Source organism: Protopterus annectens, chromosome 7.part0, assembly GCF_019279795.1.
Source record: "Protopterus annectens isolate FY-2018-M chromosome 7.part0, PAN1.0, whole genome shotgun sequence".
Lineage (NCBI taxonomy): Eukaryota > Metazoa > Chordata > Ceratodontiformes > Protopteridae > Protopterus > Protopterus annectens.
The window spans coordinates 320318308-320462486 of record NC_056739.1 but is presented as its reverse complement, the minus strand read 5'-3'; the positions used below and the strand labels follow the sequence as shown (position 1 = coordinate 320462486).

At 40.3% G+C, this 144179-nt stretch overlaps 1 protein-coding gene across 2 annotated transcripts; it reads left to right on the top strand.

The window, feature by feature from the left end:
* Positions 1-39467: 39467 nt before the first annotated feature.
* On the top strand, positions 39468-116075 carry DCLRE1B (DNA cross-link repair 1B). 2 transcript variants are annotated; one of them, XM_044076865.1, is made up of 6 exons: positions 39468-39597; positions 50727-50962; positions 98079-98290; positions 104055-104220; positions 105595-105777; positions 112856-116075. In XM_044076865.1, exons 3-6 carry the CDS (start codon positions 98102-98104, stop codon positions 114175-114177), a joined length of 1860 nt encoding a protein of 619 aa, XP_043932800.1. In that variant the 5' UTR covers positions 39468-39597; positions 50727-50962; positions 98079-98101; the 3' UTR covers positions 114178-116075. The 2 variants fall into 2 exon arrangements, with proteins under 2 accessions (XP_043932800.1, XP_043932802.1); XM_044076867.1 differs by lacking the exon at positions 98079-98290.
* The last annotated feature ends 28104 nt before the right edge of the window (positions 116076-144179 follow it).

Below are 144179 nucleotides of genomic sequence, written 5' to 3'. Positions count from 1 at the left end.
TCTCAAATTCATCTAGCTGCGGCCTCAAAGAATGATGGTTGTGACCAGTTCCAAAAGAAAAACTCGGGGGACACAACCAAACATCAACTTCATGTTGAATATGATTCCACTCAACTAAATCAGCTGATGTATTAGTGTAAGCAACTACACTAGCATAGCTCCGAGGCAACTCAGTCTGAGAGAACAATTCCGGACTAGCATTACCAATCAGAATGGAAGGGCAGATACTCATAGAACTGGAACAAGGATCTTGATTCTCATGCAGTGGAGGGGTCACATATTTAGATATTTGTTGTATCAACAATGCTAAACCACTAGGCAGTTCCATAATGTTATACCAGCAATGAACAAATGAGGAAGTTGTAGGGAATCCTCAGAAAAAAACTAGGAACTAAAACAAAAATAAACATGAACCAAAACATAAAACTAAGACAAATGGAGACCGACCAATGTAACTTGCCACATGTTTATTGACAAATAATTAAAAACAAATGAAAAGACTTAACTGTTTCCTCCTGACCAGTAGCAAGACTTCTTCAGAGTAAAGGACTGCCAGAACTCCTCCAAAATAAATTGAAGATTTTTTAGAATTTTTACAATATTTTTACCCAATTGTGAAGCACCAGTGAATTTTATTTAATGTTTTGTATGTTTTACCATCTAATTTTAACATTTTTATCAGTTATTTATTTATTTAAGCTTTTACTGTTGGCAAGTTACTTTAAACTGAGGTGTTGTATTAACACATGCAAATTAATGAAATCTGACTGTTTGGATGATATGTATTTATTTGGTGGAGTTGTGGCAGCCCTTTTCAACAGTAAATGTATTTTCCATTAATTGCAATGTAAAATTAAATAGACGTCATAGTGTAAATATAAAATGCATATATATAGTCCCACCAAAACATTGCCCCCTAAATCAAAGTCCAAGAAATAAAATGCATTCATATTACAATGAAAAAGCCAAAAGAGTAAAAAAAACAAATAGGTAAACAAATAAAACACTGACCATATGTGGCCAATAGGAGTATGCAGTTTTAGCAAAATAGATCTGATTCTATTTAAAACAGCTAAAATTAACTAAAAAGCATAACTAAAATATACAACTAACAAATTGTAACAGAAAATAATCAATGACCTTACAACAGTGCATAAAAAAGGTCCATTCATAAAAACTTGTACAGGCTACTTAATGCTCTCTTCAGTAGAAACTTAAGTGATTACTATACCCAACTGAAGTTAGTGGGGGAAGCAGTACTACAGTGTGAAAAAAATAAAATGGAATATGTGGGGAAATATATATATATGACAAACATACACATGTAGCAGTACAAACAAACACACACAGATATATGACAAAGCAGACACACATATATATGACAAACATACACATGTAGCAGTACAAACAAACACACACAGATATATGACAAAGCAGACACACATATATATGACAAACATACAGGCGTAGCAGTACAAGCAAGCACATACACAGATATATAATAAACATACACATGAGCAGTCTGAGATATGATTCCGGAAAGCTCTTGTATCATATGTTTAGGGAACAAGTTTCATGATGATTAATCCTACAGTACAAGGTACTTCATGTATGACATTAACAAGACCCTCCTCCCATTTATTCCATTTCAATGGATTTTCTCCAGCTATTTCTTGTTTATTTCAGTGGGCTGCAGTAAATGCAGAAATTTATGGTTAAATAAGGCTTTACTTAGTTTCTTGGGTGGTCTTCTACTCCAGTCCTGAGGCAATCTTTAATCTTTTTTTTTCTAGTAACGTTAATCTGTTTTTTTTTTTTTTTTTTTACATTATTTTAGTGAGATTATAAGAGTTGTGTTAGGATGTGTTCATGTTTAAGTTTAATGTGTGTTTGGCTTATTCTGCCTTATTCTTACATATATTGTTAGAATCTGCACTGTTTTGCCAGTAACATTCTTTTTTTTTGTGTGTGTGTGTGTGTGTGCAGGGGTCAAGTTTTATTAATTTTTCCTTCTGTCCTTCTTTTATAATTGAAGTAGTTTCATTTTAAATGGATTGAGTTGATTTAGTTTTGTTTTGGCATCATGAAAGGGGATGAGATTTCTTAATTACTGATGTGGAAAGAAAGATGATGATAAAAGCTTGATGACATGCATGTTGGATACACTCTTCTTTGGTGCCCACTGTTAGGATGTTTGTCACATACAGTTCAGTTGTCATACAGCATTTATGTCCAATTGAATATCAGCCACTCAGATTATAACTAATCATGAAGTCAACCCATTTACACTTGAAGAAATAAACTTTAGCTGCTGCACATATAAAAAAATAAAATTAAGCTGCTCATAAACAGTTCATATAATCTATTCTTATAAATGAAATTTAACAATATTAAAATTGAAAAAAAACAGCAATGGCAGCATAACTGTCCCAGTTCTAAAAATGTACACTAAAAATTAAACTAGCAAAACTAACATATCTGAACATAACTCTCACTACATTTCTAAATTAATATCACAGTTATACTGGGCAATATTAAAAAGGTATTACGTCAGAACCAGTGAAGAAATCTACTTGTGAGGAAAAAAGCTAAGTAAGCTTTGTAAACATTAAACACTAACACTAGACACACAGAAATTAATAGGTAGCAGTAACCTTACAAAAAATAGAAAGAAAAATGAAATGTGTGGGAGTTATCCAAGTAATAAATAAACTTTGTACTTGTACTACAAGAATAGGCAATGTGTTTCCTGAATCATGATGAAGACACTCATTACAAATATTGTTCCATAAACATAACAGGTAGGCTCACTTTTTTCCTTTCCTTCTGGTGCTCCTTCACTTGGGATATGCTGCCAACCGAGACTATCACAGCTGAGGTTGTTATACTTTTTTAAGCTTCTTCACCTGGATCACTTGTATTACTGCAATCCAAGATACATGAAAATAATTCCACACATAGTTACATGAATGTGTGCATAATCTCTTCCTATTGTTTTTCTAGCCTGGAACTAACATTTTCTATTCATTAGATTATTCCCTTCTCTTGAGGTAGGGCACTTCATCTTATGATACATAATAATAACCCCCTAAAAAAGTTTTTTTGGAGTCTGACATCTAGCTGAACAAGTTACTGATGTCATAGGCATTTATCATAGTCCTGCTCTGCTGTGCCTTCCAGCCCTGAAGTGTTTGCCCTTGCTAGCATGCAGTTATAAAGTGAATTCATGACATATTAACTCTGATAGTAAAACAGTTCCAAGTGGCTAAAGTCTTAAAGTATCCAAGGCTTTGTAGTGGACTCAGTCCACTGCCGTGGACAACTAATAGCCCATCTCAGAATGAAAAGTTATCAGGCACTGTGCAAAATCAGAGAAGGATATGCAGTTTAATTTTATCATAACCCAGCTTAATGTTTGTCCTTTGGAACGCCTTTTCACATATTTGTAGTTGCTGTTGCTGTAGTCTGTTTGAGCCTAGGTGGATAGTTTCCTAAGCTGTTGTACATGTTCATTAAAATTACTCAAATGTCAGCCCTGTACACCAGAAACAAGCACATTATCTTGGTCTCCTTGATACAGTGACAAGAAGTTTAGCAGATAAGAGAGCAAGATTATTCTGGAAAATAAGGTTTAGATCCAGGGATTGTCCTGCCTTGCATTCTTGTTCAGATAAATTATTTCCACCCCAGGCTATCAGGCCATGAAATGTAACATAGTTTTAAAATATTTTGCATGTTTATTTTGAAGGTGAATAATACATAGCTGGAGTCAGAGTCGAATAGCAAATGCCCTCTGTATTTCCTCCCAGTTTCTCATGGTTTGATATCCTTGCTATAAATTTATGATCTTTGTTTAGTATGTCTAATTATGCATTTAAGCCTAGTTTTGTGTTGTATTAAATTGCACAAAGATCCATGCTGTTGTTTGTTGATTGTGTGTTTTATATTGCCCTGTAGCACAGTTTGGCATGAAGTAATGTCAGTGACATCACTAGCACAGCATGGCAGAACTCATTCCTCACTGTCTTAATGTGGCCTTGTCATTTACTTCAAGGCTTTGCATATATACTTCAGTTACTAGGTTGAATATTAATTATATTACTGTTGCAGAAATCATATTAGCTACACATAAATTGAATAAAAATAGTACACAATGGTAATGCATACAAGGCTTAGTTGAGTCACATAATGTTTTCCATTTCTTTTGAAATTCTGTGTGATACAAATCTTTGTGGAATCAGAGTCCTCATCTGTGTCTTAGTGTAATGACCATGCTGCATATTCTTTTACAATGGAAGAGACTGATATTGTGAGCTGAAACTGAATCTGTTGGCTCTAGATGATTGTCACTGTTGATGAGACGCCCCAACCTCATGTGCAAAAATGGGAAAAAGAGGTTTTGGATGGTTGGATATATAGACATATGAGAGAAAGAGAGAGATGGTTCTAGTTAATTTGTCTTAAACACAAGTGCTGAAATGCATTTGCCTGAAAAACTCGTTTGCTTATAAACTCATTTAACTGAAAAGTGTCTCCACACCAAATATACCATAAAAATGGTTTTGTAGGGTGGCAAGCCCCCCCACACCCCCTATATATATATATATATATATATATATATATATATATATATAGTTACACAGCTGGGAAGAAAAGGCAAAAACACCACACTCAGTCAGTGCTGGAGTGCAAACACAAACATCTGAACATCTGGGGGTACACAGACCCTTGCGATCTACACATCCTCTGCTAGACCGACATCCCTAATAACCCCTATGATGAGAAATTGCATCATCAAATACTTTCTGTAGACAAAACCACTTTTCATTCAAACGAGTTTTCATTCAAATGGTCAGAGGAATTGAGTTCAGGCAAATGAACTAGAAACACACACACACACATGCACAAAATTCAAACAGGTTGCAAGTAAAATGGCTCATGGTGCATAGAACCAACAACACAAAATACTTCCAAATAAACCGTACTAGTACTCAATATATTTTTTAAACGCTTTATTTATACTCAAACAGCGAACAATCAATACGGCAACATGGCAAACCATGGTTTCACCCTGAACAGGCTTTTTCAATCCCATATTCATTCTATTCCATTTGTTACCATTTATATTGGAATTTTATGATATAATTTCCTGGTCCTAACCCTAACCCAAACGTGGTCAACCTTATTTCTTTTAATCTGTCTGTGTCTGTGTCTTTTGACTTTTCCGGGTTAGGGGTCGCCACAGCAGAACTCCGGTCCGCTAATGATTGGTAGTTGATTTTTACGTACAGAGTTACCAGCTCTGACGCACAACCTTCAATGAAGGCATGCCTATTCACGCATGTCTCCACGCAGAAGATGCTCTAGCTGAGAATCGAACCGGACAGCGTCTTACTGTGAGGCGACAACGCTACCACAGCACCACCACCTTATTTCCTTTAATAACTTTAATGTATTTGAAATTCACATTTTACTATTATAATTAAATCAAATAATATTCTAAAGTGCTACAATCTCTCAAACTGTTTTCATTTTTGTTTTTGACCTAGGCATAATGATACAGCAATGAATAATAGAGTCAGTCTTAAACGTTGCTGCCATCATGTGGCTACTACTTCTCATTACAAACCTTAAATGGACTGAACCAATTTAGTTCTAAAACATTTCATTTTATCCCGGGTGTATCATCCATCGCCCCTAGATTAATAATCAATTTTTGCTCCAAATAATCAAGTTTTTTATGTTTTTGATATTTGGTAAGAAATATATTACCAGTCATTTTGTCAATACCTGTAAAAGTATATAATGCGTCAGTATGCACTAGGTAGCCTATCTACCACAAGAGGAGTGGTTTCTGGCCCAGAAATTGTAGTTTATTGGCTGTTTGAGCAGTTTTTCCATCTCTTTCAACTTTCTGGTTTAAAGCCCACATTTGCGTTTTCCCCACCTTTCCTGTAACTAGTTTAGTCCAGATACAGATCTGATGTATCCAGGACTGTATCTAAGCTTCTGATCCCCCCCCCCAAGCCTTTCTGTGTTGGAGGGAAGCCTTTTAGCTTATCAGTGGGAGTGGTAAGCACTAGGTAGCCTATCTACCACAAGAGGAGTGGTTTCTGGCCCAGAAAGTGTAGTTTATTGGCCGTTTGGGCAGTTTTTCCATCTCTTTCAACTTTCTGGTTTAAAAGCTTGCATATGTGCTTGTTTCCGACCTTTCTTGTAACTAGTTTAGTCCAGATACAGATTTCCTGTATCCAGGACTGTTTGTAAGCTTCTGAATGGTGCCAAAGTCTGCTCTTCAGTTTTTCCCTTACATCTGCTAGTTCTCTCCTTTCCTGCACTTTTATTAGCTTATTAGTCTAGCACTTTACCAGACTTCTTGTAGCAATTACTGTAGCACACAAAAGTGCTACCAGCACTAAATGTTCTACAAGGAAACAGCTCCAGTACTTATTATTAATGCCCACCCCTCCAGGCATGTCTAAAGGTCAGTTCCCTGTGCTTACTCCTATTAACCTGGTGAACTTGGCCATCCTGAGGCAATGCAGCAACTGCCTCATGTACACTGACAACCCTCTCCTATTACCTCCCAACACTCAGACTTGTGAGAGATACACTTTATATATCCAAACTGGAAGCCACGCACTCTCCAGCTAAGACCGGAATAACTGGTCAAGAGGAGAAGGTCAACACTTGCACCACACCACATGGAACACATAGCCCTCCAGAACACACACCAGCACTGTCTTCACATAAAAACACAAACCACACACCCACCTTCCTGGAGGCTCTCAATAAAAATCTACCCAAACAGCACAGACCACCAAGGCAGAAACGCACTTGACCACCACAACACAACACTAATCACGAGACACATAACTCTCCTAAACAGTGTGCCACTCAATCAAAGTCCCCAAGGCAAAACAGCATGCCCAACACACTAGTCATAGGTGACTCAATAGTGAGGCACACTGATGTCCCACTCAATAGGTTGAATAAGGAGAAAGTAACTGTCAGCTGCCTGTCAGGAGCCAGGATCTGCCACATAATGCATGCACTCAGGTCCCTCAACAACAAGTACAAATATGACTCTGTCATTGTACATGTAGGTGTGAATGACCTGTGATGTACCTCCCTGGACTACATGAAAAGAGAACTGGAGGAGCTCTCGGATTATGTAACCCAGGAAGGTATGACCCTAGCCCTGAGCAGCATCCTACCATCACCCAGAATGGTACCACAGTACAAGCAAAAAATGATTGATTTCAACAATTGGCTAAGTTTCTAGTGTCATTCTAAGAGGATCCAGTATCTGTCTGCCTGGGATGACATGATTGACAGACCTTGATGCTTTGCCAGAGATGGCCTGCATCTGTCACCCCTGGACTTCCGGATACTGGCCAAGACTTTTGCAACCTCTATAGTGCCTTTTTTAGATGGTGTTCCAAAGACCAAATTACCACTGTAACAGCTACAAACAAATGCAATCTGAGGGTCATGCTGCTCAATGCTAGAAGTCTAAATCTCAAAATGCACTCACTCAAAGCACTCCTTAAAATGGAGAACATCGACATTTGTGCCATAACAGAGACCTGGTTCAAGGCAACAGAAAGCACCCCTGCACTATCAGGCTATAACTCATTCCACACCTTTCGACCCCAGAACTTGGACTGAAGGTCCAAAGGCGGTAGTGTTTCCATATTCATAAAGGATATGCACATCTCCAGACTGGTAGCCCAACATAATGGATATGAAATACTTCAGGTGCAGCTAACATTGGGTAAGACAACGATTTAGGTCGTAGCCTGCTATAAGTCCCCAACTCACACTCCATGTTCCTAAGCACCCTGGACAATATTAGGGTCCAACCTAACACTTTCATACTCGGTGACTTCAACTACCCCTCCATTAACTGGAAAAACTGCTCATGTACCAATACACTTGCCCATCGTTTCCTGGAATTCATTAATTCCAATGCCCTGGACCAGCTCGTTCTTACCCCCACTGGAGGTAGCAACATCCTTGACCTGGTCATTACTAACATGGGCGACCATTGCTCTACACCAATAGTCAACTCCTCCCTGGTTAGATCCGACCACAAACTAATCACCTTGGAAATCCACATCCATCCCAACCCCCCCCCCCAAAGATAACCAGCATGAAACTTCTCCAAAGCTAACTTTGGGCTCCTAAAACAGAGGTAGCTAAATTCAGTGCACCCATGCAAATGGAGAATAGTTGCATGACTGCCGAATCATACACCAATGCACTGTACGAACACGTATATAAAATGCATGGATCTTGCCATACCCAATAGAATCAAGATGCTCTCCTCCAAAAAAGGAAGCCAATCTAGTGGTCCCCTGCCATAAACAAACTCTACAACAGAAGGAGGAAACTGATGCAGAATAAGATGAAGTCCCAAGCCTGGAAAAACTCCCTTAGCCTCAACAAAAAGCTGAGATCCCTCATCAAATTCTCTAAAGCTAGCTATGAAAACAGAATTGCAGCAGATAGTAAAGACAACCACAATGTCTTCTATAGTTATGTAAAGAATCTCCACGGCAATACCCAGATTTGCTCAGAGCTACTGCACAATGGTACCTCCTATACTGAGCTAACAGATATTGCCAATATACTGGCTGACAGATTCAGTGCCAACTTTACTCCTCTCTCCCTCCCCAAAAGACCAATCACAATACCAGTAGATTGCCAGGCACTCAGTATTACTACTGCACAGATTAAAACAACACTGTCCAAGGCCAAGAATGCAGCTTTCATGAGACCTGACAATATCCCTGGCTGTGTTCTACATGAACTACAGAGTGAACTGGCACCTCACCTGTGTGCCCTGTTCAATCACAGCCTCACCTCAGGCTTTGTCCCTACTGAATGGCGCACTGCTACAGTCATCCCTCTCCACATAGGAGGAGAGACTACAGACCCTGGGAACTACTGCCCCATTAGCCTGATGATGCTGATATGCAAAGCTATGGAACGCATCATCATGGACCTAACAAACAAGGATATAGGGAATCTCCAAACTCTGGATCCCACACAGTTTGATTTTATGAAGGGTAGATCATGCCTGCTCAACTTGTTCACCTTCTTTGAGTCAGTCACCAGAGCTTTGGATGAAGGCAAGGTGGTTCATACAGCCTACTTTGATCTGGCCAAGGCCTTTGATACCATTCCCCACTCAGGAATAATAGAAAAACTCACTAAGCTAGGCATCAACCCCCTATATCACTAGATGGGTTGCAAACTGGCTCACAGGTAGAACTCACAGGGTGAAAGTAGCTGACTCCAAGTCAGACTGCCGACCAGTCATGAATGGAGTCCCACAGGGTTTGGTCCTGGGTCCTCTCTTGTTTGGTATCTGCTTCTCTGAAGTCCAGGCCAACACGAAGAGACTCTGGTTGACAACCTTCGCAGATGATTGCAAGTTGGGAGCTATTATAAACTCCCCAAGTGATGTTGACATCCTACAGAAAGGCCTCACTGAGACCAACGACTGGTGTCAGAACCATGGCCTTAAACTCAATGCCAAAAAATGTGTTGTCATCCCCTTTGAGAAAAACCCATTTCCCATGAATTACCACATTGATGATAGTCCACTGAACACAGAAGGTGTTATAAGAGATCTGGGAACACAGGTTGACAGCAATCTCTCTTTTGATCACCACGTTGCCACTGTGGTCAGAAAGCTCTTCTGTGTGACACATCTCATTACTAAGGGTTTTGCATCCAGGAAGAAAGAGGTCATTGTCTCCCTCTACTCTTCCCTCATTAGGCCAATCATTGAGTACAATGCCTCATTTGGCATGTACCTCACTAAACACCTGCAACAACTGGAGAGGCCGCAAAAGTACCTCACAAAGAGGATACTAGGCCTTAAACATTTGTCCTATATGGACAGACTCAAAAAAACCCCAACTATTCTCTGTCTCATATTGCCTACTTAGAGAAGATCTCTGCTTGACTTACAAAGCAATGTCTGACCCAGCATGCTACATCTAAAGAAATCCCAATCCCTCCGCACCACATGGTCCAGAGACCTCAACCTCATTACCACAATCAACAGAACATGCTGGAGGGACAGGCTCATAACCCAGAGACTGCCCATGCTATGGAATAGACTTCCCATACAAGTCAAGCAGAGCACCTCACTGGCCCTGTTCAAGAGAAATCTTGATGAGTGGATGAGAAATAGAAAATTCACCCTAGGGATTACTCCAGTGGCTTTACTCACCAGCGGCACTGAGAACTAAGGTCGGGTGGCACGATGCCAGGGTAATCCTATGGGATAGGCTTGTAAAGGCTCCAGGGCCATTAGCCTAGTACACACCTATGAACCTATGAGGTGTTTATTTAGGGCACTTTCTACCTCTGACACTTAACATCACTCAGGTTTAGAGATATCCTTTGTTTCTTTTTAAGGGGCAAGTGTCCCTCATGGAAGGCACCACACTGCCAAATGGCCATATATATCAGCCATTCTGTACTACAATTAATAACAAAACCCTGCCACAATGATTACAGTTACTGCATGAAAAACTACCTAAGTAGATATTTATACCAAACTATTGCAGCCCCCCAAACATCTCCAATGCCCAAGTGAGAACTGCTCTCTCCAAAGCAAAAAAACACAGCATCCATGGGACCTGATGGTGTCCCCGGCTGTGTGCTCCACGAACTCAATGAGGAATTAAACCCACAGCTAGGACAGCTGTTTAATCAAAGTCTTACCTCTGGATACGTACCCAGGGAGTGGCGCACTGCAACTGTGGTCCCACTTCACAAAGGCGGTGCCTCCACCGACCCTGGAAATTACCGGCCCATTAGCTTGACAAGCCTTATCTGCAAAGCCATGGAGAGGATCATAATGGACCTCATAAATAAAGACATAGGGAATTTGCAGACTTTGGATCCAACCCAGTTTGGCTTTGTCAAAGGCAGATCATGCCTTTTAAACTTGGTTGACTTTTTCAAAACAGTCACCAAAGCCATTGATGAGGGAAAGGCAGTCCATACAGCCTACCTCGATCTGGCTAAGGCCTTTGATACAATACCTCACTCGGGTATCATTGAAAAACTCATCATCTTAAATGTTAACCCATACATTACAAGATGGGTTGCAAACTGGCTGAGTGACAGAACCCACAGGGTCAGAGTTGCTGGCGCCATGTCAGACTCAAAGCCTGTCACAAGTGGTGTCCCACAGGGCTCAGTCCTGGGCCCACTCTTGTTTGGCATCTACTTTTCTGAAGTACAAGCAAACACAGGAGGGTTATGGCTGACAAAGTTTGCAGATGACTTCAAACTGGGCGCCATAGTAGAAAATACATCTGACACAGATATCCTTCAGAAGGGTCTCACAGAAACGGATAACTGGTGCCAGAGCCACGGCCTAAAGTTGAATGCCAAAAAATGCATAGTCATACCCTTCGGGAAAAACAAGGTTACCCCTAGCTACCAAATAGGTGGCAATCCACTGAGCACTGAAGAAGTTATCAGGGACCTGGGGACCCAGGTTGATAGTAGTCTGTCATTCGACACCCATGTAGCTAAAGTAGTTAGGAAGACCTTCTACATTGCCCACCTTATCATGAAGGGATTCTCATCTAGATCAAGGGAGGTCATAGTCTCCCTTTACTCATCACTCATCAGACCAATGATTGAGTACAATGCCCCATTCGGAATGTATCTGACCCGACACTTGCAGCAGCTGGAGAGGCCACAAAGTTCCTCACCAAAAGGATAAAGGGTCTCAAAATCTGTCCTATGCTGCCCGACTGAAAGAACTCCAGCTCTATTCAGTCGCTTACCGCTTGCTCAGAGGTGACCTTTGCCTAACATACAAGGCCATGTCAAACCCAGATTTGATGAATATGCTTCACCTCAAAAATCTAGATCCATCAGAGCCACAAGGGCGGGAGACTTAAACCTCGACACGGCTATTAATAGGACGTGCTGGAGGGATAGATTCATCACCCAAAGACTCCCTATGCTGTGGAACAAAATCCCGGTATATGTGAGGCAGAGCACCTCGCTGGCCTTGTTCAAGAGAAATCTTGACCAATGGATGGGAGATCGCAGATATACCCCAGGGATTACCTCAGTGTCACTGCTCGACAGAGGCACAGCAAAATAATGGGTATAGTTCCCCATACTAAAGGGGTGGCGTAAGCCACAAAACGATGGGCTAGGCTTGTAAATGCCCTAGGGCAGATAGCCTAGTATGAACCTATGAACCTATGTGGTAACTGAATCGTTGTGACAGGGTTTGTAAAACCATATATTTCACATAAGTTAACACTATCCCTACTTATGAGATCAGACAATTTATTAATTATAGTACAGATGTCAATGAGGTGCCTTCTATGTTGGTTAAACTACATTTAAGATTTGCAATGTAATGTGATTTTTAAATACATTAAAGTTGATAAATGGAATAAGGTCAATCACATTTGGTTTAAGACCAGGAAATTACATCATAAAGTTCCAATATAAATGGTAGCAAATGAAATAAGGTTGATCACATGATCACATTTGGTTTAAGACCAGAAAATTACATAATAAAGTTACAATATAAATGGTAACAAGTGGGTTAAAATAAATATGGCATTGAAAAAGCCCATTCAGGGTGAAACCATGGTTAACCATGTTGCCATGTTGATTGTTGCTGTTTTTTGAATATAACAGTCATTTCTAAGTGGATGGAGTATAAATAAATCAATTAAAAGATATCGACTGCCATATGTATATATATATATATATATATATATATATATATATATATATATATATATATATATAAAAACTCTGAACTCGTAGTTGGAGAAGATGGACAATTTTAGTTATAACTGATTTCCCCATAATCACATTTAATTCTTATAGTTCCAGGGATCACAGTTATAGACCTTGAATGTAGAATGGAAACCTTTGGAAGAAGCATTGTGTGACTAGCATCCTATAGCAAAACTCCTCATTTTCAGAGCAGCATGATGGGGTATGCACTGTGCTACAAGAGGGGAGTGTCTACATTCATCTGTTATTTTTATCAAAGGTGATTCCATAGAAATATTATAGCAGAGCATCAGCTGGAAACATCTGTTGCTCTACCACTGTATGCAATGAAAAGTCTGAGGAAAATTAATATTCTGCATGCTTTATTTAGCAAAATGTTTTCTTCCTTTATTATTTAATTGGCCCCCACATATCTGTAATTGTGTGAGACTTTGTTAGGATTCTGTATATCTGAATAAGAACTGGCCATCATAGTTTTCCTACAGAATTATTTATACATTATGTAGCTGACAAATCTATGGATGGGAAACAGAAAATGTACCCCTGGACTGCCCTTGTACTACTGCTACTGGATTGAGTCAGCTTCTAAATTATTTATCCTATGCATGGGTCCCCTCAAATTGTCTGTGGTACGATCACGGTTATTCTTATTAGGGGTAATATACAATTGTCGACCATGGGATGGATAAGGCCAATCTATAACCAAATAAGATAGATTAATTTGAGCATAAGAAGGGAAATTGGCTAGGCTTAAAATGGCCTGCAAGGCCAACTAGCCTATTGTTTATCTACGAAGCTATTAACTTATGAATTAGGAAAGAACAATTTTCAGACATAATCTAGGCCTTAAAATTGATGCAGAAAGTTTGAAAATAGGTCACTGATGGCAGACATACAGAATAGGTAATTAATAAGATTTAAACAAACAAAGGCAATGACCATGGTCTGAACCAGATGAATCTCATATTATTATAAATTTAGTGTCATAAAGTGAGATGTTTAAATTATATGAATAGGTCAAGACATGGAAGTCAGTACAAAACAATGGAACAGAAAATTCAGTTACTGGATGGGATAAAATCGTTAACAAAACTAGATGCCCAGTAAAATTACTTGGGTCTGTGTTGGATGCTATGGGCATTTGCTTACCAGGAGTGATACATCCTTTTAACAGGATTTAAAGATGGTACAGAAGGTAAACTTTTACCACAAAAAATGCTTAAAGGGGGGGGGGGCAGTACCTCCTGATAGTGCAGAGTCACGGTAATGGGGCAGGTGGGGTTTATTTATTTATTTTTGAACAGTTTGTTGAGTCTGAGGGACACATTTCCCTCATACATATTCATTCAATTGATTAAGCAACCAGTTGTAAAGGGAGTACAGAGCAATAAAAGATGATGAAATAGAACACCTATCTATCTATCTATCTATCTATCTATCTATCTATCTATCTATCTATCTATCGCTTGTTATCCACTGGTCCAAGGACACTTTTCATGAACAACCTGAGCCTTTTGGCAAAGTATAACTGGAGCAAGTAAATAAAGGTAATTCCACTGACGAGTTACATTCAAAAAAGTACTAAATGCAATAAGCTACACTGTTTGATACACACATTACCAGGTTATAAAGATGTTCCCTAACCCTGTCTTTCAATCTCCTGTCTGTCTTGCCGACATAAAATGCCGGACATACCACACAAGTGGCTAAGAAGACAACATGCTCTGAATCACAAGTTGCCCTGACTTTAAAGTCAAAATACTGTGAGGTACGGGGTGTGTGAAACATGCACTAGTGTCTATATATTTGCAAAAATTACAACTATTACACGGCATGGTACAACAATGTGTAGGTTGAGTTACAGTTGTTCGACTGTCTATAGGGTAGCATAAAAGTCTATGCAAATTAATTCTGTTCTTATATGTAAAGTGTGGTCTAACTCCCAGTATATCTCTAGTACATGGGCCTACAGTGAGAATATCCCAGTATTTAAAAAATATATCTTTGATTCTATTAACATCCTGTGTATAATAAAGTACCACCTTCATTTCTGTGTTTTGTATGAGTAGATGGATGTACCAACACTATAGCCTTCAGTACTATGTACTTGACCCCTATCCATAAAATAGGGTGATGCTCTATCTTCTCTCAGTGCATTTATCCCTTCAAGGCCTTGTAAGACCTCTCTCAGACAGTAAGACCTATTAAGTAGCCTACTTTGTAAGTTAGATAACTCACCCTTAAATGCCTCATTACTCGAATTGAGGTGTGATATCTGCATAGCTTGTCCTTTAATTATATTCCTGAACACAAAATCAGGGTGCATACTGTCCCTATGTAACAGGGAATTCCTGTAACAAGGAATTCTATGGACACCTGTATTAAGTAATCCATTTGTCATTCATTCTACATAAACATCTAAATAAGATACAGAAATCGATTTATTCATAGTAAACTTAAGGTATGAGGTGAGATTATTAATTTCACTATAAACGTCTTCTAGTTCCTCTCCATCTCCTGTCCATATAAGGAAGAGGTCATCTAGAAAACGAACATAAAATACCACATGTTCCTTGAAGCTGGCTAAATTAATTTATGATATTCCCAGTCAGCCATAACTAAGTTGGCATAGCTATTGGCACATGAAGTGCCCATAGCTACGCCATCCATTTGTATATAGATAACTCTATCAAAAATAAAAATATTATTTTTAAGAACAGCTTCCAATAGAGAGCACAAAACATCAATTTGAAGCAAAGAAAAATTGCCACTTAATCCCAAACATCTACGAACACTCTCAACGCCTTCAACGTTCAGAATAACTGTAAATAAGGACTGTATGTCCAAAGTTACAAGCCAATAAGTCAAATCAGGGGATAAGGTCGCCATTTTCTCATAAAGCATTAAAAGGAACTGTTTAGTATCCTTCAAAATATATTTATAACTGTTCACTATAGGTCTTAAACAATGTTCCAAATAAAGTGACATTGGTTCAGTTGCCTATCCCCGACCAGCCACTATAGGTCTCATTGGGGGATTTGCAGGGTCTTTATGAACCTTTGGTAAACCCTGTATCGTGGGTATAAGGGAATGCTCAACTTGTAAAAACCTGTATAGGTCTTCATTAATCATATTGCCATGGAATAGATTGAGAGATATTCAAAATGCAACTTTCTACCTCCTCTATATGTATAGTAGAGTAAAAATGTTGGTCACTTAACATATTAATCATACTAACAAAATATTTATCCCTATCCATGATTACTACTGGCCCTCCTTTGTCGGTGGGCCTAATAGCAATAGTGGGGTCTTTTCTAAGTCAATTCAATGCTATTCTTAACCTAGCATTCAAGTTTCCTTGCCATCTCCTATATCTAGTTTTGTTGTTATAACAATGCAAATCTTCCTCCACAAGTTTTGAGAAGGCATCTACTAATGGATGTAAATTTGGAATGTAGGTACTAGGCTTTTTAAGAGAAAATCCTTCACTAGAAGGTGAGTGATTCCCAAAATCAAGTTTCAACTGAAAGTTCCTACTGAATACTTTCACATCTATGACTGTGTCAGTGAGGTCACTCTTGATGGAAGGTATAAATGTCAGACCCTTATTTAAAATTTCTAATTCGTCATAAGATAGCACCCGGCTAGAAATGTTCCATACTAGCGTGTTGTCACTTTCTCCCACATTTTCTTGAGTGTGGGACCTACATGTTCCTCTCCTGACACCTTTCACTTCTGCCTCCCTCTTCTCATGGATCTGTTCCTGCCACCCCTGTGATAATCGCTGATGGGGAAAGGAGTTGGCCCATCACATTGAACAGTGCCCTTGTTATTATAAACCTTCCTTCTTACTGAGGGAGCACCATCTATTATAGTAGAATTGCTTGTCATGATATCACTGATTCCTAAAACAGTACTACTGCAGTTACTAGTAGTGCTATTGACACTATCAATTAATTCTACCGGTGTATGTAAATCAGGAGTATTAGAAACATCACTAATCTCATTATGTACAAAGGCAACAGTCCTAACACACGCATTCTTTTCAATAGCAGGTAATTGTTCCATTTCATTTGAAGTAACAGCAGAAATGCACTCAGGATTATTCACAGAAACAGTATTCATAACACTTCCTGTATCTGCTTTAATGACATTACTAATTAATCTCCCTTGTTCAATTTGCCTAGTATTGTTGTTACTTCTAGGCCAAGTAAAGACATGGCCATTTTTAAAATCGGCCATGTCCCTCTGTATTTTACTTCTTTTCTGTTCAAGTAGTCTCTTTTTGAACAAAAATACATTGTCTAAAAGTCGTTCAAGCAATTTATCAACCGCCGACAAAGGAAACTTAGATAAAATGTACTCCTGTTGTTCTTTAACATGGTCGCGTAAAGCGGCCTCTTCAGGTGTAAAAAATTAATTCAATAAAGACATGTAATGTAGGCTAGTATCGATGTTAACTTGTTGCCATTTGTATAAAAGTTCAGGGTAAACAGTACCTGTAGTTGGCATCTTAAGTACCCTCAAGCCCCTCTGTATAAGTTTCCAACTCAGGCAGACTTCAAAGTGCTGTTGTTGAACTTGTAACCTTTTAAGTTTTAAAAGGTCTCCTTCCAGTCGATCTAGCAATTCAGGCAGTCCATCCAATTCACCATCCACTAACACTTCCTCGGTTCCGTTACATATCACCTCATACACCATGAGAGGATTCTCATGGCCAGAAACACACTCCTTGAACCTATTCAGGTTCCGTACAGAATTCAAGCAGTTGCCTGGATTGTAAGGCAGCTCAGTCGATTGTAGTCTCTGTTCAGCCATGTCACCTGGGTAGTTAGCAAAACAAATAAAGAATAAAAATACAAAAGCAGCTACCCAGGTATAAGTGCTCCTGAAGCACAAAGAATAAAGAGTAAAAAAAGCAAAAAAGGCTCAGGAACACGCCAAGGCTAACAAAGGTCCTCCACATGTACAGATGGTACTCGAATCCACGGAAATGTAGTTCAGTAAAATCAAAGAATTTAATTCACAGAAGGCAAAAATGATAAAAACTGGCGAGCGCTTTCACCCTTATGGGCTTCTTCAGACCAATAATACTCAATACAAAACCCATGTTTAAATACACATTAAACAATGACATAATATCCAGTATAACATATTAATTAATTAATTAATTCTAAGCATTAATAAATTCATTCTAAGTCACCATACCAATATAAAAGGTATATGCATATGGATATAAAATATATGTTACTAAAAATAGTAATAATAGTAAAAACTAAAAAAGACAGGGTTAGGGAACATCTTTATAACATTTGTACAAAATCCTGCAAGAATGCATTGCCCAAGCATGTCATTGAGACGACGGAACAACATGAATTTAAGTTTTTGGTGATGCAAGTTAATATACCTAATCAGAGGGGTGGGGATGTGAGGAATTTTACAGAACAATGTGAAGTTAAATGGATCATAAGGTTGAGGGCAGATAGACAACCAGGTCTCAATGATAAAGTCCCTATGAGACCTATGTTGAAAGGGAGAAAACTAAAAGTCAGATAGTTCTTTAAACATTTTGTTTTTTAAATATTTTGTTTTTTTACAAGACTTTGGATATTGATTATGCTGTATTTTCCAGAGTTCATAGTGTTTATACATATTTTCATATATATTTTTATATATATTGTTATATGTATATACGATATATGAATATTATTATATCTTATGTGATAGTTTGTTAGGACATTTTTAGTAACATATATTTTATATCCATATGCATATACCTTTTATATTAGTATGGTGACTTAGAATGAATTTATTAATGCTTAGAATGAATGAATGAATTAATATGTTATACAGGATATGATGTCATCTTTTAATGTGTATTTAAACATGGCTTTTGTATTGAGTATTATTGGTCTGAAGAAGCCCATAAGGGTGAAAGCGCTTCATTTTTGCCTTCTGTGAATTAAATTCTTTGATTTTACTGAACTACATTTCCATGGATTCGTTTGAGTACCATCTGTACATGTAGAGGACCTTTGTTAGCCTTGGCGTGTTCCTGAGCCTTTTTTGCTTTTTTTACTCTTTATTCTTTGTGCTTCGGGAGCACTTATACCTGGGTAGCTGCTTTTGTATTTTTATCCTTTAATTGTCTATTATGTTATATAATTGTCAAACTGTTAGATTAACAGTTTCGCAAAAAAAAAAAAAAACTAATGGGTATCTCTTTGCTGAATTGTTAATTTAATAGCTTGGCAATTACATAACTTAATTTACAATCTTTTTACTCTTAAATAATGTTAAGAGCTTTCATTTAAATCAGACTTCGTCAGAACTAATTAATAAACATTACAAACTTGCTTTAAGCTCATTATGAATACATTGCATGACTTTAGCAACCAGTTAAAAACACAACAGTGGGTGAATGAGGGTCTATGCAGAAATGCGCTTCTGGAATTTCTGAGATTGTAATGGCTGATTTATTTCTTGCAGCTTAGTTTGAAAGGGAGAGAATTCAGAAGAAAGGTATCTCTGTCTGTGATAGGCAACCAGTTTGTCTAAGTTTTGACAGTGTTGTACTGTACTGTGCTAGGGCTTATCTATTGTACTGTACTGTGCTGGGGCTTATCTATATAAATCTTAGTATTTTGTTTTCATTTTTAATGTTAAATTTGTGGTTTGAGTAGAAAGTAAGAAAGTCATGGGATCATAGAATCATAGCAGGTTACTAGGCTAACAGCCTCAGGGCCGTTACAAGTCTAGCCAAGTTCAACCCATGTTCCCATGGGTGTCTGGTTCAAGCAAACACTAAAATCAGCACCTATTGCCCCTGTCCAAGAAGGATACAGGTGGAACCCCTGGGGCAAATTTCCAGTTACCCATCCAGCTGTCCAAATTATGCTTAAATAGGGCCAATGAAGGGCTTTGTTTAACATGAATAGGAAGCTTGTTCCAAAAGTGAGGCAAACTTTATGAGAAAAATTGGTCTGTCCAGCAAGTTCTGTTGATGTCACATACCAGGTTAAGGTCCTTTGAGTGAGTGACCCATGTGCCGTTTGACTTGCGAATGTGCAGTATTTCCATTAAAGCTGGGTCAGAGACTGCTCTATATGCAAGGCACAGCTCACCTCTAAGCACTCTGTATGACTCAGAGTAAAGTGACAATGATTTCAGTCTGTCCACATAAGACAGATCTTGAAGACCCTGAATTTTCTTTGTAAGGAACCTTTGTGGTCTCTCCAATTGCTGCAGGTGTTTGGAAAGGAACATATCAAAGGGAGTGCTGTACTCTATTATTGGCCTGATGAGGGAAGAGTACGGGGGGGGGGGTTATAACCTATTTTTTTCTGGAGGCAACTCCCTTACTTATGAGATGAGCAATATAAAATGCCCTTCTTGCCACTGTGGAGACATGGTGATTGAAGTTAAGGTTGCTGTTGACCTATGTGCCCAGATCTTTCACCACTGACTGTGTGGCTGGAGTATTGCTATTGATGTGGTAGTCTGAAGAACATCACCCTTGCCGAAGGGGATGATAATGCATTTTTTTGCATTAAGTTTAAGACCATGACTTTGGCACTAGTCATTAGTCTACATAAGACCTTCTTGCAGGATGTTGACATTGTTAGGGGTTTCAATGATTGCTACTAGTTTGCAGTCATCAGCAAACGTTGTCAGCCACAGTCTAGTTTTGGACTGTACTTTGGAAGAGTAGATTCCGAACAGTAGGGGTCCCACAACCAATCCTTGTGGTACACCACTGGTTATGTGTCTGCTAGCGGAGGTGAAGTCGCCTATTTTGACCATATGCGTTTTATCATTGAGCCACTTTGCAACCCACCTGACAATATATGGATTGATACCCAGTTTTTTTTTAATTTCTCCAAATATTTTGGGTTTCTAATACCATGACAGGAATGGACCCCATTCCTAAGTCAAAGTATGATTAAAGTTCATGTAATTAGTATTGTTTCAATCTTTGATGTCAACCAGAAGTGCTCTTTGCAGCACCCACAGTGTGGCTAGTAATGACTCCTTCTGCAATTCGTATGGAGTTACATGTACTGGTAACATATCTAAATACGATTGTAGATTCTTTTTTATAAGACCCCTTGCTCCTACTACTATTGGAACTGTCTGGGTATCTTTCTTCCACATTGCTCTCATTTCTGCCTGCAAATCCTGTATTTTATGACTTTGTGTCTCTCTGTACACAAGACACTGTAGTCACTGGGTGTAGTGATTTCAATGATCAATGCTACTTTTGTCTTCTTTTCATGGACCACTATATCTGGTTTTCTTGCATCTATCTTTTGAACTGTTGGTAATGGGCGATCCCATGTGATATACACTTCATCATTTTCTATGATGCTTTGTGGCTGATGTTTCCAGTGTTTTTCAACTACTTCAGTATTATAATGTTTGCACAATCCCTAGTGCAACAGTCTTGCCACATTATTATGACTTTCAGTATGCAGTCCTTCTGCCATTAGTATAGCCAACCAGCAACAAGGTATGCAACTGTTTCCAATTCTGTTTTACAAAACCTACATTTATCTGTTTCTCCCAGATGGCCAATGGACTTTGTAAATTAATGTGTACATAGCCCACTGTCTTGGGCCACCAATATTAACCTTTCATCTTTTGGTTTGAATTCACCTCTACTTAACCATTCCTGCATTCGATCCTGATCAACAGGAGGTTCTTCCAGGAATTTTCTATAGTTGCAAGTATATTTATGCATTTTCCACATTCCCTGCCTTCTCATCTGATCCCTCACCTCATATTCTTTCTTTTGTTTTTTGGCACATTCAGTTGCTACTTGATTTTTATGTACTTCTGGTTTGATTTCCATTCCCGCTTGACTCCGATATGCTTCTGCTAGACTAAGAAGGGAAGTCATCTTAGATTTATTCTCCTCGTGTTTCAAAACTTTCACTATGTTTGGGTCTTGTGAGGTCAGCAGATATGTATGCAGTCCTATGATTGCAGATTTATACATGTAATCAGTTTCAAGGAGGTCCATACCTCCTTCGGAATGGGTAATATATAATCTTGGTATGCAGTGATTTTTATAAATCATTTGGTGAGCATGAAGCATCCTTCTTGTTTTCCTGTCTAATCTATCCAATGCCTTTTGGGGCCAGTCAATCATTCCAAATCTATAAGGTAGGACAGGAAGAGCAAATTGATTTATAGCTTGAATTTTGCCAGTAGATGTCAACGTTATTTTCAGGATTAATTTAAGTCTTCTAAAATATTCCTTGCTAACTTTTATTCGCATTTGTTCATATTTTATTGTTGATCCTCATTATTGCCAAATATTTATTCACCCTCTCTTGCTCAAGTTCTTTTATATCACATTCTTGTCCTAAACTATTTTTTTGGTGCTACAGCTTTCCTGCTTTAAATGTTACTTTTGCACATTTATTAAGACCAAATGACATTCTTATATCACCTGAAAAAGTTTTGACTACTTGCAGTTGTGCTTTCAGTTCCTCATCTGATGAACTATACAGTTTTAAATCATCGACAAAGAGACGATGAGAAGTCTATTCACGTTGTTGCTTTCTGGGAGCTAAATTATAGCCATGACCTAATCTGTTAAGTAGGCAGCTTAATAGGTTAAGGGCAAGGCAAAAGAGCAATGGTGACAGAGAGTCACCCTGGAATATCCCCCTTTGGATTTTTATCCCTGGAATAATAATTTGTCCTTTATCACAACTTAATTGCAAAGTGGTTTGCCACTGTTTCATTGTTGCTGTGATGCAGTTTATCATTGTACGGTGTATCTTATACATTTTAAGCACAGTCTTTTGTCCATGAATGTGGGATACTGTCAAATGCTTTTTTGTAGTCAATCCATGCCATCCTTAGATTCTTCCCCTTTTTACAGTTCTCCACTATAACTTTATTTAACAACAAATGATCCTTTGTTCCATATGACTTTATTTTATTGCCTCTTTGTTCTGTTGTCATAATTGAGTTTTCTTCTAAATGACTATAAACTCTTTTGGCATCAATTCCAGTGTATAGTGTATATGTCGTCAGAAGGCAAGTTATTGGTCTATAATTTTTAGAGTAGTTTGTGGGTTTACTCTTAAGTAGGAGTATTGTTTTTCCTATTGTTAGCCAGGTTGGTGTCTGTTGGGAGTGTACATATAAATAGTTCTTACTCATGGCTAAATCATCATGCAAAGATATTAATACTTTTAACCAGGAGTTAGGTACTGCATCTGGGGCTGGGGTTTTCCAATTAAAGTTTTTTTTTAACATTGTTTCAATCTCTCGGGCTGTTACTTCATCCCATCTCATATCCTGTACCTTTGAACTTCTTATTCTTTCTTATACTTCTATCCATTTAGCATCTTTATGTTCCACAGGATCTTCATAAATATTTCTCCAAAATGGATCTATTTCTTCCTTTTTTAGGCGGTCTTTCAATTCCTTTTACCTTGTTTCCCAATTCTCCATAAAACTTATTGGGTCATCAATATATTGCTTATTTTGTACTTTTTCTTTATATTTATCTGTGTATCTTCTACGTTTTTCTGCCTGTGCTGATATTTTTAGTTTATTATTTGTGATAGTACATGATAAACCCTGATCTGTTATAATACTGCACATTGTTTTTATCACATCTAGCCTTCTAAGTATTTTTGTTGATCTGTTCCCTCTTCTATACATCTTCTAACAGTGACACTTCTTGTCTTAATTGCTTTATAGTTTTTTCTGTTTGATACTTCCATGATGGTATTCGATTTCTCCCCCTCCTTTCCCTTACTACCCTGTGTTCTCGTGGTAAAATGTTACCTGTTATTAATTTAGCTGCACAGTAATATATCCTATTTACTTGTGTTATACCGCATGGATCTCTATGGACAGTCCTAATTACTGTGTTCATTTGTTTTATCAAACTTCTAACTTTTTGGGTTTTATTGACCTTCTGCAGTCTATTTCTTTCATTGATCTTAATATGTCTTTCTATCTCTATTAAATCAAGCAACTCTTCTCTTAGCTCATTTGCTTCTAAACTGAGGGCATATTTTTTGTTCTCCATTTTCTTTGGGCATTCTATAGAAAATTCTATAGCATCTTCCTGTGGCACATTCTGTTCAATATCATCCTGTGTCATCCATTGCTCTGTCATATTGGAACTCCCTAGACTATCACTCCTCAACATTGACTGCGTCAGAGTTGCCACAGATTCCTGTCCTTCCTTTGTTGTCCAGCTTCAAGTGAGCATTTATACTGGTGTCCTGTGAAAGGCTCCAAAACATCTTCATATGGCAATTTACCAGTTGCTTCCCGTTCCACTGGTTTCTACTTGATTTGGATGTCTATTGCTCTATCCTGCTGTGGTGCTTTCTGTGTTAGATTTTCTACACTGAATACTTTACTTTGCAGGGTCTCCATAACCTCAGTTTCTATTTCTTTAACTTCTCCTTTACTAATCTTCTTTTCTACTTTTCCTCTTTGTCTTCTTATTTTTTTGTATTGTAAAGTTTTCCATGTCCAGATTCCTTTGCCTATATTTTTCTTCAAATATCTTTGGTGCTGCTCCTTTTGTATTGATTAGTTTTGCTTTCTCCTTTGCATAAATATTACACCATATTAAATTTCTTTTTCTTTCCCATGTCTATATTTCTTCTTCAGATGTCTCCTGATCTTCCTGTTTCTCCTTACTTTGGGGACTCATTACACCATGCTGTGATGTAACCTGTGTTAGACCTAATACACAGAATCCTTCACTTTGCATGCATTCCATAACTTCAGCTTCTATTTTTTTAACTTCTACTTTAATAATCTTCTTTTCTACATTCCCTCTTTGTGATATTATTTTTTATTGTGAAATTTTCCATATTTGGATGTTTTTGCTGTATTTCTCTTTGAATATCTTTGGGGCTGCCTTTTTTGTATTGATTAATTTGGCTCTCGACTTTGCATAAATATTGCACCATATCAAATCTTTCTTTCCCGTGTCCATATTTCTTTTTTATACTTTTCAAAAATCTCTAGGCTTTGTTGTTTATATTTTTGCACTTCCTCAGGTGCTTCTTTTTCCAAACAGATCAAAGTTTCTTGATTTACATAGTGTTTTTCAAAAATCTGTTGTATTAATGAACACACTTTTATATGAAGCTTCTGACAGTTTTTCTTGTAGAAGTATTTTTCTTCCTCTAATTTCTCTCTTAATATTTTTGTATATCTTGTGCCTGGAAATTCTACTGTTTTTTGCATAATAGTAACAATATATAATTTAATTCTTATCCTCAGTATTCTACTCTGTCATCTTTATATCTCTTCTTTGGCCTGTCAGTTTTTTTGATTTTTGTGGACTGCTACTTCCTTCTACAACAATGGGCCATCCTCCTCCTGGGCTGGCCGCATTGTAGGAATGTTTCCATATTTTGAGGATTCTGCAATGTCATTTTTTTTTCCAGTCCTGCCTCCAGTGTGCCTGCCAGGCTGGGGCACTTTTTTATCCTGGGTCTTGTGCACAAAGCTATCTTTTTTAATTTTTGACCTACATCTGTCCATGATATATGCTATATAAAATAGTTTATATATCAGTGTTGTCTTGGTGAGATTTTGTGAAAAACAGGATCTACCTCATGAAGGTACTCAACAAGACTTGAGCATGAATTCAGTTTCAGTAATACTACTCTCCTTTGGTTGCTGACTTAGCATCTCTCCATTTGGACCCCAGTCCTGTTTCAGCAATACTACTCTCCTTTACTCGCTGACTTATTATCTCTCCATTCAGACCCAGCTGATACCCAGCTGGATGAGTTTATTAATGATGCCTGAGTGGGGGATTGTGTAGGCCATATGCTCAGATTTGCCCTTGTCTAGGGCTGTGATGACTGTCTCAAAGAAGTCCACCAAGTTTAACAGGCATGATCTCCCCTTGGCAAAACCAAACTGGGTGGGTTCGAGGGTTTGGAGATTTCCTATAGCTTTGTTAATAAGGTCCATGATAACTTGTTCCATGGCCTTGCAGATAAGGCTGGTCAGGCTAATGTGTCTTTAGTTCCCTGGGTCTGTGGATGTACCCCCTTTGTGCAAAGGGATGATGGTATCTGTTTTCCATTCTGCGGGTATGAAGCCAGTGCTTAGGCTGTGATTGAAAAGCATGCCCAATGGTGATGCTAATATCTGTTTTGACCCATGTAGAACACAGCTCAGGATGTTGTCCGGTCCAATAGAGGCTGTGTTTTTGGCCTTGGAGAGGGCATTTAAGACCTACTCCTCAGAGATACTAGGTGGCGGACAGGTGTAAGGGATGCTTTGGGGTATATATGGAGGGCACAGATAACTAAAGTTTTCACTGAACTTGTCAGCCAGTAGGTTTGCTATATCTACAGGTTCTGTATATATAATACTATTGACTCTGAGATCAGCACAAATCTGGGCCTTACCTTTGAGGTTACGGATGTAACTAAAGAACACCTTGTGGTTATCCTTAGTTAGAGAAGTTAAGTTGGATTCATAGTTATCTTTGGAGGACTTCACTAGGAGTCTTATTTGCTTGTATAAGTTGAGGAGGGAGTGTTTCCAGTTTTGAGACCATTCCTTCCTACTCTTAGACAGCAGTTTCTTTTTCTCTATTGTATAGTCTATTAATGGCAGTTGTCCACCAGGCAGGTTAGTTTTTCCTTGAAGATCTTGCTTTGGTTCTATCAGGTACGGCAGAATCAGTATAATTATACAAGTGCTGATATAAAGCATTGGTATATAATTCAGCATAGGTGTCTGTTTCATCAGTGGGGAGGGGCTATGAAGCTATTTATGCTGTCACATAAGTGGTTGTAATTTTCCTTGGAGAAGTGTTTTAGTCTAGTTGTTGCTAAGGGGGGGGGGGTTGTGTTATAGTTACTTCTAGCAAGACTGATTTGTGGTCAGATCTCACCAGGGATGGCCACACACTGGGGGTGGTGCAGTGGTCCCTCATGTTGGTGAGAACCAGATCCAGGATGTTTGAGCTCCTTATGGGTGCGTCAAACAGCTGATCCAGGCCATTGGAGTTAACGAAGTCCAGTAACCTTTGGGTAAGTGAGTTAGAACACATATAATTTACCCAGTCAATGTAAGGGTAATTAAAGTCACCTAAAACCAGGGTGTTTGGTTGTATCTTGATTGACTCAAGTAAATCCAAGTAGGCTGAGTGGATGCCCTGATTCATGGACTGGGTCCTATAGCTGGCAATGATCTGAATAGGGGTCTTACCTTCAGTCAATTGCACCTGAAGTAATTCAAGGGAATCTTGCTATTTAACCAGTCTAGAGGTGTATTTATCTTTAAGGGATATTGATACACCACCTCCTTTAGATCTCGGTCTGAACTTATGGAAGGAAATATAACCTGGTATAGCTGGGGTGCTCTCTGCAGCCTTAAACCAGGTCTCAGTGACTGCACAAATGGGAATTTTGTTTATGTGACATTACCTAAAAAAGGTATTATGGGGGATAGTAAGAGTCGTGACCAGTAACCAAAATCCCAGGGGTGACAGATAGAAACCATCTCTGGGAAAGCACTGAGGTCTGTTGTCCATGTCATCCAAGGCTGACAGATACTGGATCCCCTTTGAATGACACCAGAAACTAAGCCAATTGTTAAAGTCAATCATTTTTTGTTTGTATTGTGGCATCATCTTAGGTGAAGAGTAATTAATACCAATGGGCTGACAGGATTAAGAGAAGATGAAAGATTTTATAAATGGCAAATTATTGGATAAGTACTCTCTGAGAGTGTACATCATCACGGGAGGAAATATCTTAGCCTGATTACTGATCAGTCCCTAAATATTTGTTGTGTTACAATGAGAAATATTTGTTGATTTCGATCAAACATAGAGAGAGAGAGAGAAAGTGTGATATTGGGAAATCTTTGTTTGGTACATATGAGAATCACAGTATTTTCTAAGTGTATTACATAGTAACCAGTTCCATAGCCATGCTAGATCATTTTGCAAGCAGAAATATTGTTTTCCCAGATCTGCCTTGCAGTTCAGACTAGGTAAATCCCATGGAAGAGCATTACTGGTCAAAGAAAATAGCAGGGGACCTGTTATTTTAAGCAATGGAAATGTGGGAAAGCTGGCTTAACTCCTTAGAACCTCTGAATTTCCCTCCCACCCACCTCACTTCTCTACCTTCTGCTCTAATTTCCACTCCCTGATCCCCCCTTCTGCCCTGTCTCACTATTGCACTTCTTCTGTGCTATGCTCTTCCACATACTCACTCCTAATCTTCCACTATCTCCTCTCCCGTTACCCAGCAAGTCATCCTCTCACTTCCATGCCCCTCCACTCTTCCCATTCACTCACATCCTTTTTTTCTCCTTTTCTACTACCTACATCCTTTTTTTCTTCTCCTCATCTCCTCTCATCTACTTGTACAAGTCTGCAGATAGTTTTGCTCTCCTTTGAAACCTTTTCTGCTGCTGCAACCTATTACTAAACCTCACAATTCTCCCTGATAACTTTCCCTGCAGCTTCCTCTTGTATGTGGTGTCCTGCTGTGTTTGTTATTGATTCCACAGACTTAACAAGATATATGAAGGTGGATCTGATGCAAGTGTTCAGTTTCTTTCAGGAGTATTTAATGTTCTTCATAATATTCACTGTTGAGTACTGATTATAGAGATTCCCGCCTGCAGAAACATGACACCTGACCAAAATTCTAGAGTGCTTCAGCCTTCCTCTTTTTGGCCCAGCAGATGGCCTCCTACTCTGATATCTGGACATCAGCAGGCACAATCTTCAAATAAATTTTCCCATAGTTCATTGAATGGCCTTAGCCTCAGCTGTGTTGATTCAGCCTTCTTCTGGAATTTCATATAAGTACTCCATTGGGGAAAACATTCTTATCTCCATTATATATTATTGTAGGCTAACTGTTAGCAACCATTTATGTTGTATAGATGGCTGCTTCTAAGCATGTTAAATGCTGTTATAGGTATAGAAACTAAATTCCTCCTACATATTCCCACAGTTTGTGTTTTTTCTCTTTGCCTGTGTCCAGAACATGACATGCTAAATTATATATATTGTACATCCTTTAATCAAAGAACCTTAATGCCTGGGCAGAATCTCTCCAACAGTACTTGTCTCTGAGGAGGGTACATGTCTGTTCCTCCATGTCATTGGTCACCTCTTTTTCTGAACTCCTACATGAGGAAATTAAGCACTTGGAGAAACATCAGAAGCAGAATAGAAGTGTGGATGCTGACAATAATAAATCACATTTGGATAACCCCTGAGGCTCAAAGCTGAAAGTGTCAGCAAGGTGCTTCACGGCCATCATACCCCATTTTAGTTGCTGGTGAATCCCCTGATACAACCCCTATGGAGGCCATGTTGTCACCCCAGGCCAAATCCTCATGAGCTGAAACCACTTTGCAGTCAGTTTTGCCCTGAGGCCTCTCCACTGTCCTTGGGGTCTGATGTATATATCACTATCAGCAAAGAGGAAGGTTGCATCTCCATATTGTATTTGTGAGGAAGTTGAATGGGACTGTGGTTAATGCCTTGTGCATTCACTCATGAACTGAAGCTTCTGAGATGGACCCAAATTACCAAACACAGGACTAAGCTGCCAAAGTCTAAATGGACGTCAAGTAGCTTGCTTCAGCATGGGCTGAGGAGGCCCACCTTCTCCCTCTCTCCCAGGAATTTTGCAGGATGGCCTAGGACTTCATGGATTTTTGAAGTACAGAAAGACAGTCTCTGATAAACTTAAGGAAAAGTGGCTATAGATGCCTCAGATTCAAAGGTACATGAACTAGCCTATGTGTTTTACCTAGAGTCAGATATTGAGGACACCTTATCCTCTACCTCAAGTCCCCTCCCAAGAGGATCCCTCATTTGAGGCTACCCTTCATAGAATGAAGGAAAACTTTCAGTGGAAACCTTTTCACCCAGATTAGATATAGGAATTTTTTGGAACTGCTTGCACCCAAACCTGAAGTCATTCCTTCAGTCCTGGATGATGCATGTAATGATGCCTCTTAGAAGCCAGATGCCTGTCCTAATTCTCCTAGGAAGCTAGACCATTTTTGTGGGGTTCGTGGCTCATGCAAATACATATATAAGAACCCATAGACTGAGACAGCAGTGGTGTCTATGGATTCCAACAAGGGATTTACTGTGACTTCAACTAGGGGCAATATTCCTAGTGATAGTGAGAGAAAAATCCTCCTACCTTTTGGGAAGAAGACTTACATCTCAGCTACTTTGGCTATTAAGAGTCTTTACTGCCAGTCTCATATGGTGAAATTTATGAGTCACTCCTTATCTAGCTGAAACAGAAGTCAGATGGTGTAGACTGTGGAATATGTCTTACTGAAGATACAACCCTGCCTGAGGATGTAAAAGCAGAACTTCTTAATGCACCCCTGGTCAAGGACCTTCTGTTTGAAAGTGTTAATAAGTACTTCTAATGATTAACAGTCATGAGCAAAACACAAACATAAAGGAGCTTCCACTGCCAAGAAACCAAGAACCAAAATGAAGTGTACCACTGCCACATGATCCAATTCTCAAGGATTCTACAAAGTAGTGAAATAAAGAAAGAACTTCCAACAGAACAGTCATGTCTGAACCCACAAAGAAGGACCACATAGTAAAAGGTGCCACAAGTAATACTTCTCTGAAAGCAAATAATGTATTAAATGACCCCCCCCCCCCCACACACACACACACAGAAGACCTTACCAGATAAAGTGCTTCATGTAGATGTTAGGATTAGGATACCATCTGTATTTGAGCAAAACATTCTCTCACTAACTCTGTGACTAACATATCAAATCATTTCACCAACCTTGAAAATTGAATCAGTTGCTCAGACAGAGAGATGCATTCTTAATTACCAAATTAGTAGGTCCACGAATAATGCATTTAACTGAACTATGTATAAGTAACTAGGAGTCTTACATTGGCATAGGTCAGGAATTCAGTTTAAAAATCTTGTAAGAAGGACCATTTTTATTAATAATAATGTCAGCATATCTAAATAATCTTTCCTGATTTAGCAGTTGAAAAATGAGTTAAAAAAATATAACAGGATTTTAAATCTTAGCAGCTGAATGGTAAAGTGAAACAAATCATAGCTCTCAATCTTCCATCTCCAAAATGAGGAACACTAGTCCTCATAATGTGGAACAAATGGGCAAAATGTGGAACACAAAGTAATGGCTTACTAACAGCTTCAACTAGGAAGGTCATAGGCAAGGGAGCCCGCAGGATTTTTTGCAGGGGGGTGCAAACCCAGAGCCCCACCCACATAGCTCTCCCCGCCCCCTGCCAACAGCCCCGCCCAAGCCCACCCACCTCAAGCCCCGCCCACACATCCATTCAAGTGTCCCATTACTTGGCTATTTCTCCCCATTTGCCATAGACACTGTTCAAATCTCTGTGTACATACTGTTTTATGCTTTAGTTCTACAATGATTACAGGCAGTTGGATTTAATTTACAACTTTTATTTCAAACATTATAGCCCAAATACTGATAGACATTTACTAAACCTAAACAAAGCAATAGTCTTACAACGAAAACAGACTTGGCATTAAAGCTTCTCTACTTTTGAAACTCACATTCAATGAAACAGCATTGAAACCCACATTCAAAGAAAATGCATCTGGCCAGTGGCAGGTTATTTACCTTTGAACTGTTTTCAAGCAATAGGCTCCTTGCACACTGTTAGGGACATGCAAAAGTTATTAGATTTACCTGATTGTATTAATTATAATATATAATATATAACTGAATTATATCCCTTGTATTATACAGCAACACTTGTTTGAGTGTGTTTTAAATTTATAGTTTTGAACATTTTTTCCAGTAAGCAATGAAACAAAACATACAAACCATTAATGACAAACTGCCCAATTCAGAACATTTCAACCATAAAAAGCCACTCATTGCAATCCACCAATATCAGTCAATACACACAATCTCTGCCGAAGTAAAAGTAATCTGAATAATTCCACATTAAAGATATCTGAAACTAATGAAGAGGTTGTTGCTAGAAAACAACTGTATATTTCAGTGCTTCATCTACAAATTCAGTGCCTGCTGCCGTCAAAGAATAAATTGCCTATGTTAAATTAAAAAAATGGTAAGCTGGTATATTGCAATAGAAAATGGATGGCAAGCCGAAAAGCAGATTCATAGTTATTAGGCATCTCATCCAAAGGAGGACATCCTCAGGACTTCAGCATACAAATGTACATGCTGTAGGAATAAAACCTCAAGCCTCTACATTAAGATGCACGTATTCTACTTGTGGTGCTACTAACTACTATAGCTTTAAAACTTTATACCACAATAGAGATACCATTTGCTAAACAAAACAGCTGCACATTGTAAATAGACTTGGCATGAGCAGCAGTAAACTTTGCTTCCCTTAAAACTCACAGTTCCTTGAAAATGCATTTGAAAATAAATTCCACCTGCTAACTCTAACTTGGGCATTTCACTGTGTCTCTCTCTCTCACACAAACATACCACACCCCTCAAGGCCTCAACCTTAGTGCAAGAAATCTGGACAAAGTCTAAAATAAATAGGGACAGATTATAAATATGGCTGTCATAAACTTAGAAAATTGCAAGAGTAACAGGATTTGTGTTAGTATGCATTTTTCTAAATGATATGACGTCTAAAACTGAAATGTCTCATTATTTAGCAACTTCAATCCTTTTTAGGAGGAATGTGGGGCAAAAATCTGGACATTCTGCAAAAACCTGGACAGCTGAGGGGTATGCTACCTCCCTCTTACACACACACACACACACACCAAATAATTCTGGTCAGGCTTGAATTAGTTCTGGGAAGGTTGCACTGAACGGCACCATGCTTGATCTGAAGTGGGTGAAATCCTGGTAGCCAGTGATAATAACTGATCTGCAGCTCAGCAGTGTGGAGCATTAATGCATTTTTTGCAGAGCATTGTTTCATCACTACCTATTGTGTTTGCACATAACCTGTAGTTATTTCAAACATTTGTCTTTTTTGATTACTACAGAGTACATGTACCCACCAGAGCTATTGTGTTTTGACTTCAGTGTGGAGCTTACCTAGTTGTTGCAGGGCTTGGCTTTTAAGTAAGGTAGCAATGCTTATTTACCATATACCATTAAAGTCACCCAACTACAAGTGTACTAACACACAGACACTGCTATAAGACACTGGTCTTCAATAAAATGTAATGAGCTTCTGAAAATACTGTAATCCTGTCCTTTTATTACAAATACTGTCATATGCATTTCAATACCCAAAGCTTATACATTATCTAGTTATGTAAATATTCTCTGCATGGCAACAACGAAAAGGCTTTCAATGCTGGTAATTCTTTAACAGTATGCTTACTAAAGCTTACTTGCATCTTACAATCTCTGACAAGCTTACCTGATGTTCATTAAACCATGGCTACTTAAAGAGAGCAACAGGGCACTGTGACAGCATGCAGTTCCTGAATAATAAGAAACATAAATCAACAGTATAAAAATCTGATAGAAAACCAGAGCATTCTGCAAAATCAAGGACAGATGAAAAGCCACGGTCGTATTTGTGATCTACCTTGGATGGGGGAATACTCTGGTTAGAAAGTTCAGACCTATTACACACTAAACAAGAAAGCAAAGGGCAAGGTACCAGTAGAGATAAGCACTTTTCAAAAGATACATAACAACCACTAAACGTATAATGCAGCTGAACGCACAAAGAAAAAGGAGAATAAGCTTTGTTTTGCACATACCATTACCTGGGACGGGTGATCTGAGAGGGTTGTTCATGTGCAAGTCAATCAACTCTTAATAAATAACACACACGAAAACAAAGAAAAAAAGAAAAAGAAAAACAAATCATTGTTCATTTAAAATAAACCTATAAATTACCTATCCCTTCTGGATACTTTATAAATGATTTCAGCATGAATACCTATGCCATCTAGTTCCTGTGTTGAGATCTTCATGCAATAAAATAGGGCCGTCAGCTGATGCAATCCATCCAAGTCACAGTTAAGTCAGCTAGGTCGATTGTAGACTAGGTATCTTTTGGAATATACTTTCATGGCCCCTTAATGGAACCTATTTCCTCCAGCTAGATTTCTGTATGAAAGAAAGAGAACTGTTCTACTGTGTCACCCTAGATGACTCCATATTTGATATTAGCAGGTCATATTTGTTTGAACTTGGAACTGGATTATGAAGACGACTGATTTCACTGATTCTCTGTTCTGTCCTGCATTACCCTCATTCTCATCTCATCTTATCCTTGTCTCTCTTTCGTACAGGTGATTTCAGAAGAGATCAGTTTGAGTTCAGTCTTTTTTTTTTTAGCTGAGGAAGCATTGAAGATGCCTGTATAACTGCTCCAGCATAAGAGTGACTAGAGCTTAACTTTTGCTTTGTGAAAAATTGTGGAAAGTAATTTGGGTTTTGTCTTTATTAAAAAAGGTGGCTGGATACTTAAGTTGCACTTCAAAAACCAGTTTGTTGCCCATGGCATAAAAAGGGTAACAGTTCTTTGCATTTTGGGTACATTTAAATGCTATAGTCCAGAGCAACACAAGTCAGGTAACCCTTAGTCATGAGATTCTTTCAAAACTCTCTGAGAAGTCTAAAAATTGTATTAGGTTTGTTATTTCCTTTGAACTGGAAGACAGTCTCATGACTCCACTTCATTACAAAGGGACTGCATCTGTTCAACAATATGGCAAGTATTCTTTGATGAAATGAACCAGATCCTGTTCTGTGTTTTCTGATAGTCCAATAAACTGCATATAATTTCAGCAGGTACAGGTCTCTAGGTCTTCCACTTTCAACTCCATCATTGCTTGGGAATGCAGGACCTGTACATATTGGAAATGCTTTGATGTCAGTACACACTGCTCTGATATCTCCTCACACTGCTGGTGAAGCACCTCTTGTATTGTGGAGAGCTGTGATTCATGGGTTGTTGTGACAGTCTGAATTTGCTGGATGTTGCCACCTCTCCCTCAATAAGTTTGGAAAGTGCTTCAGTTGAGCCCCTCAAGGCACTTAGTTCAATTGTACTATTGGATGGTTCAGATGCCATACTGGGGAGTAAGTCTTCCCTATACAGAGATGCCATTCAGAACACAGGTTACAACAGAAGCCTAAACTAGGGACCAGCCACAAATTTAATCAGGCTGTGTAGAAGTGGGTGCTCATAGGATCAAAGCAATATAGTTGATGGACTCAGTGTTGCTGCTTAGTGCATTTCTGATGATACAAAATCCCCCTCTGCATGAGCTGATCACAATCACACTTCCTTCTCCATGCACATACCCTCATATGTTCTGCCAAAACCTTGTGTCATCTTTCAACATATAACCCGGGAATATTTTACCTCCATTTAATCCTACGTTAATAGCTGTGAGTTCCTACTAAATCCAAAAAAACAACAAAGCTACTCCTATTCCTCCCCAGAACACAAAACCTGAATAGGGCTGTTACAGTCCTAAATAACATGAAAATAAAAATGTTCTTGGACATAGAACTATTTGGGTCATTATAGACTGCAGTTTGAAATTTAACCTGCATAAATATAAGTCCATCAAAAAGTCCCACCAAAAATTCAGAATACTCAAAAACAGTCCATCACAGACAACTAAAAAAAAAAAACAGCATCTACTGTTTGCTTACGATCCCTCCTTTTTCTCTCTCCAATCTTGACAAATCTATAGACCACACATACATCTAAACTGGAACAATCCTACAATGAAGTGTTAGGTTTGTAAGAGGTCTGCCTTATAGGTCACACCACTGGATTAACCTAAAACAACTAAACTGGATTGAAAAGCCATATTACCTCACCTTCAGTAAGATAATCATGTCCCACTAAATACTACACAATACACAAAAGTGTCTAACCTGACAGGAATCAAACAACATTATGAGCAATCAAGACGATTATGTTCACTTGCCAAACTTCGTAATGTTCACAAGCCCAATAACTCAGTAGGAGATGACCTATACTCAAATTACATCAATAAAACATGGAACTCAATCCCACTCTCATTGAGGTTAACTAATTACTCCCTCACCTTCGAAGCTGACCTTACAAACCTTTTCCTTAACCTGTCTCTTGTATTCCACATTTTTCTACCCTTAATTACTTCTCTATCTTTGACACTTAGCTCCTTCTCAGTTCATCTGTAGCACTAGCAGGAAATAACACAAATATAATACTATCTGTTCCTCTACCATTATTTTTGTAAGTACAGCATGTAATCACAACTAAATATACTACTTCCTCTGTGTTTACTCTACTATACACTCACAAACCTACCTAACCACATGTAATACTGCCATCTAATCAATTCAACTTTCAGTTTTAATCTCTCTCCACCTCAACAGTTCTTGACATATCTATCACTATGATTCTTCAACAATTATTTTTGTGTTTATTTATAAATATTCAATAGCTTGTTTCTATTTACTGTAGTTTTGTACATATATAAATTACCATAGTATTTCTGTTATATTTGTGGAATCTCTGGAGCTTTTTTCTGGGGCTCCCTGCTGAAAAGGGCTAAACAAATGTTGATAGATAACTGAATAAGTAAATAAATAAATGACTAACATTAATGCTATAAGAATTTGCTACCTTACTAAATTTCAATTGGTTAGGCATATTCTGTAGTTATGCCTTGTTACCTACCATCCTAAACTCAAAGTATGTGTGTGGATTATATTTGGAAAGGTAAATCTTTCAAGGTTTCTGAAAAGATTTCTTCTGCTCCTATATATAAAAACTGAGTTGTTATTTGAAAATATCTTATAGTTGAAAAGTTGGGGGAAATGATAAGGTCTGAGATCTAGTAAGTGTGGAAAAACTGGTGTGGCAGAAATCATTTGAAGGACCCAAGATGGGAATATGGCATAGGCTTTTGGCCTGAAATAAATACAAGCTTGCATTTTCCACAATCCTCTGGGAGAACTGATAGTAGGTTTTCCATGCTGTATGGAGTTTCTTTAATCTGGGCAGAGCTTCTTTGAATCATATGATGAATGTACTGAACAAGCACCAGATATACAACTCCTTTTTAGGTAATATCTGCAGTTCAGGCACATTTTTCCTAAAAGTTGATTGCTAGCCCCCACCACCCCATATCATCCTAAAGCTAAGCATCAAATTGCCCATTAAGTAGGCTCTGGAGGGTACAGCTCTTTGACTTTTTGTTCTTTTGGTCTTTTTTAAGCTAATTTTGATTAAGCTTGGATAAGATAGGATAAAATTTGTATGTTGGAACACTATGGAAATTATTCCTGTAGTTACAAAAGAATGTGAACAGACTGTTACTTCATGGTTGCCTGTCTGTTGCTTTTGTCAAAAATATTGCCCCTACCCATTCTAAACTTATATATCGATTGCTTTCAGGCAAGGATCAAGGAGAGAAACTCTACATACTCAGGCAGATGATGATGATGCAATGTACCCAAACTCCATTTTTATGCATGCCATGTCGAACTGCCCATTGTGAAACATATTTATGGCAAAGGTACTGTTTGAGCAGAATGGGTAATTAAGGTTAACCTTCTCTATTTCAGAGGTTGTTTTGGGGTTACTTGCCTGGGGTGCTGTACTATGGAACAAGGACAAACAGCTACAACTGCGTTTAAAGTTATTTATTTTCTTCTTTGTTGCTGTTATATTCTGGTATTGGAAATCTGAACCACTGGATTTTAACACATATTTATAAACTTATAAAAATGGTCTTTGGACTGCTCTATAATTTTCAGTCCTACTTCAAAGACTTTGCAGAACTTTCGAATATTTTTCTATTGTTGGATTCACACTTTTGGATATTGCTAAGTACACCTTATTTCAGGTTATTATTGTGTGCTATACCCGCTTACTCTTAAGAGATTAAAAAGAACTTCAGTTATACTAAGTTTCTTAGAGGTTATGGAGAGTTGACCTTTGCCTGATCTATGGGGCAATGTCTCTTTTCTTTCTGTTTAAAAATCTGTGCTTGGAATAAGCGCACCGGAGAAGCAAATATCTCACTGAAGAACTTAATACTAAAAATTAATATCAATAAAAACTGGAACAGACGCTTTACACAGTGCCTTACAAAATTGTCATAAGATTCCTTATGCAAACAAATATCAGTAGTTAGCATACTTTAAAATAATTTTGATATGTATGTTAGAAAGAGTAAATATCAACTAGGGGTTATGGGATTAAATATTGTTGAACGCCAGTAGGTCATAAATGTTACAGTCAAATCAATGAACTCCACCATGGGTCGAGGCCTGCCCACAAAGACAAGCACCCTCACATCCAATCGAGCACAAACACCAGCCCCATTCAGCCTGAGAAACACCACCACCAACATGAGCAGGGTGAATCACGAAAAGATATGCATTCAGACCTGTCCGAGCTCTCTCAAAGCATCAACCTTTTCCCTCCAAATGTTCCCAAATCACTTCTTTGTCCCAATCGACTGGGACTGACCATGGAGCACCCTATGAGTGTGGACCTACAAAGTCATCATAGGGGGTCTTATTTTTTTTTTTTATAATAAGGGGGGACCACCATCACAAACTCAGCCCCAAGCCAATACTTAGTACACCAGTGTAGCATGCAAAGGCCTGCCTATAGAACCCAATTAGTTACCAATATCTGTATACAATCAACTTGATGTCAATCCCGTTCTGAAAAACAGCCCCAAACCACTAAACTCAACCAGACAAGAAGCACCTGGTCTGCCCAAACAGTGATAAATGTGCCCGTGAATACAAAAAATAAAACTAGCACGCACACACTGTCCCATCTTCCGTCCAACTACTCACTCTGAAAATGTCCCATCTTCCGTCCATTTCAGTTTCCGCGCGCTCCTAAGTATCCATCCATCGCGCTTGTGAACCCGAAACCATCCGTGTCCCACCTCCATCTTCAGTGAAGTCCGTCTCAGTTCCCGCTTGCGAACCCGAAACCGTCCGTGTCAGTTCCCTCTCGCAAACTTGAAAATATGTGCACTGCGCGATGAGCGATGATGTCAGCACGCCCGCGACTGGACTGACTTCTTAAAGAAGAACGCGCCCCCCCCCCCCCAAAAAAAAAAAAAAAAAATATGCTGGTTTTACTTATAAAGAAGATCTTTTAATGAATTAATATGATTCATTACTATTTACAATGGATTTCACTTAAAAAAATCCTATCACTGAATGTGTGACTTTAAGGAACGTGAACTACTTTTTTAAGACCCCAAATGAGGTATACTTGAGATGTAAATGACACTTAGGTTCATAGAATAGTACCAGGCTAACTGCCCTTGTGAGCCATTTTAAGCCTAGCCAATTATCCTTTGTAAGACTCAAACCATGCACCTTGCGTTTGTAAGGAAAACACCTTAAGCATTAGGCCACCCTCCCACCTTGGCATTATAAAACTGGTCTCTTCAAATGATTTAAAGCAGACACAAATTTATTTTAGGCATATTTAATTTTTTTATAAATGTGTTATTTAATGTTTAGAATACTGTAAACACATGGGAATTTGTATTTACATTGTACTACTACGACAAAAACGATGTTGGATGCACCTTAAACAACATGCTAAATGTACTGTCACTTTAAATTTAGATGCTATGTTTTGGCTTGAAAACTGAGTAAAATGGGAGAAGGAAGCAGAGCGAAGTTTGTCCCTTTGCAGCCTCTATAGATAAACTGTTCGGTAGGAAATAGTTGTAATATAGCTTTGCGGGAACGATAGCAGTAGTGTCTGGAGTATGGATATTTACTATTTTAATTAAGCGGGTTAGTAAATACTCGTTTTCTAATGGAATTAAGTTACAAGTTGTTTCTAAAGGGAGGGAGCTGCGTTATGTGTGTTCCTGTTTATGAGGAGTTTCTCTGCAGTTTGAAAGTATTGCAGTTGAGTACTGCTTTGACAAAGAAGCGTGAGACTTCAAGCAGATAAATAGAACAGTGCTTTCCCTTTTTCTCTGTCAGTTATTAAAAGGGAGCAGCAGTTGTATTAATTTGTTTAAATATGTGTAGGATAGACCCTGTTTCTGTACTTTTTTGCTGGATTGTTAGAATGCATGCCTTGAGAATTCGATAGATCTGTATTTGCAAATTTAACTCTGAATCTTGTGTTGCACATGATTCTTGCATTTAAGATATTCGCTTCCAAATATGCTAGTGTCTTGACACTGTGCTTTCAGAGTGCAGCTTTGTGTTATGCATTGTTATTTACGGATGATGGACTTCTCTGTTAAATGCCTAGATTTTGAAAAACTGAAGACAGAACTTCTCTCAGATCTCCCAGGGAAATCGCAGCGGTGAACAATCTCCTGCTTCTTTCAAAACTTATTCAGTTGAATAGAACAAATCATTTTGCTGTAGCTAACTCAAGAGAAAACAAAATGCCCCACAAAAGGAAGCCATATGGTTGATCGTTATATGCTTGAAATGTTGTATAACCTTACTCCATAATAATTCATTGGCTTCCTTATGCAGTGTTTATTTATATTTAGGTATGTATTTATTTATTTTATTGATCAAAAATTTAGAGGCCAATATGTTTTGACTAGAGATGTAGTGGGGTGGGGGTGGAGTAAACTTATTTTGTAAAAGTGATTTGAATATAATTGAAAAAGTAGCAATGGGTACTTAAAGGGGATGCTGTCTGCATGCAGCGTAGTTAATAGTGCTGTTTGAAATGTCACTATTTTGCTTTCTTTCCACACAAACTGTGTGACCTCTGAGGAAGTTTTATATTAGTGGGGGGGCAGTGTGGGGGGTGTACCCCCTCCCTACAACAACATCCAGGGGCAATCCTTTAGGAAATACAGGAGCCATTCACAAAGATGAAGTATGCAAATTGAGATGCACTTGATTGCTACACATAAGTTCTATCAAAAAAGAGAGGTTAGATGGTGAAAAGAAATTTATGGGTTTTGAGGAAACTTGAATCTTTTGTGACTAATACTGTGTACTGGCTGGTTTTGACTTAATATGCTAATTTCACTTCTGACAAAACAATTCATAATCTATAATGTTGAACAAATTCCTAACAAAACGCAGGTGACACAGTGACAATGTCTGTAAATACCAAATAAAGTATTCTAATGGTAGGTTTTATACGTGCAAGCCTATTTCATCCAGTACACCAAAAACCAATTGTACACTGACACCATCCTTGTCTCTGTATTTGGCGCATATTCTTGTAACAGAAGCAGTACTGTATACCATTATTTATATATTTTCTCTCTGTTCAAAGCCTTAATTTGCTTTAATGTGTTCTTAGGTTCTTTGGTAGTTTCACTGGTCCCTTTGTCTTATTTCTCAGGCAGTAAATACAGAATTGATTACTAATTTGAAACAATGAGAAAATAGTTAGCTTGGTTCAGTGAATTTATGAAGGAATTAAGAAGGGGAAATTAGGGCATCCAAACTCATTTTAAGGATATGTTTTTGTTCTGAGACATTGAATGAAAACTTTGCAATCAAGTTTGTGGCAGAAAAAAATTACGCATCTTGAGAGAAAGGAGAGCATTAACTGAAGAATCACATGGAAATGATTAAGGAAAATAAAATAAGGTGTATTTGAAGGAATTTTCCCTCCATGTTGGAACACAAAATCATGAAACTGTAATATCAAAAGACTATCAAAAGAGCTCGGCTAAGCTTGATACCAGTGCAGATCCAGAAACACATGCTACATGGGTCCTGCAGGGGAGCAAGTGTGAGAGTTTGAGATTATGGAGTTCTGCGTTTTGGTCTTTGGATATTATGATCTCAATATTTTGTGTTTCAACATTTTCATAGTAAACCTCTGCTTTTAGCTTGGATAATTTAATTCAAAACTTGATATATTTTCCTTCAGTGCTTTTCAGAGATACCCATAAGGAATAAAGATGTGCATATATGTGTGTTAGTCTGGTTGGTAAAACAGACACAAGATGTAAATCTGAGATCCTTGAATTACACTGACTTGTTTACTAGAACGCTCATATACAGTTTTTATATGCAACTAATTTAAACCACTCCTACATTTCTGCCCTTTTTTGTTGAATGTTTTGTATTTCACTCAGATTGAGCCTGAATTTTTCTCAGTATCAAGCAGTGCACCCCCCCCCCCAAACAAATATACAAATGTACATGCATGCATGCATGCGATCACTATATGGTGGATCTTTCCAGTTTGCTTAGCCAGGTGCTAAAGGGTTAAGTGACTCTTGCCAACTGTGGTGCCAGCTTGTCTGCAGAGATTATTGCAATGCTCTTCTTTCAAGGCTTTGTAGAAGAAAAGTTAAACATATATCTTACTGAGTGAGGCATATCTAAACAAACTAAACTAGTTTTACTTTAAGGACTTTCAGTGATGCCTGGTATGGGTGGTCTGGTTGAATGGTTTGGTATGTCAAATTGCATGTTAGTAGGTACAAGGGAAATAGCTTAACAGCTCACAGCTCTGCATGTTAAAACTGTGAGATCACTGTTATTACCCAAGGTGAGTAACAGTCTGTTTAAACAATGGCTACCATACCTCTCAACTTCTCAGTATGAGAGATCTGGACACAGACAAAAGTAATGGTGGGGTCTAAGGCCCAAAATCAGGGACACATTTAAATATTGCTCTCAAACTTGGAAAGAGTAACAATGTGTGCATTGGCATGCATTTTCTCTAGGATTTGAAGTCTAAAACTCAAACGTCTGTCATTATTTAGTATGTATTATCCTCAGTGATTTGCCAGAAAACAACAAAGTTTGAGGGTACAGGCGAAAAATATGAGGCAAAGATCTAGACTTTCTATGAAAATCTGGATAGTTGAGAGAGGTATGATGGCTACTGTGTGTGTCAGTTTTGAAGTGACTTGTAAAAATCTTCATGCCCTCCTCCCAGCAGGAATTATAAGGTAGTAACACCTTGGTCAGTCAGTGCAGAGTACTGCTGTATGATTAATCTTATTGTGACATTCTCCATTTTCATAAGCATGGAACTGCTCATATGGCACTTCAGTAAACAGTACCACAATTACATTTTAAATAAACCAGGTATCAGTTTAGTCTTTTAAACTGATTTGGATAAAGTGAGATCAGCCTCTACTTCACTACATTGGCACATTCTAAGGACATACAGAAATGTTTTAGTTCCTAATATGTAAATAGGAGGCACAGTGGTGCAGTAGATAGCATTGTTGCCTCACAGCAAGAGGTTCGATTCTTGGCTGGGGTGCCTTGTTTGGGGAGTCTGTTTGTCATCCCTGTGTTATGGCTTTTTCTCTGTGTGCTGTGGTTTCCTTCCGATTGGAAATGGCATTAGTTGTGTGTGCTGTGTCAAAGAATAACCGAGACAGGTTACCACTGTGAGTGTGCAGTGTCGAAGAATAACCAAGACAGGGCTACCCACTGTGAGTGTGCGGTGTCGACGAATATCAAAGACAGGGCTACCCACTGTCAGTGTGCAGTGTTGAAGAATAACTGAGACAGGGCTACCCACCTAGCGGTGTGAACCTTGGTTCTAGGAGATTGTCACTGCTGAAGTGACATAATGACCCCATGTGCAAAAAAATGGGGGGGGGGGGCATGTTACAATTGCCTATGTACACAGAAAACCCTCTCCTCCTTCCAACAAACTCAAATGTATGTGAGAGATGCAACTATACAGCCAAACTAGAGGCCGAGCTCTCTCAACCCAAGACTGGCACAGTCAGGAGGAGAAGGAAACCACTCGCACCACAAAACTAGTCTCACATAGACCAATCGTATCAGCAAACAAGACACATAAACTCACAAAAACATATTCGGAGGCTCTAAATAAAAATCTGCCAAAGCAGCAGAGACCTCCAAAGCAGACATCCAAGCAACCGTTACCCCACAACAACTTTCACGTATCACATACTTCACAAAGTCAGTGTGCCACACAGTCGCAGCCCTTAAGGCTAAATAACACACCTAATACACTAGTAATAGGAGACTCTATTGTCAGGCACACTGACATCCCACTCACCAGACTGAACAAAGAGAAGGTCACTGTAAGCTGCCTGTCGGGTGCCATGATCTGCCACATAACACAAACACTCACGTCACTCCACAGCAGGTACAAATATGACTCTGTCATTGTCCATGTTGGTGTGAATGACATAAGGCGTACCTCCCTGGACTACATGAAAAGAGACATAGAGGAACTCTCTGATCATGTAGCTCAGGCCGGTATGACTCTGACCCTGAGTAGCATCTTGTCGTCACCAAGAATGATGCCACAGTATAAAGACAAAATGATCAATTTTAACAATTGGCTAAGCTTTTGGTGTCATTCAAAGTGGATCCAGTGTCTGTCAGCCTGGGATGACATGCTCGACAAGCCACGTTGCTTCACCAGGGATGGCTTGCACCTGTCACCCTTAGGCTTTCGAATACTGGCTAAGGCTCTTGCCACCCCCATAGTGCCTTTTTTAGGCGAGGCTCAAAAGACAAACCCACCTCCATAGACAATACCAGAAACAAAAAACTGAGGGTAATGCTACTCCATGGCGAAGTCTAAACCTCAAGATGCACTCACTCGAGGCACTCCTCAGTATGGAGAAAATCGATATCTGTGCCGTAACAGAAACCTGGTTCAAGGCTCCAGAGAGCACCCCAGCACTACCAGGATTCAACTCATACCATATTTTTCGGCCCCAGAACTTGGACCGAAATACTAAAGGCGGGGGAGTATCCATCTTCATCAAGGATACCCACATCTCCAGGTTAGTGGCACTGTACGAGGCATCGAAGACCATCCATGTGCAACTAACAGTGGGCAAAATTGCTTCAGTTTGTAGCCTGCTACAGATCACCCAATTTGTCTCAGGACCCCCACTCTTCATTCCTGAGAACATTGGAGAATATGAAGGTCTCACCAAACACCATGATATTGGGGGATTTCAACTACCCAAACATTGACTGGGAAAACTACTCCAAGTCCCAACTCTTTTTTGCCCAACGGTTCCTGGAGTTTATAAACTCATATGCCATGGAACAACTGGTCACCACTCCCACAAGAGGGAGCAACATATTGGACCTGGTCATCACCAACGTGGGGGCTCAATGTTCCACACCAGAGGTAAAACCCCTCGTTGGTAAGATCAGACCATAAACTAATCACAATGGACATCCACATCCTGACCCCACCCCCAGCCAAGGAAACCACTGTGAAAAATCTCTCAAAAGCAAACTTCACACTTCTCAAGACCGAGGTGGAAAGTTTCAAAGCCCCCGGGCTAATGGAAAATGCTACCCAAACCGCAGAATCCTTTACAAATGCATTCTGAGCAGCTACAGGAATGCATGGATCGTGCCATCCCAAGTAAAACCAAGACGCACTCCTCCAAAAACAGGAGGAGACCAGTCTGGTGGACCCCGGCCGTAAACAAGCTATACAACAGAAGGAGGAAACCATTACATGATAGGGCAAAATCCCAAAAAGGGAAGGCATCCCTGATCAGTATTAGCAAGAAACTTCTCTCCCTCATAAAATCATCAAAAGCCAGCTTCGAAAGAAAAATCGCCAAAGACTCTAAAGATAATCACAAGGCTTTCTTTAGCTACATCAAGAATCTGGGTGGCAGCTCTCGGATCTGCTCGGAGCTAGTGCAAAATGGCACAAAATACACTGAACCCACTGACATTGCCAACATCCTGGCGGACAGGTTCAGTGCAAACTCCCAAAGGGCCAGTGTCTATCCCAGAAGAATGCAGTCCCCCAGACATCACATACACACAGGTGAAAGCAGCCCTTTCCAAAGTAAAAAACACAGCATCAGTGGGACTGGATGGTATCCCGGGCTGCGTCTTACACGAGCTCCAAAAAGAACTAAACCCTCACATAAACTCACTGTTCCAACTTGGCCTTACCACAGGTTATGTACCCAAAGAATGGCGTACAGCAACAGTAATCCTGCTCCACAAAGGTGGTGCCACAACGGATCCCGGGAACTATCGCCCTATAACCCTGACTAGCCTGGTCTGCAAGGCTATGGAGCGCATCATTGTGGATTTCATAAACAAGGACATTGGGAGCCTCCAGACACTGGACCCTACGCAATTCGGCTTTAAGGGTAGATCTTGCCTCTTAAAGCTAGTTGACTTCTTTGAAACAGCTACCAAGGCCATAGATGAGGGAAAGGTAGTCCACACGACCTACCTGGACCTCGCAAAGGCCTTCGACACAATACCCCACTCTGGCATCATAAATAAGCTTACCAGCTTAAATATCAACCCATATGTCACAAGATGGGTTGCAAACTGGCTCAGGGATAGAACTCACATGGTCAGAGTTGCTGGTGCCATGTCCGACTGTAAACCGGTTACAAGTGGCGTCCCACAGGGCTCAGCCCTGGGACCCCTCTTGTTTGGTATATACTTCTCTGAGGTACAGGCAAGAACGGGAGGACTGTGACTAACCAAGTTCGCAGATGATTGCAAACTAGGAGCCATAATCGACTCTCCGGCTGACACAAGCATCCTCCAGGAAGGGTCTTACGGAGACGGATACCTGGTGTTAGAACCATGGCCTCAAGCTAAATGCCAAAAAGTGCATAGTCATCCCCTTTGGGAAAAACAAAGTGCCCACAAAATACCACATTGGAGGTAATCCACTAAGTACGGAAGAAGTAATTAGGGATCTGGGGACCCATGTAGATAGTAACCTCTCCTTTGACAATCACATTGCCAAAGTGGTTAGAAAAACCTTCTATATAGCTCACCTAATCACAAAAGGGTTCACATCTAGATCAAGAGAGGTCATTGTGCCCCTCTATTCATCACTCATCAGACCCTTAATTGAGTACAGTGCCCCGTTTGGGATGTATCTTACCCGACACCTGCAACAGCTGGAGAGACCTCAAAAGTACCTCACCAAGAGGATCGTGGGCCTCAAACAGATGCCCTATGCAGCTCGACTAAAGAAACTCCAGCTCTACTCAGTTGCTTACTGCCTACTCAGAGGCAATCTCTGCCTGACGTACAAGGCCATGTCTAACCCAGAATTGATGGACATGCTCCACCTCAAGAAAGCCAAATCCATTAGAGCTACATGCTCCAGGGATTTAAACCTCAGCATAACAATAAATAGGACATGCTGGAGGGATAAATTCATATCCCAGAGGTTTCCCTCGCTCTGGAATAGAATCCCAGTCCATGTTAGGCAGAGCCCCTCGCTGACCCTCTTCAAGAGAAATCTTGATGAGTGAATGGGAAATCGAAAATTTACTCCTGGGATCACTTCTGTGGCCGTGCTGGACAGAGGCTCAGGAATCTAGTCTAAAAGGGTGGCGAAAGCCAACACATTCTGGCTAGGCTTATAAATGCCCTAGGGCAGATAGTCTAGTACCTACCTATGTTTGGAATGGATGGATTTAACTGGCTGTTGAACACTAAATCTGAAGGAAGTTGCAGAATCTTTGTAAGTTGCCTCTATAATGCTGTCCCTGCAGTATGTAATGGAACTAAATTGTACGGTAAGTCAGCAAGACCTTTTGCTTTTCCATATAATTAAAAGTAGTAAAGAATGCAAGGGCAAGGGAACCTTGCTTTCTTGCGGTCTTTTTTCACATGCTGCTTGCTTGCAGAGAATAAATAAATAAATAATAAAAAAGGGAAGGTGGCAAGACTGTCAGTTTTATAGACTGAACAATAATACTAAAGATTTCAGTTTTCTGTATATAGACTTACAGTGGGGGCCAGTTTCCAAAAGACCTGCTTTCAGTTTAAGTGGTCACTTATCCTGAAAGCAAGTCTTTTGAAATCAAGTTCAGAATGTGAACATTGCTATGTACAGCACACACTTTTTTTTTTTAAATAATTTTGCATCAGCCTTGTGTATATTTATTCTTTTAGTGTGGTCTCATCTTTTGGAAATGTCATTTCAGAACTGCTTTTGAAAAGGAATACCCTGTGGTGAGCCTATTCTATGTAATCTAAGGGTTAATAGGTATTTATTTTATTTATTTATTTAACATTTGTTAACTGGGAAAGTCCTACTTGGAATGAAGCCAATTTTCAGCAGAGGCCTGGGGAGAAACATTCCAGACGCATGTCTTTGTAACGTGGGAGGAAATTGGAGCACCCTGAGGAAACCCACACAAATGCAGGGAGGACATGCAGACTTCACATAGAAGGCACCCCAGCCAAGAATCGAACTGTAAACCCTCTTGCTGTGAGGCAACAGTGCTACTACCACTGCGCCATCCTGTAAGATTTAGATATTTGTTTATCTAGTTCCCTTCTCAGAAAATAAACCAGAGCTCTGAGACTGACAGCATGTAGTGTAGTCAACTGAATCAACAGAGAGATGTCATAAATGAAGCGTTACCTTTAGCGTTTACTATGAACAGCAGTTATGTTGCTACCTGTCATTGCTGCTAAAATCCATTAAACAGTATGCAATACTTAATATTGCAAGCCATTAAAGAATGCTGAAATACACAATACATCACTGAATATGTGATAAAGGACATTAATTCATGTTTTACTTTATCTTTTGTTGACTGGGTTACCCCTAGGTAACAGTAGGTTAGCTGCCCCTGTTCAGGGGAGACCCGAGCTGGTATTTAAACTATTTATGGATCTGTTTTCAGGAAAGCTGCCATGAAGTCTTGTCAGAGTAGCTCAATTACCAGAAATGATCAGGAACATAATAATAATAGCTAAAAGGATGGCAAAGGTGATGCCAAAACTGATAGATATGGATCAATGTGGTTTTGTAGAGTGGAGGCAAACTTGATAACATTAATGAAACAACGATGATTCAGAGGGAAGCAGAATGCAAAAATATTCCTGCTGTTGATGGGTCTTGACGCAGAGAAAGCATTTGACAAAGAAAGCTGGAATTTTATGAGTAGAGTAATGGCAGAATTTGCATTTCCTGACAATAATAAGGCGGATTAGAAGGATATATGAGGGGTCTGAGGCAAAAATCTAAGTGGGAGGGTTCCTCTATGGTAAGTTGTGTCTGAAGAGAAACAGGTAGGGGTGTTCTCTTTCCCCCTTTGTTATTTGTATTATACTTAGAACCACTGACAAAGAAAATAAGGGACTTAGAAATTCAAGGATTTAAATAGTATGGTGTTCAAGAAAAGTTGGCTTTATTTGCAGATGTTATTTTTGTATCTGACTGAACCAGAAAAGGATGTCTTGGTGCTGTGGTACATTCTCAGACAGTTATTTTTCTTTTTCAATATATAAAATTAATGAAGATGAAACAAAGGCTGTAGCTGTAAACTACATATCCACAAATACTTTGGTTCGGTAATACCCATATTTGTGGGGACATGATAAAATTAAGTATTTAGGCGTATGGATTAAAAAGGATTATGTTATGGCAATGAAGCATATGTGGGAAGAGACTGAACAAAAGCTAATACAAAAAGTGACAAAATGGAAGCTCTTGCCTATGGATAGCATGATACAAGAAGTAAAACATGTTTTAGTCTGTTTAATTTTACACACAGGTCAGCCAAACTTTATCAACCAGAGCAGAAGTTTTGGATATTAATTAATAAACAGTTGAAGGTTTTTATCTGGGACGGGAAGATGGCAAGAGTCAAGTGGTTTAAGTTGATCCTCCTAACCAGAACAAGGAGAGTTAGGATTACCTGATTTTAAGGGATATTTGGGAGCTATACAGTTAAGGCTCTTATACATAGCACAAGCAGAAAGATACAATTCAAAATGGAAAGGAATGATGATGAAGAATTGAGCGGGTAATTCAAGAAATAAGGAAAGAGTGGGATTTTGGATACAGATCCTTAAGGAGAATAAAACAGTAGCCATATGGAATATTATATTTATAAAGTAGCAGAAAGTATGCTAAGAACTAAGCCAACATGGAAACGGAGAAAGGAGATTCTTCCGCTAGGGATGACTGCAATTAGGTACAGAGAATAGACAAGGGGGCTGGGATTTACTGGAGGAACCAAGGCATTATGAACAAATAGACAGGGAAAAGGTAACAGAATGGGAAGAAGCCAAGAAGACATTTGTACTGCAGACTAGAGATTGCATTCCTTATCAGGAATCAATATGAGTACAATGAGAAAGGGATAGGGGAATCCTAAATGAAAGGCCTGCACTGGTTGAGTTTTTAATTGAATCTAGAAAACAAGCTGCTGTTAAAGGGATAATTAGTAGGGCATCAGTGGAGGTCAGAAAACATTGGGAAAACAGATCAGATAAGCAATTCACAAAAACAGCAATGGAAGAACATGTGTACAATTCCCAAATATGCAACAAAATCTAGAAGATTTAGGATTTTTGCCCAGAAGTGTCTGCATAGATACTTTTATACCCCTAGCAGACTCCAAATAATTTTTTCTCAAGTAGATGGCAAATTTTGAAGGAGTAATGATGAAGAAAGAAGTACTTGGTAGCATATGTTCTCAGAGTGTAATGAATTGGTAGACATTAAAAATTCCCCACAGAGCACTCTTGTTAGGAATAGTGGGTGAGCAAATTACTGTAACTAAGAAAATGATTTTTTTGAGCAGTGTATCAAAGCCTTTTACTGCCTGTGGTATGCTGTATGTTGCACGGATGCTCCTGACGTACATAGGGCATAAAAGTGCCGTCCTGACGTACCAGCCTCAGAACTTCTCTGCCACCAGGCTGAATGCCATTTTTGATAGTCAGTCTGCTCACCCGTGTTTACTGGTGTATCAAGCCATTCAGATTAGTGCCCCCATTGGGGTTTTCTTTTTCTTATTTACTGCTTTTTGCTGTGGTTTTTTCATGTCATCCAGAAAAGGCGAGGGGCAGTGGGGGAGAAAAATTCTACTTAAAGATAGTAATGATCAGTGCTTGTTTTGTTTAGGCCCTACTCGTGATCATAACACTTGTACCATTTGTCAGGCCTTTGTGTTTGACTTTACGTGGTCATCTGTCTTTTGCTATTTATTTAGGAAAGCAGGATCTGAAACTTTTATCTAAAGATGCTATGGAGGGAACTTCTAGACCTGACGAGTCTTCACTGAAGAGAAAGGCCAAATAACCAAGTTCAGACTTTTCTGCTGTGCCTCTTACATCAGACGTTTCTCAAGACTGAAAGCATAGAGGTTCATCCAATTCTAGGTTCAGATTCTTCATCTGAGACCACTTCAGAGGCCACCATGGATCTGATAGGCACATCCTTGGATAGGTAAGTATATAATACCATTAAAGATTAACATTTCTCTAACTGTTTGGCTTTTTCAAGGTTTAAGCATAATGTGTGCACTTCAGTGTGTAACCTTCCATGGCAAAAATAAGAATTTCCCTTATGGAATTGTTCACGATTTTAACTGTAGTAACATTTGTAAGAAGGCTTTTACTTGACATGGTATTATGGCATGCGTCCAGCTCCAGTGTAATACATGTTTAGCCATGGACTGCAAATAGCCCTGTATATTATGGCTATGATGCTACCTAATAAGCTGCAATTCCCATACACCTTCCTTTGCAATGCAGAAATACCCTTTACTATGACTAATTGCTATTGAGCAATATTTAAAGTCTATCCCTAATTTTGGGCCTTTGTTGCACCCCCATTATTTTTGGCTTTGCTCAGAATTCTTGTTACCAGGTTGAGAGGTATGGTATGTCGTTAAGGAATAATGCCTTCAAAAGAATGCTGCTGAATTCTGACATCCAGCAAGAGTCAAATGTTTTTGAAGTCCAGTAGACAGGCTTCTATTTTGTACTCGAAACCTAAAAAAGGAAGCCATACAGTTGGTGTTGAGATTTTGCAGATCTGTTTAATAACCTTTTCAACATATTTCTAAAAGAAAAGAAGCATTCATTAATAACAATATCAAGTTACTCTACAAACATTAAAAGTTACTCTTGAGTATTATGATTTGAAGTTGTGTGGTTACAAAACCTACAAAGATAGGTGTCAGAATGTACATTTTTCTAAATTGGTTTCATTTTGCATCAGTTCATTAATGTATTTTACTAATTTTATAGGTAGAAGTAAAACCTGGCACTTGATTAGTTCAGTACAGTCAATATCTTTAGATTGCAAGAAGTATTTGAGTAGTACTCCAGGGTCTCTTCCACCTGTTCCCTACTCTCACTACAGATCACAATGTCATCTGCAAACATCATAGTCCACGGGGACTCCTGTCTGATCTAGTCTGTCAACCTGTCCATCACCATTGCAAATAAGAAGGGGCTCAGAGCTGATCCTTGATGTAATCCCACCTCCACCTTAAACGCATCCGTCACTCCCACCGCAGACCTCACCGCTGTCACACTACCCTCGTACATATCCTGTACCATTCTTATATACTTCTTTGACACTCCTGACTTCCTCATACAGTACCACAACTCCTCTCTAGACACCCTGTCATATGCTTTCTCTAAATCCAAAAAGACACAATGCAACTCCTTCTGACAGTCTCTGTACTGCTCCATCAACATTCTTGGAGCAAACATCGCATCTATAGTGCTCATTCCTGGCATGAAACCATACTGCTGATCACTAATCATCACCTCCTGTCTTAACCTAGCTTCCACTACTCTTTCCCATAACCTCATGTTGTGACTGATCAATTTAATCCCTCTGTAGTTATTACAGCTCTGCACATCACCCTTATTCTTAAAAGTCCGTACCAAAACACTTTTTCTCCATTCCTCATGCGTCTTCTCACTTTCCAAGATTTCATTAAACATTCTAGGTAAAAACTCCACTGCCATTTCACCTAAACACCTCCATGCTTCCACAGGTATGTCATCTGGACCAACAGCCTTTCCATTCGTCATCCTCTTCATAGCTATCCTTACTTCCTCCATGCTAATCCACTGCACTTCATGATTCACTATCCATACATCATCCAACCTTCTCTCTCTCTCAATCTCTTCATTCATCAGCCCCTCAAAGTACTCTTTCCATCTACTCAACACACTCTCCTTGCTTGTGAGTATGTTTCCCTCATTATCCTTTATCACCCTTACCTGCTGCACATCTTTACTAGCTCGGTCCCTCTGTCTAGCCAATCGGTACAGGTCCTTTTCTCCCTCCTTAGTGTCCAACCTTTCATACAACTCTTCATACACTTTATCCTTAGCCACCTCTCTCTTTGCCGTGCACCTCATCTCCTTATACTCTTGTCTACTTTCTTCATCTCTCTGAGGTGGAGATATGCTCTAGAGAGAAGAGGAATGAAGGTCGGTAGAACTAAGACAGAATATATGTGTGTGAATGAGACGGAGGATAGAGGAATGGTGAGGATGCAGGGAGTAGAGGTGGCAAAGGTGGATGAGTTTAAATACTTGGGATCAATAGTTCAGAGTAATGGTGAGTGTGGAAGAGAGGTGAGGAAGAGAGTACAGGCAGGATGGAGTGGGTGGAGAAGAGTGTCAGGAGTGATTTGTGACAGACGAGTACCAGTAAGAGTGAAAGGGAAGGTCTGCAAGAGAGTAGTGAGACCAGCTATGGTATATGGGTTGGAAACGGCAACATTGACACAAAGGTAGGTGTCAGAGCTTGACGTGGCAGAGTTGAAGATGTTAAGATTTGCACTGGGTGTGACAAGGATGGACAGGATTAAGAATAAGTATATTAGAGGGTCAGCCCAGGTTGGAAGGTTTGGAGACAAAGCAAGATTATGTTGGTTTGGACATGTGCTGAGGAGGGATGCAGAGTATATTGGGAAAAAGATGCTAAGGATGAAGCTGCCAGGTAACCGTCAAAGAGGAAGGCCTAAGATAAGGTTTATGGATGTGGTGAGAGAGGACATGCAGATGGTTGGTGTGACAGAGCAAGATGCAGAGGACAGGAAGAAATGGAAACAGTTGATCCACTGTGGTGACCCCTAACGGGAGCAGCCGAAAGAAGAAGTGTCAAATAAATATCCACAGAATATAGCAATAAACATTTGATAAGTATTGTAGTATACTCAAATATTGCAAGAAATATTTAAATGGTATTTCCATGTAGAGATACATAAATTAACGTTTAAATATTTTGTTTTGAAATGTCTTGAGGGAATATATTACATGCTTCAAAAGAAAATACTGGTAGATCACCTAGTAAAGCAGTGTGATGGTATATAGAAGGTTATTCAGAAACTCTGAGATTCACTACCAACTCTGATTCTGTCAGCTTTTTTGTTTTTTCTTTCATTTTTAACTTTTTTTGTTCCTACTCCCCCCTCCCCATCCACCACCATGGTAATTGAGCTCCATTTCTAAAAGGCCCATTCATACCTCCCTTCCCCTGGAATTCAAGGACATAGGGATGTGAAAGCCATTGATCTTGGGTGTTATCCAGTAGTAGTAGGAGACTTCCAAAGATAAAAAAAGTATATACCAACAAACTGCAAAGGAAAGGCTCAAAGCAGGCAGCAGTACAGCAACAAAGAAGCAGAGCCAGATCACCACGACTGTGCAGGATGACCACAATAGTACTCCAATAAAATACAAAAATCTTTATTAAAGAGCTCAAAGTAAGTGCTTTCACGACCTCTATGATCGCTTCATCAGACTACATCAAAACCAACAGTTTCTCTGCTTAAGTGCATGTGTCAATTAACACCATATAAATTAATCAAGTCATTAAAAAGACAGTACATACAGACAGTATGCAATGAACCATATATAAAAACATCATATAAAAAATATATAGAACATATTAAATAGCTGTCTTAATCAAAATAGATCGTATTATACACATATATATATATATATATATATATATATATATATATATATATATATATATAGTCTCATTAACGTTTTAAACTTCTTGCTTTAAGAAACGGCTTCAAAGAAACCATTTCGTTAATGCCGAGTGGTGTATATGCATTTAATTTAAGGATCCACTTTTGTTCCAAAGCTTCAGTGCGATTCTTAATATCACCACCTCTCTTCCCTTCTAACAAGATATCCAAAACAAAAAATTTAAAAATATGTAAACTACCTTCTTGTTCTATATGCTTATAAAGAGCACTAGTAGTTTTACAATTATTAATATCCCTATAGTGTTCTTGAATGCGCTCCTTAAGCATGCAATTTGTCTTGCCTACATAGTAGGCATTGCATGCTGTGCAAAAGGCAAAATATACTAAGAGGAGAGACGACCAGAAGAAATGCCATTACTCCCTTTTCAACTGCAAGAACCGCTGCCTATCAAGGAAAGATCGAGGAGCCGTGGAAGGAGAGGCAAAGGCCTGAACAGGCAGAATGTTCCCACACAGCAGCAGAGATTTTCCAGGAGCCAAGTTTCAAAGATTTGGTCCTGAATATATCTGATATTACTTTAACTGAGTCACAACTATCTGTTTTAAATAGAGGGTTATCTTTTATCCCTACCCAGAAGACTGACTTAGCAGATATTCTACAAGAGTTGAGGCTTTTTGCCAGAACACCTACGTTAAAAACTATGGGAATACTAATACTGTACGTCCAACCTTTTCTAAACCTAGTAGTTTTGTTCCAAAAATGCACCCGGTAGTCGATACTTTTGTTGCAGTATGTGAGACTGAGATTAAACATATTTTTGCAGACAAGACTCACTGTGGTTATTATAATCTTAGTAAAACTGAAAATGATGCATTATATGATTTGAAACTTCTACAATCCATTGAAATCAAACCTGCTGATAGAGAGGGAGGGTTAGTAGTACTTAACAAACTTAACAAAGATTTATCTTTCACAAATGCTTTTACTATTGAATGATGCTGATACCTATCAGAAAATTACCTCTATACAAGCTAAAGCTATTTTTGATAGTGTCTGTGATTATTTTTGACCTTCTAATTGAAGGAAGATTAACAGAAGAATTGTTTAAATATTTTATTGTTGATGCACCTTTGTACCCCTCTATTTATGGACTACCTAAAGTCCATAAAAACCTTCATACCCCCCCCCCCCCGATGAGACCTATTGTCTCCAGCAGAGGCTGGATAACTGAGCCTCTATCAATTTATGTGGAAAAGGCTTTACAACCAGTACTTGTAGTAATGTTTTAAGGATACCAACATGTTTTTGCATAAACTGTATAATGCAGTTAGGAATACCACAGAACAATTTTTTTTGTTACTATGGATATTACATCGTTATTCACGGTGATCCCCAATGCCGTGTGCATTGAGAATATTAGGCATTTATTATTTTCCAAGCAATTTTATTCTAGTGATAAAGTGAATTTGATATGCTCTATGTTGGAGATTATACTGGAGAATAATATCTTTTGCTTTGGTAGTGATATGTACCTTCAGAAGATTGGCGTAGCTATCGGGACTCCTTGTGCCAATAGCTACGCCAATCTAGCCCTGACTGAATAGGAAAATACCTCCTTCTTGACCCACCCAGCCTTTCAACAACATTTGAAGTGGTACATCCGATTTGTGGATGATGATTTTCTCTTGTTGACAGGTACACGAGATGAGTTAAATATCTTTATTGAGTTTTTGAATACCACAACATCGTTCCTAAAGTTCACTAGCCAGGTGTCCTTGGCAGAAATAGATTTTTTAGATGTCAACCTTAAGAAAAGTGACATCTTGGGTATTCAAACCAGTATATACAGGAAACCCACTAGGAGAAATGCATTGCTGCATAGAAGCAGCATGCACCCTAAATTTGTTAGCAGTAATGTAGTATGAGGACAGATACTGAGAACTATGAGACTCCACAATGACTATGTCCAACTTCGGTCGGCATTGGATAATTTTAGGGAATGATTTTAACAATAGAGGTTATTCAAATAAGATGTTTTGCAAGCAAGTATCTGAACTAATGATAGAAAGGTCTTCCAGAGGCAAACCTTTGTTTCTGGATAAAGTAGATCATAATATAGAACAAGATTTTAGTGAACAAAATAAACTTAGATTCCCACTTACATATACTGGGGACATTGGGATATTTTGTGATGTGTTCAAACAGAATTTGAATATTTTAAAGACTATAGGTGAATTAGATGGACTATTGGATGATATACCTAGGTTTGCTTTTAAAAACAAGAAAAATCTCAAGCATCAACTATGTTATTTAGACAGACAGAATAGTTCCACTAGGATGTCACAAAGGAAGGGCACTTATATATGCAGGAATTGCAAGGCTTGCCAATACGTGCATTCCTGCTTTAAATGTATTCACACAGCTCCAAAGTTTGAAATAGTGGCTACACACTATGCTGATTGCAAGACTAAAAACTTAGTATATTTTGCCTTTCGCACTATGTAGGCAAGACGAATTGCATGCTTAAGGAGCGCATTCAAAAACACTATAGGGATATTAATAATTGTAAAACTACTAGTGCTATTTATAAGCCTATAGAACAAGAAGGTAGTTTACATATTTTTAAATTTTTTGTTTTGGATATCTTGTTAGAAGGGAAGACAGGTGGTGATATTAAGAATCGCACTGAAGCTTTGGAACAAAAGTGGATCCGTAAATTAATATATACACCACCCGGCATTAATGAAATGGTTTCTTTGAAGCCCTTTCATAAAGCAAGAAGTTTAAAACATTAATGTGAAATGTATATATTTTATACATATATATAATTTTGATAAATCCAAACTCGAACAGCATAAACAGAGTCCTATGGCAGAGGCGATGTCAAAGCCAAGACAGTCTCCCAAAACTCCAAGATAAAAATAACGAGTGCAAAAAAGAGCGAAGTATAAAACTCTGAAAAACGTTTTATTTAAAAATAGACGTGAGCGCTTTCACCATTAGGCTTCCTCAGACGTTCCATAATAACACTATTACAACACATTTAAATATCTATACAAAAACTCCTATTGGCTAATAGGTATCATCACATGTGCATATGCATTAATGACGAAGCAACTCATAGTATCACTACAATTAAAGCTTAATAAAAACTGCATAATCCTAAAATATTTAACAAAGACTTATACTACCAATGTATAATAAAAACAATGCATATATATGTAATATGGTGATACATACATATATTCCTAATGATGTTAAGTTGCTGGCAACTCAAACAAACATATGGTGATGCATACATATATTCTTAGTGGTGTTAAGATGCTGGCAATTCAAACGACGAATGCATACAAGCAATAACAAAACTGTACGCACATAGGAAAACTGTAAAAATGAACAATTCTATCTCTTTGGTCTAAAGCATCTCCTTTTCTTCAATATGGGTCTCAAATTAACTTTCTCATTCAGACCTGGTGGTTGGTCCGCTTTGCATCTTAGTATCCAACGTAGTTCACATTCAAGTGTATAATTAATTAAATCACCCCCCCGTGCACTAGGAAAAACCTCCTGTATCACACTAAATATAAAGCTGTGCTGGGGGCCATGTAATTTAATGTGCTTAGCCAAAGAATTGCTTGTATGCATTCGTCGTTTGAATTGCCAGCACCTTAACACCACTAAGAATATATGTATGCATCACCATATGTTTGTTTGAGTTGCCAGCAACTTAACATCATTAGGAATATATGTATGTATCACCATATTACATATATATGCATTGTTTTTATTATACATTGGTAGTATAAGTCTTTAAATATTTTAGGATTATGCAGTTTTTATTAAGCTTTAATTGTAGTGATACTATGAGTTGCTTCGTCATTAATGCATATGCACATGTGATGATACCTATTAGCCAATAGGAGTTTTTGTATAGATATTTAAATGTGTTGTAATAGTGTTATTATGGAACGTCTGAGGAAGCCTAATGGTGAAAGCGCTCACGTCTATTTTTAAATAAAACTTTTCAGAGTTTTATACTCTTTTGCACTCGTATTTTATCTTGGAGTTTTGGGAGACTGTCTTGGCTTTGACATCGCCTCTGCCATAGGACTCTGTTTATGCTGTTCGAGTTTGGATTTATCATTATTTGTCTGCTTACTACAGAGTCCGAGCTCCGTTGGCTGTGTGTGTTTGTTTGCTTTGCAGTTGATATATATAATTTTGTCTTTCGGCTTTTCCCGGTTAGGGGTCGCCACAGCGGAACTCCGGTCTGCTAATGATTGGCAGTTGATTTTTACGTACCGGCTTGCCAGGCCTGACACACAACCTTCAACGAAGGTACACCCATTCACGCATGTCTCCACGCAGAAGACGCTCTAGCTGAGAATCGAACCGGACAGTGGCTTACTGTGAGGCGACAACGCTACCGCAGCACCACCACCGCGGGTCTAATATATATGTATAATACGATATATTTTGATTGACAGCTATTTAATATGTTCTATGTATTTTTTATATGATGTTGTTTTTATATATGGTTCATTGCATACTGTCTTTATGTACTGTCTTTTTAATGACTTGATTAATTTATATGGTGTTAATTGACACATGCACTTAAGCAGAGAAACTGTTGGTTTTGATGTAGTCTGATGAAGCGATCATAGAGGTCATGAAAGCGCTTACTTTGAGCTCTTTAATAAAGATTTTTGTATTTTATTGGAGTACTATTGTGGTCATCCTGCACAGTCGTAGTAATAGGAGACTTATTTGAAATCTTGTAATACTTTCTCCAGTTGCAAGAAGGTATGGGGGGGTGCTCATTATGCAGGCCGTTGTAGTGACATGTTTCACCTGATTGTCAGCGATACTGCTGCATACTTAGTAGGCTTGTGCCACTGAGTCCTTGTACAGGAGTTGCACTTTTGGACCTTCCCCAGATGGCAGCCATGTGGAGAGACTCCATCACACTGACCCCATGATGGACACTCATCCCATCCCCATCCTACCTCACTGTATCACAGTGACCCCATGATGTACACTCATCCCCATCCCCCTGTAACTGGCTGTTCCTGCAGATTTGGCAAGAGTTGCACCGAGGTCATGGGGTTGACTGGAACTTTTGCAGTGTCAAGGTAACTTCGTATTGTTTTATTGTTTTGTGTAAAATTTATTGTATTTGATTTGTTGATGTATATTTGGGCCTTGGTCCCTTTTTTTTGAAGAACTCTAAGAGAGAGTTACAAAAATAGAAGTAAACAACATTTTGCAGGCAAACTTAAGAGTATAATTGTGTGCAAACCACACATATGCATATCAGTCATAAGAACTGGTACAAGTTGGTTCAAAATGGACACTAGCAACAAAATCAAATGGGTATACTAAGAGGTGGATGCTATGAACCACTTTCACCTGGTGCTCGCATAGCAGGTGGTAAATCCAGTTAACTGGATTGTTATAGTCCATTGTGTGATTGTGATACAGTTTTCAGTTAACCTGTAGAGCCCTAGGTGGTTACTATGGTTGCGTTCCAGGGGACAATTTAGGAGCTTAGTGCAAATTCCCAGTTGTCTTTAAGCACTGTTTGGATAAATTAGTTACTCAAGGTCACACAGTTGACAAATGATGTTTGAGGGGATCAAACCACATTCCACATGAACTACATCTTCACATGTGTATATGCATGCACTTGATTGCACTTTTGTGAGCATATTAATAAAGGGAGGGGGTTATGGAAACAATGATTCAGGGAATTTAGAGAATGAGCAGCTTTACAGTAGCAGGTAAGACATGCTGTAAGGTAAGCTGGCCAGCACTGATGACATTTTGGAGGTAGGTACTGTACGAAGAGGAAACAAAATAAATGAAGGCATGTAGCAGGATGCATGATCAGGAAGAAGAGAAGAAAACTGAAGGGGGATACCAAAAATGGCTGAAAAACAGATGGTGCCCTTATTTTGCAGTTCTGCAACTGTGGAATTGGTAGATCTTTATTAAGGTGTTGAGGAGAACAGCCCCCCCCCACTTATTGGCACCTTTTGCTGATCATTTCTGCTAATGAATTCAGCCAGCTAACGTGAACCTTTAAAAACTAAACCGTACAGAGACCCAAAGTGATGCAGAAAATAAGTGCGGAGGGTGGCACTTGAAGGGAAATTGCATAAGAAACCAAAATTTTTTAGAATTATGCAGAGTTTGTAGCAGAGTTGGCCATATTCTGCTGATTTTTTTATCAGATACCAGTGTGAGGCTAAAGCATAAATGGTGACTTGTTTACTGACATCATTGCTCCTGGACCAGGGACATAGAATGCAGACTTCTACATGTCCTAGTGCAATGTGCAAGGTGGGTGAATAGATGTCTGGTTGGGATAAGGCCAGCAAATCTCAAAGTTGGAAGGAACTGAGGAACAATTATTGTCTTATTAAGAGTACACTCAAGGCAAACGGGAGATGAAAATTGGTGTTTTAATCTTGTGTGCAGTGTGTGTAGGCAGGCTTTGCCAGTTATGGTGACTTGAGAAATATTGTACACATCCTTAAATACAGAAGTATAATGGTGAGTTCTCCTCTAGAATATCCTATTAGTTTCTGGAATCCATATTGGGGTGTAAACGTTTAAGTTACCCGTCATTGTAAAAGGGCAGTTACCAAGAAAGCAAACTGTATGTTCATTGGTAAGTACTAGGCTAACTGGCCTTGTGGGATATTTTAAGACTACCTAGTTTCAAAATAATCTATCCTATTTAGTTAGACTGGCCTTGCCCATATCATGGTCGATAATTGCATAATGAGAATGCCTGGGATCATACCATAGATAATTTGAGGTTAGCATGCATGGGATAAAGCATTTAGGCGCTGCCTTTGCCCATTAGTAGTACAGGGGACAGTCCTGGCACTTGTAATACACAAGGTACAAGAACAGGATGAGTGCTGTGTGAACATGTGCTAAATAATCTAAGGTTCCACAAATCAGATGCCATTTTAATTTGGTTATCCTGTTAATCTAATTTGGGGGAGTAGTAGATTATTTAAACAATAACCCATGACTGGGTGTAGGTAATGCTGGATTTTTCCATGGTTGGTGTGGCTTGATCAAGAAAGGGAAGCCTGAGTGCACAGTCAAAGGCAGCTGTGGGTAAATTCAGCATTATCCACACTCAGGAGTGGGTTATTACCATTATACCATTACATCATTTAAGAAAGGACTTGCTTTCCTTTCTTTGTATAATGACATGTAGTGTTCCTTCACATTCTTGCGCCTTTTCTGATGTACTGCGCATACATATGGGCCTTGTGTTCTCATGCTTGCACAATACATTAGTGCAGTGCATAGAAAGCAACATTGAAAAGAGAATTTCCATTGCTGGTTTTTGACTGAGATTTTATGAGGGACAGCTTAAATACAAGGAAAGTCAGGTACGTTTCTGATTTATGAATTTTTGCAGAATATTCCTGCTTTTTCTTGTATTTTGCTGTTGTGGAAGCATATGCTGATAGAATAGGCTGGCCAGCTCAATGCTACTTCAGTGGTCAGACATTTTTCTATTGTTGTATGCTTGGTTTACAGTGGGCAAACTAGTTGGGCTGTCCAGTCAGGCTATACATTTTTTTTGATAACAATGACCTGTTATTGTATAATTAAAACAGAAAAAGACCACTAGTGAGCTGAAGACTGCTGTGTTATTGCATAATTGGTTATAGAAAATGAGTATATATTGTGATATTTACTTTTGTACTGAAAAATGCATTAATGTATATTGAAAGTGCATTGTAATGAGTTGAGGTGCATCACTGAAATACTCGTGGGGTACTGTCACTAGAGTAGAACTTGGCATTCTTATTTCTGTATTTTTCAAACATAATTGCAAATTAGAATATGAAGGTATACAGTTGGCAAGCTTTATAACAGAGGGGCTTAATTCAAACAGGTTACTGGCAAAGAGTCTGGCGTGGTTGTTACTGCTTTGTTTTTTTTTTCTCTTACGAGTATGCTAATAGTAGACCGGATGCTCATTTACCTACTTAAAAATGCAGACATAATCATTTTATTAGTGATGGTTTGTTTTAGTTGACAGGCATTTGGAGAATATTAGTCTTGATGAACTTAAACTGGAAACAGATGTCTTGTACGAGCTTTTGTTTGCTAAAGTTGGTGGTTTCCTCTGAATGATGCATTTACTTTACCATGTTTGATATAATGCTGTAAAAATTATAAGGTAATAAAGAAAGCCAAAACAGTAATTTTGGAAAAACAATACATTTTATAAAAGGACTAGTAAGCTTTTAAACTTGCCTTTAGTGCCTAAATATTAGAGGATTGCGGGTTCTGTCCTTGCACAAGCAAAGTGCTCGGATTCATTTTGACAGTGTTGCTGGCTCAACAGATAGTTATATGTGCCTTTATGCCTTTATGTTTATAGCAGATGAAGGCAAAAGTGTTAAAATGAATAGTGAACAGCAAAACATTTTCATATTAGCAAAGCTATAACCAATAAAAAGGAACATTTTCAACACCGAACATTAAATAATGATCAGCTGGTTTAAGAATGTTTGCGGTAACTGAAAGGTTAAGTGCATGTTATATCACAGGATGCAATTTCCATTTTACGATGAAACTGTATTTGTAACACGACTCTTGACTATGTTTCCAGTAGTGAGAATGTTTTGTTTCCTTCACATACCTTTCCTTTTGGGGTTAACTGCATCATCATCAACCTCCATTTTTACAAAGGATCGGGACGTTGTGGAAACTGTGACCACCTCTTATGATTCAGAGCCACTCTCCTACCTTCTTTAACAGCCTTGCTTGACAGTTGCAGGTCTTCTCTCAAGAAACCCATATGGCCTTTGTCTGGAAATCCTTGTATCATTCATTTTGCCCGCTTCCTGTTTCTTCCAGATCGCCTTCTGCCTTTCTGCATTTGAGACTGAAACACCATAATCTGTTCTTGACTTTCCCTACAGCTGGAATTACTGTACGTTCTGCTCTGATGCCGTTGTTTCTTCATCTTTCTATGTGAATCTGTCTGTCTTGGACACTTCATTGGCTGTTTCTGTGCCACACAAAAGCACACATCAAACTACCATTTTGTTACTGTTCTGTTTCTTTGGAATTCTTTTGTCTCACACTACCCTGCCAGTTATGTATATTGCCTTTAATTATAATTTTGATGATCTCATATAGACTTTCCTTTTCCCCCAGATACACAAAGCGGTTGCCTTTTTTTCCATTAGTTTTCCTTCCATCTCAGTTTTCAGCTTCTTTTAATTTGCCCCATTTGCTGCAGTGATCATTGTGTGTTGTCAGCAGTTATTTATCCTGTGTGCCTTCAATGTTGCATTTGTCTGCACACTCTTTCATTCCGTGTGTCTTAGGTTTGATTGCAGTCTCATATCATTTGATGAAACTCCAGAGATCTTGTGGGTTCAGGATTTATCTCCAAAAACCTTTATTAGGAGTCCAAAAGCCTTAGCTTCACTGAAGCTATGTGTATTTCAGAACATCCAACCAATGTTTTTATGTCCTCTTACTGGAATGCTTGTTATGCAGGAGTGCAACAGACTTGAGAGACACCACTATTTTTAACAGTGGTTTGGGCTAATTGTGGTGTTTGACCTGACCCTCTTCGTATGTTGATGTCCTCCTTGAATTCCATTGATGGTGAGGCATGTTCACTGGGAGTTGCTACATCATTTGACCAAAAGTGGGGTGCTTATCACCCACTCATCTTTTAACCTGACTCCCACTGCTGCTCCCATCTCAGCCAGAGCTTAACTGAATGTTACTTTCTGTCCACATGTTAACCCCAACTTTCCCCCTGGGAAAGGAGAGTAAGGAAAGAACCTCATTATTCCATTTCTCACCCCCTGTCAGCTCCAGTAGATGTTGGATCTGCCACTTGATCTTGGGTCTCCTAGGTCATAGTCAGGGCTTTATCACTCTGTCAACAGAGTTGCTTAATGGAGATACTTTTGAAAGAAAACAGAAATGTATATAAGTTTGTGTCTATGGCAATCTAATGGCAAAAGAGCCTATTCTCCTACCCTATACCTCATAAACTTCCCCTCAACCCACTCCCTTTCTCCACTATATACCACCTTTTACCTCTCCCACTTCACCTTCTCTTTCTCCTCTCCTCATATTTCTAACTTAATTTTTTTTTTTTTTTGGAATCTGTACATAAATGTTTTACTTACATGTTTTTTTTCATCTGAAATGCCTGTACTTTTAATATGTTAGACTACATGAATCTCATTTTTGTAAATCATTACCTAAGATTAGAAATGCTATGTCTTTGTTAAAAAAAAAAAAAAAAAATTGTATATTATTTCTGTATTTTTCATTGTTGTACTTCTTTATTTACTTTTGTATAACTATTGTAAAATTGTCTATATCCTGTGGAGCTTTTCTCCCCTGGCCTCCACTGAAAACAGGCTCTTCCAGGCCTAGTGGACTATCTCGGTCATCAAACTGTAATAAATAACTAAATAAAGAAATAGGGGTTTGTTTTGCTGAGTCCCGATATTCTGGGAGAAAAAGATTGAAATGAGCGATAAACCTGGTTTTTACGTGGTAAGCTTGGATTTTCTGCTGTTCAATCTCCATATTTTGGGAGCTGGCAAAATAGGTCCTGAGTTTTCAAATAGTTACTGGCAAAGGATTATATAGTTGGCATTTCTTTTGGAAAGTATCTGCTTGGCAACTTGGATGCCCTTCTCTACCTGGAGGAAAGGTGATGAACATCGAGTGTCTTTCTAAACAATTCCATCCAGCTCAGGTAAGACCAGAGTTGACGGTGCATGTTCAAGGTGTGAGGGCATTTCTTGTCCTGTTTTTTGTCCCTACAAAGAAAACCTGGAATATAGATGAAAGTACAGTTGTGTACACTTACCATAAATGTAGATGTTCGAGTGTGTTCACTGTTGCAGTCATCACCTGTGGGTTATCCCTGCTGTGGTAGCCCTCGGCCGGCCCGAATACCAGTTTTTCTGCGTCTGCTGCCGTCGCTTGCTGTCTGATGTTAGGTCATCAGCGCTATAAAGGAAGGCAGCAAATGCCATTACATCTGTGTTTTTTTGCCCTAACCAGTTAGAGGCCCCAGTAAATATGGTAAAGTGGTTCTGGTGGCTAAAAGCCACCATTAGCAACTTATGTCTCCCTAAAGAAAGAAGCTACAAGGGGGAAGGAGGGTGGGAAACCAGGACTGCAACAGTGAATACACTTGAACATCTACATTTATGGTAAGTGTACACAACTGTACTATGTTCTGTGTTTTTCACTTTTGCAGTCATCACCTGTGGGAGAATTCCCAAAGCTGAGGAAAGGGGTGGTAGGATTAGCAAGAGACCTAGGAATGGGTCAGCATGCCCTGCAGATGCAAACCCTGCCCTAGCCTTATAAAATAAAGGTAGGTGGTAATGCTTGGTAAAGGTAGGTGGTAATTCGTGGTAAAGGTATGGACAGAAGTCCAGGTGGCAGCTTCCATGGTGTCCCTGGTGGGAACTCCTCTGAAGAATGCTGTGGAAGTGGAGGCTGCCCTAGTGGAGTGGATTTGAATATACTTGGGGGGGGGGGGTTCCCATGCAATCTGTAGCAGAAATAGATACAGTGTGATATCCATTTGGAAATGGTTTGTTTGGAAATGGGCTTCCTCTCTGCCCCTGGGGCAAAGCTGACAAGTAGTTGGTCTGTTTTCCTGAAGGGTTTAGTACGATCCAGATAGTATCTGAGCTGTCTGTGCGCGTCTAATGAGTGCAGAATTCTTTCCCTCTTGTTTTGAGGGTTAGGAAAGAAGATGGGTATATATATGGCCTAGTTGAGAGCTACATTAGATACCACCTTGGGTATAAAGGAGGGATTGGTCCTCAGGGAAACCCTGTCTGCATGGAAGATGATGAAGGGCTCAATGGCCATCAGTGCATGAAATTCTGAAACCCTTCTGGCTGAGGTGGTAGCTAGAAGACAATCCGTCTTGTAGGAGAGGTATCTTAGTTCTGCTGAAGCAGCAGGTTCAAAGGGTGGTAAAGTAAGTTTTTCCAAAACATAATTCAGGTCCCAGGCTGGAGTGGGTGGCCTTCTGGGAGGTCTGATATTAGAAGCCCCTCTGTGGAATTATTTAATCAAAGGGAGAGAGAACAGGGACTGTTCTTATCAAAATGAGCTGAAATGGCTGAGGCGTGGATTTTAATAGAGGAGAAGGAGAGGCCCCTATTAAGTAGTTCTGCTAGGTAGTCCAGGATAAGAGGGATGGAAGGTTGTGAAGTATTGCCCCTTCTGGACTGGCTCCACGAGCAGAATCTTTTCCATTTTCCTGTGTAAGATCTTCTTGTGCTGGGCCATCTGGCCTTTGTGATGATGTCTAGGACCTGTTTGCTTAACAGGGACCCCTTGTTTGCCTTGAGAGCATTAGCCATGCTGATAGTTTGAGAGTCTATAAATCTGTGTGCAGCATCCCCCCCCCCCACCTGAGTTAAGAGGTTTGAGATCAGGGGAAGCTGCCTGGGAGGCTGTAAGGTCAGGCTGTGCAGTACGGGGTACCAATGTTGTCTGGGCCAATCTGGAGCAATGAGGATGGCCTTTGGTCTCTCCTCCCTTATTTTGATCAGTACCTTGGGAATAAGAGGCAGAGGAGGGAATGCGTACACAAAGAGGGTGCTCCAGGGGAAGGTCAAGGGATCCACCTTCCATGCTAGGTGGTTGTACTACCTGGTACATATTTATTTCAGCTGATGGTTGAGATACGAAGCAGAGAGATCCACCTCTGGGGTCTCCTACGCCTGAGTGATTTGTAAAAAAGTTTTTCTGTGGGGGGTCCAGTAAGTTTATGCTTAAGTGGTCTGCCAGGGTGGTGTTGATCCCTGGCAGGTACTGGGCTATCAGGTGTAGTCCCATGGAAGAGGCTGTCAGCCAGAGGTTCATGGCTAGCCTGCACAGAGGGTAAGATTGGGTCTCTCCCTGTTTGTTGATGTACCACATTACTGTGGTGTTGTCTTTTGATTAGGAGAACCCCTGGCTTGAGATGGGGTTTGAAGGATGTCTGAACCTGTTGTACTGCCATCATTTCCTTCTGGTTGATGTGCAAGGGAAGGTGCTGGGCATCCCAAACAACTTGGGTGCACCTGCCTTCTAGGTGAGTGCCCCAAGCTATGTCTGAGACATCGATGGTAATGGTCTGCCCAGTTGGGCAGAGGATGAAGGGAAGACCCTTGTTGGCACAAGCCTCTGCCCACCAGAGAAACTCATCCCTTATACAGGGGATCAGAGGGAGAGAGGACTCTAGAGGTTGAGAGTGCTCTCACCAAAGGTTCTTTAGATAACACTGAAGTTTTCTCACGTGAAGCCTGGCCAGAGGAGTTAGAAGGATGCAAGATGCCATCTACCCCAAGGTTTGCAGAACTTCCTCGCAGTGAGGTGACTTCTGGGAGCCAGCTGGGTAAAGTAAAAGGGAGGAAGCTCTGCATTTCTGGGGATGGGAAGGCCATTTGGGATGCTGTGTACAGCAGTGCTCCCAAGAAAATGATCTTCCGGGAGGGTGTTTGCTTTGATTTCCTCTCATTGATGAACCCTAAGAAGGTTAGGAGGGTTTTGACAAAGAGGAGGTCCTGGAGCAGCTGTTCTTTGCACTCTGCCTGAATGAGACAGTTGTCCAGGTAAGGGTAAATATGTATATTTCTCTGTCTGCAAATACTATGGCTGGGACTAAGCATTTGGTGAATACCCTAGGAGCAGTAGATAAGCCAAAGGGTAGTGCAGAGAACTGAAAGGTGTTGCGAGCCTGCTCTGAAGTGCAGGAATTTCCTGCAGGATTCCCTTATGGGGATGTGGAGGTAGGCAGCTTTTAGGTCTAGGATCATTAACCAGGCATTTTTTGTCAGCATAGGCAGCAGCTGCTGCAAAGTTAGCATTTTTAATTTGGGGCCTACCAGGGAGGTGTTCATAATGGATAGATCCAGGATGGGGTGCCAAGTGCCCTCTTTTCTGGGAACAAGGAATAGTTTGGAATTAAAACCCTTTGCTTGTTTGGCCTGAGTGGACAGGTTCTACTTCCCCTTGTAATATGAGAGTTTGTACTTGTTTCAGTGCCTCTACCCACTGATTTGGAGGCAAGTCTGGGTACCCTCTTGGAACTGGGAGTTCGTTAAAAGAGAATTTGTATCCCTGAAAAATTATCTTTAAGACCCCATTGGTCCTTTGTAACAGAGAGGCAATTTTCTTTGTAGAGGGAGAGCCTTCCTCCTAGCTTTTGGTGAGTGACAGGAGGGCAAAAGGGGGAGAGAGAATCATTGAGAACTTTTGCCATAGAGGGATGGCTTAGAACTCCCTGCCTTTGGGGCAGAAGTGGTCCACTGTTTGGTTCTCTGCTATCCCTGGGATAGGGGCCTGGGAGGCCTGTCCCTGCGGACCTTACTTTGCCCCTGTCTGCCAGATGCAGGAAAGGACCAATGCTTAGAGGGAAAAATTCCTTCTGAACCTCGGAGGTTGTACCTGCAAGAAATCTTTTACTGTTTGCATAGATTTTGCTTTGTCTTCCATCTTTTTAAGGACCTCTTCTGCTTTTACTCCAAACATGCGGTTCTTATCCAAAGGTCCATCAATTAACTTAGACTTGACATGACCAGGGAGAGGTTGTTCCTTCAACCATGCATATCTCCTAATGACCGATCCTGACACTGTTGCCCTGCTTGAGGATTCTAGGGTGTCATATCCACAGTGTGATGAGTACTTGGCCACTTGACAAGTAGAGTGCAGTAAATCTGCTAAGTCTTTCTAAATGGCACAGGAAAGGTTGAAATATTTTGCATTAATAGTTCCAAAGCATGTTGTTGATATTTTAACATATGGAAATGATAGCGGAGTGCTCTGATAGCTAAGGTTGCAGAGGTGTTTACTTTTTTACCACATCTGTCCAGAACTATGGAATCCTTGTCAGAAGGAATAGGATTCTTAGCAGAACTAGTCTTTGCTCCTTTAGGTCCCTGTGTGATGACATCTGGGTCTGCAGCAGGGTTTCTGCATAGATATTTGTGAGAATCAGGTACCTGTAATACCTGTCAAGTTTGCTGGGAGCAGGAGGTAGGGCGTCAGGGGTTAGCTGGATTCATGGAAAACACCTCTAAGATAGGGGGGATGGCCAAAGGGTCTGTGCTGGGGCAGATCTAGAAACTCTGTCTTTTCTTAGACTGAGGGAAGTCCTGGGATTCCCAGTGAAAATGTTCCCTGAGGGTGTGAAGGGTTTCCCCAAAGGAAAGTCTTTTGGTGGGGTGGCAAAAGGAATGGATTCCTGTACATCTGAATCCTCATAAGCAGTCAGAGGTTGTTGATCCTCTTCAAAATCTGAATAATCAGATTCCTCAGAATCTTGCTCTCAGTATTTCAGGAGAAGGGTGTCTTTTTCCTTTTAGAAGTTGCGGTCTGACTGCCCCTGATTAGGAAGATAAGATCCTCCGCCATTTTAAGCATTTTGGCTTGGGAGGTGGGGCAGGAGTAAGATGGTGGCTAGAGGTAGATTTTCTAGGAGTGGCCTGGCTTCTAGGCCTAAGAGTATCCATCGGTCTGAGAGAAATGGTAGTTGGATGAGAAGACGTCGTTTTTTTGTCTAGATTTGGTAATGCGAAAGATCTCCTCGGAAGCCGATGCCTGCATCATGGCTCCGGACCCAACCGAGGCAGAAACAACCAAAGGCTCGGAAGATGAAGATTTCTGTGGCATACTGGACTCCGAAAGGGTCTTGGTAGAGGCCTGCGTAGATGTCGTATCTGGCATCAGGGGCTGCGAAAATACCTCACTGAATTCTGGAGAACTGACTACCTGCTTAGCGGTAGAGTCGTCGGAAGACTTAGCCTTGTGTGGTCTGTCTCTATCTTTATATCTACATTTTTTTGGAATGTCCATGGATTGTTGACTGACGCCATTTCGGAATGCGAAGACTGAAGATGAAAATACCTGTCTACGCTCTCTCATTAAAGAGGGCACAGAGCCAGCAACAAGGGATGTCGTGGTCTGGGCCTAAACAAGTGATGCAGTATGAATGGAAGTCTTGGTGTGGGATCTGCTTTCCACAGACGAGACAACTGTAACTTTTTCGGACATCGGTTAGTGGAAGAAAAAAGGATACCCAATGGGGAACTTAGCTTTAGGCATTTTCAGCTGTAATTCAAACTCTGGTAGTGACCAACTGGCACAATTGCAAACTGCTTTTGCTACGGGCTCCACGGCAAGAAAGACTGACGTAATGGCATTGGCTACCTTCCTTTATAGCACTGACAACCTGATGTCCGACAGCAAGCGACTGCAGCTGACGCAGAAAAACATTGACTCTGGTATTTGGGCCGGCCGAGGGCTACCACACCAGGGATAACCCACAGGTGATGACTGCAGCAGTGAAACGCGAAGAACATCTGGTTTATAGACACCTCCAAAACAACCTTTTTTTATAAAGATTGGATTTATCCAGCAAGGCATCCTATCCCGTCCCATTAAAAAAAGGCGTATGGCCACTGTATTCAGGAAGAGGGTTTTCATGAAATGATCAATACAGATAACAGGTTTATCCTATATTAAGTCTGTGTTTTGGAATATTTACCTTTATCTTGGGTGTAGCAAGCAATCTGGGAGTTAGGAGTGAAGGTTTGTCTCCCTTACTTTTGCTTATTTTATTTTATTTATTTATTTTTTGTAGTTTTTGATTACAGGCCACAAAATAACAGTTGAGAACCTTCGTGACTGCCAGGTATGCACTGCGGTTCACATCCCATAGGGGAGAAGCTCTTCAAAGGAGGTCAGTAATGCAACACTCTATTAAGGACTGCTTGTACAACCCATGCTGTGCCACATTCTTGCCCTGCACAAATCCATAATGTAGAGATAGCCGTTACATGCAGGCTGACCATGGAATAACCAGTGCTCAGGTGTCACAGGTGCTTACAGTACATCAAAGATCACAGACAAGCTGACTGATCATGACAGTACATGTTACTGATATCCTGAAATTGAGAACTTGCTAACTGCAACTAACCGAAAACAAAGTCCACCTCAGGGGGTTGAAGATGGTATTCTTTATCCCAGTTGGAGGTGAATGAAGGACTTTTAACAGTCTCCACCACCTATCAAAGTCTATTGGAATATGTAGCACAATAAGCGAGTCTGCATTACAATCCAGGCCTGAGGTAGAGTCTGCTGCTACTTCAGGCCAAGATGACATCTTTGGCTGGGGTCCAGAAAAGTTCTGCATTATTAGGGAACTTTAGAGCCTGAATCATTACCTTTCTATGCTACTAAGAAGTGACACAAATATGTGTTGATCTTTTTTTGAACTTTAGCAATATTAATGACTGGCTGTACGTGGGGTAAGAAAACATGCACTGTTAGCTTCCCCTAGTTCAGCTAAACTGAGCAGATGAGGTGGACAGCTACATTCTCTTCACCGGTAAACAGAGTGATTTTTGAAGTGCTCTAGATTTCCTTCCTTGATCACGTGTAAGGGATATAGAGGTGTGAAAAACCTCACAACTTTTCTTGCTGCCAGCCCTATTAGTAAACCTGTACTTCAACTTCATTCTGTCATCCATACAGTTTGTGCCAGTTATGACTGCATTTTGAAGAGAAGTATCCCCGCTGGGGAGTCTCTCTCTTTCTTATGAGTGGCTTTTTCATTTCAGCTAGAAGAGGAAGATATGATTGTCGCAGGTAAATTCTGTATAGTGACAGTAATACCAAATGTTTATTTTGCTTGGAATCTAGTCACAACTACAAAACGTGTACTGTATACCAGCCATTTATTCCTAAAATTAGTATTCTGTTCTCTAAAAATCTACCTAGAAAACCCAAGTTAAGGAGCTTGTGTGGAGTGGGATGACTTCTGAAGTTTGCCGGTCAGACATCCTTCTCCAGATGAAAACAAAATAAGAAATCAAAGTATGGAGCTTTCTGCTATCTAGTTGGAGCCAGTTATCTCTGCTGTGGATCTTGATTCCTCAGACTGCCTAAGTTTCCTAACTGCTCCCACTGTCACAACCCCAGTGGTGGTGGTGGACAGGATGCAGCCACTTATCATGTCCAGCTCTACTGATCAGATGGTCGCCTGTCCCAGGAAGGGAGAATCGCTGCTTTTGATCTCTGAGGGACTTGAGAGTATTCTTCAGATTTTAATCTTGGAAAATGTCCCTCAGATTTTAGTCTTGGAAGAAGTTCCTAGTTGCTCCAACTGCGGTATAGCAGGGGTCTGATTTGTCCTACTTGTTGATGCTGATGTTGACAGAAAAAAGTAGTAGATGACCAACCTACTACTTGCACTTGTGCTGTTTCTGTCTAGTCCCTAAATTATTTTCTTCTAGTCTTCTTCCTCTCCTTGTAAGGGAGAGAGGGATTTCTCCTCTGAGGATGAAGAATCAGAATCTGATGTCTTCACAGATGTCATGCCCTTGTTGGCTTGGAGTCTGATGAAGATGACAGCATGTCTACTGATTTTCCCTTAGATCATCTCCCCCAAAACCTTAGAGTAATGCAAGGTGTCCAATTCCCTTAAATTTGTCTATACAAATCCTTCATCTGACCCTGCTGTAATTTCCTTGGAGTCTGACAAACTTGCCAGGCTACTGCTGCCATCTTCACATGTGTTGCCTAATGACAAAGATAGCAGGGCTATGGACTGGTACAGAAAGAAGTTCCTCTTTTCATGCTATCAACATCCAGACGCACATTATTAGGTATATTTAACAATTTCAGGAAACATTAATGAATTTGTGTCAGTTATGCCAGGTTCAGATAGTAAGGCTTCATTTTTTGTTTTCCTTTTGAATTCTGTCACCCAAGTGGCAAGGCATTCCATTAAATGTAGCTATGCTATAACTGATGCATCTCATAGAATAGCTGCTATTGGTTCTCTTTTGAGAAGAATATCCTGGTTGCAGTTTCAGTCCCGTCCATGAGGTTATCCGTTCCAAACTCCTCGAATTCCCCCTCCTGGTTAGAGAGAATCAATTTGGTCCTGCTTTAGCTGAAAGCTTCAAAACTGTGCAGGACAGAGGTAAGATTATGGAAGATTTTAAACACTTCTTTTTTTTTTCTCCTGTCCCCAAATTCCAGAGGAATTTTCCCTGTTGTGCAGGTCCCTTTTTTTGTTGAGAGTAAAAATCTGAACAAGAGGACAAAAGTTTATTGAAGCCAAACCACAACAAGACTTCAGAGGACCTAAATCTTCCTTTCCTCCCATTCCCTCCCACCTTGGCCTGCCCTTCCTCTTATTCTTTCAAAATTAGCTTTCTCTTTCCCTTCCTGTTTGTAAATTAAAGACAGCTGGGTCGTTAGCATCATAGAGATGTGCTACAAAGTGAACAAATAAAGTTGGGTATTCCGTAGGTTCCTTTAAACAGAAGAAATGGTTCTACTTAAGTCTCTTCCTAGTCTCCAAGGAAAAAGGGGAAACTGGAGACCCATTCTGCATTTGTGAATTCTCAGTTGTTGTTGTGTCTTTCGGCTTTTCCCGGTTAGGGGCCGCCACAGCGGAACTCTGGTCCACTAATGATTGACAGTAGATTTTTTATCTACTGCCAATTATTAGCGGACCAGAGTTGCCAGCTCTGACGCACAACCTTCAATGAAGGTACACCCATTCACACGTGTCTCCACACAGAAGCCGCTCTAGCTGAGAATCGAACAGGACACCTTACTGTGAGGTGTGAATTCTCAGTACATTCTTATTATACCAAAATTCAAAATGTTAATATATTAAAAACTCTTCTTCCAGTGATCCTTCCCTATAGCTTTTCTAATTACTCTAGATATGAAGGACACATGCCTGTCCATTCCAGTTCATCCAAATCATGGAAAATCCTTCAGATTCAATGCCTTCGAATTTTGTTTTCAATTTTCTGGTTTGCCCTTTCGTTTTTGTACTGCCTCAAGAGTATATACAAAATGCCTAGCTCCTGTCATTACCTTTTGCAGACTTCAGGATATGCATATTTACCCCTGTCTTGGATGACCTTCTATTCCAAGCTTCAGTAAGAGACAGATTTCTGGCATACTGAGGTTCACTAGAGATCTTTTTCTACTGCATTGGTTTTAGCATAAACTTCATGAAGTCCATACTGCTTCTATCCTAGGATCTGGTATTTCTAGACTTCAGACTCTACTGTTTCAATGATAGCCTTTCTACCTCAAGAAAAAGATACAATTCCTAATTGCTTTCTTTCAGTCTGTGTTTCCACAGACATGACGTCAGTAAAAAAAAAAAAAAAAAGATTTTGAGAGCCCTTGAGTACATGGCTTTTACAATAAATATGAAAACTTTTTCATATTCCATATGAAGAATATTCAGTGATATCTCAAGTCTTTTTGTGCACAACACTGCCATCCCATAAACTTCCCAATTTCTCTTACACTTCATCAAGAAGAAATTTATTTGGCGGATCAGCCAGATATCACTCAGTCCTGGAGTGCCCTTTCTGGTTTCCTCTCATTGCCAGGAGCTTTTCACAGATGCTTCAAATCCTGCATGATGTGCATATTTTATGAACATAAAAGTCCAGGATGTTTGGTCAAGGCAGGATTGGAAAGAACATGTAAATGTTAAAGAAAGGAATGTAATGATCTTAGCTGTTTGGTCAGTATTTCACCTTTCCAAGTACAGACAGACCACCGCTGCAGTGTGGTACACAAACTAGCAGGGGTGAGAGGACAAAATCCTATCACCTCTGCAGACTTGACATGTCTGCCTGGACATAGCCATTCACCAATTTCTCTCCCTGCAGGCAGCTTACGTCCCCTCAGAGAGACAGAGAGAGACTGTGTCAGACTTCTTGAGCAGATACGAACAGACTTTCATAAGTGGATGATGAACTGAGAGGTCTTCATACAGATTTTCCATCAAAGGGCTACACCTCGAAGATAAACACCTTAGGCTGTACTGCTCAAGAGTAACACTTCCAGAAGCTTGGAAAATGATTGCCATGTCTCTGGAAGGGGAAATTCCTCTATGCCTTCCCTTTCTTTCCTATCATTCTCCCAAGTCCTGCTCAGAAGTCTTGCTGGTGACCCCCTTTTGGCCCATACAGCACTGGCTCTCACTTCTCTTCCATCTGGTCCAGGTCAGCTGCCACAATTTACCTCACAGGATAGATGTAGTCACACAACATAAGGTATCTCTCATTCATCCAAACCTACAAAACCTTAAATCCAATAATTTGGATAATTGGATTTTGATTCCATCTATGCACTTTTTTCACTGAGGATGTGATACAGGTATTACAGTTGGCTGTAAAACCTAAAACTTGTTGCAAGAAAGTCTTATGTTTCTAATTGTTCTGTTGCCTAAAAACATGGGTAATACTTGTTTAAGGATCCTGTCATTTTTTTCTTACTTGTGTGAGCTGCACAACTCAGGGCTGGCATATTATTCTAGAAAGGCACTTTTGTCAGCAATCTCTTGCCTGCCTGCCTTTAGATTCACTTCTGTCTGCATGTTTTGAAGTCAAGCAGTTCTTGACCTCCACATCAGGCTACCAAGAACACCTGTTCTCTCTCCTTGAGACCTTCTCCTCATTTTTGATAAAGATTGTGTAATCCCTGAAATAAACCTTTTCTTGATGGGCTGACTTAGTCATAAGCCTTCCTACCTTTTTCCCCTGTCCTCAGATCAAGGGATAAAGAATCTTGCACTCTTTAATATTCACATTCCACTCAAATTTTACCTTGACAAAATTAAACCAATCAGGAAATTTGATCAACTTTTAAAAAGTTAGTTTACCCAGTCTTCAAACAAACAATATCTAGGTGGCTTTCTCTAGCCTTTCCTTTTGTTACACTTCTCATGGAAAAAGGTTGCTCTGATCAAATAAAACCCCATTCTCCTATGGCTGTTGCTGGGCTGTTTCTTCTTCTGGAGCCTTTTCGAAGATGTAAACACTAAATTCTTTTAGAAGCATCCACTTGGGCATCCATTCACACCTATACTAAGATTTATAAGCTTTATACTTTCCTAGGTCTAGTGCTGGTTTTACTAGATCCATCTTTTAAGGAATTATGGACAGCAGCTCATTTGGTTGGTCCTCTTCTCTCAGTGTCTTACATGGTTTTGATAATCTTTCCATACATTAAAAGGACAAAGAGAGACATAGTTGTGCAAAATGTTATCATAACAATAGATGTTCAGCTGGTCACGGTTGCACTTCTGGTGCTCACACTTTCTTCCTTTCTTGCTGAGAGGGGCATCCCATTCTTTTCCTGTCTTCCACTTGGGTGTGTGTGTGTATTTTTATTTTCCTTTTCAACTTTTTCCTCGCCTACTGCTGTGGCTTCTAGTTTACGGCAAGAAGTCCTGAGGTTTTTCACACAGACCTTGTGTACTGCTTAGCTGTCACTTGTGCTTTGGGAATATGTAAGATGTATTGTGGGAGAGGAAGACTCGCAGGCTTTGGTATGGTGATCAGATGTAGAGTATCCTTGGATATGTTATTAATACAGCAATAGTGAGCAGTCGGACATCTACTGTTTGTAAGTTCTTGCACAGCTGTACTTTCTAGAAGAAACTGACCACATACACAACTACCAGATATCGATCTTGTGGGGTGTACTGGATACGTAGCTTAGAACATCCACCGACTTTTTACTCTTCTGGAAATATGAACCTCTGAGAATGTAATGACTTCATATATGGCCAATTGCCAGTTCAGAATTGTCCCATTTGCTTAGGGGATGCAACATTTTGCCTCTTCCTTTTTCAAGTAACATATAATGGACTATTTAAGACATTCAAGGTGAAGAACATGGCTCTGAGCTATGGGTGGTTTATAACCATACACCATAGAAGAGCTTAAATGGATTTCCCAGCCTGTAAACAAAATATATTTAAGACATTCAAGGTGAAGAACGCGGCTCTGAGCTGTGGGTGGTTTGTGGCCATGCACCGTGGAGGAGCTTGGGTGGATTTCTCAGCTTGTAAACAAAATACCCATGGTGTTTTGTTTGCAGGCTGGGAAGTCCATTTGGGCTCTTCTGTGGTGTGTGGTTGTAGGCTATCCATGGCTCGGAGCCGTGTTCTTCACCTTGAATGTCTTAAAATAGTCCGTTGACTGCGGTGGTGGTGCTGCGGTAGCGCTGTCGCCTCACAGTTAGACGTTGCCTGTTCGATTCTCGGTTAGAGCGTCTTCTGTGTGGCGACATGCGTGAACGGACTTTCCTTCGTTGAAGGTTGTGCGTTAGGCCCGGCAAGCCAGCACGTAAAACATTACCGCCAATCATTAGCGGACCGGAGTTCCGCTGTGGCGACCCCTAACCGGGAAAAGCCGAAAGACACAAACAAACAAAAACAAAATACCCATGGTCAGAATCTGTGAGCAGAGGCATTGAATTATCATTTGTTTTTGGTAGGGGGCAGCATATCACAAATTTTGACTCTCCTAAGAATTGGAAGAAGATGTGATTTTTATGGAATTTACCACATGGGGCCAGAATACCCATTCATCACAACTTGTATTTTTCTTTTTCTTACAGCATCAGTTTGCTTTATTGAGTATTGTGTACTTACAGTTTGCTTCATTTTGCATTTTATGTTAATGGAATACACATTTTATTATGGAATCGTGGTACTGACTGGAAATGTCCTTTTTTAGATCATGGGTAAAATTTCAGGATTTCACCTCATAAAAAAATGAATTGCTTTCAAGTACTGTCCATCTTGGTTTTGCCCTAGGACTAGTAAGGATTGTCCACGTTTTGGGACATGGTCGTAGGGGACTGACATCAAAAGCAGGTCCAGAAGCGCATTTAAACTCAAAAGCCAAGGAAACCGTATATTCTGTTGAATCACTTTCATTTTCAGGCTGCAAATGTCAACGTGAAGATTGTGGCCACACTCTAGAGCAGAATGTGAACTACTTTATCCAGTAAAGATTTTCCTTTGAACTGGGATCAGAAAGGATTTCTTTCAGTCTGACAAGGGGCTACATGTGGGGGAGCACCCAAAAATGGTCTTTCTCTTTGGACTCTCTGGACATTGTTACCAAGATCCAGTTACCTAGGTAAGGGAAGGAAAGGAGAATCTTCACTGCAATGCTTTTGTCACAGTGACAGACATCTGGTTAAAAAGTGTGCATGATGACAAAGATCAAGTAACAGTACTTATAAGCAAAGTAATGCTGGGCCAGAGAAAATGGACCCTGCATAGACTTGGATACTGTTTTGGCAAAAGGCAGCCATCTTTATAAATGAGAGGATCTAGTAAAGTTGGTCAGACTTTGTGTAGTTGAAATGGAATGGTTAACTTGTTTGCCATTTTGTCACTGTATTAACATTTTATGTCAGATCAACAAACCATGGGGTTAGGGAAGCTTTTCCTTTTCCTGCTGATGTGTAGTCTTGGAATATATGTATGGTCAGGGTGTGAGGGACACAGTCCACCACTTGGGTGGTGCAACCTGCAAAAGCACCTGTTTTAATATAATTTGCTTTTTGATTAGACATTCCATTGCTGTAATTGACAGAACGTTGTTTGATAGTGTGTTTATAAGTCGTCTATAACACACTCTCTGGCACCTTACTAGAGTAAGGGCATTATCCCCTACAGGGTGACCACCTGAAACTGAGTGTATTGGATATGCATGCCAAAGTTGCTGAGATCCAGAACTGGACAGATGTTATAGTCCCCACTGACAGAAGGAAGAGATGGAATTAATATGGCAGTAAGGTATGTCCTGTAGCCCCTTTAGTGTAGTAGAGTATAGACCTATCCAAGTGTTTTAGTGAAATGGATAGTTCCACTTTGGATCTGTTTCTGGAGGCATAGGGATTTTTATGATGGCTGTTCAAGGGTATCGTGGGGTGCAGGACTCTGTGATACTGATGAACCCTGCTCAGACACCAAAGAAGCCTAGTTTCCTCTTTTGGGGATGGCCAGATGTAGAAGGGGGGAGTAGAGACCTACTGTTTGACCCAAGAAGTGGGTATTTGGGATCTTCTCCCAAGGTCCTCTTTTTATCGAGGAATACTGTAAGCCATGCAATTCTGTGCAGGAATGCATCTGAGTCTGCAGCCCAAGCCAGAGCTTCGAGCTTCTGCACAGTAAAATGACAGCAAGACATGTTGTGCTAATAGTCATAATCCTGCAGTTGTTCTTTTTTTTTTTTTACACACCTAAGTTATCACTTAAGGCATAGAGAAAGCTACATTAACAGAAAAGAAGGGGAAAAAAGAAAACAAACCAACATTTTTCTATTTACATACATCATATATCGCATGTCTTTTCTTTCTTTGTAGTTATCAGTACAACTTTACATAGATTGCTGAATTAATGCCTTCCCTTAAACCTCTCCTCCTGAACATCATTCTACATGGATTATTCTTGCAGTTTCCATTTATTTTAATGTAATTTGCTTCTTTCCTTTTTTAAAGATCCCTCTTCCATTTCTTTTATCTCATTTGTAATATTTAATACTTTAAAATGCATTTGGTTTAGACATTCACTTCCACTTTCTAGTAATTGCTTTTTTGGCAGCCAAACTTAATGGCAAATTTACTGTCCTGGCAGTTCAGATCCTGTGTCCTAGCCCCCAAAAATCATATCCTTCATTACAGCCAGTTGCTCACTCACATTTCTGACAGAGTACTCTGAGGGGAATTTTTAAAAATCTGCCAACTCATTCCACTTCCAAAACACATTTTCAGTTACCTCTTTTCTTCCCCATCAACCCTCCATTAGCTATCTACTGGGTGGGTGGGTATTCTTTGAAGTCTGTTTGGGATATAACAAAATGCTTCCAAGCAAAGATCCTAAACCCTTTGGATTACTGCATACATGGAAGCCATGCATATGCCCTTACATTGCTGTCTTGTAAATTGCTTTTCCATTCTTTCTCCCAACATTTTCTAACATCCTATCTTTGATTCTTACAATCAACATGCAGTGCTTTATATGCCCTACTAATTACCCCTTATTAACAGCAGCTTCTGTTCTAGATTCACTTAAGACTCCCCTATCCCTTTCTCTTTGCATATACTCTTCATATCATTCCCTGGTAGGGAGTGCAGTCTTTAGCCTTCAATCCAAACATCATCTTGGCTTCATCCCATGCTTATTACCTTTCCCCTCAAGTTGTTTTCTCCCAATAACTTGATTTGTTTGCCAGTTTTCTGTAATAAATTCCAGCCCCCTCTTTCCTATTTTCTGTAATTGCTACTTGCAGTCATCCCTCTTGGCAAAATCTCCTTTCTCCATTGTCATGGTTGTAGTTCTTGGAATACTTTATGCCACTTTATCAATATGATACTCCTGTATGGTTGTTCTCTGTAAGGATCTGCAGCCAAAATCTCTCTAACTTGCCTTCTGCTTCATCATCCCTTTCCTTTCCATTTTGAATTGTAGGAAGTTACTAGGCTAGCGGTGCCAGAGCCTTTACTAGCCTAGCCATGTTAATCCCAAGTATCCCCATTTCTTTTTTTTGGGTAGTTCGCAGAACGAATTTATGAACAGAGCAGATCTGTGATCAGCACCGGCTCCCTGTTCATGTGGGACTTGGGTGCCAACACAGGGGCAAATTCACAGTCTCCCATCTAGTTATCTAGGTTGCGTTTGAATAGGGGTCAGTGAGTTTTACCTGAATAGGAAGTCTATTCCAGAGAAACTTTAGTCTCTGGGAGACATATCTGTCTCTCCAGGATGTTCTGTTAATGTCACAAGCTAGTTTGACATCCCTAGAGTGAGTAACTCGTGTGTTATTTGACCTGCGGATGTGCTGCATTTCCATTAGGGAAGGATCAAAGATTGCCCTATGGGTGAGGCACAAGTCACCTCTCGGCAGCATATAAGATAGAGAGTAAAGTAACAGGGCTTTCAGCCTGTCCATTTAGGTCATGGGTTGGAGTACCTGTATTTTCTTGGTGAGAAACCTCTTGAGGTCTGTCCAGTTGCTGCAGGTGTCTGGTGAGGTACATGCAAAAGGGTGCATTATACTCTATTAGTGGTCTGATGAGGGCTGAGTGCAGTGGAGTTGTAACACCCCTTGACCCTGATGCTATGCCCTTGCTTATGAGGTGCACTATGGAGAAGGCTTCCCTTACTGTTGTGGAAACTTGGTGGTCGAAGTTCAGATTGCTATCAACTTGTGTTCCCTAGTCTTGCACCATTGGGTTGGAGCTCAGTGAGGTGCTGTCAATATTGTAATTTGAAAGGAATTCTGTTATACCAAAGGGAGTAGTAATGCATTTTTTTGCATTTAGTTTTAGACCTGGCATTGGCACCAATCATTTGTTTGCGTTAGCCCTTCTTGTAATATGTTGACATTGTTGGGGAGACTCTATGATTGCTCCCAGTTTGCAGTCATCATTTAACTTGGTGAGCCAGAGGCAGTCTACTTTGGCTTGGACTTCTGTGAAAAAAATGCCAAATAGTAAATGGCCCAACACAGAACCCCGTGGTACTCCACTGGTGACAGGTCTACTGGTGGAGGTGGAGTTGCCAGTTTTGACTGTGTGTTCTGTTGGTGAACCAGTTATTTACCCATCTAGTAATGCAAGGGGTAATCCCTAGCTGGGAGAGTTTCTCAATGATGCCAGAGTGGGGAATTGTATCAAGTCTTGGCAAGGTTGAGATAGGCTGTGTGCACTTTCTTGCCTTCATCCATGAATTTGGTGACATTCTCAAAGAAGTCTATCAGGTATAATAAGCATAATCTACCTGTAATGAAACCAATCTAGGTTGGGTCCAGCATTTGGAAGTCCCCTATGTCCTTGTTGATATGGTCCATGATAATTCTTTCTATGGAGTTGCAGATGAGACTAATTAGACTTTTGGGTCTTTAGTTCCCAGGGTCAGTTGATGGCCTCCATTTGTGCAGAGGGATTACTGTTGCTGTTCTGTATTCTGCAGAAACATACCAGTTCTCAAAAGAGAACACCAAATGGGTCTGCTAGGTCTTGCTTTAAAATGTTTAGTAAACACCCTGGGATATCGTCTGGTCCCATTGAGATTGCGTTTTTGGCCTTAGCGAGTGCAGAGATTACCTGTTCTCTAGAGATACTAGACAGAGGGCTGGTGTCCGGTATGTTTTGGCATATGGTAGGTGGGGATAGATTCAGAGCAAACTTCACACCCTGTCAGTTAGCAGGTTGGTGAAATCTTCCTGTGTAGTATGAATGATCCCATCCACATTCAGTTTGGCACATAGCTGGGCATTCCCTTTTAGACTTCAGATGTAGTTAAAGAATGCCTTATGTATATTTTTGGCTAGTGATGTGATTTTAAGTTTCATAATTTACTTTAGAAGACGTTTTACGTGATTTCTGATTTTCTTGTTCAGGCTTAAGAGGGAATTCTTCCTGTGCAGAGTGATATCCCTCTTGCTTTTGGACAACAGTTTTGTGGGAAGACCTGGTTTTGTTCCGATCTGGTACAGCAGTCTCTCAAGTGTTTTTGTACAGGGCAGTTACGTACTCTTCTGCATAGTGATCATTGATGTCTGTGATTGCTGGTGGTGTGAAGCTTTTTTATACCATTGCTTAGTAGGCTGTAGTAAGCTTTGGTGAAGTTTTATAATTTTTGTTCCTGTGAAGGTGTCAGTTCCAGTAGTTGCTTCAAATGAGACTGATTTGTGGTCTGAGCTAACCAGGGAGGTCCCCATGCTAGAACATTAGAGCCCCTGGTGTGGGTGCAGACTAGCTATTCAAGAGCATTTGTGTTAAAGTCCAGGAACCTCTGGTCGAGTGTGTTTTTGCTCATTTATGTTCCCCGGTCTATGGAAGGATAGTTGTAATCTCCCATAACTAAGGTGTTGGGCTGTATGGCAAGGGATTCCAGTAAATCAAGGTAGGTGGTTTGTTTTTGATGGTTCGTGGTGGAGATCTCTAGCTAGCAATATGGTATGGCACTCTCAGTAGTTAATTGGAAATGGAGTAGTTTGAGACAGTCATGCTGTCTGACCAGTCTCAGTGTATTTGATTTTAATGAAGAGGGATACAACTCCACCTTTCATTCTAGGTCTGAACATCTGGAAGGCATTGTAGCCTTGCACGGCTGGGCTGCTCTCAGCGGCCTTGAACCATCTCTTGGTAACTACACAGACATCGGCATCCTGGAAGGTGAGGAGGTCTTCCAGGGAGTGGGGTTTCATGTTTAAACTCCTAGCATTAAACAGCATGACCCTGAGTTTGTCTCAATTTAGACTTTGTTGCATTAGAAAATTTGTTGTTTTGACATTGCCTAAAAAAGTCACTATGGGGGGGGGCAAGGGCCTTTGCCAGTATACGAAAGCCTAGGGGGAACAGGTGCAGAACATCTCTAGCAAAGCAGTGAGGTCTGTCTACCATATCCTTCCAGGCTGATAGATACTGGATCCTCCTGAACTGACACCAAAGCTAAGCCAATTGTTGGTCAGTCATTTTTTGTTTACATTGTAGCATCATCCTGGGTGAGGGTAGGGTACTGCTTAGGACTAGGAACATACCTCTCTGGGACACATAATCAGTGGGTTCTTTCATGTCTGTCTTCAGAGAAGTACATCTCAAGTCATTCACTACAACGTGGACTATGACAGAGTCATAACTGTACTTGTTGAATGACTTGAGTGCATGCATGATTTGTTGGATCCTTGCAGCTGACTGTGACCTTCTCCTTGTCCAATGTGGTGAGGGGGGACATCTGTGTGTCTCACTATGGAGTTGTGTTTTGCCTTGGGGGCTTATGTGTGTGTGTGTGTGTGTGTGTGTGTGTGTGTTGATACATTTAATGGTTTCTTTTTGCTTAGTGGTGAGTGAGGGTGGTGTGCGTTTGGGAGGTCTCTGTTCTTTTGGTAGGCTTTTAGCGACTACCTCTGTGTATGTGTCATGACCTTATTTTGTGTGAGAGGTGAGGTTTGCTTGTGAGGTGAAACGTGTGTGCTTGACAGCCTGTTACGTTTGTTTTTCCATGAGAGAATTGACTCCAGTTCTACAGTGCATTTGCATTTCTCACATAAGGTGTTAGTTTGCTTTAGGAGTAGGTGGTTGTAAGTATACATAAAGCAATTGCTACATTCTCAAGATGCCCATATCAATCAAGTAGGTAGGAGAAATGATTGTTACAGGATTTTTATGAATGTGGTATTTGAGAAGGAAGTGGGCTAGCTGGATTTAGGACTTTGGCTTAATTAGGGCCAGTTTGACTTGGAGTAGCAAAGGCAGTGGGTGCATAGTAGATTTTGGATGGTAAGTCTGAGAATGCTGTTTAGATTGCAACAGTGTTGCCCTTTGCTCAACATTGAAGCTTTGGGGTTCTACTGAAAAGTCTCTAGGGAAAAAAATGTTCCCAGGTGTTTGCATCTATACAGGGTACTGTTAATCCCCATTGTGAGGTGCTCAGCAGCGGGCAAATGCAAGGTTTATATAGAGGCAAATTTAAATGGGTTTTAACACAACTACCAATGGGGTAAGCCCCAAAACTGAGCCTTTTCCAGCAATCCTCAACTCAGGTGGGTCCTGAGCTACTCACTTCTGCCACTAAGGTGCAGGGAGGCCCTCTTAATGTAATATTACTTGTTTAAGAGCACAGTGATATCAAACAGTCTAGATTCAGCAGGTCTGAATCTAGCCTATGATATTGAAGGCAAGGAATCCACAATCCCTAGATGGGAAGTAATAGTGGAGAGTTTCAAAGTGAGAGTGTTAGTAGTATACTATTCGATGATCTGTGGTGGTACCACCCACTGCACAAACAGGCATCTCTTCGAGCAGCTGCGAAGAGTGGGAGACTATGGGGAGTGTTTCCTATGCAGGATTTTAAACTAGAGAGGTTTGCTTATATGCAAGCACAGGGAACTGGGTTTGAGTGATGCACAAACGTGAGGCTTTTATAACAGCAGGATAAAAAAAAACTTAAACCTTTAGGCCAATCAGATAAAAACACAGTCAGCTGTCGACTGGTAGTCGCCAGCTTGGATGAGTTGAACTTAGCTCTCTCTTCCACCAGAGTGCAAAAGAGCCCTCTTAATGTAAAACAAACTTGTTTTGAGTTCAAGTGCAATAACAAATGCTTTACAACAGAAGTTAGAATTCGTGTAATATTAGGAATCCTTGGGAATAAGTTCACTAACCCTGAGAAATGATCATAGCACAGAAAAACTTTTGCAAAACTGAGAAATACTTTGGCAGACTTGGAACAGTTTTTGCAGTATCAGAGGAGGTTAGGAAATGTCAGAATTCTGTTAAAACAACCTAAAAGCAGTACAGTAGCGACAGATGGAGTTTCTTTAACAAGTGAAGGCTGGAAAACAATGATAAATTCGACCAAATCAGTAAATGTAGCACAGAAGTGTTAAAATATCACTGAAACAGTGCACATGCAAAAAATATACTTGTATTAACTTTGCAGGTCCAGATTATTTTAGAAGCAATCCAAGTCATGTTGCCATAGGTGCCCAAGCCAGGCACAAGGAAGCTCATTGTATATGAGCCTTAACTTTATAGCTCTAAAGTATTCCTTTAAGTCATGTAATCCTAAATACCTTGTTCTCTTTGAAGGATCATCTCATCCCACTTAGTCCTCTTCCCCTCCCAGATTGTTTGTGTCTTTCGGCTTTTCCCGTTTAGGGGTCGCCACAGTGGAACTCCGGTCCGCTAATGATTGGCAGTTGATTTTACGCATCGCTTGCCAGGCCTGACGCACAACCTTCAACGAAGGTACGCCCATTCACGTATGTCTCCACGCAGAAGACGCTCTAGTTGAGAATCGAACCGGACAGCATCATACTGTGAGGTGAGAACACTACCGCAGCACCACCACCGCAGGTCTTCCTTAATTATTGTCCACAAATTCTCCTTTGGTTTAATAAGAATATGCCTGAACCATATATAACATTAAAGGGACTAAAAACATTTTCCCTGCCTGAGTCTTATTATCCATATCCATAAACAAGATCTTCCAATTTTTCAGTTTTAATATCTTTTTAAGTCTTTTCCCACCTATCCTTAGCTGCCATAATAGAAGCCTTTTTAATCCACACTCCTAAATACTTCACCTTATCATGTCTTCGTAAATATGGGTATTGCTGTGCCAATTCCTGTATGGGTAAATAAGTTACAGCCATAGCCTGTGTTTTGTCTTCATTAATTTTATATCCTGAAAAGACTTGAAACTGTCTCAAAATGTTGCAAAGTACTGAGATGTCCTTTTCAGGATTCATCAGGTAGGGAATAATATCATCTGCAAATAAAGCCAACTTTATTGATTTCCATACCTGTTAATTTCTTGAATTTGAGTCCCTTTTTTCTTTCCCAGTAGCTCTAAATATAAAGCAATTAACAAAGGGGAAAGGGGACACCACTTCCTGGCTACGCTGTTCAAACACAACTTATCAGAGAGGAACCTTTTCACTTTAATTCTTGCCTTTAATCCTTCGTATATCCTTCTAATTAATCTTATTATTGTGTCAGGGATACAAATGCTTCCAATGCCATACTCATAAAATCCCATGTAGCTACAGCAGCTTTCTTCTAAGAAGTTGGAGCTCGCCCCCTGTTAAAATGTCGCTGAACAAAATCTCCCAGGTCTTTATCACTTTTGTACTTCTAACTTCTAGACTTCCACAGGAATACCATCTGTTCTTGAATATTGATTTATATATCACTATTTTATCTCATCCCTACCTATCTTAACTGTTAGTTGTTGAGCCTCATCTACCTCTGACCTTGGTATACTTAAGTCCTCCATAAATATTTCCATTTGTGCTTTTTCTTGTTTTCCACATTTCTCTGCCTTGTACACATTTTCACTATATTTCTGAAATATCTCTAAAACCTGTCTAGGATCTCTGGTTATTTTTCTTGCTATACATTCCCTAAGTTTGTCAACAGCCCTTTCATCTATGCTGCCTAAGATGTTGCGTTATTACTGAAGTTCTTCATCTCCAGATTTGGGGAGGTTCTTGAGGTTACCCAGCACTTTCCTTTCTAACCGTGCTAAGGACTGAGATCCAAAATTTGACACTAGTAAAGAGCTGACGGCCTTGAAGCACACCTGCTTTTGTGGCTATTATGGCATACATCAGTGTAAGTACACAGACATCCCAGTGTAGGAGTTTGTAAAAGTGCAACAGTTTGATTGGTAGAAAAGAAATACCCAACCAATGATCCATTAAGGAGGGTGGGTCCTCAGTGAAGTAGTACTTCTTTATGAGACTTCTGCTCTAGAGATATGTTAAGAAGCTTAGGTCATAGCTTGGGCTCCAATTTGTAAATATTGGAGAGCAGTGCAAAGTTGACCTTGACGCATTGTAGCAGCTTTGTTCACTGAAGAGTATGTTTTTTAGTTTGGTGAGAAATTTACAAGAAGTTGTTGCTGTCTTATCCAGGGATATTGTAGGACACTTGATTTGTTGGGAGATGGGTGTACAGTTTAAAAAAACAAAACCTAAATTTCTTTGTGTTTTCTTGAGCTTGTACTTTGCCATTTGGAGATGTGGAGTGGTGGTTAGTAACAATGAACAAATTCCAGTTTTTAGGCACCTAAAAATTGCATTCTGTAATTATAGTAAATATTTTTTCTGTTAAGAACAATCTTTCCAAACTCGTATCCTGTAAACTGGGTTATTTCTTCCCATTAAAAAATGTGCTTGAGACCTACTCTTTTAAATATTATATTACAAAACACTAGGTTGGAGCGGACACTTGAAATGAATAGAAGAATGAGTATGATTAGGATTGTGGTTCCATAAAATAAGGCCCTTTTATTACTTATTTAAAAAAAAAACATTCTTTTTGGTGTATGACTTAATTTTGGGTAAGGTTACTGTGATTCAACATTATTGTTAAAAACAAAGATAGCTGTCAAAAAATGTAACGCTGGTTAGTTGCTAACATTTATATGAAACTTGCATTCTTACAGCTGCTGGTTACATCTTTGCAGGTCTTCTGATGTTCATCCTTGTAGGTCTCAAAAATTATGTATAGAAACCCTCTTTTGTTTTGTGCCTTTTTTTTTTCCTTCACATTCCCTTAAACTGCTTCCTGGCTGATTACTGCTTTGATACATGCAACTCTTGAGTTCCACTAAATTCTGACTCCTGATTTATTTGTTTCACATCTTCCTCGTCGTGACCCTGATCCTTACAGTTAGTCTTTGCAATTACTAGAATTTATAAATGCAAATCACCTGTCCGATCTGTCTACCCTCTAGCAGAAGTACCTACACTGCAGTGTTGCCTGAGGGCACATCACCTAAGCCTTGGCCTTTGCAGGGCAGGATTCATGTCTCTTAATCTGATCAGTCTTTTTCTGGCTTGCCTTTGACTGTGTTTCGAATTGGCTGTTCTTAATCCTATTGTACTGGTTTCGGAAAGCTGGTTATCTATTCATCTATCCATTTTCATATAATAATCTGTTTTTCTCTGTACAGGGTCACTGAGACACTGGAACCTGTCCTAGGAGCCAGTATGTGGAAGGGATTTGAAGCTCATCCTAGGAGGGGTCCTGCCTAACATATAACACCAGTTCTTACTAGCACACTTTGCGTACTCCTCCTGTCTGGAAGAATGCAATTCAATCTACTGTATCTATTTTGGGAGATGGGAAGAAAGTGGAGAACCTGAGCAAACTCATGTACCCAGAGAGTTGATAATTGGCCCCCTTTTACAAAAAAATAAGTAAATCAATGTTCAATATGTAACCAGTGTATTTTTTTCAAATATCTGATTAAATAGATAAAATTGTTCACATGTGTACTTTTTGTAAGCAGTTTGACTGATCTTGGAGAAAATAAATACATTTCTGTTGCTACACTTACATATGCCTGCATATTCCTTTTAAAAGATGCAGTCTTTCACTGTACTCTAACCTTCATACACTTGTCTGAGCACCTTTTAATCCTTTCAGTATAAGGATATTACACAGGTGTCGCCCTTTTGATCCTTTCGGTATAAGGGTACAGGTGTCGCACTTTTGATCCTTTCGGTATAAGGGTACAAGTGTCGCCCTGTGATCTTTTTGGTGTAAGGGTACAGGTGTCGCCCTGTGATCCTTTTGGTGTAAGGGTACAGGTGTCGCCCTGTGATCCTTTTGGTGTAAGGGTACAGGTGTCGCCCTGTGTTCCTTTCAGTGTAAGGGTACAGGTGTCACCCTGTGATCCATTCAGTATAAGGGTACAGGTGTCGCCCTGTGATCCGTTCAGTATAAGGGTACAGGTGTCACCCTGTGATCCGTTCAGTATAAGGGTACAGGTGTTGCCCTGTGATGTGTTCAGTATAAGGGTACAGGTGTCTCCCTGTGATGCTTTCAGTACAAGAGTACAGGTGTCACCCTAGCCACTGTAAGACATGGTAACTTATTCACACAGAGTGCTTAGCAGCAGTGGAGTATCACACTTCTGGCAGCCTGTCTACATCCCCAGATTCCTGATAACTGTAAGTTTTAATAATTAAGCCACATACAAGTATCTTGTGAATGGTAAATGTTTTTTTTTTTTTTTATATATACAAAATGGCTGTTCAGTAAAAATGGTTATTTTACAATGGGAAGCCAATACATTGTGTTTACTTCAGTACAGTAATGTATTACAATACAGACATATTTTCTCTCTTTTTTTAAGGTGCTTTCTTCCACCTCTACATGATAATCCTCAGTCCTGTCGCTACCTGAATCAAGACTAGTCACTCCCTAAAGGTTCAGATTCCTCTGATCCACTAGGATGAAAGCCATTCAAAGGGGTCATTGTTCAGGCAGACGTCGGAGAGTTTGTAAAGTCTGTCACTGGTATCCCCACGATGAGAACGTGTTATTCCCTGACCCCAACCACACTTGGGCAAGGGGATGGGCTATTCATATCACAATGGGGGCTCTCCCTTCATGAGTTTCCATTCAAGTACGCTTGCTGATATGGGCTAACACCAGCAGTGGGTTGGTGAAACATGTCCAGGATGGCCAGTGCAATGCCACCTCCTTCTCTAAGGGATTTTGACCATCTGTGTCTTGCTTTGCCCTGCCCTGGATGGCACACCTGTCTTCCTTTTCCAGTGATAGTGGGTTGTAGTCAGGACTGTATGCCTCTATGCTACTGATATTGTTTTTTTTCTCTAGATAGTTGCATGTTGGGAACTGTGTAGCCCAGATATGTGGCATCAATAGCATTTTTGTGTAGCCACACTTAAACTTGCATATGATAAGTGATTCCTTTTTGGGTGCCTGTTTTTGAGATAGTTGGAGAAATACAAACAATTATGCCTGTATGCATGGTTAACAATTTTTTAAACAACACTCAGTATCTGTCAAGCTGTACAATTTACAGGGAAATTGCCTGGGACAGTTTTCTTCAGTATCATCTAAGATTTCAGCGATGATTTAAGACAGTGGGATTTGACAAAGAAAATATGGAGTTGTATATTTTCATAATCATAAACAAACAGTGAGCAGTATTTTCAGTGCAATGCATAGCATTTTGGCAGTGTATTTTTTTTTTGTCTCACATTTTCACACCAAGCCCGTTGATACTACATAGTTCACTCAGTTATGAAAAATGTAATATGAAAATAATCATAAATGACAAAGATTGACTGATATCTGTACTCCAGTATATCCCACACAAAACATTCGTAAGGCCATTTTATTTCTCATAACCCTGTCCTTTCACATGTTGCCCATCTTTGAACTGGTAGTCCCACTTGATTAAGGAAGCCAGCTTCAAACAATCATGTGACACCTGATTAATTATGAGTGTCAAGTGGAGATGCAGCATAAAGCACAATAGGTGCAAATGAGTTTGGCACCTGACATATCTCGTAAAATGTTCTGGTTTGCATTCCTTCTGCTTTTCATCATGTAGTCATGACAGCCTATTCCCTTTCATCTTCTGTAATACCATGCTGCCTGTGCAGGTCCTGAAAGTGCAGGGTTCAGTATGTTCATGATTTGGTTACTATTCATCGCAACAAGGAATGAAGCACGCAGTCTCAGTCTGCTTGGCACTGATCTAAACCTTCCCAGGTTTCATCCTTTCCTGTGTTATCTGTATTTCGCTGTGCTTAGTCTTCAGATCTTGTTTGCTGCTCATTGTGATTGTATGGATCAGAGAAGGTGCCTGGCTTTGGAGTTCTTAGTGCAGAACTTTTATGTATTGTCTTCTTTGTCATTTCTGCTTTGCTCATCCGTTCAGTCATATTTGATTATAAAGTTCCAATTTTTCTTAAAAATAAAAATAAATAGCTGCTTTCACATGCCTGCACAGTGCCATAGAGGGATAAAGCCCTAACTACAGTGTAAGCGACCTGAGTTTGTCTAGTGTTTAGATTCCTGATGGTGCAGGCAGGGAGAATGAGGTATGCCCTTACTGTATGTGTGGGGGGGACTGTGGGTCCTTCCTTGCTTGCCACTGCTGCATGACAGAACTTTGGCTGGAGAACATAGGTCTGTTATGATGTGGAGAGTCAGTGGCAGGGGAGATGAGCCCCCTGTCCTCCCATGTGAGGAAGCAGAAATTTGAGGATAAGATGGGGGGGGCATATATATATCCTTCTCTTGAGGTTATAAAATGAAAAAGCTGTCACTGCCAGCATCTTGGCAAGAACACAAAACTTTCTTGACCAATTGGATGAACCCCTTCCTGACAGTGTGATGTTTGATTGAGGGGAGGCTTGATGGTCAGCAGGCATGGAGGCAAATATGGGAAAAAAATTACATCTTTGTCCTTTTGCTTCCCCCACTTAAGCTTGTCTGCCCTTTTAGCTTTCCCACACTGACTGGTTTGCAGTGCTATTGTCTAGTGTCTCTGACACTTTGGGTACAGTGTTTTTGCTGTATTTGCTTTTTGGCAAGTTGTTGGGGCTTGCTGCTTTGTAGGATTTTGGTGTTTGCAATAGCATTTATGTACATTATGAAACTAAAGCTGCTTTTTTGAAAAATTTGATGTTTGGGACCATAAAATCCGACGTGAAGGTAGATATGTGAAGTGTTTGTGTGGTGTCCCTCTTAAGGCGGGCCCTGACATATGCAGGAATTTTGGTAAACATACCCTGACCAAGTGTAGGAATAAATTGATCCTCAAATGATGCCTCAGAGAGGGATTGGAAGAATAAACTGATCTTCAAAGGACTGTTTGTTTCCTAGAGAGTGATTCAGACCCACACACTTTCCTTAGTGGAGTGTCTCCCTGTTAGACTTTCGGGGGAACAATAAAGGAATAAATGCCCTAGGAAATGAGATATTCTTCTCCTTCTCCCGAAATGCTTCTCAAGGAGGATAAGTGTTCTTCTGTAAACAAAGGAGTGTCTAAATTGGCTGTGCAGGTAATTGAAGAGCAGTCACCAAAGACCCCCCCTCCCATTTTTTTCCTTACATTTAATGCCTTCTCAGGTGCATCTCTTAGCATATGGATTATGTGAAGTTGCCAAAGGCCATGCTGCAAACTAAGTTGTACGTGGGACTCCTCCATCCCCCTGTTTATTCATGGCTGAATAGGTAGAGCATCACCCTCCCTCCCTTCCTCAGTTCCAGCTTCCTCATAGGCCTCTTGTCTGGCACTTTTTCATTGAGGCATGTAGCACCTTTCTGGCAATAACAGAGACATTATTTATTCCTAACCTCTTTGTGCTGCTGTTGGCCTCCTCAGGACTTAGGAGTCCATTGGGTGTAATCTTCTGTGTAGTGTTTATTGTTGCTTTTTCTGTGTGCTTTACAGATAGCCGAGGATAGTCTTTGCCATTTACATGAGTTAAGGTCTTTGAGGTTTGGGCAGATTGCTTTTTATTGCCTCAGTCTAGGACGGAATATGTGTCTGGTGGACACTGTGTGGTGGATGTAGTGTGTGTGTGTTCTTCTTGACGATCTTGTTTATGAGATTTTTGTCTCCAAGGAAGTTGTGTATGTACATCTCTCACATACTGTGATGGTTTCTTTAAGGATTAACAGTTTGTCTATGTACATCAGCAATTGCTACACTGTCTCAGGATGCCTGTATCTACCAAGCTGGCTATGAAGATGTTTGGAAATTGCATATCCATGTTGTCTGGACATTTTTATTAAGGTTGGCTGTTAGGTTTAAGGACTAAGTTTTACACAGTTCTCCTAGATTAACCGCTAGGGTTAGGGACAAGAGTTAAATAGTGCAAGGATATGGTATGAGATAGCACTAATGCCATATCCTAACACTGTCTGATGTACAAGCTGGCTGCTCTGAGCGTACCTCAGTGTAGTGCTTCAATAAATTACAGGTTACAGTTCTAGTAATAGTTTTGTAGGTAAACTTAACTGCCCAGGCACTTGTGTCGTGGGGGTGAGGGTCTATCACATCATTGAGAGACCTGTTCACAAATGCCTCTTCATCAAATTTTATTTGTCAAAACCTCTTTTCCCAGGGAGAAAAACAGTGGGCCATCATTATGAATTTGCCCTTTTCCCCACTGTAGTGCAGTTTTGGACCCCCACATTATGTGGTGTGGGGGTGTAGCCCCCCCCCTCCAAGTGGGTTTTAAATTTCGTGATTTTTGTGATGATCGGTAGTTGGCCTAGTGGTTATTTTCCTGGGAAAAAATTGGCTAAAATGATCGTTCAGATAGAGGTTTCAACAAATAAAGTTCTATGAGGAGGCATTCTCTGAGTAGGTCATTGGATGATGTGGTATAAACCCTATACCGGGTACTGTCAACCACTGCTACATGGTGAGGAGCTCTGTGTAAAAGAGCCTAATTTTATAGAAGCAGAAATGAAAGTGGAATCTAACCTCCAAGCCCTCTGGCCAATAAAACGACTGCACTTTGAGCCCCTCTGAAGTGCTTCCCAGCTCAGATAAGACCAGTCAAACACCTTCTGCCACAAGATGGATGACCTTAGTCCTTTTAATGTAAAAGCACAACAAAAAAGGGCCCTCAAGTGCAATGTAACTACAAGCAACTTATTTCGTACTTAAATCACCCCTCTATAAGGCATTCACAAGACTGAAACAATATAGTATGTTAGCAATTGTTTCTGGAGCTTTTCTCCCCGGGCCTCCTCTAAAAATGGACAGCTTTGTCCAGTCGGACCTCCTCGGTAAACAATTCTAAAATAAAAGTAAATAAGTACCAAACAGCAAAGGAGAAGAGATGATACGTAACACAAATACTATAAATGCTCAGAAAATTGCCAACTACAGTCAGCAATCACTTAAACAAATGGCTGTTAAGTACTGGACATAATATCCAGAGGCTTTCTCTCCTTACCCCAGCCACATTCTTCTTTTCCAGTGTAATACCCCATCAAAAGAGTGGAGGGTCTTGAACATATTCATATAACCAAAATCAACTCTAGATACTCCACCAAAGGCTATCTGCCCACGATAACTGAGCATGAAAAGAAAGAAAACGGGCAGTAGCCACCACGCTGAACAGCTACAAAACTTTTATTTAAAACACAATTAAAAACACAGAAATGAGCGCTTTGAGGACCAAGCCCTTCTTCAGATGATAAGCTCAAATAAAACTGCAATGTTTATAGCATATCCATACACAACGTACAGGTACACAAAAATGTAGAAGCTGCAAAGCATGTGAGTACATTGAGAATGCAGGATCATATAGACATCCGTATCAGGGAAGGCAGTATTGTTTTGATCTGTATGCAGATTGTAAAACAAAGAGGGTTGTTTATCTGGCTAACTGTCAGGACTGTAACCCATTCTACTTAGGAAAAACTAACTGCATGTTAAATAAATAGAATTTTGAACCATTTGTCATCAATTAGGTTAAGACATGAACATAATGCACTTTTCCAGCATATTTCTAAGTGTGAAAATCACAAGTTTAAATGTATGGTTGTACAGTGCATGAACAAGAACAGAAAGGGGAGGTGATTTGGTTAATGAAACAGAGTTAAATGAGACAAAGTGGATCATTGAGTTAGCAGCATATAAAACCCCAGGTTTAAATTGGGTTATACCTTTAAAACCTGTATTGAAAAAGAGGAGGGTGCAGTACTGATTAGTAGTCAAAGAGCTATACAAAATGCAGTTTTATTTGAGCTTGTTGTCTGAAGAAGGGCTTGGTCCCGAAAGGGCTCATTCCTGTGTTTTTAACTGTGTTTTAAATAAAAGTTTTGTAGCTGTTCAGCGTTGTGGCTACTGCCTGTTTTCTAACCTATTCATATGAAATAGCTCTTCAGAAGATCACTTCAGTCCTGAGAGGTTATGGATATTCCTTCAGAGTGCTTTTAATGCCTAAAATGGATGAAGGACATCTGAAGCTGGTCGAGTCTAGAACACCTTCATTCAATTCCAGATGATCACATCGTGGTTAGTTTTTCCTTGCTTGTCAAAGGGAGATTGGATTTGCTGTTCAGACTTTTTCAAGATGCCAATCTGTATTTGAAATAGCGAAGGTGTTGAGGAGGTTTCTGCATTGTTAGGTTAGGAGTCTTTGTTGTGGATTATCTTTTTCTCAACCAACTCTGAACTGGAGAACCAAACAAGCACAGTAGGACACAGTAACTGGAGAGTACAAACTTTAATGACTGCTAAGGAGGAGAAGAGGGGGGAAAAAGCACTTACCGGTTATTAACATTTGTACTCTCCAGTTGCTGTGTTGTACAGTGGATTATTTTTTCCTGTAGGGTACTGATGAAATGCAATGCTGTGGTGGTAGCAAACCAGAGACTGCAAGGAGCTGAGTCTTTCTGTACCTAGAGAACTACCTCCTTTTTTTTTTTTTCTTTGTCTAGATGGAACATGAGATAAAAAAAAATTAAGAATTTAAGATATATCGTAGGCTGTTAATAAAACAGGAAAAAAGGTGTCCAAAACTACTTTATCCAGGTGGTTATGTGAATGTAACAAATACTGTTGCGATTGCAAAAACATGGCAAATAGTTAATAATACGACCCAGTGCTCATTATGTAGGGGCCTTGCCTGTGCTGCAAGCCTTTAAGTATGCTTCAGTGGATTGAGTATATGCTGCTGCAACTTGGGCCTATCCAGATACTTTCACTAGTCAGTACAAAGAAGAGCTGGTCTTCATTTCAGGTCTTCCTTCAGGAATACAGTTCTTTGAAGACTCTAGTGAGGAGTATAAACTATATCAGACATTCAAAGATATGAACTTTCAAATGTATTAAAAATGCAATGATAATACTATAGAACTTGGAAAAGTACTGGTTGAGCTGTATCACACTGCCACTCCCTGAGTCACTGTTGTCATTCAGTTAATGGAAGAAGTGAGTGAACCCCAAAATATGGTGTTAACTTTCATGAAATAAAGGCACTGTTTATCAGTATTCTTGGAGTGGAGAAAAAAACATGAATCACTGTTTTACACGGTAAAGAGGAAAAGTCCCTGTAGATTCAGATTTGTGGAGGCTCTATTCTTTGTATGTAAAGTACCTATGGGACATACCATTCACCTTGGAGGTAGTACATGTGTTAAGGTGTTCATTACTTTACTGCAGCCTGGCCAAGGAGTTCAAGAATATGTACGTTACAGACGTGCTGACTCCAAATATCTCCGATGTTGGTACATTCTTTACTGACTAGGCAGTGAATGGCCTTTGACCTATGTGAGTACAATGAGAGATTTTATTTATTTATTTTTATTTGATATTTGTTAACCAGGATAGTCTGACTGAGCCAAAGTCCTTTTTCAGCAGAGGCCCAGGGAGAAAAGCTCCACAGAAAGACAATTACATCAATAAGATACGATACAAGAATTTATAAAAACAATATGCAGACAAATCATTTATAACACGGTAATATACAGATCACACTGGCTAAGTAGAAGGCCTTAAAACTATATGTAGACTTACAGAAATAACCTGGCATTGCACACATCAGTCTTACAGTGATTTTTGGTTTAACCATAGGTTTAAGAAGAGAGATTAACTGTATTTGTTATTGTTAATAGAAAGTTATTTAGGGGGGGAGGAAGGAGCTATAACTATTTGGGTGGCGCAGTGGTGCAGCGGTTAACGTTGTCACCTCACAGCAAGAGGTTCTCTGGTTCGATTCTCGGCTGGGGTGCCTTCTGTGTGGAGTTTGCATGTTCTCCCTGTGTTCGCGTGGGTTTCCTCCGGGTACTCCGGTTTCCTCCCACATTCCAAAGACAGGCATCTGGAGCATTTCTCCCTGGGCCTCCGCTGAAAACAGGCTCTGTGGAACCTAGTCGGACATTCCCGGTCAACAAATGTTAAATAAATGTTAAATAAATAAATTGGAGAAAAACGCATGTATGTAAAGTTAGGAGGGAGGTAGGTTAGGAGGAATGGGAATAAAAGGAGAGTTGGGTAAAAAATAGGGGAAAGAAAAGATGCCATGAGACTGGTAGTAGAGAGGTTTGGTAAGGAGTGTGGTAAAAGATACCATGAGACCGGTAGTGGAGAGGTTTGGTAAGGAGTGTGGTAAAAGATACCATGAGACTGGTGGTAGAGAGGTTTGGTAAGGAGTGTGGTAAAAGATACCATGAGACCGGTAGTAGAGAGGTTTGCTAAGGAGTGTGGTAAAAGATACCATGAGACCGGTAGTAGAGAGGTTTGGTAAGGAGTATAGTAGAAAAGAATTACAAGGAGAGCTGGGCTAAGAAGAAGCAAATAAGATGAAATGAAAAAAAAATTAATAAAGGCATGGTAGGAAGAGAGTGACGGTAGGAGTACAAAGAGGGTTCACATAGGATTCATTTTATTTTTTCAGGTGTACTTAGTTCATCCTGCAGGATGAATGGGACAGTCATTCCCCATACACCCATTGCTGTGGATGTTTGGCAAATCAGAACCTGCAAACGGGCAAGTCTATTTTTTCTGTCCCATATGCACTCGGATCACACTGCTGGACTGACTTCAACATGGAGCAAACCTATTTACTGCTCACCGATTACAGCTAAATTACTGAAGCACAAACTACAGGTAAGAGTCTTTTGCTGCAATTATTCTGTGTATGCTGTAATTTTTGATGATCAGTAATTGTGTATTTCTCCTCCATATATTCAGATTAGCTAATTTTATATATATATATATATATATATATATATATATATATATATATATATATATATATATATATATATATATTTTTTTTTACCAAAAACTAGTAAAACTTTTTTACAGTACCGGTTTACCTCCAAACAGAAGAGCTGTGACCCAAATCTCAAGTGTATATTTTTTGTTAAAACTCAACTGCACCACTTTTTATCACAGTGTGCAAGAAATATTGGTTTAAATTATTTTTTTTTTTATTTTTTCTTGACAGCTGCTCTCTGTAGTTGGTTATCCCCTTGTCATGGATGTAAGTCATCATTTGCACTTAGCCTGCGTTTGGGACCATGCTTGCACTGCTGAAGCATTGGTTGTGGAGATGCATCCCTCCCAGTACTGCTAAGGGAAGAAAATAACATGTGTGATTGAATAATCCCTTCGAGGAAGATGGCAGATTCGCAGACAATCACTTATTACATTTTTGGAGATGCAAGAACATTTCAGTGGGCAGAAGTACACTTGTTCTGGTAAGCATCCCATCAGGCATTAGCTTTTTGATGAGGATTCCAGAAACCACATACCATTCCAATGAGCGTCCCTGTGGGTGGTACCACATTCTCATTCTGATGAATATCCCAGTTGGCAGTAGTGGCTAGCATCATGCACCATTTCTGGTGAGCACTAGTGGGCATTAATGGGCAGCAGCTTGCACCCATTTTGATGAGTGTCCCCAGGGCAGCTGTGTGCATACATTCATTCTGATGAGCATACCGGCAGATGGTAGCACATTCTCATTTTGATGAGCATGCTGGTGGGCATTATTAGCAGCAGGTTGCACTCATTCTGATGAGCATGCTGGTGGGCAGTATTAGCAGCAGGTTGCACTCATTCTGATGAGCATGCTGGTGGGCAGTATTAGCAGCAGGTTGCACTCATTCTGATGAGCATGCTGGTGGGCAGTATTAGCAGCAGGTTGCACTCATTCTGATGAGCATGCTGGGTGGGCAGTATTAGCAGCAGCATGCTCTCATTCTGATGAGCATGCTGGTGGGCAGTTTTAGCAGCAGCATGCACTCATTCTGATGAGCATGCTGGTGGGCAGTATTAGCAGCAGCATGCACTCATTCTGATGAGCATGCTGGTGGGCAGTATTAGCCGCAGCACGCACTCATTCTGATGAGCATGCTGGCGTGCAGTATTAGCTGCAACATGCACTCATTCTGATGAGCGTGCTGGTGGGCAGTATTAGCAGGTTGCACTCACTCTGAGTGTGCTGGTGGGCAGTATTAGCAGCAGCATGCACTCATTCTGATGAGCTTCCAACAGGCACCAGCAGTACTTGTGCTTTTTCTGAGACATCATTGCATCCTTTGCATTTTACTCAGTGCATAAATTTTGAGTGACAGCGACACCTCTCAAAATTAGGGTGGGGAGTGCATATTCCCTCTTAGTCTCATTCACAAGATGTCATGACAGAGGAGTAAACTGATCCATTTCACATCTAGTTTCCATCTGCACAAAGGATGGCTAATTGACAGTAGACCTGAAATAATAAGGACAGACAGTACTGCAGCCCTGTCAGATTAACCGAGGGACCGAGAGAGACACAGAAGTCCGTAAACATCCTCCCAAATGATGGACCGAATTTACTTTAGCTTTGATAATACTGAAGTATTTGACATTCCCCGTTATGTGCTCTTCTAGTAATGTCAGATGCAGTGCTTTAGTCTAGCACAGACTTTGCCTACTTCCAGAACATCTCATAAGATGAAGGGAAGGATGTTGGCTTCTTTCACTGATTTCAGCTGTAAGTGGATGCAAGCTGTGCATTAACATGCATACATTTCCTGCAGGCATGCATGCACCCTGATGGTACCTAGGACTGTCTTGCAACTCCTGAATGAAATGCTAAGCAGGCTGCCTACCTCTCAGACTTGTTTAGTGGTATTCTTTGGATGTTTTAAATATGTTGTAGTGAAGAATTAATTTTTTCTTTTAAGCTGTAAAAATGTAGAAGATGTTTATTAAACAGTGCGTTTGCATGGAGGAAAAGTTTTTTGTGTAGAAAGACAAATTGGTTAACCTCCCTTGAACTTCTATCTCACGTGCAATCCACTAGGTAGTGTCTTAGTATGTTGTGTAATAAATAGCATTAACATGGCTTGTTTTGAGTCAAGACTTTGGTTAATTTAGTACCATGTTTCTTATGATATGAATTGTATTTTGTACATGAAATGTATTTTGCTGTGTTTCTGCACTTAATTATGCTCTTGTAGGGTACCATTTCAGTTCATTATGTTATGTTGACTGCAGATTAATTTTGTGTATCCTGACCAGGGTTACCAGACATCTCTATTTGAGCATTGACTGTCCCGGGATCGGCAGTCCAGTCCCAAGTCCCACACTGCCAGTTAAAATCCTGGCAAAACAGCCTCCGCTTTGCGATTAATGATTGGCCCGTATGCCAGTATACGAGCCAGTCATAAATCGCAAAGCGTAGCCATTTCTATTCAATGCAGAACAGCAAGAAGATACTCTGCTGTGCGAATGTTTGAAAGTCTGAACAGCAAATCCAATCTCCCTTTGACAAGCAAGGAAAAACTAACCACAATGTGATTATCTGGAATTTTTGATTTTTTTGGTCTTCATTTAGCGTGAAAAATGTTTTTGTCCGTACCTGGCCCTTCAGAAATCTAGCAACCCTGATCCTGACCCTTTTTCTGCTGTAATGTGTGCATATGTTTCAGGTTAACTGTTCAAAGCATAATTTCTGGGATGCTTATTTATCTGTTTTTATTGCTTTGAGAGTCAAATTCTGAGGTACCGTTTTTTGTTTGCGCACCGCACATGTATAGGGTTTAACCCCCCCGATCTACAGTTCAGATTTTCCTTACTTTGGTTAATGCATTTTTTAATGTCCAGGTTCCAAAAGCTGAGATTGCTGTGACACTGGTACCCAACTTTGTCCTATTTAAAGTCACAGGACAGCCAGAGTCTATTGTGGCTTTAGTGAGCTTAAGGAGTAAAGTCCTGTCCTTGATAGGACCCTAGTGCACTGCAGGACTACATGCATGAAATATTCCAGCAGCCTTTTCAAGACTGCACTCGAATTCCTCTTAAATTTGCACTGGCTTTGTCCTTGTTATAATCCAGACTAATACCCCCCCACACCTAGACTTTTAACCCAACTATACTACCGCCACTACTATCCACAGTGAGAAATAGCTAGTTGTCTTTACATACTTTAACATCTTGTCTGACAACTTTGTTACATATTATAAATGACAAGAAACCATCTTAACTTGCAACATTTTCTGAATATACTGTTGGTAATCCAGTACCTTGTTATTGTATTAAAGTCAACAACCTGTAATGTTGTTTACTATTGCTGCAACTTTGTATCTCTATCATGTACATGCTGTGGAGCTTTTCTCCCCGGGCATCGGCTGAAAAAGGGACCTGCGTCCAGTCAGAATTTCCTGGTAAACAAATGTAAATAAGTGTGTGTGTATGTGTATATATGTATGTGTATGTATATATATATATATATATATATATATATGTGTGTGTATATGTGTATATATATATATATAATATATATACGTATATAAAACACACACACACTATGGACATACCTAGAGGGCAGTTCATATATACGTATATAAAACACACACACACTATGGACATACCTAGAGGGCAGTTCATATATACGTATATAAAACACACACACACACTATGGACATACCTAGAGGGCAGTTCACAGGATTGCTGTTTCAACTATCAGCATGTTTTTGGAATATGGGAGGAAAGTGGAGCACCAGAAAAAATGCAGAATCCACACAGATCGCTTCAACAGGGAACTGAACAAATAAAACAAGTGATATGAGGCTGCAGTGCTAATGCTTGCACAGTTGTGCCACCCAGACACTTTTTCACTATTATTTTTTTCACCTTGCACAACTTGACTTCTTCATAAATATCCTTGGCATAGACTTATTCTTGTAAGCTGCTGGTGTCCATTTCAATTTCTTGCCTATCATTTGTGACCTCACAAAATAGTTTGGATAAGTATAATTTACTCAGATCTCCTTTATTTATTTTATTTATTTATTTATTTATTTACTGGATCAGGCTCATGCACTGGCTAAAAGATGTGATTGGTCTATCATTTTCCTTGTTTGTATTGGAATGATCTGGCCATTGGAAGAGATAAGAAGCGTTTGTCTTCTCCAGAATTTATACCAGACAGCCAGTTATCTTCTTTATATTTTTAAAAAGCATTTCTTCCATGCCACACTACAACACACTCTCACTGTTGAAAAATCTTGTCTCTTCAAGTTGAGAGGCAAGATATCAAAATATAAACATAACACCAACTAAAAAAAAAAAAGTCTCGGATTGCAAAATTATGTAACAGTAACAAGCCATTATTTTTGCAAAGGAGCTGCATGCCCTGATGCAGATAGGGGCTGTTATTCCGCAGTACTGATCTGTCAGTGTAGTACTTCTGAGATCATACTAATGAAGCACCGGGAGGGTGGGGTGGGGTTATGGGGACACATTTTTCTTTTTCTCTTAATCACACAGATTTGGAGACAGCATTACACAGCACCTATGACGGATCAAATTTTATGCATGATTGGTATTAACAAAACATATGGTGGCAATTTGTCACGTGAGTGTGTGTGAGTATACACACACACACACACACAGTCTTGCCACCTTCCCTTCCATTTCTCTCTCCCCACACACAGCCTTAATAGCAGAAATACAGCAAACATGTATCCTGCACTTCAGTGAGGCATTCCCATTTGGCGATTTTTTTTTTTTGCGGGATTTCTTTTTAGTCACGGTTTATCAAAATGACATGTATTGTGTAAGATGTCTGTGCGCTCCCTAATTTTTTTTTACTTTCCCCCCCTGTAGTGTGACCATGGAGATGGTATGTATATGTTGGAGAATTGTGGGGATTTGACTGTTGTGCGTGTCTGTTATATATAAAATTAGGAGGGTATGAGGTGTGCCGCCCATGTTTAAAAAATATGTATTTTTTTTGTATGTTAGAAAATCAAGGTGATTCACTGGAGGATGAGTCAGCAGAACGAGCTACAACAAACGCATCAACATCATCTTTTTCTGGATTAGGGCATAGTCGATATGACTGACCCCGCTTTTGCAACAGGCTTTTTATTATCTGCATCTTTGACCTTAATTTATCCCATGGTTGACTAAAACCTGCTAAAATCATACCAACACAAATGACGCTTTCTGTTTTGAGCCACTGGAAGGGCTTTCACTGTCGTGAATTTAAGTTACTAAATTAGTTATAATTATCATTTTTAAACCCCTTCAACAGTTATGCTAGAGCCTATAGTAGTGCAGATTTGTGGATCATATATTAGTGTAGTCTGAACCGTATTGAAACTTTTATCTACGTTATTTTAAATTCTTCATTCACTTAACTATTTATGTGTATCAGTATTAAACATTTTTATTTGTCCCTATCTCCCTACCTCCTTGTAAATACTAATCCTTATCTCTGTCACAGTTGGCTTTTTGTCTGGGCCATGGCTTAATGTCTGTGAAACAGAACCTTCACAAGCTTAAAAAATATGTCTGTAGCATTCACAATAATGCAACATAAGTGCATGGTGTGCTTTTCATCTCTCAAGGATTTTTTTTATTACTGCTTTAGGTTAAAAGTTGGTTGATCCGCCCTCTTGAAGTTGGTGAAAGCCATATGTTGCCACTTGATGAACTTGGCAGAGAGACGGTGACTGTGACCTTGATAGATGCCAACCATTGTCCTGGATCTGTTATGTTCCTCTTTGAGGGATATTTTGGCACTATCCTTTACACAGGTAAGAGATGAATGTAGCTTTAACTGAGAACATATGTGTGGTGTGGGGATGATAGGTATCTGGGTTTTGGATCTAAAAATATAGACTCCATAAATGTTAAATTAATGTTAAGTTCCTTATTCCAGTAGCCTTACGAAAGAGGAAACTGTATCACATTTCTTTAGAAGAAAATAAAATACAGTTTAGAAATAGATGGTTTGCTCTCCATTGGTAGCATTTATTCTAACATCAGTATTAAGGTTACTGCAAAAATATTTCGCACATGTTAAATTAACAGGAAAAAAATTATAAAAAGTTACTGAATATTAGGTTTTTCTCTTGTATATCATTTTCCAAAATGTAACTTTCAGATTATTATAAAATGTTTCAGAAGTTTTCCAAAATGTAACTTTCAGATTAATATAAAATGTTTCAGAAGCCTTTTTTTGACATATTTACATGATCCGAATGTGATCTCAAATTGTAGTAAATTAAAAGTGAATTATTTTCTTTTTTTTTTTTTTCTCATTTTAACTTGTGTTAATCCTGCCGAATCAAAGGGTTCCCCAATATACAGACCTCAAGACTATTGTTTTCAGAGAAATCCATTTTTTTTTCTAAACCAGCCTATTGATGATCATTTTTGGAAGTGTGATGGAAGAGGAATCTCTGGAAGTAAGCACAGTAGAAAAAAACAGAATTTGGATGAATATAAAAAATATGTTTGAACTGCATATGGAGACAAGGATTGAATTGTAGACCTTGGAGCTAAGCAGTTGCAACACTAAACACTGTGCCATCCTGCTACTCAAGTTCACACAGCTTCTAAGCAATTTCTCCTTTAAATGTAATGCTTGGAATTCCAAATTCATTAAACAAGTGTAGAGCAGGCTAGGAGCTTACTGAGCTGATTCTTAATGGGTCCATTGATCTGAATGTGGTAAGCCAGGAAACACATCTGTATTCCATAAATGTTTCAAAATGCACACAACTGCTGGGAATGATGCTATACCACCATACAGACTGTGTACATGTGTGTATGTAACTGTACACTACTTATATACGCATCAGGGAAACAGTTTATAGAGGGCCACAAAAAAATGCACTGACTAAGTCTTTTGTATAAGTGAAGAACTACACACGTTTATCCAGTGGTGTGGTTTTATTTCATTCAGTAGGAAGTGATCCTGCATTGATTTGGTCTGGGTGATGGTATGTGAAAGTTGTAATCCTGCCAGTGTTTTGTCTGTGGGGCTTATTTTGTGTCCTATTTCTGATGTGTACATTGAAAATTATGTAACCTTTACGGTTGTGGTAGCTCCTTTAATATACTCCAACCTTGTTTGTCAGGGTGTAAACATTTATTTATTTGTATTTTTGTTTTGCTTGCTGAAGGTGACTTTCGCTACAGACCAGAAATGTTGAAAGAACCACCCTTAAACAACAGAAAGACAATAGATGTGTTGTATTTGGACAATACCAACTGTATACCGGGGCATACTTTGCCATCTCGTCAGGAAGCAACAGAACAGATAAAAGATGTAATACGCAGCCATCCGTTGCACAACATTGTGATTGGTATGTACTTTTTTGTGACTTGCTACTAAATAATTTTTTTCTAATGGTACCAGTAAATGACTTGGTTATTGGGAGAAAGTCGTACATGTGTGTTGCTGTTACTGCAGACATTTTCAGAGTGAAGTATTCATTTGGATGGTAAGGGTCTAGACAAAGCCTTACATGTCAGCATTCTTTTTACCTTCCTGTTTCTACATTTTTTGGCTTGAACTGTAGTCTCTTTGAGCAAAGAGACAAAATACTTATTTCTGCTGTACTTTGGAACTACTTTCTCATCATAGATTTGTACAGTTTTGGAACTGGGCAGTAAGGATGCTGTGAATAATGTTTGGTCTGCTGATGCTGGAGGAAAAGGCAGTGTAGTGGCAGACAAAAATGACTATATCTGTGTCACCACATGGCTGATGCTCTACTAAATTTTTAAAATTATGCAAGTCTAGGTGGATGGAAGAATTCCTAGCTTGCATCATAGTCTTTCATTACAACTTGTGGCAAACTGGTGTATCTGTGATGTAGTTCACCCAGTAGGATCAGCCCTTTTTCACAGGATTCCATTCTTTGTGAAAATTGAGTAGGCAGTTTGGGGACTATGCAAGGTTTATTAGTAGAGATAACATCGTGGCAATGAGTGTGGTGGTTGAAGAGGTCTTGTGGATACTACAGCACCAGTAATTAAAGCTTACATGCCACATTTTGCTAGGTATCTTCTTGTGCACATTTAAATGCTTGGGAAAATTGCCATGTTCTGTAAACTGAATTATGTTTCTCCACGTGGCAGTACTTTTATTTATGATATGGTGTGCTTCATGAAGGAGTTACTTTATAGGCTGGATATTTGGCAGATCTATTTCTCCAGTCGCTCTTTAGCCTTTCCCATTAGATTCTAACATAGGTTGGCTTGGTAGTACTGTATCCTACTCCCACATTACTAAAGTAAAATCATAACAGTTCATTTTGCCTAGGCTAGTTAATTGACTGTTATGTTGCAAAAGTAAGCAGAACTGAATTTGTCCAAATCCAAACCTATGATCCAAGGACGAAGGTCTCCTCTGCATGCTATTACTCCAGAGAATAGCTACATTTTTGGGTGGGATTTGTATAGATGTGCTACTCACTGGCACAAAGATTACACTACACAGTGACAATACACTACAATGTAAATACACATGAATGTCTGCACACGAGTATCCTAATGGTTACAAATTGCACAACTGTCTAGCTAACTGTGCTCTAACATGGAAATCCGAGCAGTGTTAAAAAATGTAGATCAGCCGTAGTGATAAAGAGCAGCATTTAGGTCATTGGGCAAAAGAGTGGCTATGCTGCTGCTACCCTGAGGTGGCAGCAGTCAGTGTGAGCCAACATGTGCTAGAGCTGTGTATCATCATGATGTGCATTGTAATAACTTACAGCACAGTGTAAACACCTGCATATCCAGTCATCTAGACATTTATGTGCTGCGTGAAGGGGTGGTAAGAAGAGTGGAAGGGTGAAATGAGCAGTATGACCAACCGAGGTAGGCACAGAACAGAAGCATGGAGGAAAAACAGGTAGGGGCATGGCAGGACAGAGCACATTTTTTTTTGATAGGGTTAGGTATCCCATTTTATATCTATAAAGAGAAGGGATGATAGGAAGAGTGAGAGAGAAATGGGGAGGAATAGCTGGGGAAGGTTAGGTAGCAGGGGCATGCCAAACAAAGCATAAAACCATATGGGGCATACCAAACAAAGCATAAAACCATACGGGCAAACTGAAGATGTACATACACCAGAAGGTGGTGACATGTTCTGGACAGAGAAAAACAAAGGGTGGGCAAATGATGGTGGTGGTGGCGGCAGGGAGTGGACAGTGCTAAAGGAGTAGGTTATGGCACAATAGCATGGGTTGCTGTGATAGCTTGAGGTATTACAGGCAGCATGCAAGCTGCAGAATATCCTAGAGGGATGTCAGTGTGACCTAAGTGGCTGGAGGCAGAAGCCACATCCTCTCTGGTGGTAGCAGGATCCCACCAGAAGAGCTCATTTGTTATGCAGTGCAGCAGAGGTATGGCTACTCAGCATGCTACTACGCTGTTAACTGCCTCTTGCTGCACTGATGACTGGGACACAGCGAGAGGTTGGCTGGGCTGCATGCCTGGTAGAGGATGGACTTACCCCTGAGGGGCCCTCTCAGCCCTCTCACTTACCACAGCCACTGTGGCATGTGCTGGCAGTGGTTGATGTGCTTTTCACATTTTGGTATCTGCAGCAAGGAGACCATGTAGGAAGGTGACATAAGTAAAGATATTCTACAATTGATACAATTAATATAACTTCAAGTAGGTAGGGAGCATGCTGATTTCACTATGTTAAAAGTCTCTGCTGCCTCTTGTGACAGCCAGCATAGTTGATTATAACTGTAGACAAAAAGATAAAGCAGCCTTCACCCACATGATTCGATAAGATTGTAAATGCAAGATAACAGAAACCTAAAATCACCCACAGCCTCACAACTGATTAGCCATGTGTTACCTCACAGTATGTAGCAGTATCAAGAAATATATACAAGAAAAAGGCACAGCACAGTTATAGTGCCCCCCCCCCCCAAAGTTGCCCAGGTATGTCCTGGTATCTGTCAGCAGAAGGAATCTTTACTGGAAACACTGTTCTAAATAAATGAATAAAAAATGATGGTTTGAAAAGCAGTACCAGTGCTAAATACTATTCATGGCGTTCCTGCCTGTCCTCTGCCTCCAACTGCCGTAGATCTTCGTAGGGAGTGTGCTGCATGTCATTATATCAGTGGCTGCATTGGTCATGGATTCTGAGGATTTCAGGATGAACTAACTGCATACAAAATGGACTCTGGGTCCCAGCAGTCACTCCTTGAACTTACTGAGTAGGAGAAAGAGCATGATCTTGTTCAGCTTAGCTCACCAGTCAGGGATGTTTGGATGGCATTAGCACTGCCATCATTCCAGTGAATATCGTGTAAAACAACATGGTAGCCTGTGATTTACTGTGAAAATATGAATTCCGAGTCCAACGCAACAGCGCTGTCACAACACAAAGCACAATGTATGTGTTCGCACACACACAGCATGTACAAGACCTCGCTCACAGCATGTTAGTGGCATTTGGTGGAAACAAGTCTCATCTGAGCATGCATTGGACCTGGCGTTTCATAGTAATTGTGTTATGTAGTAAGCAGTATGCTATGGGCATCTTGCAGGCTGTGACAGGAGTGTACTGCAGTGTTGCCCAAACCTATACAGGTGTGCTTGATATCATCTTCGTTCTTTGCTATAATATAAGAGATTCAAAGACATATGTAGAACTTAGCCCCATCTGAATACGTCTCACAGACTGCTGTGTACTTTTAACTTAAGTGGACTTGTCACCATTTAATTGCCAAACCTTATACTGGAAAAAAGGAGTAGCAGCTCAACAGTTTACAACTGTGCTATTCTGCTGTCAGACATTTGCTTCAAAGGAGACACAGTCCTGAGATGGTACAGTGTGTCCTGCAGTACTGTCATATGGTGTATTTTCATGGGAGTGGCATATGTGAGCCCCTGCCTTGAAACAGGGTGTAGGTATAAAGATTAATCTGTATTATAACCTGCAATTTGCATCTTCCTGTGTAGTGTATGTCAAGATGTATGGTGTAATTCAGCCCTGCATTGCCCAGTATATCCTTCCTGCATGCTTATTCTTTGTAACCCCACGCTGTCACTATGTGCTTATCACAGGCCCATAGAGCTGTGCTAGAAGCAACTTCTTTGCTTACTCTACCATATACTGCACGCTTTATTTTTTATGTGTGTGTGTGTGTGTGTGTGTGTGTGTGTGTGTGTGTGTGTGTGTGTGTGTGTGCGCGCGCGCTTTGGCTGCTGTATGCTGTCTGTCCACTGTCACTCCTGGCTGAGGATGGTGTATTGGCTGTGGGAGGAGCACCTATAGCAGGTCCGCAGACTTCCACTGCAGATGGCTGGTCTTTATGCTTCCTAACATCATCCTATCTTGCAGGCTGTGATAGGGTGTACTGCAGTGCCCCCCAAATTCAGTAGAAATTGGCCTTCAGCAGGTCAGACATGTTTTATGATGGCTCTGATTTGTGCATAGGCAGTGTTACATTGCAGCTTAGCCATAGTGTGCGGGTTCCATATGGGAGTCATCAGCCAAGGCAGTGGATATCCGGCATCACCTGAAACATACTGGGAACATGAGGAGGCGAGATATATGCATAAAGTTTTTTTTTTTGTTTAGCTCAAAATGATACAGTGCCTACTCTTACTAAGCATAGCCCTGTGAATTTCACTACACATATTAAAAGGTATTATAGATGACAAGTGTACCAGATGTTGGCATGATTGATAATGTAATGATGCAGTACAGATGTTTGGTTAGCAATGACGTAATGCACTCCATGGACATGAGATAATACCTTTATTGCCATGTGCGCATGCTATAGCACCTAATATTTTGGGGAGATGTGTTATGTCCCATAAGCCATGTATGGTGGTGGTTGTCTCCCTTGTGTGTTGGGAAAATAAATATGATCATCCATATGTGAAAGTAGCATATTGAGGAACATGCTGAGTGTTCTGCAGGCTGATGCCTTTAAAAAGCCCAACGTATCTTTTGTTTGTCTCTGGAAGGTTGTTGTAGCTATTTTAGTAAATGCTACACTTACCTTAGTGTACATGGGAATAAAAAGTAAACTTATTGCTCCTGACCCTGTGTGTGGTCAAGACTTGTTAACCAATGGCCCTGTAATTATCTCTGTTCTTTCTTGTGTGTGTTGCATTACTGAATAGATAGTAATGCATAACCACTGCTTCTCCTAACGTCTTTGCTTGTTACAACTCACCAAATTCATACTTGTTTTTCCTTAGTGAAGTGAAACTTGCTGCGTGCCTATTGCTCCTTACATCTGTGATTCTTGACTTGCTTTTAGGTGCCCTCATTTGCATCTCCTTATGCACTTATGCAAATATCATTATACTGTTTGCATGTGCCTATTTCCATGCTGTTTTCCTCATTGTTCAGTAGTACTTGTGGGTACTGTGATTTGCAACATGTCTGTGGCTGGCCACTTACTTTGCAACAGCTTGCTTTTCACACACACGTGCGCACACAGTGAGTACTGGCTTATGTTTGCAGGAATCAGAATTACTTTAAAAATCAAATGCATAAACATACATGCTTGAATTCTTCAAATAATTGCACACTTTTCTTGAAAAGAGTGTTTGAAACGGACACATTGGTTACTGTGTGAACTGATGAAGCACTGATGTATTACTTCTGTAATGCAAAGTAAGAAAACAAACTTTGAAAACAAGCTCACAAATCTCAAACTTAGTCTCACTGTAAAATCATTGTAGTTTAGAGAAACTGCAAAATGCATATGTGTTCCTTCTCCAAATGGCACGCTCTTGGAGTGACAAGAATGAAGTGTAACAGATGTGGAGGAATGAAGCTTCTATGGGGGGGTGCACTAGTCTTGCCCACCTGCAGCAGTTGTATAAAATGCAGCAGTTTTGAGTTAATTGTAAAACAATTTTTTTATTGTAACTTGAATAAATCAGTGCAGTCACATATTCAGACAAATAGCTCCAAGTCCCTAGTTAGTTAGGAAGTATCCTGCTGATGAAATTTCATCAAAAAGATGCTTTACAGAAGTGTGATTCCCGTAAGCATAGTGCAGCAGCTTGGAATTATCAATATCCTCACGTTCTGCTGAAATAGGGCTATATTTTCTTCCTAGAAGTGGTGGTGTGCAGTGTAGGTTAGACATGCAGCGTAATAGCCTGTTTGTTAAGCATCTTGTATAACATTAGTTACAAGGCTTCTAAAGTCATTACTAGAAGGTAAATGTTACCTGCAAGATTGATGTCATAACATCTTAAACATGCCATTTTGAAAGTCCAGCAATAAGTGGCTGGTAGGTTGGCAGTTTTTCCAAGTATCCTTCATCTTGACTGCCCTCCTTCCTTGGGAAATGGATGATCAGAGTTAAACATGACTTTAAAGATTTCCTGCAGACAACTCTATCAGAGATACTGGGTGAGCAAATTGAAATTAGGGAAATTATTTTACTGAGCTAGGATACAGAATCAGAACTGCCTAGACATAGTAAGGCCTTGCTGAGTCTAATTATGGTGGCTGCCAAAAAAGCAAATCTAAACCAACTGTACTAGAAGTAATGAATATAGTAACAGAGATAAAACAGCTGGAATTGGGATCTTTAGAAAAGTGTAGGAGCAAAAATGGGAACTATAGGAACAATACATGTAGGGGGAATGAGGTTTAATAGAAGTCAGGATTAGAATAAGCTATGCAATGTTTGACAGTGATTGGGTAGATTATATGTGATGTATAATGTTTGCAAATAAGATTATGTCAGTATGGTTTGTTTTCATTTTTATAAGTATATGACTGCTTATGTCACAAGTGATAATTTAATAAAGATGTTTCTTGCTTAAAATAAGTAAATAAAAGAAGTTTGTAACATGCTAGGAGGTAGTATTTAGCCCAAAATATAGGGTACCCTGAGAAAAAAGGGAGAAACTGTATTACGTGTAAGTTAGGGATGGAAAATGTGCATCACTTTTTTGGGTAGCAGCATGTTTTGCCATATTATTTGTTCAAGTTCATTTAGATGCTTGTCTTCCAAACATCACTGCAATAAAAAATATAAAACAAAGGGTAAAAACGTGAGCAAAGTAAATGACAACCTGTTTCAAGCATCTGATAAAAATAGAAATACGAGCACAAGACAGAATAGAAAATATTGAAAGGCTTACTGGGGAAAAATTAGCTAGTGACGCAGGGTAGAATTAGTGATTAAAAAGGTGAATTGTAATTGGTACTACTGAGAAAAGATGTAGGAGTTTGATGGATTATGTTGACTTCCAGTTGTTATTTTTGATGTTTTGTAACTTGTCTGTAATCTTTAGTAAAAATTGAGTCTCACTGCAGACACCAGCGTATCCAAATGAGTCTATTAAGCTTACTGAAATAAAATAATTGTCACTTTTATTAAAAGCAATGGCCATAAACTTCTTTTTCATGATTTTTTCTTTATTTTCCAGGGCTCTACAGTTTGGGAAAAGAGACTCTCTTGTCTGAATTGGCATTGGAGTTTAAAACCTGGATTGTTGTAAGCCCTGAAAGATATAAAATCATGCAGTTACTGGGTCTCTTAAATGTCTTCACTACAGAGGAAGGAGCAGGCCACATACGTGTAGTAGATCAGAGTGAGATTAAATTTTCAACTGTGTCTGAATGGAACAGAACGTATCCAACACTTGCTATTATACCAACAAGCAGAGTCCTCAAGATCTGGCATAAAGGGATCCATGTTGTTCCATATTCAGATCATTCCTCTTTCCAGGAACTGGAAGAATTTGTAGCTTGCCTAAGACCATGTTCCATTGTGCCAATCGTTAAGAATAGGGCATGTGAGATTTATTTTCAGAAATACCTCACCCCTACAAACAAGTCTGTTCAAAGAACAAGAATCCCTGAATCGGTGAAACATTTTATGGATCAACAAGATAAATTGGTATCCCGACTTTCTTTAAATTTTAAAAGATCCTTTGGTTGCAGAATTCCTAGAGGTGTTGTTTTCGAGACACCCGAGAAAAAAGCACCTTGTTCTACAAAGTCAGGAATCTCTGTGGATCAAGTAGAAGAGATTGTAGCTGAAAAACAGGACAGTTCCACCACTCAGGCTTTGAGAACTATCGGCGACCATCCTGTCTTGTTTGAAAGCAGTGTAAGATCAGTGGCCAACATAGATGGTGACTTGTTTATGAAATGTGGGAGACAATACAGTAGTGGTGAAAATGACAACTTGATGGCAAATAGCAGACAGCATGTCGAAGAAACACCTTTAACTAAGACAATGGGCTGTGTCACTGTAGAAGAGATGGATAGTGACAAATCTCTTGGACTACATTCCAGAATGGATTTTCTTCATGGAAAACAAAAGAAGCCACTTACAAATGGTACCTTCCAACAGTCCTCACTACTTGAAGAAAGAAAGTGTTACACTGAGGTTTGTTGTAACAGTTTGAATAATCTGTTAACTTTTACCTTAAAACCAAGAAAAAAAGTGAAAAGAAATGCACAAAATGAGATTCCTTGTATAATGTCTGATTTTCAGGCATCATTAAATAATGCAGATGAGGAACATTCCGGAAACACTGATTCATACAATGTCATCAGCTCCGTGATATCAAGGTCTGTTGGTATGGAAAATGCCACTTGTTTTCCATTATCTACAAACTGGACTGTTAATAAACTTGCCGAAAGTTATACTCTGTGCCCACTGAGTCAATTCACAGAATACAATGCACAGCTTTTTGATAAATTTGTTGAAAAATATTTTGATACATTGCATAACTACTAAAACTGTTGTATACTTTTCTGAAGTTGACAGATTGAGTGACATGCTTTTATATGCACTCATTGAATTAACTCACTAATGCGTCTGAGGTGTGTGTGTGTGTGTGTGTGTGTGTGTGTGCGCACTCCCACCCGCATGAAGGTCTGGATATTGTTTGCCACAATTCTTTGGAGAATGTTGACAGCAGAGAGATGTCATTATAATTGCAGTAGTGGATGTAGTCATTACTCTTTGATTGTTACAAACTATGGTTGCGCAGTAATAGATTATTAGAACACAGTATACACGACGTGGTACAGTTGTGTTTATTTTTGTGCACTGACATGACATCTCCGTGTTGATTTTCTTCTGCTCGGATGGGACCTCATAATACATATTCATTTTATAGGCATAATAAAACTCCGTAGGCTTTGTTAGTGTTGATCCTTAAAACTGAGAGCAAACGTCTGAGTTTGGAGCTGCTGTTATACCATGCTCCTTCTTGTTACTTGATGCAGCATTGTTTACAGCCAGGCATGGCACTGCTATGTAACTACACAACCACATTGCATATTAGACAGTAGATTTAGTGCAGTTTCCCTGTTAACATTTAAAACAATGTTTATAGTAATTTTTTAGACTGGTTAGAGAGAAAACTAGACAACAATGGTCTTTCAGTATTTTGGGTCTGAACAAAATGAAGTCCCTTTCTGTGCAGTAGTAGGGAAGTATACAGTCCATCACTGTTTGTTTCACTAATACAGTGAAGAACTTTACAGTCAGGAATTTGCATTTTGCCTGTCATTACATTTTTACTTGTAGTTGCATTCTTTGTTTGCTATGTTTCTGCTCCACGCCATAACTCTAATACCTTACTGGAGTCAATACACATCTCTCCCGGCCGCTGGCTAATGACTAGTAGACATCATTGTATAGATAGGCGGGTGATCCTTTGGAAGGTCTAGCCTGCAATGTAGTGCCCTTTGCCACTGTGTTTACCCTGTACTTATGTGACAGGATATGATGCTTCAGCCATGAAATTGGTACCACAGCCTTCACTGGGTGTCCAATTTGTGTTAAGCAGTACACATGCCCTTTACTAAAGGATGAAACACTTCTACATTTACTTGGTCCGACTTCATTTTAGATGGTCCATTAAGCATTTCATTCCTCCTTGTGCTCTTGGTTTTAGAACTACAAATCGAACCTCTTTGAAATGATGACTTTATGCACGCCACAGAAGCAGAGATGATAATGTTTAAATGCAGTTTTCTACCATTGTTGGAAAGATCCCCTGTTTTGTCTCCTTAAATGTCATTATGCAGTACAGACTAGTACTAATATAAAGTTTATATTTGTAACATTAATAACTGCATGATGCAGGTTCAAATACCATTGATACAGATGTTATTTATTGAACTGAAAAGTCCAGTCTTCAGTTAGAGTATTGTCAGAACATTGTAAAAAAAGATGTGTTTTGCCTTTTACGAGTCTTTCATTATCTCAGTACAGCACAAGGATGCCCTGGCTTTAGTGGTTCCTTTACGTTTTTGTCCTACAAAATGCTTACACAGAGCACATCAGTGTGGCATCTAGCCGTTTTAAGTCCAGTTAAATGTTGTGAATCTCCCCCTTTGGTGGCACAGAGGGATAAAGCACTGACTGTGCCCAGGCACCCTGGGATTGATGTAGTAGCTTGGGTGATTAATACTAAGTAAAATCCCTTTGAAGAGGGAAGAGTGTGCCTGCCTAAGAGGCCCTGCGGTCAGGCAGGTTTTGGGGGTAGGACAAAAGGCAGATCGAAAAAAATGATCTGAATACAATATTTTGAATTAGTGATCTTGTTATTTAACTTTTTTTAATGCTGTGTAATGGTCTGTCACAGTTTCAAGTGTTGAGTTTTGTAATAAACAGAGCTGCTATACTTTCTTGGGACTTTTTTTTTTTTTTTTTTTTTTTTAAATACTCAGAAGTTCAACACTGTGCTTTGCCTGTTGCCTCTCTTATACTTTTAAAAGACCCACAAAAAATAACTTCTAATGAGAATTCTTTATTTCCCTTGATCTACACAGAAAGTGTTTTGTTGAACTGTATTATGCATATGTATTGTCTTTCTAGATAAGTTTTGATCCTGTTTCACTTTTATCATCTTTTAATTGTTGTGGTTTTGTTAGTTGGCTCTTGATTTCTTTATTATTGTCTAGATATGTCTCTCTTTGCAGCTCCATACTGTATCCTGATGCTGTCTTATGTGTATTGTTTGGCAGTGACCTCTTTGACCCTTTGCCATTTTTACCCCTTGAGGTAGTCTTTTGCACAAGCTACTGCTTTGCAAATGAGCAATTCGTAACATAACTGTGGAAGACTGAAGTTTTTGAAGCCTATGTCAGTACTACAAAGCAGGTGTGCTAAATACCTTTCAAGTATATGTGACAAATCAATTTATATGATTCTTGGTCAGCTGTTTCACTATTGGCATGTGCATGGGACAGTGTAGCCTTTTAACTACCCTAGACCTCACTTCCTACCCATCAGTTCATGCTTAAAGATTTTCTCATGTCAAAGTCATTCCCTCTGGACACATCACATAATCGCTCATATTCCCTTCACCAGCCAGGCACCTTTGTTTTCCTCACTTCATTTATCTACACTAATATGCAACTTTTTTCCACAATGTGTATAGCTAACTTCTGCGTGCCTTTACCTTAATTTTGCTATCTTTTACATTTTGTGCTCTGTCCCTTCACTATTTCGCTCTCTTCTTCCCTCCTTATTCTAGCCATTCCTTTCTAGTGTTTTTTATACTGTGTACTTTATTATTACTATCTTCACACAGCATTGTGTTTATAATGTCTACTTAGTAATGAAATAATAACCATAGTAATAATCTTCACACAACATTGTTTATAATGTGTACTTTGTTACTGCTATTGACTCATTGTTATCTTCATGCAACATTTTGTTTATATTTATAATGCTACTTGTTAATTTCCTTGTCCACTGTCGTTTATATTTGTCTGGACTGAGACTGAAATAGGTCCATTTGGATCACAGGTGTCTGGGCTGAAACTTGAAGTAGGTCCATTTGGATCTGTGTCCTACCTTGGTTACCAAATTGAATGAATAAATACATTATGAAAACCTGCTTTGTAGCGACCACATCTCTTTTCCCCTGTACCGGTCCCACGGTAGGGCTGTCCGACTCTCCTCCCGTACTCCACTCCATATGCTCCCTCACTGCCTCTAAAATACAAGGACTACCTCCTGCAAAACCCCAGAACTTCCCTGGATGTATGCCTGCTAACTTGGGCTTTATAGGAAGAACTACTGAGAGGACTCCCCAATACAATATTTTGTGAATGTATATACCCTTAAATTAAAGTATTGTGATTACCTCATACTACCTATATATGCAAACCTGCCCTTCCATCTGTGCATCTCAGCAGCCTACCACAGACTGCTTACTACTCTCTCCCCTCCAGTCCCTAGTCAGAGGATAATTTTATTATTCCCATAAAAAGAGACTAGCTCATCTTTTCTGCCTGCTATCTTCCTATACCACTAGGTGGCAGCACCTACCAACAAAACGCCTGTACTACATTAATCTTACAGTTTACGTACTTTCAAACTGACTATATTTTTCATATCCTACTCTCTATTTCTTTAAAACTGGTAATAAACCACTCCCTCCGTACAAAAACAATCACCAACATTTTAAATAGTGTATTTCACTACTTCTTCCTTACAGTATTCATCACTTTACCTACTTACCTTACTTTTGCAAGGCAGTTGCTGATACTTTTCCTGCTGTATTCTCTCCCCTTTGCTCTAACCCACTCTGTTCCCCACTCCACTCCCCTACCCCAGTTTCCACCCACCCCCACAGGAACTACATTTATACATAGCTAACCACTCCTCCACACACCCAACAACCAATCCATATCCCTTCCACCCCACAATTACTCAAACATACCCCACCTACAAATCCAACCAATTACCACCTCTCCTTAATAATGAAGACATACCTCCTGCAAATGTCACTACTATCTTTCTTAATATGTGCCTATCACTACATCTTACAACTACCCAGAACAAGATAATTTCCCACAACCCCATAAAGCCACTGCCAATTTATCTCCCAACCTACCTCCCTACTCACTAACAATTAACCCCAGCTTATACAATACTACTGCTGTAAGCTATAGCTATATTAGACTCTTTACCTCTTACCCCAAATCAACAGCAACTCAAAAATACTGTACCATAGTAGGAAAACTAGCAAGATTCATCCATAATGTCCATCACCTACTCCTGAATGCTGGTGGTATCCACCCAAATCCAGGACCTAACAGTACAAGTCCCCTCACCAATTCACATCACCATCCCAAGACAGCTCAGCTTAACTCCAGGCCGTTTAACAGTCTACTCCTCCTAAACCTAAATATTAGAAGCATAAATAACAAAGCACATGAACTGCACACTCTAATCGCTCAATACTCCCCTGATATAGTCAGTATAACAGAAACATGGCGAAAACCATCTACGCAAGATACCGAGATCCTACCACCTGGATATAGTATACTTAGGCAAGACAGACTAGGTAAAAAGGGTGGAGGCATTGCCCTGCTGTACAAAAACAGTTTATCCATAACTAAACTTGAGGCAACTACACCCCCTTTAGAAAAAGCTGAAATTCTCTTAGCAAAGCTTAAAATAAGTAACAGAAAAGCCATCAACCTAGTAACAGGATATATCCCACCAGGCAATAACATCCCTGTCATGGAGACATTCCTTCAATGGTTATCTCAATCCATGCCTCAAGAGTCAATTGTATTAGGTGACCTTAATATAGATCGTCTCACATGCTCTGCTCAACTACCCACTAACCATATCAATCTTCATACTTTCTCTCAAGTAATCAGACAGCCCCCAAAATAGTTAAAAACAATAAAAAAGAAAGCCTATTAGACTGGATCTTGCTAAATACAATACCCTGCTCCTACATAGCTGGAACCCTTCCAGACTCGCTGAGTGACCATCAAACTACTTTCTTTCTTAAGTACAACTCCCGTCACCCCCAAAGTCATATACTTCAAACATTTAGAAACAAAAAGCACTTTAACCCCACTCACTTCAGACAAGAACTAAAGCTATATAATTGGTCTGACCTTTATTACCTACCCTTAGATGAAGCTATTCAACACTTCAACTCCACTTTCTTAGATATATTAAACAGACATGCCCCTGCAAGAACTACTAGAGTAAAGTCAAAACCAGTCCCATGGTTAACTAGGGGAAACTAGGCAAAAAACAGCTGAAAGAAATAGAGCCTGGACAACCTGTAGGTCCAATAAAAGCCCTAGTACACAGCAAGCCTCCCAACAGATTAGGAATCTAACCAAAAACTAGTTATCCAAGACAAGAGAAACTACTTCATTACCCGTCAAACCCAACACATGAATAAACCTAAGAAATTCTGGGCAGGTTTAAACAAGTTAATATGGTAAAACTATCACCCCACCCCCAACATCAGGTTTAACAAAAGACAACATAGCTGAATCATTCAATACATTCTTTACTGAAACCGTACAAGCTCTAGCCCAACAATATCTCACTGTCACTACAACAGGTGTCCCCACCCTCACTAACTACATGCCCACTTTTAAACTGCAACTCACCCCAACCTCCTACATAAGAAAACTACTATCCCAGCTGAAACCCACAGCATTAGGAATAGATTCCCTCCCAAATGAATTTCTAAAACTGGCAGCAGCAGAAATAGCTGTACCAGTTTCTATACTAATCAGTAGATCAATTACTGAAGTTACAGTGCCCCTGATTTGGAAAACTGCCTATATCATACCTCTTCACAAAGGAGGCACTTCCTATGACATCTAACTACCGACCAGTCTCCATTCTATCTCCATTGGCTGAAATATTAGAAAAATGCATCCACCATCAACTTATGTCCCACCTTATAAATCAGGAACTCGTATCTCCATCTCAACATGGTTTCCGTCCAGGACATAGTACCACCACAGCTCTGTTAGCATTCACAGACACCATAAGCCATAACAGGAGCAATGGTAAACTTACTTCTGCCCTTTTCTTAGACCTATCAAAAGCCTTTGATATGGTTAGCTATGACAAACTCATCTGCCACCTCAAAAACCTAGGATTAGACAACCAATCAGTTTCCTGGCTCGACAACTATCGTAAGGACAGGCAACAAGCAGTACAGTGGAACAATAACTTGTCTCCACTTTTACCAGTCACTATTGGGGTACCTCAGGGATCAATACTGGGTCCCTTGCTATTCTCAATTTTCACAAACAATCTCCACTCAGCGGCAAATAGCACTAGCCTTATCCAATACGCAGATGATTCCACTTTAATATGCAGTGCCTCTACCCTGCAAGAACTACACAATAAAACCCAGGATAATTTCCACTCAGTTGAAAGCTGGCTTACTGACAATGGCCTCATTCTTAACCCCAAAAAGACCAGGATCCTGCTATTTCACCCCTCACAAAATACCACCTTTACTGCCACTTTCAGTAGTCACTCTAAAAATAATACACTTATCACACCCGATTCTCACACAAAACTACTAGGCGTCACCATTGATAAATTAAAATTTGATATCCACATTAATCTAACTATTAAAAACACTCGCAGAAAGCTAGGTAGTCTCTACAAACACAAATCCTACTTGACCCATACTGCTAGGACCAGAATTGCTCGCACTCAACCTGCTATAATTGTTTGTTTTTGTCTTTCGGCTTTTTCCGGTTAGGGGTCGCCACAGTGAAACTCCGGTCCGCTAATGATTGGCAGTAGATTTTTACGTACTGCCTTGCTGGGCCTAACGCACAACCTTCAACGAAGGAACGCCCATTCACGCATGTCACTACACAGAAGATGCTCTGAGAATCGAACGGGCAGCGTCTAACTGTGAGGCGACAACGCTACCGCAGCACCACCACCGCAGTACTCAACCTGCTATAATCAAATAGCCAAATTTGCTAATAACTCATCTTTTAGAACGCATCACTGTCATAACCTAAAACAATTGGACTGGCTTGAACTGCCAAATGTATTAGTCTACAATCAACTCATCATTACGTATAAGCTCCTCTCCCACCCAAATAAAACACCATCTTTAAGCAACCTAATTTAGCAGTATTCCTGTCCTGGGCAACTCCGCTCCACTGATAAGTTACTATTAACACTTACTAGATCACATAACCATGCCGGTGACTCCCTCTACTCATCTTACATATCCAAAATTTGGAACTCCCTGTTTCCTTCCATTACCCTGGAATCTTCTCTATCCAAATGTAAGAAGTCTATCAAAAGCCATCTCGGCAACAAATGATTATGTCCCTGCTCCACACCTGACTAGCTTCAGTCCTACTCCACTCCTGCTATAACTCTTGCCTCAAATACACAATCTCCTGATATGACTGTTTAGTCTTATCAATACCACATTCAGATGCATGATGTGACTCTAGATAGGATATTTAACATACTTTATTGTTAGTACATGTATCGACTGTCTGTCTCTGTTTTGTTCATCTATATTGTCTGGTTGAATATACTAGAAACATGTAAAATATATTGTTTGTATGTCTTGCATATGTGTTCCTTTGGAGCTTTTCTCCCCGGGCCTCCACTGAAAATGGACAGGTATCCAGTTGGACTATCCCGGATAACAAATGTAAAATAAATAATTATTCTTTGACAAACATTAGACAGTCCTGTCCACAGATTCCTCCACTAGAGACGTAGCTCTTCTTACATAACATGAACCAATGTCACTTATCAAAGACCCCTGTCTGTCTCTTGTTAATAAATTGAACCCACAGCCCACTCACACTCGTATACAGTTTATCAGTTCTTGTTACCTCTGGCCTGCTTTGCTTCTAATAAGTCAGAATTCCTTGCAAGTTACCTCAACTGAACTATAAGAGACTAAAGTGCCGTACCTGCTCCATTTTCTTATAGGTTTCTGGGAATGACCCAGGGCTGCCCCTCCTCGATTATTGGGTGACATATGCACAAGGCTGAACCAACATGCAGTTTTATCCCATCATTGAAGATGCATCACAGATTGGTTATTGAATTTGCGTCATTAAAGTAAAGTGCATAGTAATGATTTTTTTCCATAGTTATTTCCCTCCTCTTTGCCTTTCAACAATCATTCCTGTCCATACACCAGACATTTTTATTCCCACACCACTCTGTTGAGTCCCCAGTTTCTTCAGGGATTTGCCTGTAGGTGCCTCACTCTTTTGTGTAGCTTATTTCAGAGCTGGAGCCATGTGGAAGAGGGTCTGTCATCCAGGAAGCACTAGAAAATGTGCATGATTTTTCCCTCTGGCTAGTGTGTGGGTCCTCTCCACAGCCTGATATCTGCAGGCTTCCACAGTGCTTTGCCAGTGGTGTGCACATGCTGTTGTGTACTGCGCAGTTCATTTGGGGTTCCTGTTTTGACACGCTTGCTGTCTATGTAGTCTTCTGCTTAAACTAGGAGCTATTCCCATCATGGATTGTCTACCTCCGTCCTCCCAGGATGGGCAAATAGAAAGACGTGCTTTTTCCTAACATCCTCTTTTTATTCCTTCCAATGCTCAGGCTACGAAATGCACTTGTTTTTGCAGGTTGCCATCTAAGTTAGTCTGTGCTGTCAGAACAGTATCTGTTAAGGACTGGAAGACTAGTTCAGAATTATTTAATTTTTTTTTTTTTTTTGCAAACATGATGAACAAATTATAACTGTCTAGATCCTGTATGCAGCCATCAGAGTAGCCAGGCTGTGACTGTCTTATTGCTGAGATGTCCTTCGTGTTTCACTGTTGCAGTCATCACATTTGGGTTATCTGCTTGCAGGTAGCCCTCAGCCGGCCTGAATACCAGAGTCTTCGGATTTCTGCATCTGATGCTGTCGCTTCTTCCATGACGTCAGGTCGTCGGGGGTATAAAACATGCAGCCGACACCATTACATCAGTCTTTCTTGCCGTGCAGTAGCAGAAGCAATTCGCAAGTGCCAGTCGGCCGTCTCCTGAAATTTTCGTTTTCGAGTTTCAGACCCGAAGTCTTCAAAAAAGATAAGTACCCCGTTGGGGATCCTTTTTTGTTGCTCTAACCGATGTCAGAAAAAATGAACAATTGTCTTGCCTGTGGAAAGCAAATACTTCGTAGAGATTTTCATTCTTGCTGCATCACCTCTTTAGGCCCAGACCACGATGTCCCTCGCCGTTGGTTTTCTGCCTTGTTTAATGCCCGAACTATTCGTTGTCGGGCGATTTTTTTTTTTTTTTTTTTTTTTTTTTTTAGCCAATTACTTTCGTTCTCTATCTCCGTACTCCGAAATGGCTTCATTAAGCCATCCAACTACCGATCTTCTGAATAAATGTAAGGATAAAGACAGAGACAGACCGCATAGGTCAAAAACTGCCGACGTTTCGTTAAGCTAGTTGCCAGTCTGCCAGTACTCAGTGAGGCGCTTTTGCAGTCCCTGATACCCGCTACTACAGATTCGCAGGCCTCTACTGAGACCCATTCAGAGTCTGGTATGCCGCGAGATGCTTCTTCAACTATGGAACCTGCGGATGTCTCTACCTTGGATGGGTCTGGAGCCGCTGTGCAGGCACTGCCTTCTGAGGGTGTATTCAGGCCTGCAGACTTTCATATTAAACAGACGGCATAGTTTCCAACTAGAAGTACCAAATTCCTCAGGCCTAAAACTTGCACTACGCCTAGAAAACCAATGACCAAACTGCAGACTCAGGCCCATATGCCTCAAACAAATGCTTAGAATGGCTGAAGACCTTATTACCTTAATTAGGGGAAGCCGGCCTTCCGCCTCTAAGAGAGCTAGAACCGGTTTTCTTTCTGATTCTTCTGATCAGGAATCTGATATCTCTGCTCCTTCTGATTACCAAGATTTGCCCTTATCTGCTTATGAGGATTCAGATGCAGAGGATTCCATTCCCTCTGCTTCCCCTCCAGAAGATTTTTCTTTTGGTGGAACCTTGCATACCGTTAGGGGGCATTTCTGCTGGGAAAGCCAGGACTATTCTGAGTCCAAAAAGAGATTTAGGGAATTTTTACTCCTACCTCAACACAGGTCTCTAGCTATCCCTCCTGTTCTTGCTATTGTAGATTATGTTTTCTTGGAATCTAGCCTTACCCCAGACACTTTACCTCCAGCTCCCAGAAAACCTGACAGGTACTACAGAGTACCTGACTCTCAAGTTTCTCTTCAAGAATCCTACTGCGGATCCAGAGACCATTACCCAAGGACCAAAAGGCATTAAGGCTACTGCTGCCAAAAATCCTACTCCTTCTGATAGAGATTCTAGAGCCTTAGACAGATTGGAAAACAGCCTTACTTCTAGCCATCACTTCAGCAAGAAGAGTGCCTGAATTACAGGCCCTCATGGCAGTGGAACCCTTCATTATCTTCCATGCGGACAGGGTTTCCCTCAGGACTAATCCTTCCTTTATGCCCAAGGTGGGGTTTCTAGTGTGGCCCAAAACCAGTCCATTCATTTGCCTACTTTTTTCCCTAATCCACAAAACAATGGGGAATGGATACTGCACTGTCTGGATGTGCACAGACAACTTAAATTTTATTTGGACAGGACTAAGCCTCAGGAAATCTGAGCAGCTGCTAGTTGGCTTTGCTGCAGGGGCAGAGGGGAAGGCCATTTCAAAGCTAACCATTTCCAAATTGATGGTCCATTGCATTCATTTCTGCTACAAGCACCATGGAAAACCTACCCGACAGGGGATAAGATCACATTCCACCAGGGCTGCATCTACCTCTATGGCATTTCTCAGAGGAGTCCCTACCAGGGACATGGAAGCTGCTACCTGTAGCTCTGTACATACCTTCACCAAGCATTACCACCTGCCTATCTTTTCTAAATCCAGAGCTGGATTTGCCACAGCAGCAGGGCTTAATAGCTGGGCCTAATGCTCTTTAACTACCTCCTCCCTTCCTTAGCTTTGGGAATCAACCCAAATGTGATGACCTGCAACAGTGAAACAAGAAGAACTTATTATAGTTGTGTACACTTACCATAAATGTAGATGTTAGAGTGTATTCACTTTTGCAGTCCTGGTTACCCTCCCTCCAGCCCTCTGACGTCTCTTGGCTCTACCTTTCCTTCTTGTTTGGTATATATTTTTTCATGTGTATTTGCTTTTTGATGGGGGTGTACCATACCATATAATTGCTTCCTATTGTGGGGGCACCTGACATCTGGGGAAAGAAAAACTGATGTAATGGCGTCGGCTGCATGTTTTATACCCCTGACGACCTGATGTTATGGAAGAAACGACAGCAATCCGATGCAGAAATCTGAAGACTCTGGTATTCAGGCCGGCTGAGGGCTACCTGCAGGCAGATAACCCAAATGTGATGACTGCAACAGTGAATACACTCAAACAACTACATTTATGGTAAATGTACACAACTGTACTTTTTGCTGATTCTCACACATCCCACTCACTAAGCAGTACTATTTTGTCATTTGCTTCTTAATGTGGAGATTAAGCAGCCATGAAAAAGAGAAGCAAGTGCATATTGCATGCTACCAGCTGTTTCGCTTGACTTCCACAGTCTTGAGAGTTAATATGCAGAAGTAGTAGGGGTGGGAGGGGCATAGTCTTACGTGGAGGGTAGAGGTGGGGGGGCATAGTCTTATGTGGAGGGTGTCATTTAGGCTTGGGTTGATGACCATTTCAAAGCTTGTTCTGCTGATGATACTTATTGCAACGAGTAAACGTATATTGTAGTTTACAATGATGACTGTTGTAATCCTTAAGTTTATAAATGTTTGGCAATTTGTATTTGTACATATTCCTGGTAATGTGATTTTCGAGGTTTTCAATGTGTGTATTCTTTACTAATTAGATTTCGATGAGCTGTCCTCAGTATCCTTTCCCATGTTGACTTGTTCTTGTGCATACCTCATATCTCACTGCTCATTATGTACAGAAACCAAAATCCAGGTTATGAATTTAACTGTTGGGTATGGCTGCTGGCCATTCAGAAAATAGACACACAGTTGGAGAAACTGCCATCGTGAGAACGTGTGTGTGTGTGTGTATGTATATGTATATATATATATATATATATATATATATATATATATATATATATATATATATATATATATATACATAAACAAAAGCAGGAGGCAAGGCAGTCAGAAATAGCACCAAAACTCCAAGTCCAATGGTAAGTTGAACGCAGCTTTATTAAAATCCAGTAGCGTTTCTGCTAAAAAGAGTTGCAGCTTCTTCAGAACAAACAAACAAAGTGAATATTAGCGCCAAATATTTAAGAGGAAATCAGAGGTGTGGCAATGACATCACTTCCTCTAGTGTGCTATTTCACTTTAAATTCACAATCAGCAAAATAAAATCTAGCGTTTACATCAACATAAAAATAAAAAAACATCAAGTTATAAGCACAATGTTACAACCTTCATATTAAAAATTGAAAATTGAAATCTACTTTAGATTTAAATGAATTATAAAATTAAAAGTTGTCAAGTTGTATGGATATATATATATATATATTCTAACTTGCAACTAATGTAAAATAACTTCTTTTGTAACTTAAAATTCTTTCACTAGATCACACTAAAGAAATAGTAGACTTGTCTAGTGAAATATACATATAAATCAGTGTTATGAAAATTATGAAAGTATAAACAAACATATTCTGAAAATACTATCTCATGTAACTTTTTAACTTTAGGATTGCTGCTATGTTGCAGTTCTCATTTAAACCTGGGTCACTGAATGCATCGAGCCTTATTTGCCATTCAAATTCTCTAAATTCTAGCATCAGTGTAAGTGGACCACCTCTGATGCTAGGTGGTATGTGGTCAATGGCCATAAAATGAAATTTATGGCCAGGATTTCTGGAAATGTGCTTTGATAAGGCACTGTCCATTTTCCCGGCACCTTCTGCATTGATGTTGCTGCTAGCTGGAAACCACAGCAGTAGATTTTATTTTTTTTTCATTTGTACAAGATTATTTATCTTTTGTATATTCACTTTTTATGTGTAATGCTTTATTTTATTTATTTGAAGCAATGTGACAGAGGTCTGGCATGAGTAGAAATACATATGCATCATGCTGCAGCAGCTTACAGGGAGCCTGTGAACTACTGCTGGGAAAGAAGTTAGAGAAGTCCACAGGATCAGTGTCAGTGGCTCAGCAGGTGGCACTTTTGATGCTGGAAAATTTAGAAAGCTGTGGGTTCTATTCCCACCCTTGGTCTTTGGCTTGATTTTCTATCACTGACTCTACAGTGCAGCACAAAGGGGGTTTTACACTCCTGAGAAAGCTGTGGTTTGGATGAGGTGTTAAACCAAATCCCATTTGCATGAGTTGGTAGCAGTCCAATTGGATTTAAAAGCTTTTTGATATGTAAAACAACTCCTGCTTCTCATATCCGTCCAGTTACCCATTGCACCTAACATTTTAGTAATACTAGTAACAGAATCACAATGTCTGTATAAATGTTTCATCTTGCTTGTAAGCAACATCGGTTCTAAATTGCAACAACATTTTTCCTTCACTTCTAAGTACATTTCAACCAGAACATAATTTTCCAAAACAGCACATTCTTAGTTGCATTAGATAAATCAACACACAGCATAAGGCCTGACTGCCAAAAGTAATAGTCTGTATGAGTCCTTATTCCCTAAATGAATAATTGAATGAATTTCAATTTGTTATATTGCCTGACAAAAATATACCTGTCCAGTTTAATGCCCTGAAGTGTAGATAAATGAACCATTGTCAGACTGGGTTTCCTGGAAAACACTGGTGCATGAGAAAACTGTCATCAGTCAATATAGCATGACGGCAGAGTTCGTTTTGGTCATCTTTCTGGAGCATAAGACGTCAGCAGATACATGGCTTATATCAGTATTTCTTGTGCACCCATACTGTCTTCAGAATATCTCATCGAAGCAAAAGAATTGACTGCAGAAACTGGAATTTTTTCCTGCACAATGGCATTCCATTCAGCAGCAACTGTAGTGACAGGTTTTTTAGGTGGTCCACTGGAAGCCACGTTTGTAATAGAATTTGCACAATCCAAGACCACAGAAACTTTCTCAGATACTGTAGTCTCCACTGTGATGGGTGCATCCCCTTCCAACTCCATCAGGAGTTGGGATCTTTTAGTTACAATCCTTTTCCATACTTCAGAATTAAAAACAACTTGTATATTGTATCAAAAATAAAATTATATTAACCTAGCTTTTAATTTAAAATTATACCCATTCGTAGATTAAAAGCAGTAGAATGTGATAAAAGTAACATATAGTATAACAAAACCACGAACAGCAAAACTTGAAACTTGTTGCATTCATTTTTTCAACCCTCTTCTCTTTCTGCTATATCCAGAACCTTATTTATCTACATCTTTGGCATATTTCTTTCATCAGACATCTTTATTCTCTTTAATGCCCTAGATAACTTCATATCCGTAACTTCATATCCGTAACTTCCCATTCATCCTTCTGGTTATTTTAAACCAGCTACATGGTTCTTCCAGTTCTTGTTATTGCCAGAAGATTCATGTAAGTAAATCAAACACAAAAGCATTGTGCTCCATTAGCCTGAGGTAATTGATTTCTAATTACTTATATAGGAAATAAAAAGGTTTTGCAGGTGGCATTCTCCACAACTCTCATTTCTGAATAAACTAATGTAGATGTTAGACATCCTTGGAGATGTTAAGAAAATGCCCCCTTACCCAAGGTTAATCTGCTATGTATGGCACAAGAGAACGTGCTGTTGCTTTAGCTACTTATTTCCTTTGCCACAGCACCAAGCTTTTTTCTGGGACTTTCTCTACCCATTAGTTTGCTCCTATTCCTCCTAGGGTATTAAAAATTTTGTCCATGAAGAATTGATCTTGCTTCTTCTCTTAACCCCATTCGTTTTGAAGAGGGGCAGCCATCAGGGATTTCTATTTGCCCTAGTATCCCATTACCCATGGCAACTGTGGTTGAGCAGGGCTCCCACAATGCTTTGCTTTTGAACCATGCACATTCCCATGGCTGTAACACATTTACTGCTTAGTTGGTACTCATTATCTGCCCTTTACATTGTGTGGTGGCACTCTTACCCTCTGCTAGGTGTCAGGTCTGCAGGTTTGTTGTGGACTATTGGATCATGTGGCCCAGGCAGGTATGACCCTAGCCCTGAGTAGCATCCTGCCTTCGCCCAGAATGATACCACAGTATAAGGACAAAATGATTTACTTCAACAATTGGCTAAGCTTCTGCTGTCATTCAAATGGGATCCAGTATCTGTCTGCCTGGGACGACATGATCGACAGACCACAATGCTTTGCCAGAGATGGTCTGCACGTGTCAGCCCTGGGATTCAAGTTACTGGCTAAAGCTCTTGCCACCCCTATAGTGCTTTTTTTAGGCAAGGTTCAAAGGACAGAACCACCACCGTAACAGATACAAGCATGCAAAATCTGAAGGTAATGCTACTCAATGCTAGAAGTCTAAACCTCAAAGTGCACTCTCTCGAGGCACTCCTAAAAATGGAGAATATTGATATCTGTGCAGTAACTGAAGCCTGGTTCAAGACTCCAGAGAGCACCCCTGCAGTACCAGGCTACAACTTACCACACTTTTCGGCCACCAAACCAAGACCGAAACACTAAAGGTGGAGGAGTGTCCATATTCACCAAGGCTATTCACACCTACAGGCTAGTTGCCCAACACCATGCATCTGAAATTCTCCGGGTACAACTAACACTAGGTAAGACTGCAATCCAAATTGTAGCTTGCTACAGATCCCCCACCATGCCCCAAGATTCTCACTACACCTTTCTTAACGTACTGGAAAATATTAAGATACAACCAAACACCCTAATATTGGATGATTTCAACTACCCTGCCATTAACTGGGAAAACTACTTTGGTAATAACACCTTTTCCCAACGGTTCTTGGAATTCATAAATTCCAACGCCCTGGATCAACTAATCCATTGCCCCACCAGGGGCTTCAATATCCTAGACCTGGTCATTACCAACATGGGAGATAGATGCACCATACCAGTGGTCACCCCCTCATTGGTCAGGTCTGACCATAAGCTAATCACCTTTGACATCCATATCCCACCCCACCCCCCAGTAAGGAAACCTCCATAAAAAACTTCTCCAAAGCCAACTTCATGCTACTCAAGTCCTAAGTGACAAACTTCATGACACCCATGCAGACGGGAGCTGAAATTTCGACTGCTGAATCCTACACTAAGGCACTGTATGAGCACATCTACTCGTGCATGAATTGTGCCATCCCAAATAGAACCAAGACGCTCTCCTCCAAAAAAAGGAAGCCAATCTGGTGGTCCCCTGCCATAAACTATACAACAGAAGGAAGAAACTGTGCAGATAAGAGGAAAATCCCAGGATGCAAAAAACTCCCTTACCAGCCTCGGTAAGAAGCGGAGATCCCTCATAAAATCCTCCAATGCTAGTTACTTAAAATTGCCAAAGATTCCAAAGACAACCACAAGGCATTCTATAGTTATGTCAAGAATCTAAATGGCAATGCTCAGATCTGCTGTGAGCTACAACAAAATGGCATTAAATATACTAATCCCAAGGATATTGCCAATATCCTGGCAGATCGATTTAGTGTCAGCTTCACCCCCTCTCACCCCCTAAAGGGCCCATCTCAATACCAAAAGATTGCCAAATTCCGGTAATCACAGCCACATAGGTAGAAACCGCACTGTCCAAAGCTAAGAATACAGCATTCATGGGACCAGATGACTACATGAACTACAGAATGAACTGGCACCTCACCTAATTGTCATGTTTAATCATAGCCTCACCTCAGGCTTCATGCTCACTGAGTGGTGCACAGCTACAATTATCCCACTCCACAAAGGGGGGATCCACCTTGGATCCTGGGAACTACCGTTCCATCAGACTGACAAGCCTGATCTGCAAGGACATGGAACGCATTATCATAGAAATTATAAACAAAGACATTGGCAACCTTCAAACACTGGACCCCACCCAGTTTGGGTTCGTGAAGAGCCGATCTGATCTCCTGAACCTGACTGACTTCTTTGAATCAGTCTTCAGAGCTGTGGATGAGGGTAAGGCGGTCCACACAGCCTATCTGGACCTCGCCAAGGCCTTTGACACCATCCCCCACTGGAATCATAGATAAACTTACTAAGCTGGGCATAAATCCCTATGTCATTCGATGGGTTGCCAACTGGCTTGCAACCTGACATCTGGGGAAAGAAAAACTGATGTAATGGCGTTGGCTGCATGTTTTATACCCCTGACGACCTGATGTTATGGAAGAAACGACAGCAATCTGATGCAGAAATCTGAAGACTCTGGTATTCAGGCCGGCTGAGGGCTACCTGCAGGCAGATAACCCAAATGTGATGACTGCAACAGTGAATACACTCAAACAACTACATTTATGGTAAGTGTACACAACTGTACTTTTTGCTGATTCTCACACATCCCACTCACTAAGCAGTACTATTTTGTCATTTGCTTCTTAATGTGGAGATTAAGCAGCCATGAAAAAGAGAAGCAAGTGCATATTGCATGCTACCAGCTGTTTCGCTTGACTTCCACAGTCTTGAGAGTTAATATGCAGAAGTAGTAGGGGTGGGAGGGGCATAGTCTTACGTGGAGGGTAGGGGTGGGGGGGCATAGTCTTATGTGGAGGGTGTCATTTAGGCTTGGGTTGATGACCATTTCAAAGCTTGTTCTGCTGATGATACTTATTGCAACGAGTAAATGTATATTGTAGTTTACAATGATGACTGTTGTAATCCTTAAGTTTATAAATGTTTGGCAATTTGTATGTGTACATATTTCTGGTAATGTGATTTTCGATGTTTTCAATGTGTGTATTCTTTACTAATTAGATTTTGATGAGCTGTCCTCAGTATCCTTTCCCATGTTGACTTGTTCTTGTGCATACCTCATATCTCACTGCTCATTATGTACAGAAACCAAAATCCAGGTTATGAATTTAACTGTTGGGTATGGCTGCTGGCCATTCAGAAAATAGACACACAGTTGGAGAAATTGCCATCAGATAGAGTCGTGAGAACGTGTGTGTGTGTGTGTATGTGTATGTGTATGTATATATATATATATATATATATATATATATATATATATATATATATATATATATATATATATATAAACAAAAGCAGGAGGCAAGGCAGTCAGAAATAGCACCAAAACTCCAAGTCCAATGGTAAGTTGAATGCAGCTTTATTAAAATCCAGTAGCGTTTTCGCTGCTAAAAAAGAGTTACAGCTTCTTCAGAACAAACAAAGTGAATATTAGCGCCAAATATTTAAGAGGAAATCAGAGGTGTGGCAATGACATCACTTCCTCTAGTGTGCTATTTCACTTTAAATTCACAATCAGCAAAATAAAATCTAGCGTTTACATCAACATAAAAATAAAAAACATCAAGTTATAAGCACAATGTTACAACCTTCATATTGAAAATTGAAATCTACTTTAGATTTAAATGAATTATAAAATTAAAAGTTGTCAAGTTGTATGGATATATATATATTCTAACTTGCAACTAATGTAAAATAACTTCTTTTGTAATTAAAATTCTTTCACTAGATCACACTAAAGAAATAGTAGACTTGTCTAGTGAAATATACATATAAATCAGTGTTATGAAAATTATGAAAGTATAAACAAACATATTCTGAAAATACTATCTCATGTAACTTTTTAACTTTAGGATTGCTGCTATGTTGCAGTTCTCATTTAAACCTGGGTCACTGAATGCATCGAACCTTATTTGCCATTCCAATTCTCTAAATTCTAGCATCAGTGTAAGTGGACCACCTCTGATGCTAGGTGGTATGGTCAATGGCCATAAATGAAATTTATGGCCAGGATTTCTAAATGTGTTTTGATAAGGCACTGTCCATTTTCCGGTTCTAATTAGTAGTTGTGTTGGTAGATCAGCTCCGGAATTTCCCGGTTTTGCCTATATAGAATCCGGGACAGTAGTCACAAAAGCTGCATACACCACTGATCTGGTCTCACAATTGATTTTGTGGTGGATTGTGTATCTTTTATTTCTGATGGTAAATGTTTCACCTGATTTTACTAGCCCACACCAGTTACATGAGCCACAGCTAGCAGGGCCCTTGTACCTAGTAAAGGAGTTCATAGAGTGGTTCCTTTGTAGGATTTCCTTTATATTGGTACCTCTTCTATAGACTACTCTTGGGCAAGATTTAGGGTTCCTCACTGACCTAAATGACTTGTTCTAACAACAGGGCATACAATTGTTGGAACTACTAATCAAACACTACAGAATTAATATCAATAAACTCAAAACGGAAATCAGTATACTGGATGATGTCATTAAATCTGATATTGACTTTCTACATTATAAATACGACTACAATCGTATTTTCAACAGCATAGACTCTTTACTATTGAAACTAAAACAAAATAAGTCCAAGAAATTGGTAAGGGATAGAACAGCATATCAACAAAATCAAGCCTATCCCAAACTACAAGTTTCTAAGTCAAGAGAGGCTCCTACTAGAGACCCCACAGCAGACCCTCCGGCCCCCAATGATCAGATGGTATTTTCAGATGATGACTTTACAAGGGAGCCGGGGGGTTGTCGGTGCCGGTAGTCTCGGGCACTTCGGCGCCGACAATACCCTCGAGTCTGTCGGGTCCCTTTTCTACGGATCCGGGCTCTCGGAGCCGAGAGCTAAACTTCGGATCCGAGGTGATCAGTGTGCCTTTGGCTCTGACTAGGTCGGGGCATACTGGACTTTCGGATCCGTTGGCTTCGGCCCCGGCCCCGATCTGCCCATCGGATCAGAGGGAGAGTCGGCTCTCAGATCCTAGGGAGGAGCGTCTCTCCTTCGGCATTCGACGTGGTAGAGACGGTTCTGTCGATGGAATTCAGGCCCCCGGCCTTAGCTACGGCTCCACCCTGCACTCCCTCGCAGATGGGTCCGACCTCCATCACCCGGCCCCAGGGGTAGCCTGCTCAGACGTCCCAGATAGTTCCCTTGTTGGAACATGATGTGGCTGGTGAGGTCCCGGGCGATGAACCATTTGGGGAAGCGGATGTTTGCGTCAGCCACCTTTGCCATAGGGTCGCTGAACTACATGGCACATGTCATACGGCTCCAGCGGGATCTTATCAAAGAATACACTGGGTCGCCCCCAGAGTCCATGTTGGCAGAGGACAAACAGGTGTACTCTACCTGAATGGCCACTCTCAGGTCGATTTCCAATACCTCTGCGGCTGCTGTCCCATGCTACGGAAGGGGCCGCTAGAGCTAGCAGAGCGGGCGTCGTTCTAAGGCGGCAGGCCTGGCTCCGCCACTGTGATTTCACGGAACCCTTCAAGGCGTCATTCGCTAATGCCCCGTTTGATGGTTCTGCCCTTTTTGGCAAGACCGTACGCGATACTTTGGTCCAGAACGAGAAGCACGGGAAGACGTTGTCTGCCATCAGAGTCCGCTTCTCTGCTCCCCCCAGAGGTCCTCCTCAAAGAACCAAAAGGGACAGAAGAAGATGTGGTTCCGAAAGTCTCAGCAATCCCGTTTTGCTCCAGACTCCCCGTCCGTCAGAGGCAGAGGAGGTCAGGGTGGACGCCGCCCTAGAGGCAGAGGGGGCCCGAAGAACTTTGGTTCCAGAGAACCTTTCTCTGATCGGCCCACACAGCAACCCTGAGGGGTTACTCGACTGCTCCACTCTGGAGGCAGTCGGGGGGCATTTCTTGAAGCACCTGGCAGCTTGGGAGTCCATCACGACAGACCGCTGGGTGATTAGGATTATATCCAGAGGCTACGAGATTCGGTATCTCCATCCCCCTCTCAGACCCAGATTCCTCCCCGATGTCCCACCCGATCAGAGGGAGGACGCAGCTACAGAAATTCGGCAGCTGCTAGAAAAAGGAGCGATCCAGCACGTGCCCCCCAGACCAGTACAGATCGGGCTTTTACTCCAGGTTCTTCTTGGTGCCAAAAAAGACTGGGGACTTAAGGCCTATTCTCAACTTATCCCTGCTGAACCTGGCAATAGCCAAAGAAAAGTTCCGGATGGTCACTCTTGAATCCATTCTCCCCCTCTTGCAGGAGAACGACTGGATGTGCTCCATAGACCTCAAGGATGCGTACTACCACATCTTAATGGACAGACGATCCAGGAGGTTCCGCCGCTTCTGGCTAGGCGCCAGTCACTATCAGTTCAGGGTCTTCCCCTTTGGTCTCACCACAGCCCCCAGGGTGTTCACCAAGGTGTTAGCGGTAGTTGCTGCCCACCTGAGACTCCAGGGAATTCAGGTCTTTCCGTACCTGGATGACTGACTCCTGACCACCCCCACACGGCATCTACTCTGCACAGCCAGGAATTTATCCTTCGCTTAGCTTCCCGGCTGGGGATTACAATTCATGCTGGGAAGTCCTCCCTGCTCCCGACTCAGGTCATAGATTTTTATCGGAGCCAGGGTTGACACAAACCACTTCTTAGTTTTCTTAACTCTGGACTGGTTGCAATCCCTAACACTACATGTGCAGGCTATTCTTTATTGTCCGAACCCTCCGGCGGAACTGGTCCTGAGGGCCCTAGGCTCGATGGCGGCTACCATCAACCTCCTCCCCATGGCGCGCCTGAATATGAGAATTCTGCAATGGACACTCCAAGTCCAATGGTCCTTCCTATGCTTTCCCCTAAGCCATCCTGTCCCTCTCAGCAGGGTTTGCAGGAGTGCCCTCTTGTGGTGGCTCCAGTCTCCGGACCTCCTGAAGGGGCGCCCCTTCTCTATGTCCCCTCCCCTAGCCACGGTGACCATGGATGCCTCTCGCCTCGGGTGGGGGGGGCATTGTTGCGGCAGGACCGTCCAAGGCACGTGGAACCAGACAGAGACCTCACTGCATATCAGTGTCCTGGAGATGAGGGCTGTGCTGTTGGCGTTGCAAGCGCTTTAGAGCCTTCTTCCCATTGGGACGATTGCGATCCAGACGGACAACATGTCCGTCGTTTGGTACATCAACAAACAGGGGGGAACCAGGTCCTATCCAGTTTGTCGAGAGGCCATGAGAGTTTGGGAATGGGCGATTTCCACCAACCGCTTTCTTGTACCGACGCACATTCAGGGTCGGTCCAACATCCTAGCGAACAGACTGAGTCGCACCATCCTTTCCCCGTATGAGTGGGGTCTGAATCCCAAAGTAGCGAAGCAGATCTTCTCCAAATGGGGTCAACCTTGTTGCGATCTTTTCGCCTCTCCTTCAAACACGAAATGCGACACCTACTTCGCTCTAATTCCCCCACCCGGGGAATCCCCAAGAGATGCTCTGGTGCATGCTTGACCTCCCGGTCTTCTTTATGCTTATCCGCCTCTTCCCCTGATGCTCAAATTTCTGCAGAAAGCCAGGCGGTTGGGGTGCATGATAATCCTCATTGCCCCATTCTGGCCTCGTCAGGCATGGTTCCCTTATCTGTGGTCTCATCTAGTGAATCCTCCCTGGTTTCTAGATCCCCTTCCGGATCTGATATCTCACCCCCTGGGCCTACCAACCTCGAACCTGGACAACCTCAAGCTCGCAGCTTGGTTGATCCAGTTCCACTGTTAGTTCAGACTCCTGGTGTCTCTTCCCAGGTCAAAGCGATCCTAGTGGCTGCCCATAAGCCATCTACTAGGAAAGTTTATCGTAGCAAATGGAAACATTTTTCTATTTGGGCTGAATATCAGAACCTGGATCCTTTCACATCTCCGTTACCAGCTGTGCTGAATTTTCTGTCGGGGTTGTTTGATAAAGGGGCTAGCTCTTCCACAGTCAAAGTACAGTTGACGATCGCTCATTACCACGTTGGATGTGATCTTGGCCCTCTAACTTCATCCAGGTTATGTAAGGCCTTCTTAAAAGGCACCTTCCTACTAAGGCCTCCGGTGAAAGATGCGGTTCCTCCTTGGGGGCTTATCGCTGGTGCTCCAGGCCTTAACAGCTTCTCCCTTTGAGCCTGCTGCCTCGGTAGATCTCAAGTTCTTATCCTGGAAAACAGCCTTCCTTGTCACTGTTGCGTCGACAAAAAGGGTTTCGGAGCTTCAAGCCCTTTGTGCCAAACCGCCGTACTTGATTTTCCATAAGGATAGGGTATTCCTCAGGACCAATCCCTCTTTTCTCCCCAAAATTGCTTCCGAAGCTAATATTAATCAGGCTGAATTTGCCGGTCTTCTTTCCCAACTACCAAAATAAGGGCGAATACAAGTTACACTCTTTGTATGTACACAGACAGTTGAGATTTTATCTGCACAGGACAGTCGATCATAGACATTCTGATCAGTTATTTGTGTCCTTTGCTAAATCCAGTTTGGGGAAAGCTATTTCTAAAGTCACACTATCCAGATGGGTTTCTCAGTGTATTCTCTTGGCTTATGAGAGTTCTGGCAGGCCTGCTGCTCAGGGAGTCCATGCCCATTCAACTCGGTCGGTTTCTCCCTCGGCTGCTTTTCGGGCTAGAGTTTCGTTAGATGACATTTGCTCGGCTGCCACGTGGGCCTCATCTCACACTTTTATAAACCACTACAAGTTAGATCTGGTTTCCAGAGGGAGAGCATCCTTTGCAGTGCTCTGGAACATCCTTCCTTGAGGGCCTCCCATGGTTCAGGTAGCTGCACAAATGAAGTTAACTACTTCAGATTAAGAAGTTATGTACTCACCATAACGTTCCATCTGAGTAGGTGAACTTCATTTGTCAGCAACCGTCCCTCCCTCCATCCCCTGTCCCTTGCGGATGTTCTTTGATATTCCTGCTTTACAGTAGTTTGTACCCGGTTACCTAGACAGGTTGTGATGTCAAGCCTTGTTATAGGCAAACTCGATCTGAGGTCAGGAAGGGATGGCAGGGAGTTATGGGTAAGGGGGAGCAGCTTGGAGCTCGGAGCTCGGATCTTAGCTGCTGGAAACTGCCGGCTCGGATCTGATATGGATCCGAAGACCCATAGGTTGCTGACAAATGAAGTTTTCCTACTCAGATGGAACGTTATGGTAAGTACATAACTACCCATGAATTACCACATAGGTGGCAGTACACTAAACACTGAAAGTGTGATGAGAGACTTGGGGACACAGGTGGACAATGGTCTCACCTTTAATAACCACATCGCCACAACAGTCAGGAAAACCTTCTATTTGGCACACCTCATCACCAAGGGCTTTTCATCCAGAAAAAAGGAGGTCATTGTCCCACTATACTCATCCCTCATTAGACCCATTATAGAGTACAACACCCCGTTTGGTATGTACCTCACAAGACATCTGCAACAGCTGCAAAGGCTGCAGAAATACCTCACTAAAAGAATCACAGGCATAAAGCAGATGCCCTATGCTGACAGTCTAAAAAAAACTCCAGCTGTACTCTGTGGCATATCGTCTACTCAGAGACGATCTCTGCTTAACATACAAGGCCATGTCAAACCCTTAGCTATTGGACATGCTCCACTTAAAGGAATCCTAATCCCTCAGAGCCACCCGCTCCAGCTATCTAAACCTTGTCATCACAATGAACAAAACATGCTGGAGGGATAGGTTCCTGACCCAGAAACTCCCCATACTCTGGAATAGACTGTCGATACATGTCAAGCAGAGCACCTCCTTGGCCCGCTGCAAAAGGAACCTTGATGATTGGATGGGAGATGGGCAATTCACCCCGGGGATCATGTCAGTCACCCTGCTGGACAGGGGTCCAGGGAAGTAAATAATGTGGGAAGAAAAATCCAGGGAATTGTTATGGTTAGGCTTGTATAGGCCCTAGGGCTGATACCAACCTATGAATAAATGAGATGGTAGTAGGTGCTAATGCCCATCCTCATCATCTGGCTCACTAAGTACCTGGACTGCCAGTGAATCCCAGTTTATCAAAGTCACGTTCAGGGCTTTATTCCGCTACACCATGCAGCCATCAGATCACCCAGACTTTTTAGTGTGACATTCAGAATGTGCAGTCCTTGGCACATTCTAGAAGACTGGGCCTATAACTTGTGGCTTTGCTGCAGTCATGCTAGGAGACGGGGCTGTATCCTTATGACTTGTGACTGCTGCAGTCTTGGTAGGAGACAGGGCTGTATCCCTGTAACTTGTGACTTTTCATGCAGTAATGCTAGGATACAGGGCTGTACCCCCATAACTTGTGACTTTGCTGCAGTCATGCTAGGAGACTAGGTTGTATCCCCATAACTTGTGGTTTTACCGCAGTCATGCTAGGAGATGGGGTTGTATCCCCATGACTTATAATGTTGCTGCAGTCTTGGATTGTTTATCTTTCCTTTTTGATGTAGTGATCATTTATGCTGTTTTATGGTCCAGCTTACAGACATTTACGGTTTCCCTGATGAGAGAAACAGTCATTCTTTGGTTTCAAGTGTATTGGACAGTTCTTACAGGCACCTTTTAACTTCATGCCCTGGTTTGTTCCTATTTTTCCCTAGGAATTAAAATTCTGATCTGAAAAGAATTGATCTTGCTTCTCTTTGAAACAGGAAATTTGCTGACCTTAACTTTCCCTCTGGGAATACTGTCTTCTTGACAGCAATTATTCTGGTCAGAAGTTCAGAACATCAGTCTTTCACCCTTGGGCCTTCTCTCACTTTTCATAAAGCTGTTTCCCTCTTGACAGATCACTCCTTTATTCCCAAGGTATTCGATAGTGTGAATGTTAAAGATCAAGTGTGACAGGAACAACTACCTTACAGAAGCAGCCATTTCTGCACTAAGGTGTCCCTATGGTGTTCTGATTGCTCTTCAGCTTGTCCCCCTTTCTAAAAGTGCACTTAGCTGTGACTCATCTTCCCATATTCTTTCCCCTGTCATGCGAGTGAGAGTGAGTGGCTTTTGAACACTGCAGATGTGCATTGTCAGCTCTTCAATTGTAATTCTAGGACATGTCCTTTGTATAAAGTTTCCTGGATCATCATTATCTCTTATGACAAGAACGGGGGGCATAAATGCATTTAAGCTGCATCTTTCCATGTAGCTTCCCAGATGTATAATTTTCTGCTATGAAAATCACAGTTAGTCCTTAAGGGTGAATACCTACTTCATCTGGGAAGTTACCCCTTCTGTCGCTTTTTTTAAAGAATGTTTTTACTAATGTTTATTCAGCAGCCACTTTTTTTCCCTTTATACACTTTCCAAGCACTTTAAGATGGATCTTATTTCTCTGTCGAGGACTACTCAGCATTGTTTTAGCTTATAAGCTACCACTGAAGAGGTCTGTTTTCTAAGTAATGCAGGGAGTTTTGTTCTTATGGATGTCCTATTCCCATGTTGCAGTATTCACAAGATGGGGGATTCCCCACTGAGGCAACCCGAATGCCCTGCCAGCATACCAGAGACTTTTACTACTGCAGGGTACATGTGATGTTGCATATAGATATATATATATATAGCAGCCAATGTAGGCCATAAAACTGATGTATGCACGTACCATCCTCAGAATTTCTGTGATGCCAGTCTGAATGCCATCTTCTATCGTTCGTCTGAACGCTGAATGGTTGCCGTTTCAGATAAGTGCCCTGTTGGGGAATTTATTTGTATTTTCTTGCTACTGCATGTTTTTTTTTTAGGTTAATGTCATCCAGGAAGGGTAAGTGCCATTCTGGAAGACAGATTCCACACAAAACCAGGATCAGTGTCTTTTTCTGTTTTGAGGTCCATTCATGACTATAAGGCTTGCTCAGTCTGTTAGGCATTTCTCCTTAAGATGCTCTGCAGTCGTCTTTCTGCCCTTAACATCTACCTCAAGAATCAGAGACTCAAGAGGTTAGGGTTTGCATTGGAGGGTATGGCGGGTCCATCTGGTGAGCCTCTGAAGAAAAAGGCCTCAGTCTTCGGCTGCGCCTCTGAACCCAGACATCCCTCTAGAGGCCAGTGAAGGCCTGGAGGTCTGTTTGGTGCCAGGTTCTCTTCCTGCATTTGGAAGCCATTAAGGAGAGTTCCATTAGAACTTCTGCCGGGGCCTTGCAGACATCTGTTCCGGATGGTAAGGGTGAACCGCGGCCCACTGCTTTGGACATTCCTCGTAGTACCTCTTCTGACTTAGTTATTTAAGACAGTCTTTGTGCAGGAATCCAGGCCTGTGTTGGCCCATCTGTCCCAGCATAGTGTTGATCCTCCCTCTAAAAAGAAGCAAAAACATATTTCCTTCCCTCAGGATCCTTCTCCAGACTGAAGAGCCTTTCCCCAAGGAATTCTCAATGCTTTCCTAGCAGTAAGGTATTCTTCTGATGTTCTTCGTGTTTCACTGTTGCAGTCATTACATTTGGGTAATCTGCTGGCAGGTTGCCCTCAGTCGGCCTGATTAACAAAGTCTTGGGTCCTGCGTCAGTTGCTGTCCCTTCTTCCATGACGTCAGGTCGTCCGGGGTATAAAACATGTAGCCAACACTATTACATCAGTCTTTCTTGCCATGCGGTGCCCAAAGCAGAAGCAGTTCGCAAGTGCTGATTGTCTGACTCCTGAAATTTTTGTTTTCTAGTTTCAGAACCTAAGTCTTCAACTTAAAGCTAAGTACCACATTGGGGAAACTTTTTCTTGCTCCTTACCGATGTCAGCAAAAGTTAATAATTGCATTACTTGTGGAAATCAAGTACCTCATAAAGATTTTCATTCATACTGTATTCCTTGCCTAAGCCCTGACCACGATGTACCTTGCTGTAGGTTTAACCTTAACAAAAAATGGTATGTATACAATATTATCTTTATTCATACTCAATTATTTATCTAGGTACTTTTTTCATTTGTCATATGTAAAATGTTTCATATACTGTTTATTAACTTATTCTCTTGCATTTTATTTGCACATTTGGAATTTTTATATGTATATGTAAATAATAAATGTTTTGAGATTAACTTGATATGAAATTATAGTAAGCTAGGTTCTATATTTATATTTTATACTCATGTTAAAAGTTTTTTACACTGTTATTTTTATACTACTCATACTCCTAGTGAGTATATTTCTTTAAATTGTAGTGCATCTTTAAACTAAGGTTTTTAATTGTTTTCAACAAGTTGCTCATTGAGTCTAATTGCTATTAAATTATTAAAGCATTTTTTGTCACTGTATAAAAACATACTGCTTTGTCAGTATATTCATGGTCTGAGGAAGCGTACTGAAAGGTGCGAAAGCGCTACCAAATAAACATCTAATTTTTATTTTATAGTCGTGTTGAGTCCGAAGTTTGTTTGCCATATTTCTGATTCGTTTAACCTAGGACTCTCTGTTGTAGTGGTCTATCGTTTTGCTCTATTATTTTTGTTTTAGTACCACCTCAACTCACGACATGACAAATCCTAATGTGGAATTGGATTATGTTCCAGAACCGAGGATACCACGTAGAAAAGAACAATGGACAACAATGCTAAATGAGGAGTTCAATCCTTTATTGGCTCTGGACCTTAGGGCACCGAATGGTAATCAAATAGACATTAACACTGATAACCTAGAAATGTTTAATTCTAAGTTTAAAACCTTAGAAAATGACCTCTATAGATTCCAACGTTTGAACTGGCAAAGAAAACATATGGAAGCATGCATACGTTTCAAACTTGTTCCCGAGGTATCACGAATACTTTGTATGCCAACCTATGGTGATACTCACCCTATTCTGCTCAAGAGATGGCAGGAGTTAAATCTAGAAACAAGTATGAAATATATCCAGTTACTAATTGACTACTTTGCCCCATTGGAAAAAGAACTGTTAACCAAAATTAACTGTGTACAACATGAGCTGAACGATAGCTTCCCCGATGATCATTTTCAGCAAAGAATGGACAATCTGTACAATCAGGTTAGCTCCTATGCCTTACGTTTACAGCAAACCAAGCATAAGACGCTACAACGTGATTACCAAGACTTCCTTTCAGGGAATGTCTTTATTTGGCCAAGGAGAGAATCACCAAATATTTTTCAACGTACCCAGTTTCAAAATTTGGCGCCACATGATGACACACTAACAGCGCCAGCCACGGCTGGTTCTGCCGTTCCACCACTTGCACGAACTGTCCAAGAGGATACCTCAGGAGATAATTTCACTACACCACCAGAGGCTCCAATTACTGCTACACTAACAGCGGTTACCTCTACACCACTTCCAAATCAAGAAGCGAACCGTATTAGGGTGGCTCAAAGGAATTTAGGAGCCATATCGAAAAACAGTACCAATAATGCTCCTTTTTTACCGTATCCGATAAAGAAATTTGTCCCAACGAGAGAACGTCGGAACAGCTGGGACAACAGGAAACGCAAGCTATCGGAGGAAAATGAAGCCTTTCAAAGAAGGCGACAAAAACAGTAGAGACTCAGCTCTTTTTTAATATGTCAAGGTATGTTTTATCTATACATGATGAAGAATTATTGAATAGAGGGTTGACGTTTGTACCATCACAGGGCAGCACCCTCTCTGATTTATTAATGGACCTCAGAATGTTCGGACGCTCTATAGCGCTGAAAATATTTTTTAAATCGAAATGTTCTGAAAGTGACATTAATAGAGTAAATGAAGTAACTTTATTCAAAAGAAAAAGTTCTTTTTCCCCTATAATACCGGGGCATGTTGAATTATTTATAAAACTCTGTGAAAAAGACATCTATGAATACTGCACTAATATAAAGAAAAAATGTATGTATTTTAATATTTCTAAAGAACTACAAACCTCTCTATATGAATTGACTAACAATCCTTCTATAATTTTTAGGCCTGTTGACAAGGGAGGAGGGGTAGCCCTTTTTGATAGAATGACCTACCAGTCTTTAATGTTGGATTTGTTAAAAGATGAAACTACCTATTTGAAAATAGATGAAGTAAAAATGACAAGAATTATAGCTGGTGTTAAAGATGAGATATATGACTTCCTTATGTGTGGTCAAATATCACAAGACTTGTATGAATATTTTTCTATA

Bases quoted from the DNA above. Each gene is read 5' to 3' on its own strand.
- DCLRE1B (XM_044076865.1), top strand. From the start codon at position 98,102: ATGAATGGGACAGTCATTCCCCATACACCCATTGCTGTGGATGTTTGG. The intron at 98,291-104,054 runs GTAAGAGTCTTT...TTACTGCTTTAG, and splicing joins TACTGAAGCACAAACTACAG to GTTAAAAGTTGGTTGATCCG. The intron at 105,778-112,855 runs GTATGTACTTTT...TTTATTTTCCAG, and splicing joins GTTGCACAACATTGTGATTG to GGCTCTACAGTTTGGGAAAA.